This window comes from Gadus chalcogrammus, chromosome 22 (assembly GCF_026213295.1).
Source record: "Gadus chalcogrammus isolate NIFS_2021 chromosome 22, NIFS_Gcha_1.0, whole genome shotgun sequence".
In the NCBI taxonomy this organism is placed as follows: domain Eukaryota; kingdom Metazoa; phylum Chordata; class Actinopteri; order Gadiformes; family Gadidae; genus Gadus; species Gadus chalcogrammus.
In genome coordinates this window covers 20,309,621-20,453,799 of record NC_079433.1, presented here as the reverse complement: position 1 = coordinate 20,453,799, position 144,179 = coordinate 20,309,621, and the positions used below count along the sequence as shown (strand labels likewise).

Here is a 144,179-nt window from a genome sequence, read left to right as displayed (position 1 = left end):
TTAAATTAGTTGTATGGAAAGATTTTTGTCTATGGAATGATCTTGTCACTTTACTGCCACACATTGTGTGTGTCAGTAAAGTGATAGAATATAGGAGGTAGGAGAATCTGTGTATGGTTCGTTCTTTTAATATTCCGATTTAAAACAAAATCAGAAAAAACAATTAACAGGATTGTTTTTAGTTTTTTCTGATTGGGTTTTGAAACTGAAAAAGGGCAAAAGGAATAAACAAATAAACGGCATTTGTGTTTCTGTGTTTTGTGTGTTGGTTTTTTAAACCCGAAACAGAAAAACAAAAATAGATAGGCCTACATGCATAGTTATATAGGCTACACCAGAAGGCAGAACGCATCGACCACCTTAACCAGCAATAGACTGTCTGATTATATTTAGCCTTAGTTATGGCCGCACTTGAACCTCAATGTGATTTTATTCGTGAACTAGGCTATTTGACACTGGAAAGACACACGACGCGATCAGTATACCGCTCTACGGTGCGGCCACACCAAACGCGTTACTCGCGTTGGATAACGCGAGTAACGCGCCTAACCTGACGCTTGATCATTGTGTGGTGGTTACTCGGTTACTCGGTTCAACGCTTCCAACGCGTCAACGCGCCAACGCAGCTAGATGAGTCCATGTCCATGCAAGTGAACGGAGCGTTCCCTCTTCGTCATAACTATCAAACCAAACATCCTTCACATTCACCGAGCGAACATTATGAAAGTATAATGCACATTTCTCGCTAAAAATGTTTCCATAAACGCATTTAATGGCGTAACTATGATACTATTTCCACCCAGAATAAAGATGTTGGCCGTGGCTGCGCTGGAGTCCGAGGTAGGAAACCCAAACGCCGCCGTGTTTGGGTGATAGAGTATAGATCGGGTTAGATTAAATAATCTCTGATATAAATAACAATAATCGGGTTAAATAACTTCACATGGTGTGTCTGGTGTGTTTCCAGCATTCGTAGTGTTGATCAGGAGAGAAATTGTCCGCCAAGACGTTGAGGTTGCTTAGCATCCAGAGACTCTGTCCATGCAAGTGAACGGAGCGTTCCCTCTTCGTCATAACTATCAAACCAAACATCCTTCACATTCACCGAGCGAACATTATGAAAGTAAAATGCACATTTCTCGCTAAAAATGTTTCCATAAACGCATTTAATGGCGTAACTATGTTACTATTTCCACCCAGAATAAAGATAGTTGTCGGCCGTGGCTGCGCTGGAGTCCGAGGTAGGAAACCTACACTACGAGGTAGTGAACTAGGCTATTTGACACTGGAAAGACACACGACGCGATCAGTATACCGGTATAATGGCGTAACTATGTTACTATTTCCACCCAGAATAAAGAAAGATGTCGGCCGTATGCTTCTGTCCAAGCTCACTACTCTCTGCCAGTGACGTCGGGTCAAGCTCCACGCTGATTGGCTATCGCGGCTAAGCGCCACGCGTTGGAGCGTTGAAAGTTCACATTTCTGAACTCTAGGTGCGTTGGTGCGTTGGGCCCCTAACGCGACGCTTCAACGCATGTAACGCGTCTACGCGCCTATACCAATGGTTCCCTATGCAAAAATGCCGAGTTTGGACGCCCCTAACGCGAGTAACACGGTTGGTGTGGCCGTACCGCAATCTAGTGCCCCGAAGTGCTCCGTTATGACGGTGAGGAGGTTCTGTGTGGAGCACAACCTTCAAAGAAGAATTCTAGTAGGCCTATCCGATTTAGTTTCAGATAGTCCACTCGCAGACTAGTCGCCGGCTCCCATGGGAAACAATAAAGCTGGCCATTGTAGAATGCGAGAGACTCGATGGAACGTTTGAAACGTCTTTATATGTATTTTTATTCATCTCATCTCATCTTCGTCCGCTTATCCGGGGTCGGGTCGCGGGGGGAGCAGCTCAAGCAGGGGGCTCCAGACATCCCTTTCCCGGGCCTTGACCAGCTCTGACGGGGGGATCCCGAGGCGTTCCCAGGCCAGTGTTGAGGTATAATCTCTCCACCTAGTCCTGGGTCTTCCCCGAGGTCCCCCCCTTCCCACTGGACGTACCTGAAACACCTCCCAAGGAAGGCGCACAGTGGGCATCCTTACCAGATACCCGAACCACCTCAGCTGACTCCTTTCCAAGTAAAGGAGCAGCGGCTCTAATCCGAGTTCCTCACGGATGGCTGAGCTTCTCAACTATCCTAGGGAGAAGCCAGACACCCTTCTGAGAAAACTCATCTCGGCCGCTTCTACCCACAATCTCGTCCTTTCGGTCATCACCCAACCCTCATGAGTCATGACCATAGGTGAGGATAGGAACGAAGATCGACCGGTAGATCGAGAGCTTTGCCTTGCGGCTCAGCTCTCTTTTCGTAACAACGGTGCGGTAAAACGAACGCAATACCGCCCCCGCTGCTCCAGCCAATCTCACGCTCCATAGTACCCTCACCCGCGAACAAGACCCCGAGGTACTTGAACTCCTTCACTTGGGCTAAGGACTAATTTCTTACCCGGAGTAAGCAATCCACCGGTTTCCTGCTAAGAGTCATGGCCTCAGATTTAGCGGTGCTGATCCTCATCCCAGCCGCTTCACACTCGGCCGCCAGCCGATCCAGTGACAGTGAGTGCAAGGTCACAGGCCGATGATGATCCAATGAGGACCACATCTTCTGCAAAAAGCAGTGACGAGATCCTCAGACCACCGAACTGCAACCCCGATCATCCCCACCACGACTACGCCTCGAAATCCTGTCCATGTATATCACAAACAGGATTGGTGACAAGGCGCATCCCTGGCGGAGACCAGCACCCACTGAGAACGAAACTGACTGGCTGCCGAGGACGCAAATGTATTTTTATTTATTTTTTAAAACAACCTCTTGCCTACAGAGCAAGCGTTTCTATCGATTGGGCCACGGCCACGGTGACCACACTGTTGTAACTGGATTTACTAATATATATCTATATGAAAGAACTCCTCAAAGCAGATCTGTGCTGGCTGAACTGATTTGGTCTACTTCTCTTGTTCAGCGATTGGGCGCAAACACTTCAAATGCATTGGCTGAGAGAAAAGAAGGGCGGAGATTATTAGCATACTAAAGAAACGCCGTATTTTACGGCGTTGTGATGTGCACAAAAGCGCCGTATTTTACGCGCGGTTTGATGTTCAAAACGGCGCTTTTTACGTGCGCTCTTGAAAGGCTTAATTGCGTCGTAAAAAGCGGCGCTATTTTGCGCATGACGGCGTATTTTACGGCGCTTTTCTACATTTTACGGCGTTTTTTTACGGCGTAATGAAGGTGATACGCGTCTAAATGATGCCGTTTTCTGGCGGGGATGGCTTGCCATAGCCGCGCAGCTAGTCGGCGCCGGTGTGGGCTAGTACACCCGGAATAATGGGGGCAGAGTTTTTGACGCGCCGCTGCGGCGCCGGTGTGTGGAGGCCTTTTACGCGTGTTCCCTACAGCGACTGTTCATGTGCACTTGGGAAACAGCCGGTCGGGAATCTAAAAGTTCTTCACAGCAGGGCTTTTTTATCCTTACCATTCAGAAGTAAACAGAACTTAGTACTATCAGTTTCAAGTTTGCATGCATTTACTTCCATGCCTATCACCAAATATCCTTTTGCTTTTATTTATGAGAAGCACATATTGCCACTGTATGGTAGGCAACACTTGCCCATATCTAGAGCTTGTTTACCAGTAAACAACGTTTAAAACTCAAGTCATGCCAATAGACGTTACAACGTCAATCAATAGTAAAGTATGTGATATGATGGTTGATTTTTTTATATTAAGTAAAACGTTCATGTTCCGCCATGCTCATGTGCGTCACTAGTAAACCATACGTCACCAACTGGGAAACTCTGTGAACAAAATTTGGGCCGAGTTGCTGAACGGAAGCATCATAACAGCGTCACGAGGTGTCGTTCACGCAAACTTTCAAACGTCGCGAAAATGTTTTGCCTAGAATTTCCAACGACGTGAACGCACCATGAATCCTCGGACGCCAGCATTACCGGTCTGGCGGTCTCGAAGCAGTAATAGCGTTCCTGTTATGGGCTAGTCATTGTTTATTGTTGTTGAGCAAACAAGCTCTTACATTGCACAGCAAGCCCATGCAACGTATAAATTGGTGACCGGAATAAAGTAGCAATGTAATCAAATCAAGTGCAAGAGTATTTCAAATCGACATAAAAATGTTCAACTTGGTATAAATAGCCTTTTATTTATAAAATAAATCTCTTCACGGGCGCAGCCATTTTGTTGAGAGGGTCACCGCTGCTCTCGGTCTACTCTCAGAATTCCGAAAGATGAAGACAAGAAGGGGGCGTGCCTCCGAGAAATGCCGCAAGAAACCTGGGAAATCTTCGACTTTCGACTCGGAAGGCTGGCGTCCGAGGATTGAGGAACACACTTGGGGCCTCTACGAATAGTCAAATCTCCTAACCTTTATGCCTCCTTTCCTTAACCTTTGTAGAAAACGTCATCGAGAGGAAAAATAGGAAAGAAGAAGAAGAAGAAGAAGAAGAAGAAGAAGAAGAAGAAGAAGAAGAAGAAGAAGAAGAAGAAGAAGAAGAAGAAGAAGAAGAAGAAGAAGAAGAAGAAGAAGAAGAAGAAGAAGAAGAAGGGTTCGGAGATATTACTATTCGTAGAGGCCCCAAGAGTTGCCCAGTTCAGTTGGTGACGTATGTTTGCTAGTGACGCGCATGAACATGGCGGAACATGAACGTTTGACTCAATATAAAAGAATCAACCATCATATGATGGTTGATTCAATGTAGGTATCCATATTTTTTCTTTACTATTGATTGACTTTGTAACCGTCTGTTTGCTTAGACTTTGCTCAGTTGAATGTAAACGTTGTGTAGGCCTGGTAATCCAGCTCTAGATAAGGGCAAGTGTTGCCTTCCATACAGTGGCAGGTAGGCCCTATATATGTGCTTCTCATAAATAAAAGCAAAGGGATATTAGGTGGAAGGCATCAAGGAAATAAAGGCATGCAAACTTGAAATTGATCCTACTATGTTCTGTTTAGTTCTGATTCTTATTGGATGAAAAACCCATGCTGTGAAGAACTTTTAGATTCTGTACGCAGCGCACATGAACCGTCGCTGTCGGGCACACGCGTAAGCGTGAGCGTCATCACTGGAGAGCCGTTATCACAGTGAACGCGTCTAAAGACAGATGTCCTTTGGCATGAGCAAGTGCATCATGAAATTCTGCAGAAATATGCTGTAGTCCTATCAATGTATCCATATTTTTTTACATATATAAAACAATAATCACACTTAGACTAATAACCCTTTTTATGATGCACAAACTTTGAAAGATCTGACTGGAGGAATACATTGGTTAACTAAGACACATGTATGGGTTTGGGCTGATAAATCATCAGCCCAAACGGAACACATGAACTCAGATGATATTTTCCCTCTTTTGTTTGGTAAATAGTCGAAAATTGAATTCACATTATGGAATCAGATAATCGAAGGTATTATATAGGCTCAATATTTGGTGATATAATAACCCAACAAAGCTATTAGTTTCTTTGAATGAAGGACAATAGATTATATGAATTAAATAATGTAGAAGTTAGAACTTCTTGCAAATACAGACTTTGGCCACACGAGAGCGACATTAACTTTATACGCTGGCTGCCAAATCCACCAACGCAACAAACGCAAGTGCGCACCACCTTCTGCGCAGACGCACAGTTTCTCATGTGATCAGCTGACGGTGTGGGATGCTGTTTTTTTTGTACAGTCAATGATTGAAGGACCTCTGAATTGCACAGCTTTTATTGAGATATGCATCGGATAATCTGACACCTGGATAGTCAACATTGTGTACAGACCGATACGGGATAGATCAGGTTAATTGGTGAGTGTAACATATTATAATCTCCATGTCGTGACACACTAGCTGTCCTCTGCTAGAAGGCTAATGCCACTAAGCTGCTTCCCACTTTTAACATTCATATTTTTTTAATGAAATATAGTGTGGTCACGTTGGACTGATAAGCAAAGCCAGTAAATATGATATGCATTAATAAAACCGTGACATTAAATGTGATCTGTACATCTTCTTTTGCATACACATGATCACATGACATCAACGTGTATCTGCCTCTAGCGAATAACTGATCAAATATTTAATATTTAACGAAATATATTATAGACCTCTTGACTATTACTGTATGTCGATGTAAATAGCACCGTTTGTTGAATTGAATATTGTATACAGTTTATCAATAGAACAGTCTTTTAAAGGGGAATAGGGTTTCCTGGTAATGCTACAATTTGTGATATATTTGGCTCTAGCTTTGATTAATTTAGCATGTGAGCCAATAGCCGAATTTACGGCAAACCTTCTAGATTTTTAAATGATAATCCATATTTGTTGATGAACAACAAAAATCCCTGTCTTTGTTATAAAAATTACACTATATTAAAAATAAAGTTGTGGGAAGTTGAGGGAGAGGGACTATATATATCTATATATAGATATATATATACACTATGATATTATAGTCATATATTTCGGCTGAACGATTAATCGAATTCAAAACGAAATCGCGATGTAATGGAACGTGGTATGCAAATCGCAAAGGCTGCGATAAAAAAATAAGTGATTTGTTACCGTTACTGACTGGAAATCAGTCTGATTTATTATTTTTTTACAAAAAAATCGTACATTAAATCTGAATCGCAATATTGGTCAAAATAATCGCAATTAGATTATTTCCCCAAATCGTTCAGCCATTATTCACCAGGTCAAAACAGGATAAAGACTGAATAATTATTGCAGCCTAATATTATGTCAGTTATTTCAAAACCCAATGCTGTTCCAATGCCTGCCTCTCTCCAGGAGCCCCTGTCTGCCACCTGTCTATTAGCAGCCATGACTGAGTTCTGGTTGATCTCCGCTCCGGGCGAGAAGACATGTCAGCAGAGCTGGGACAAGATGATGATGGCCACCACACACACCACTAACCTGTCCACCAACAACAAGTTCAACATCCCAGATCTCAAGGTCACCACACGCACGTACCCACACGCACCCACACGCACCCAATCTCGCAAGAAAACACAGTGGTCCAAAATATTTGGCAATGGTCCAATGCTTTGTTTTATGTGCTGTATCTGTCTCAATAAATTGCTGGTATTGTTTTCATTTTTGTTCCCAGGTTGGAACACTAGATGTCTTGGTTGGTCTGTCGGATGAGCTGACAAAACTTGACACCTTTGTCGAGAGGTAAACCTTGTTATTTATTTTTTTGTGTATGTGTGTGTGTATATATATCAGTGGAGGCTTCTCCATTGAGTAGAGGGAGGAAGATACTCCTTAACATTTTTGAGAATAAAAAAAAAAAGTAGCTTGCCCAGACTCATCTCATCTCATCTCCTCTTCGTCCGCTTATCCGGGGTTGGGTCGCAGGGGGAGCAGCTCAAGCAGGGGGCCCCAGACTTCCCTTTCCCCGGCCACATTGACCAGCTCTGACGGGGGGTTCCCAGGCCAGTGTTGAGATATAATCTCTCCACCTAGTCCTGGGTCTTCCCCGAGGTCTCCTCCCCACTGGACGTGCCTGAAACACCTCCCAAGGAAGGCGCCCAGTGGGCATCCTTACCAGATGACCGAACAACCTCAGCTGACTCCTTTCTAAGTAAAGGAGCAGCGGCTCTAATCCGAGTTCCTCACGGATGGCTGAGCTTCTCACCCTATCCCTAAGGGAGACGCCAGCCACCCTTCTGAGAAAACTCATCTCGGCCGCTTGTACCCACGATCTCGTCCTTTCGGTCATCACCCAACCCTCATGACCATAGGTGAGGATAGGAACGAAGATCGACCGGTAGATCGAGAGCTTTGCCTTGCGGCTCAGCTCCTTTTTCGTAACAACGGTGCGATAAAGCGAACGCAATACCGCCCCCACTGCTCCGATTCTCCGGCCAATCTCACGCTCCATAGTACCCTCACTCGCGAACAAGACCCCGAGGTACTTGAACTCCTTCACTTGGGCTAAGGACTCATTTCCTACCCGGAGTAAGCAATCCACCGGTTTCCTGCTAAGAGTCATGGCCTCAGATTTAGCGGTGCTGATCCTCATCCCAGCCGCTTCACACTCAGCCGCCAGCCGATCCAGTGAGTGCTGAAGGTCACAGGCCGATGATCCAATGAGGACCACATCATCTGCAAAAAGCAGTGACGAGATCCTCAGACCACCGAACTGCAACCCCTCCCCACCACGACTACGCCTCGATATCCTGTCCATGTATATCACAAACAGGATTGGTGACAAGGCGCAGCCCTGGCGGAGACCAGCACCCACTTAGAACGAAACTGACTGGCTGCCGAGGATGCGAACACAGCTCTCGCTTTGGGAGTACAGAGATTGGATGGCCCTGAGGATAGACCCCTTTACCCCATACTCCCGCAGCACCTCCCAGTTTCTCCCTGGGGACCCGGTCATACGCCTTCTCCAGATCCACAAAACACATGTAGACCGGATGGGCATGCTCCCAGGCCCCCTCCAGGATCCTTGCGAGAGTGAAGAGCAGACTACTGTAATGAATTAAAGCCCTTAACTATAACTATTTTAATGCCTTTGAATATGTAATGTTCGTTTCCCTGGGTAAAGGGACATTAGCACCCACTATCGCCTATTGACAATTACTTCAGACTGACTCACTTGAATCCCATTCATTTCCCCGAAAGTACTGGCGGCCGGTGAATATCATGGGTTTCAATGGCAGAGAGCTCTGACTGGGTGTGACCTTAAGGGGTCTGATTCGCGCAAAAATCTATTTGCGCTGCGCTAAAACCAATAAGCAGGATCCCTGTTAGCAGTGTTGCCAGATTGGGCAGATTTCCCACTCAATTGGGCTACTTCTAACCACTTAGGCTGGAAAAATTATAATTTGTCTGAAAATCTGCCCAATCTGGCAACGCTGTCGATAACAAACCTGCTCTGCATTGACGCTCAGTCTAAGAGACGCAAAGCAAGTGAAATCATCTGAACGATAGCGAGATTCTAACATTTGGAAATAAAGTTTACAATGGAAACGGAGGACATTGTTCAGGTTTTATTACACAAAGCATTCCATTCATTGAGTTACAGTGCTAAGTTAGCGACCAAAGAAAAAGGTAGACCACTTCCCAAAATCGAGATCACCAAAAGTAATGGCAACGTCAGTGTTGTTAGTGCTACATGGTTTGCTAGGTACTCGGTAGCATTACCAGCAATCAACTGTATTGCTGGCCCTCCCTGTTTGCTAATGAATAATGGCAATCTCCAATGTGGGCTGTTCATGGTTTCAATCTTGATAGGGCAACCAAACGCCACGACAAGTTTCAAGATCACATTGGTGTTGCTATCCAACCCGGTATCACGCAATTGCGTGCTCCTGCGCACGAACGTTAATCTGTTGAAGCGTGTTCCCGAGCACGATAGTCCGACTATTTGCGTGTTACACAAAACGAAATGTAAACCAATGCATTCTGAATGGGAGTGTTCTAAGACAATTAACGTGCTCCACAAAACGGTACGAGAGAGAGAGAAAGAGAGAGTGGGAGGGACAGAGAGAGAGAGAGAGAGAGAGAGCGAGAGAGAGGCTTCAGAAAGGGTGTGCGCAGATAGTACAGTGCACCCTAGTTATGTTTATGCCAAAACCTATATATATAATTAGGCTGTGGAAATTGCAATAAGTTAAGAACACAACTTCGCACGTTGAGCACACAGCCGTGTGACTCGTTTATTTTGTAAAAACAGAAAACAAAGCGTGCTGAAGGTAAACAAATCCAGCATGGTCTGTGACGTCATGAGACGCACGTAATCCTTAGGGACCGCGATCCCTGAACCACCAAGAACGTAAATGACATGCAGTAAACAACAACACAATTGAAAGAACAACACATAACGAAATACTGTAGGTGAATTATGTTACGGTCACTACAAGGCTATAATTATATTATTTAGCGTGTAATGAGACAATCTATAGCCAAATTGTCGAAGATGCCCGAGAATCTTCGGGGATATCAGCATGGGAAATCGGCGAATCAGACCCATGAAGGGGGGGGGGGGGGGGGGGGGGGACGACACGTTAGTTGAAGGGGGGGGGGGGGACGACGACACGTTTGTTGAGGGGGGGGGGAGACACGTTTGTAGGGGGGGGGCACGCTCGACAACGAGAGTTGGTTTTTATTGAACGCTCGACAACGAGAGTTGGTTTTTATTGAACGAGACTTCAACACGGAACAGCTGCACGAAACGATGGTCACGTCACTCTCGGTGACGGTGTCGACAATAATGAACACACGAACAATGTTAATAGAACAACACACAACCACATAAAATCCCGAACCCATTCACCCCACTTAATCCTAACAACAAAACAAGTTAACAAAATCCCCCGCGGCTCCGGAACACGGCGTAGCTTATATTAATCTTTATTATCTGAATGGGAAATGCAATATTTTAGGACAGATACACCATTAAACGCGTTTCTAATGACTTTTCTAGCGAGAAATACCACATGAATATGTTTCGGGGTAGTAATTAGCTGTCGATTTTGGAGGCCTTTATCAATAATGACCAGCTATAGATTTGCTTCCCGATGGAGATTTTTGACAAATTACATGTTAATTAGCATCTACACGTTAAGCTGAGTCCAATGAGATCAAGCTCGGCCTCTTGCTACACCGAGATCATGTCCTAGACCTAGGTGTACCATGTAAAATACATGTTACCATTAGCTAGAGTGTCGTTCTTGGTGTCATTGGACTCAGCTCAACGTGTAGATGCTAAATAATATGTCACTTGTGACAAATCTATCGGGAAGCAAATCAATAGCTGCTCAGTATTGATTAAGGCCTCCAATTTCGACAGCTAATTACTACCATTAAACATGTTCGAATATGCTCATGTGTGGCACCGTTGCAATCGCCTGGAAGCGTAGATGTTGAAGGACACCTTGTCTGTCCTCTTACGCCACCGGGAAGATATTTACATGCTTCTGATTGACTAATGAATTGATTCAGCTATTCCCCCAGAAGTCTGGGGTCAAAAGGTCAAAAGGAGACGGCACCACGCCGGGGTGGATCCAGATCTCGGGAAACAGCGCAGGGTTGCCAGGTCCTGCAAAAAATGTGCCCCCCACATACCGTTCAAAATCCACCCAAAATGTCCTAGAAGCATCCCAAATAAAAAATGATATTATTGGCCATTTTGGCCAACATTTTGAAAGTAATAATATTTGAGGGAATATTTTTTTGTTGTTGTTTTAGCAGCGAAATGCACCGTGTGCGTGTGTGCGTGTGTGCGTGTGTGTGTGTGTGTCTGTGCGTGCTTGTGTGTGCTTGTGTGTGTGTGTCTGTGCGTGTGTGTCTGTGCGTGTGCGTGCGTGTGTGTGTGTATAACACGCTATTTTATGTTGAAATGCGACGTAATCCAGTGTTCACGAAAAGTACACTGTCAACGTATGCTTTTGGCGACTGGGTTGGCTCTCAGATATACGTGTTTCTAACAAGATGATATCATTAAAAGTTACATAAAGTAACAGTTTAATAACACAAAAGCAGGAAGCACGTGAGCTGCTAGTTTAGCGAAAGCAACCTGACGTCGTTGAAACATGCGAGCGAGCCGATCAAATCCTAATAACTATAAAACTAAAGATCAGACACAATCACTGACTGAAGATTATGCAAGTAAAAAGTATATTTCTCGCTAGAAATGTTATTAGAAACACGTTTAACGGTGAATCGGTCCTAAAATATTGCATTTCCCATTCAGATAATAAAGATTAATAAAGATCATACACATTCACTGACTGAAGATTATGTAAGGAAAATGTACATTTCTCGCTAGAAATGTCATTAGAAACGCGTTTAATGGTGTATCTGTCCTAAAATATTGCATTTCCCATTCAGATAATAAAGATTAATATAAGCTACGCCGTGTTCCGGAGCCGCGGGGGATTCTGGGAATTGGGGTTCTCAGTTGACAAATGGGGCTTTTTTTAACTTGTTTTGTTGTTAGGATTAAGTGGGGTTAATGGGTTCGGGATTTTATGTGGTTGTGTGTTGTTCTATTAACATTGTTCGTGTGTTCATTATTGTCGACACCGTCACCGAGAGTGACGTGACCATCGTTTCTTGCAGCTGTTCCGTGTTGAAGTCTCGTTCAATAAAAACCAACTCTCGTTGTCGAGCGTTCAATAAAAACCAACTCTCGTTGTCGAGCATGCCCCCCCCTACAAACGTGTCTCCCCCCCCTCAACAAACATGTCCCCCCCCCCCCCCCCCCCCTTCTCATTCTCATTACACGCTAAATAATATAATTATAGCCTTGTAGTGACATAATTCACCTACAGTATTTCGTTATGTGTTGTTCTTTCAATTGTGTTGTTGTTTACTGCATGTCATTTACGTTCTTGGTGGTTCAGGGATCGCGGTCCCTAAGGATTACGTGCGTCTCATGACGTCACAGACCATGCTGGATTTGTTTACCTTCAGCACGCTTTGTTTTCCGGTTTTCTTTTTTACAAAATAAACGAGTCACACGGCTGTGTGCTCAACGTGCGAAGTTGTGTTCTTAACTTATTGCAATTTCCACAGCCTAATTATATATATAGGTTTTGGCATAAACATAACTAGGGTGCACTGTACTATCTGCGCACACCCTTTCTGAAGCCTCTCTCTCGCTCTCTCTCTCTCTCTCTCTGTCCCTCCCGCTCTCTCTTTCTCTCTCTCTCTCGTACCGTTTTGTGGAGCACGTTAATTGTCTTAGAACACTCCCATTCAGAATGCATTGGTTTACATTTCGTTTTGTGTAACACGCAAAAAGTCGGACTATCGTGCTCGGGAACACGCTTCAATAGATTAACGTTCGTGCGCAGGAGCACGCAATTGCGTGATACCGGGTTGTGCTATCCGACTTTCCTTGCTAGGCACCATGCCTATAGATCAGGTTGTTTGAAATAATGTTCCTGTTCTTTTAGTAGTTTGTTACTCTGACCGTTCTGTTTTATATTGTGGAAAGGGTGTTTAAAGGGTGAATGATTCAGAGCATGATGCATTTTAAATGGCGTCACTTCTGGAATTGAGTCTTTTCTTAAAACATTTGTAACTGAAAATAAACATAGCTAAATAACAACTAATTACTTCAGTCATTGAGGGCAAAAATTGGCCCAATGATGATTTTACAAATCAAGAGTAGGCCTGATTTGACTAATGGGCTTTGCATCCTTTCTTTCTGCCCTTGTAGCAAAGACATGCTGGCCATCAGCTTTCAATTTACAGTGATACCAATGGTGGCTTTCTATCTATTTTATCACATAACTATCCCTCCCTACTATTTGGTAGTTCACCAAAACACCCTGAAACAACTTGAGTCTCACATTCTTATGCCACCATACACCAACAGTTCAAGCAGGCCAATGGCACCCAAGCGTGCAGTCCTTCCTCCCTTACTTTAAAAACCACCGGCCGCCACTTGTATGACTAGCTAAGAGATCAGGATCCCGCCTACGTCTGTTCATAGCGCATGGCTGCGCTATTAACCAATAAGCATGAGCCCCGGCTGTGGAGCAGCCTGGAGGGAGGGGTTATCCCCTGAAGTCTAGGCTACAAGAACCAACAAACCCGCTCAGTCGTAAGCCTCGTTTCCACCGAGCGGTGCGCTACTGGTCGTTGCGGTACCATGCGGCTCTGTTCGGTTATATTGGCGTTTCCGTAGCCCGCGGGCGGACTGCGGAGCCGGCGGCCGGGCAGGGCTGTCCGTGGCCAGGCTGCGGCCGAGCTTAACACCATGACCAACATTCTGAAACATCCATTAACATCCACATTTGCCTCAAACAATGTTAGGCTTACAGGCCATGCAAATAGTTGTGAAATAATGTTCTTGTTGTTCTTTTAATTGTTTGTTACTCTGACCATTCTGTTTGATATTGTGGAAAGGATGTTAGTGAATGATTCAGAGCATGATGCATTTTAAATGGCATCACTTTTGGCCTGAAAATAAGCGTAGCCAAATTACAACCAATAGCTTCAGTCATTGAGAGCAAAAATAAGCCCAGTGCTAGGCCCCAATTTTTTTATTTAGTTTTCCAAATCATGAGTAGGCCTGATTTGACTAATTGGCTTTGCATCCTTTCCTTCTGCCCTTGTAGTCCAATACATGCTGCCCACCAGCTTTCAAAGTACAATTCTGCCATTGGCGGATTTTTTATCCACCAGTTATTTTTTAGTTCCCCAAAACACCCTGAAACAACTTGAGTCTCACATACTTATGCCACCAAACGCCACTAACAGTGCAAGCAGGCCAATGGCAACCAAGCACGCAGTCCTTCTTCACTCACTTTAAAAATCACCAGCCGCCACTGATGTGTATATATATATATACTGTATATATAGATAGACAGATAGCTATATATATATATATATATACACTGTATATTAGGGGTGTAACGGTACACAAAAGTCACGGTTCGGTACGTACCTCGGTTTTTAAGTTAAGGGGACGGTTCATAGTTAAGGGGAAAATTTAAAAAAACTGCTTGTTTGTCAACAACGGAGAATGGCCGTAGATCAGCAGCAATGAAAACGATAGTCACATTCATTATTCAATATTCTACGTGACTCCCGACTATTCAACGATCGTTGCCCGCTATGTACGCCACATTTACGTACCGCGGTACTCCTCTGTAACCGCTCCGAAGTGCCTGTACCGTGACGGTTCGGTACAAATACGTGTACCGTTACAACCTAATATATATACCTATATATATATATATATATATATATATATATATATATGATGCGGAGGTCAGGGACGATGCCGTAGCCCTTCTCGCTAGCGTCTGAGAAATGATGCAGTTGTGCTGACGTTACTGGACCAAATCCCTCTGGCTTGATGCACCTCCTGACAGAATAGCTAGTGAACTGGCTCAGATCAGACAGCCAGGCGAACCATTTGTTTGCCACATCTTCTGGAATCTCTTCATCCCAGGTAAGTTTCATTCGACAGAGACTCTGGACGATGGTCTTCGTGAGAAGAATGAACGGAGACAGGGATCCAAGGGGGTTGAGCTTACGACCGAGAGGATACCTCATCTGGTGATGGCATGCTTTTCACGTGAATACGGAACTTGAAGGAATCTGATTCTATGCACCAGTCCACTCCAAGGGCCCTTTCCATGGGTAGTTAATCCCTGTCCAGGTCTAGATTCTTGATCTCCTTTGCTCTCTCTTGTTCGGGAAGTGATGACAGCACTTTGAAGCTGTTACTTGACCACTTGGTCAAGCGGAATCCTCCACTCTCACACAGTGCAATGAGGTCCTTGGTCGAGGTAATAGCTTACTTCTCGTCGGACGTTGAGGCCAGGCAGTCATCGAAGTAGAAGTGCTCTAGTTACTGTTTTAGGTGGTGACCTTTCTTTTCCATCCTCTGCAGTCCGTCTTAAAGCGTGGTTGGCGCAGCAAGTGCGCGACTTGGCCCCAAACAAGTGGACCACCATCTTGTACTCGCGCAGAGGCTGACTCCTATCTCCATGTGGCCACCAGGGGAATCATATAAGATCGGTGTCCTCATCAGGGACTCTTGTTTGATGGTACATCGCTTCAATGTCGGAGATGAGTGCGATGTGTCCGTGTCGAAACCTCGTCAGGACTCAAACCAGACCATTAGTGGTCTGGTTTGAGTCCTTAGTAACAGTTCCTTGTTCAGTGACTTCCCTTGAAACGAAGCAGCACAATCGAAAACAACCCGCAGCTTTCCCTTTTGTGGATCGGTCACGCCGTGATTGGGGATGCACCATACTCTGCCGTCGTTGCGGTTGTGCTCGTCTTCAGGAACTTTCACTGCGTAGCCTTGGTTCAGCATGTCTGACATGTAGGTCTTGTAGTCATCGTGGAAACTGGAGTTCTTGGCGAGTTTCCTTTTCAAGTTTTATGCCCCTTGCTCTGCAACACATTTGTTGTTTGGCATCACCACATTTTTGTTCCTGAGAGGCATCCCAATGCTGTAGTGCCAATTGGCTTTCTTGATTGTCTCAGTCACAGTCACCTTCATCTAGTAAAGCGGATGACTTGTCGTCTGGATCCACATCTTCGGTGACAGACTCACCTTGCTAATGTTAGATAAGTCTCTTGTTATAGCAAACTCTTTCAAACTTCTGAAATCCAGATCAACAGTCCTTTAATCTCAAAACATGTAGATGATTTCAAAATGAAGATTCCAGGGCTGTCTTTATTTCCAGAGTCAAACTCAAGCTTCTTATGGGCTAATATGACTATATCTAGCAATGGCATTTTTCTCAAAAATGTCCTTTGTGACTACTGGCTCTACGCACATCTTGGCTATGTTGATTACAATGACAGAATTATCCTTATTTCATCATGAACATCAAATATGTAGCTATAGTTTATCCAGTAATTCATTTTTGTTCTTTATGTATTCATCCATCATCAAAAAAGTCGTCTGGAATTCCGATGGGGTGTACAGCGTGGTCCCCACCGCTAGCTACTTCTTCTGTAGGCTGGCTTATTTCCTCCATTCTAGTCCAGCGCCGCACATCTTCCCTCGGCTTCCAATGATGTTCTCTAGCCCTCGGCAAACTGTTTTTTCTACTTAATGTAGTGGCTAAAGCTCCCTTGTTGTGAGCAGTAAATATCTCTAAACATATTCAGTCACTTAACCACTCTATGACAGAAAGAACGAGGTTTACGCATGTTTACTCTGTTGAAACGACGGTGTAAAAAGAGTGTTTGCTCCGTCCAGTGGCGGTTTTAGGCACGGGCGAACCGGGCAGCTGCCCGGGGCGGCATATTTGTGGGGGGCGGCAAATCACATGGGGGGCGCCACGAGCAGTATAAAAAAAAAAAGCGCTGCGTAGCGGTTATCAATGAAGTACGACATAACATTGTGTGGGGAATAGGTATTTTGGCGCCCCCTCTGGCTGCAGGCGCACACCTGCTCGTTGAGAAGGTGCCGTGTACAGACGGAATGAAACCCTCACTGAAGCCCGTAGGTTCCCCCCCCCCCCCCCCCGTCAACAATCGCTTTCCCCCCCCCCGTCAACAATTGCGCCTTCCACCCCCCCCCCCCCCCGTCAACAATAACAATTGCGCCTTCCACCCCCCCCCCCCCCCCCGCTTGTAGGAAGTCTTGCCCGGGGCGTAACTGGACCTAGAACCGCCACTGGCTCCGTCTTTACTGAATGAAACAAATCATACAAATACACACTTTTACTCTCCCTAATTGCGCAACACCGTACGTCATAACAGCGCGCTCTAAAGCAACTAATATATTCTATGCATCCCTAATAATTCTAAGCAATGAAAGCAAGTACACTAAACAGTTATTAAACTAAAATGCAAAACTATGCAAATCAAGGTCAGAGGCGGACCCGCTGAGAGCCTCGGGCCTAAGCCCCGGGGCTCGAAGTAGCTCTCGGTATTTTTCTCTACGCGTGTTAGATACAATTCCCTCCCTTTGCCTCATAGTTACCATACCGAAATACTTTAACAAATAAAGTGAGTTAAAAGCGACCCGTTTTGAACTACTTTCAACAAGAACACGACAATAATAAACATTCACTAAATATTAATCTAAATAACATATCTAAATCTGAGTCTAAAATGGCAAAATGGCACTAACAGCGTTCCACTGCATTGAGAAGACCCGTGTAATAAATATATATATTCTATTTGTTATGTGCAAAAGACACAAGTCGGTGCATTCCAGTGCATCACAGCCCTCCCTTGGACCAAAGTGTTCTCTCCGACAGAGGTGGGGTGGGGTCGCTTACACCCACTCCCAGACCCACCCAGGGCCGACAGTTTTTACAGGTGTAAATTGGACAGGCATGGGGAGGGGGGGGGGGGGTCATGGGAAGTTTAGATTTTTTGTTGAATAAATTGCTCTATTATTGTATTCCAAAAAAGTAAAGACTGCTGTGAATCATACCTTGCTTACGGTGAGACGTTCTTATCTGGATGGAGATGCTGCAATATGTCAAACAGCCACAGTCAGGACTCCTTGTATATAGGGCCCAATATTTGGTGCTAATTTTTGGTGGTCAATTTTATATGTATATGCCCTCAAACAGGCAGGATGATACAAACGGCACCAAACTAGGGTTGCAGCTACCCATTTAATTTTTTTTTACAAAAATATATTTATGCAAATACATTTAAGAGAATATATAAAAATATATATTAAAATAAATAAGTAAACGATAGCAAAATTAGAAATTAATAAGTACACAGCCAAAGATTCCCTATGTACAACACCTCAGACAATATTGCATATATTCTCCTCAAAAATCACTGAACAGTTATCTATAAAGGTTGTCTTTATTCCGTCATGTGTTCCTAGCTCTCCTTTCATTTTGTAATTCAAGTCAAACCTTTTTACTTCTAGCAAGGTGATGTACCCATTCATTCCATATGGTAAACTTGTACTCTTGGTGCTTGTTCTATTCATTAGTAATAGTAACTGTTCAAGCTGTGCCATGTTTTCTCATGAATTGAACTACTGTATGTTCCATACCTCAGTTAAATCAGGAATGCAATGTCTCAATCCAGCAAAGTACAATGTGCGTAGTAATTTATCATGCGATTTTATGCAGGTTTAGCTTTAGGCTGGCTTTTCCAGGGTTTAGGTTTAGACAAGAATCTTGCAGGCATCCAATATGAAACCAACTAACCTTTGGCTGGGAGTCACACACCCTAGCCACATAATATCCTTCTGCTTGAACATTTGTGTGTGTGTGTGTGTGTGTGTGTGTGTGTGTGTGTGTGTGTGTGTGTGTGTGTGTGTGTGTGTGTGTGTGTGTGTGTGTGTGTGTGTGTGTGTGTGTGTGTGTGTGTGTGTGTGTGTGTTACAATGTGTGTGTGTGTGTGTGTGTGTCAGTGTGGTGAAAAAGGTGGCCCAGTACATGGCAGATGTTCTGGAGGACAGCCGAGATAAGATCCAGGAGAACCTGTTAGCTAACGGAGGTACAGTAACCGCCGCTCCATCCATGTCCTCACACTGGGGTGAGCCTTCACATGCATGCTATTCCATGATGGTTAGAAACGCCTCACAAGGTCTGTGTAGATGTATGCCCCTGCCTGGTCCTCCCGCTAACGAGCAAACATATTCACCTAGGAAGCTCATCTTGGTCATGTAATCTCCATCTCTGGACCTAACTGTTAAAGCTTCATTCCTATCTTAGAGTGATTCCTATCTTAGTTATGTTTTTTTTAAGTTTTCTTGGTTAATTTATTTGCATAAGCACTACAAGACGGAAACATACATTAATATGTATATGGTTCTTTTTTTCACCCAGTTGACCTGGTCACATATGTGACCAGGTTCCAGTGGGACATGGCCAAGTATCCCATCAAACAGTCACTGAAAAACATCTCTGAGATCATCTCCAAGGTAATGTCCAATGGTGCAAAAAAAGCAGAATCACTGTAGAATAGTACCATCTTGTGTTTTTTTGTACATGTATTTGATCTATTTTATATATTATATTACAAAGTGTATACAAAGGCAGAAATGTATAATTAAAAAAAAAGTATTAAATGTGCTCGGAATAAAATTCCTTTAGAGAGGTTTTTCGCATTTGATGGATGATGTTCGTTACGGTAGTGTCTATTATGTAATATGTATTTGTGGCAGGATCAAACTAACATACCTGTATACAGGAGTGCACAAAATAGTGTGCTAATCATAGTCATCTGAAGTAATGCATGCATCATACACGTTGTAACTCCACAGCAAGTGAGTCAGATTGACAACGACCTGAAGGCAAGAGCCTCGGCCTACAACAACCTGAAGGGAAACCTGCAGAACCTGGAGAGGAAGAACGCGTGAGTCATGTTGGTCACCGCACCCACATTCACCAACTCTCAAGCACTTAATAAGCTGCTATATATCCTAATTATAAACATTTATATTCACAGTTAGCCAAAGCAGATGCTTTGAGTTAAATGTGAGGCTACAAACCACTACAAAACACTACTACAAAAAAGGTGCAGAATAGCGATATGGGGACCGGCAAAGAAAATGTTTTCATATTTGTGGTGAAGTGCATTAAAAATGTGTTCATCACAAGCTTAAAGGAGACATACTATGGTGTTCTCCCAAAAAGTAAACATAGTATATGGATTCTAGAAAACATGTTTTTGAAGCTGTTTGCTGGAAATTGCTTTTAGGAAAAAAAAACTTGCCTACCGCTATTCCCCTCTGTTGGGCCTTTCACACCGCTTCAAAATCTGAGCCTGTTCCGGGCCAGTTCGGAGCTAGGGCCAGAGTTTTGGTTTCACACCGCCAGAGAACCGGCTCCGGCCTCTAAAAACCGGTTAAACTCCAGCCCCAGGATTGAGCTGGGCTAGAACTAGAACTGCTTTTACGCGGGGGGCAGGGGGCGGGGTTATCCTTACCTTCATAAACAGGAAGACCAACGAAGACAGGCCTTTTTAAAACACTGAAGTAAACAATAGACGTGAATCCGTGTATGGTTCGTTCTTTGAATATTCAGATTTAAAACAAAATCAGAAAAAAACAAAAAACGACTCAGTTAATAGTTTTTTCTGATTTTGTTTTAAATCGGAATATTCAAAGAACGAACCATACACGGATTCACGTGTTGTTGTTGTGTTTGAAACTGGCGCGAGGGTTCGTCTTCTTATTGTACAGTTCCGACAAGGCGCGAAGGTTGCTTGGAAAGCGGAGACGTTTGCAGTGACGTCATGACCGTGCTCTTGCCGGCTCCATGGCTGGCTCTGGCCGGTGTGAAACCAACTGGTTCATAACTGGGATAAGGCTGGAACCTGTTTGGAACTGGCCCTAGCACCAGCCCGGAACTGGCTCTTGGTTCTTTTTGGTGTGAAAGCCCCAGGAGTCAGTCCCTTCAGAATGCGCTGGTTCTGGTGTCTGTAGCTTTAATGCAAATGAGCTGCTGCCCATAGACCAATGAGCTATCAGTGTGAACCACAGCATGGAGGAGAAGTGATTGTTGCGCTGTTGAGCTCTATAGCTACATAATATAATAATAATAATAATAATAATAATAATAATAATAATAATAATAATAATAATAATAATAATAAACATAACCGCAAGCAGTGATTAACGGGGTCTGAGCAAAATGAAAGTCAAGAACACACTAATGGAAGATATATAAATATGACATATATTATGAAGGAAAGATGTTGATATTCCCCTTAATGCCATACTGTGCCTTGGCTTTCAGGTGACTGGGCTGCAGAGCAATGGCCGAAAATCATGTTCAGCATGTTCATAATTGTCTAATCGGGATTCAAACTCTCAACCTAAGGATCACCAGTACAAGGCATTGGACATTGGACTGACATTCCTGAACTGCGTGACGCCTCATTCACATTGAGAAAATGTCGATTGATAAGCACACAACATCAAGAAAACTCCAAGCACACATTTCGCAAGAGAATCAAGGGCTTTCTTAAAAGAGTACAGATCTGAAAATTTGCAGTGTTAATGGTATCCACCTAATGATAGCCGTATGGTATTTACACAATAACAAAATGGTCATACAGGCAAAATGGGTTCAGACTGTGGACGTTTGGCTTTTCTATGAAATTGTGGGAAAAGTAAACAATATATGATGAAAGAATTTTGAGTCCAGGTCAATCTTGTGAGGTGAAATAAGCCTAATTCATATTTTCTTTACAATAGCGCCACCTTTTGGTGCAGTACCACAAATTTTGTATAGGCTGCAGTATGACTATTACAGAATTTGAGGGAAACAATTATCGGACCCCTAACAATAATGATATTATATAATATATAGGTATTTATATAATATATCTAATATCGCAGCCAAATGCTTTGCGTGCCTCGGATGATATTATGAATCGTAAAGACTGCCTCTGCCGTCTCTGGTAGCCTACTTCAACAACAAGTAAAGACTCGTAGTGGGGGATATCTCAGCGATGGTTGAGAAGAATCGGGTTAACGGAACTTTGGCCTTGACTCTCTGAAGTCCATATTGAACTGTGACATGGAGGAGAAAGGGATTGTACTCTGGGAGCTTAGCCGCCGGACTGCCGCCGAGCTCCCCCCGCCGGAGCTGCCGGACTGCCGCCGTTCAGCTCCCGGAGTACACCCGTCGGAGCTGCCGGACTGCCGCCGTTCAGCTCCCGGAGTACACCCGTCGGAGCTGCGGGACTGCCACCAAAGATTCGGCGACATTCCGGCGGGGGGAGCTCGGTGACAGTCCGGCAGCTCAGCTCCGGGAGTACAATCCCCGTCTCCTCCATGTCTCCTCCTCCGGCGGGGGGAGCTCGGCGGCAGTCCGGCAGCTCCGGCGGAGAAAGGGATTTCACTCCCGGAGCTGAGCTGCCAGGCTGCTGCCGAGCTCCCCCGCCGGAGCTGCTCGTCCGCTTGTCCACAAAATCTTAGCTATGCTCTGATTGGAGGGGGGTTTGGAAGTGGGAGGTAATATTCACATATGCCCTGACTCGCTCGTTTGGTAACTGTAGGCGGGGTACTTTCAGAAATGCATATCTCACTCAAAGAATCATGGACCGACTTGTGTTGTTTTTTAATTATATCTCCACTTTAAAACAACATTCACAAATCGGCTGCACTTTTCCAGGTCGGCTGTTTAGTCCATAATTCAGCACTGGCAATGTTATTGTATTTACATCCCCGATGGCTTTCACATGCCAATCTGCGATGCCTTTGCCTTTGTCTAGGGGCAGCCTGCTGACCAGGAGTCTGGCAGACATCGTCAAGAAAGAAGATTTCATTCTGGATTCTGAGTATCTTCTCACCATGCTGGTGGTCGTACCAAAGTGAGTACTGCACCCAGGGCCGTCGATAAGGGGTGAAAGGTGATGACGATTCAGGGGGCCCACAGCCCAGGGGGGGCCCACAAAAAAAAAAAAAAAAAAAAAAAATTATCCTAAATTATTATCACCAGCCCATAGTACTACCATAGTACCCCCCCCCCCCCCCCCCCCCCCCGTCAAAAATTGTTCTCCCCGGTCAACAATTGCTCCCCCCCCCCCCCCCCGTCAACAATTCAGCGCAGGGGGGCCCATCAGTAAATCTTGTCTAGGGGCCCAGGAATTGTAGCAACGGCCCTGACTGCACCGTTCCGGGAGACAGTCGAAACTGAACCAGCAAGGTTTGGTGATGACCAGGGGCGTTGCTAGACCTAGAGTTTTACTGGGGCAAAGGCCCCCAACTGCCAACATTTTTTTTTTTACGTGTGCACAATATGAAATAGATGGATACAGAAGGGTATGTACAAGCTTCAAAATCATTGTCACTGTCATATTGTAGGCTATATTAAAGCACTGGTAAAGGTAAAGACGCAAAGATGGATTCATGAGTACCGTACAATTATATTTATTTAAACACATACACATCTCAAAGATTTACAAATAAGGTAACTGACAAATAAACAAAAAGTCTCTTTATGACCTTCACCTCTTTATCAGGAGAAGTCTACACATCTATATTTATTTAGAAGCTGTGTGGAAACAGCATAATTTTGCCAGAACGACATGTACTAAAAAGGCAAGAAACAAGGTTTAAAACTAATAGAATTTCTGACTTAAGGTGAGGTGGCTCATTGCCACCAATCAACCTGGAAAATGTTATAGAACCATCAAAGCTCTTAAATTAAACTAAATAAGGCCATACACTACTGCATAGAGCCTTTTTTAATGATTATTTTTTCACTATTAAGCTGTATCGCCGCGCCTTCATGGTGGCAAAGCGGTCAATAACGTGGCTTTGACTCACTTTGCATAGTTGCTCCTTTTCAATGGACAAAAGAGAAAGTTGGTGAAGCCTTCCTTGCCCCATGGTTGACCTAAGCCAGGTGTGGAGCCTTCTCGACACACTGAAAGATCGCTCGCAACTACAACTGTTTACAGGAATTGTGAGTGCAATGATCTGAATTATCTGTGTCAGTGTTGGGAACATTGTTGGATCCATATATGTTAAAAACACCCTGTATATCCATAATTTCCTTTTTTGTGTTAAGGAAGTTTTTGTCCACTAAAACTTCCTCAAGTTTTGAAGACAGACAATTTTTCATTCATTATTCATTTTCCGCGTGTGTGCGTGCACGCATGGTGTGTGTGTGTGTGTGTGTGTGTGTGTGTGTGTGTGTGTGTGTGTGTGTGTGTGTGTGTGTGTGTGTGTGTGTGTGTGTGTGTGTGTGTGTGTGTGTGTGTGTGTGCTATAAAACTACAGGCTACAGACGCTCAGTATTGAAAAACTGGTGCTAATTATGTGGGCAACATTCTTTAACAGCAATCAAGTTGTCATTGTTTGTGTCAAACAAGTTGTGAATTTGTTGTAACGTTAAAAAAGGAGATGACTTACTCTGGGCTGTTTCCAGCTCCCGTGGTTTCCAACGAAACATGATCAACAAAAAAACAAGGAATTGAAAGCTACTTACAATATGCCTAGGTTACATTAATTTCCCCTGATGGCAGCAATGTTCCACTTTCAGCTGGAATTCACGGTAGGCCTACATCAAAACCACGTGTCTTCTTTAGATTTCAGTTCCCTTTATTTATTCACACAGTTCAGCAGCGGCATTTATTCAGAATCAGAGTCCAAATTAAAGCTGCATTACCCAGCAGAAAAATAGATGCACTATAAATGGTTTTGTAGGCCTATAGCAGTCACGAACATGAGCATAGTTGTGGAAATGCTGGTGTTAGAAAACAAAGTTGACGGGAATTAAAGTGCTGCAAATCTAGCATTAAAGGTTAATTTAAGAAGCTTCTCACCAGTCATTTGTCGCCTGGTCGCAGTGTCGAGTTTTTTTTAAAGTAGTTCACTAGTCGTAGCGTGCAAATAAATTGCAGTGTCAGAATTCTGAGAATTTTGTCAGCATTCAGATTTCTCAGAATTCTCTTACACTGCAAATTAAAGCGCTACTACTAGCAAACTAGTTTCAGCGTGACTGGAGAGAACTTCCTTAAATTAACCTTTAATGCTAGATTTGCATCAACGCTATTGTGTGAATTAGTATGGTTCTCTTTCATGGAAGCCGGAAGTGGGAGATTCCTTATTTTTTTTACCATTATTGTTTTATTAACAAATTTCTCCTACAGGGGATTGATAAAGTTCTATCTAGACTATTGAACAGAAAGAAACACTTGGTCATACTTTACACACTTTACCACTGAAACATTCAGAAGAGTCACGTGGACGAATCCGTAAATAACTGATTTTTTTCATTGGTTGTTGCGTTAAATCTTACCCAGATACAATAGGGCTATTTTCTGATTGGCTTTTATGTAGCCCCTTTCGTTTTTTGATTGGCTGGTAAGAGGCAGGCTCGACTGAAGACTCCCGAGGCAGCAGGAGATGTACTTGATGAATCCTGTCGATTCCATAGCGAGTGCGGCGCTTCTGCAGATTAATTTAATAATGATCAATGGAATTTTACTGGGGCACTGGAGACTTTTACTGGGGCACGTGCCCCAGTAAAAAGGGGCTGACGACGCCTCTGGTGATGACGTTAACCATGATGGTCTGAATGATTGTGTCTCCCCTTCAGGATTAACTATGTTGAGTGGCAGAAGACGTACGAGACTCTGTCTGAGATGGTGGTCCCCCGGTCCACTAAGTAAGCATCCATGACGGTTCATCCCCAGTTCGAAAGTCCCGCTGCAGTTCAGGGACATGTATGATATAATATTCAGATACTTATTCAGCTGCCTTTCCTTCTCAAATGTACTGACCACCAATTCATTTTACCCTGGGGTTTTCTTCAAGTTGTTTGAGAACAGAAATTTTTTTGTATGTGACCAGGATAAAAAGACACAAGTTTGAAGTCTTTATATGAGTTAAAAAAAAAATATATATATATATATATATATATATCACGCACTAACACACACACACACACACACACACACACACACACACACACACACACACACACGTGAATCAATGAGGAGCAATCAATATAATCAATAATAAACTCAGTGGTGGGGTCTGGTTGAGCACAGTGTAGTCCAGGTCCTTCACCCAATGGGAGTTCCCCATGAAGACATGGTGGTGTTTGACTCTTTCCCCATAATGTCCCCATGCACAGCCTGCTGTTTGAGGACCACGACAGCGGCCTGTTCAGCGTCACTCTCTTCAGGAAGGCCATCGATGACTTCAAGCACAAGGCCAGAGAAAACAAGTAGGTGACCCAGTGTGCCACACAGCATCTTCATTAAAGGCTGTGTTGCAGGGTTTATTATTCCAACAAATTTGTGCAATTTGCTTGTTGGTAATAAAGATTTAAACTGTTATTTATTACATTTAATGTTGTTGGGTATCACAAACCGGAATGTAATATGAACAAATAGGTACTATTTTAGCGGTTTGCTAAAAACGCCAAAAACTGGACTTTAACACTATTTTGGAGACATTTTATAAATGATACACATATTTTGAGTGCTTTGTGTACCCATTAATCAAGACTTCCGGTTAACCTGCACATGGGCCTTTAACATCATTAGATAAGGATAGGAGTGAGTGCTTGGTTCAAAATAGTCTGCAGCAGTCAGTGCTACAAGTACAAAATGTTGAACAAAACAAACATGGCAATGAATGGGAAAATGGGTTACTGTATAACACTGAAATGATAATGATTAAAGGAACCAAGGGCGTCATTTATAGGGGTATAGGGGTAATAGCACCCCCAAAAATACAAACCAATGTGAACCCCCCCCCAATATTCATGTATTTCGGCAGCAGACAAACCAAAAATGTTAAGTTCTTGGTCATCAGCCTCCGAAAAGACAGTCTCAAATTGTCTTAAACCAATCAGATCAGAAATGCGAACCATGCTGTGATTGTGTGTTAGTTTGGTGTTTGAAGTACAGCTTTTTTGATTATAAAAGGTACCGCAAACCTTTTGGTGATGATCAAACAAGAGTAGGATGATTTTCAACTACTAGGTTGTATAGGCCACCCACCGTTACTGTGAAACTTATATTGCCAATAGGCTTCTCTGTTCAAAATAGACACGATTAGCCACAGTTCATTTAGTGGAGAGAACCGGGCTATAACGTCCAGACATGCTTTTGTCCGGACTTGGGACGCAACTGATGATCTCATGGTCAGTCTTGCAAAAATCGAAACCCCCCCAATTCTGATCCCAAAGTTACGTCCTTCCAAGGAACATTTACAGGATTTACAAAGCTTTGGACAGAGATTAACATATTGCATTCAGTCCAATCCTTGTTAGCTAAGAAGAAGTGTGAGCGTGAAGGACTGCAATATAAAAGATACCTTACAAATAGCTTGCCTACGCTCAAAAAGATAACAGGGATTCTTAAACTCACAGGCTTCGTGCTTGTAGATGGAAAATCCATGGCCATACATGAATAGATAATACAAAGAGATAATATGTATGTTTTATTTGTACACACAATAAAATGTGGACATACTTATGTGTATCATGGTTATTATCAATCATTCAATAATATCTCTAATCTAGCTATTCAAGTATTTATTGTTGGTATCATGCTAGCCTGATATCGTCAGACCAATCCTAATCTGCGCATTCAAACCTCTCAGGTCATTTTTGATTTCCAAGGGACGTTATCATGGTGGTCCTCATAGCCAAATGGATGGAGCTTTGACGTCCAGCTCCGCCTCTCTTGTCACTAGCCATCAACCCAGTTTTGGTTAGGGTTATGGTTTCATGGTTATGGTAATGGTTAGGTTAAGGTGCTAAAATGTCGGTGTGTACCCACTGTTTCAGGCTGGATTTGAACACATAGGGTGAATCCCGTTGAGATAAAAATATATGAGATTTAAAAATATTAAGGGGGGGCGTTTAGTGACCCATGGCAACTTTGTGATACTTTTTCCGTTGGCTGTTTTCACACCTAACCGTGCTCAACTGGCCCCATTGTTCTCTGGCCTGCACTCACACTAGGCCATCTGGCCGTGGCCGTTGGCCGTCGCAAATGTGGCCTGGCCACGGTAGGCTCTTGTACATACGTCATCACGTCGTAACACGTCATCACCGAGCGTCCGCTGCATGGACCATAATAAAGTCTGCCGCAGTCAGAGTTTTAACAACAATGGACAACAACACAGAGAACACAGTTCGCACTTTGCTGAGTCTGTTGCTTATTTGGAGCCGTTCTCAGATAGAGCCCACTCTAGTCACACTCACTAGTTGAACCGCTTGACGCCATGTTTACCGTTTAATGGGAAAGAAGGCTTGTCGCCTTTATTATGTCCATGGTCGTCGCATGGACTATACGTCATCCAGCTCAGGTTGCGTAGCCGTGCGTGTGCGCATGTCGGCTCATTAGCATCTGTACCGTGGCGGCCCGTACCGTAGCTAGCAGCACACCTCTCCCAAGTGGCCAAGTTGGCCTGGCCTGGCCAGACTGGCCACACTCACACTGGCAGATTTGAGCACGGTTAGGTGTGAAAACGGCCACGGCCACGGCCAGCTGGCCTAGTGTGAGTGCACCCTTAGTGTACTGTTGTGTATACAGTGGAGGAAATAATTATTTGATCCCTCACTGATTTTGCAAGTTTGCCCACTGACAAAGAATTGAACGATCTATCATTTGAATGGAAGGTCTATTTTAACAGTGAGGGACAGAATATAAAATAATAATCCAGAAAATAGCATTAAATAAAATATATGAATTGTTTTGTATTTCATTGAGTGAAATGAGTATTTGATCCCCTATCAAAACATTGCTTAGTACTTCGGCGAGAAACCCTTGCTGGCAAGTACAGAGGCCAGACGTTTCTTGTAGTTGATGACCAAGTTTGCCCACATCTCAGGAGGAATTTTGGACCGCCACTCTTTGCAGATTCTCTCCAAATCTTCAAGGTTTCGAGGCTGTCGCTTGGCAATTGAAAGCTTAATTTCCCTCCACAGATTTTCTATGGGATTAAGGTCTGGAGACTGGCTAGGCCACTCCATGACCTTAATGTGCTTCTTCTTGAGCCACTCCTTGGTTGCCTTTGCTGTATGTTTAGGGTCATTGTTTTGCTGTCCCATCCACGACGTATCCTGGCTGAGAGAAGGAGGTTGACAGCCAGGATTTCACGTTACATGGCCCCATCCACCTTTCCCACGATGCGGTGAAGTCGACCGGTCCCCTTGGCAGAGAAACACCCCAAAAGCATAATGCTTCCACCTCCATGCTTGACGGTGGGGATGGTGTTCTTGGGGTCAGAGACAGAATTCCTCTTTCTCTAAACACGGCGCGTCAAATTGAAACCAAAGAGCTCGATTTTGGATTCATCTAACCACATTACCTTCAGTGAAGCATTCTCGGACTCATCCAGGTGTTCATTGGCAAACTTCAGACGGGCCTGTATATGTGCCTTCTTCAGCAGGGGGCCCTTTGGCGCTGCAGGATTTTAATCCATTATGGCGTAGTGTGTTACCAATGGTTTTCTTGGTGACTGTGGTCCCAGCTGCCTTGAGATCATTAACAAGCTCCTCCCGTGTAGTTCTGGGTTGATCCCTCACCTGTCTCATGATCATTGATACCCCAAGAGGGGAGATCTTGCGTGGAGCCCCAGGCCGAGAGTGATTCACAGTCATTTTGTGCTTCTTCCATCTTCGCATAATCGCACTTATAGTTGTCTTGTCCCTTAAGCGAAAGGACTAACTTGCGGGAGCTAGAATCCTTTATGGTTGATATGGGATCAAATACTTATTTAACTCGTATACATATTTTTTTATCTAATTTTCTTTTTGATAATCTGTCTCTCACTGTTAAAATAAACCTACCATTTTACCAAATTATAGACCGTTATTTTCATAGTCAGTCGGCAAAGTTGCAAAATCAGTGGGGGATTAAATAAGTATTTCCTCCACTGTAAGTGTTAAGTGTAAGTGTTATAATGAATGACATTGTTGAGGCAATGCACCAAAACCCGTGGCATTATACTGAGGAGCTTTACCTTCAATCAGACGCAGAGATAAACCAAAAATAAACCGCTGCTCATGCATAGTTCCAGAAATCTGCACACACCGTAGCATTATGTCATACGCTTCACACTATACACTATCTCTTGGCAGTGATCATCAAAGTCGACGGCTGTCCAGAACAAGCTCCACAAACCCGCAAGTCCACACACACCGTTGCATTTTAACTACAGTGTCCGAGAAGCTTAACCCTCTAGCGGACACCGCAGTGCACTGCTGCCCAGACAGAGCTGCTCTCTGGGCTGGTGTTAGACGCTGCTGAACTGGTGCTACCAAGTTGTATGAGTGAGTTGGAGAGGGGCTGAACCTGAGTGGGGGCGCGGCTGGATCTAGAGGTGGAGCTAGAGATGGAGCTAGAGGTGGGGCTGGACCTAGCAGTTGCGCTTGGTCAAGCTGAACCATTGGCTCTGCAGTGAGCTCCTTTGTCCACTGATCGTATCAAACATTTACATTTACATTTAGGGCATTTAGCAGACGCTTTTATCCAAAGCGACTTACAATAAGTACATTTGTCATAAGAAGTGCAACAATATATCGCTGTCGGTACAGTAAGGATGTTCATAGAACCAAGTGCAAGTACAACAATCGCTAGGCTAACCAATTCAAACCCACTCCATATTGGATACGGTTGTGATTGGCCCGAACCACACAGGTCTGCTGTCTGAATTGCAGAGGGGCCAGGCGCTGCTGCCAGGTCATTCAGATTCATCTCCTTTTCCAGGCTAGTATTATGCCTTTAGTTTTCTAAATCACAGGAATCTAGTGTTCAAATTTGTATTCTGACATAGTTTTTTTTACTGCTGCACATTCTAAAAACATTTTGTTTAAACCTAGCTTGGAAATTCGGAACAGCACGCCACGACAAGACTAACCAAGACTCCTTTTCAAAAACTATGACCATTCAAACGTAGTCTGTGTCAATCAGGCCCTCCGTGCCACATGTCGACCTCTACAATTTACACGATCCAGACATCTGATTTTGTGGGATGTTGGCTGATAAAATGACACGGGTATATAGTATTTCCAGAGATATAGACGCACTTTTGCACATGAGTATTTTTTATTTTATGCGTGTGTGTGTGACGTGTGTTGAGATCCGAATAATTGCGTGTTCCTTCCCTGTCTCTGTAGGTTCACTGTGCGGGACTTCCAGTACAACGATGAGGAGATGAAGGCCGACAAAGAGGAACTGACGCGGCTGTCCACCGACAAAAAGAAACAGTTTGTACGATCGGCGGGGGTTCTTAAATCAACCTCTAGATATTTAATCTGTATTAAAATTAAAATGTTCAGCCAATTGTCTGTGATTTTTTCAATGAACCCAGCAGGATATTGCTCTGCTGACTCGTCAATCATTTCCACATCAATAATTATAATGAAAAAGCAACAGGGCTTTGATCATGGAGTATGTGTGCTAATGGTGTTAAAAGGTGTTGATTAACGAGTGAATCATTGATATGTGGGCTCATTAAAGAGCATGCTTGTGCTGTCCTCCAGGGTCCCTTGGTGCGGTGGCTGAAGGTGAACTTCAGCGAGGCCTTCATCGCGTGGATCCACATCAAAGCGCTGCGTGTGTTCGTAGAGTCCGTCTTACGGTGAGCAGAGAGAGAGAAGGTCAAACGTAAATCGACCGGGAGCGTATCGGCCATTTAGTTGTTAATGATCTCTGTAATGTACCAGGGATGAGGTTTTGTTTGCTATTGTTTTAGCTATGGTCTGCCGGTGAACTTCCAGGCCATGCTCCTGCAGCCCCACAAGAAGAACATCAAGAAGCTGCGCGAGGTGCTGTACGACCTGTACAAACACCTGGACGGCAGCGCAAACATCATAGACGTGAGCAGCATTCAATCAATGTGTTTCTCTGTTTCGTTGTTTGGTCATGCTGTGTTGTGGTTGTTTTGATAGCCGTAGCTTATCTTTGGGTGGTTGCTCTCCTCTTCTTTAGGCTGCCATGGACATCCCCGGGCTCAACCTGAGCCAGCAGGAGTACTACCCCTATGTGTACTACAAGATAGACTGCAACCTGCTGGACTTCAAGTTCTAGAGACCACACATATCATCCCATCGGAGCAGCACAACACTGGCAAACCAAATGCTACCTTCCTTCATTTCTTGTGTGTTCAGAGTTTTTCTTTTCAGTTTTCTCTCTCTCGCTCGCTCTCGCTCTTTCTTTTTCTCTTTCTTGCGACCTCTCCATTACATTCCAAAAACGCTACTTAAGTGTTTAGTGCAATCTGTTCCATCTTTCTCCAAAGTATCCAATGGAGAGCTATCCCCATTGCTTGAATCATCCAGGGCACTGTCTTGTCTTCTAATCGTATTTATACTTAGTCATTTTCCCCAGTCTATCTACACATCCTTCTTAGTGAGACTCAAAGTAGCATGGGGAGTTCAGGGTTAGTGGGGGAGACGGACTGAAAGAAAAAAAGCTGTATGTTGATCATATTTATAGTAGAGACAATACCTGTAGTGTAGACTATAGCTCTAAAGCTCGTGTTTTTATTTTTTTTACGGTGCTTTGTCTGTAGTGTTATGTGTGAGGAACTTCTGGTTAAGAAGTCATTGTGATTTTTTTTTCTTCCAAAACCTTTTCTTCAAAGAATTGCTTCAAGTACTTGTGAAATTTAATGCTGTTCTTCAATCGAAGAAGTCCACTGTATTCATGTATATTATGATTATCCGAAAACACATCTATGTGCAAATACTGTCTAATTCAATAATATTGTAAGTAATCATCCAAATAAATATATATAACTTCAACTGCTGTCAAATGGTGTATAACACAGACTCAACAGGGCGTTAGCAATAAATAACGTTTTTTTTTATTGTTGTAAAGTTTATTAAGAGAACAAATCGAATATTATCTGTTCACCAATGTATTGGAGCCGGTAAATATCCTTGGGATGCTGTATTATTTATGGACCTAAAAAACGACTTCAGAGATTAGATCAGGGGTTTCTTAACCTTTTTGTTCCAAGGACAGCCTATTCATAAAATAATTTGGAGGACCGGTCGTAAATTTTAATGCCTTAATTTTAAGATGCATCATTTTCTAAAAAGCATGTGGCTGTTTTTCAAGATGCTTTATGTGTCACATTCACAACAATTAAAGCAACAGCAGAAATGCCTGTCTCCCTTCAACAATGAAATAATATAAAAAATACAATTTATTGAGACAATTTATTAAGAGAAACACAACAAAAGTCGCCTGAGACTTAAATAAACACAAAAGGGGTGATATCAGGTAAAGTGGGCCATCAGGTAAAATGGGCCATTTAAGGTTTGGTGGTCCCAGCCCCTCTGGAATTTAGGGCCAATGACTGCAAAGGATTTCAAACTGTTGCCATACCTGTGCTTGACAAGTAACAGGTGATTTTATTGGTTTATGGTTGCTATGGTGGGCAGGGCAATACTTCAAATCTAGACTGCACCAGAAAGCTGCATGGTAAGTAGCCTGGCATACCAAAACTAACTAAACCATTATAAGGATGATACATCTATTAAAAACAAACATACACATAAAAAAAACTATGCATAATATATATCTTGATGGCATCCATCAGAAATAATGCTGTTAGTTTGGTATATGAACTTAATTTTGGGAAAAGTGATGTTTATCTTGGCGGCCCTATTTACCTTAACCCACTGAGGTAAAATGGGCCACATGGTTTCAGCTAAAATGGGCCATACACTGTGTCACTCACATACACACATGTGTATGACATTTGGTTAAACTAAAACCTGTATGTTGATTGTCATGTGAAATTAGCGCAACTCAAAGTAGGCTAGCTTCCTATGTAGTGAACTACTTTCGCTGTGTTTGTGTAACTTAGCTTGTTACATATGACTGGGTGGTAGCTTTTGTGTAGTGAAGCTTTATTTGTGGCAGAATAGGCTAACTGATATCTTAATTCATGTATGTATGCAAATGTGTGTGTGTGTGTGTGTGTGTGTGTACGTATGTACGTACGTACGTGCATACACACACACCCATGCACAGACACGCACCCACACACTCGCACACCGACCAACACACGCACAGGTTGCACACACACACACTCACCCACACACACATGTGCACACAAACACACACACACACACACACACACACACACACCCACACACACACACACTCACCATGACCCCCCACCAATAATAATGCTTGTAGATATTTTATTTACAGTGGGTATGGCAAACGAGAAGGAAGCGAGAGGAGAGGAGAGAGGGAGAAGGAAAGAGAGAGGAAGTGGGAGGAGGAAGGATAAGAGAGGAAACAAGCAGAGGAGACAGAAAGGGAGAGAATAGGTGAGGAGAAAGGAATGCAGAGGAAATGAGAGGAGGAGCAAGGACCAGAGAGGAGAGGTACAAAGATAAAACAGGGAGGAAAAGGAAGGCCAAACTACAATCTGTGGAAAGAGGAGAGGATGAAGGGTGCCTGAGAAGAATACAGGGAGGGAGTAAAGAAAGGAATTAGAGTGAGTGTGCACCTCTTATCACGAGCATGGGGTGTGCCGCGATCCACACTGCAAAGACGCATCAGTGGAAAGGTGACTGGCAGTGAACATGTGTCAGGGCGGAAGCCCTACCAGAATGGTATCTGTGATGACGATGGTTTCATTTGCAAAGATTGTATTTGAATAATGTTTCATCACAGATACCATTCTCTTCACTTCTCTTTTGTACACACGCACGCACGCACGCACGCACGCACGCACGCACGCACGCACGCACGCACGCACGCACGCACGCACGCACGCACGCACGCACGCACGCACGCACGCACGCACGCACGCACGCACGCACGCACGCACACACACACACACACACACACACACACACACACACACACACACACACACACACACACACACACACACACACACACCACTGTCATCAGTTCACTGTTCTTGTTGTTTTAATGGCACTATGAATATGTTTGTGTAAAGCAGTTTAAATGTTATGTGGTTGTATAAGCAATTGTGTTTTAAAATTAAGTGAAGACATTCCTCCAGTCATAGACATCAGTAACAGTGTATGGCCTTTGGCCCTCTGGTTTAATTAAAACATGAATGAATTAATTCATGAATTTGTCTGTCACACACACACACACACACACACACACACACACACACACACACACACACACACACACACACACACACACACACACACACACACACACACACACACACACACACACACACACACCACTGACCACTGTCAGTTCACTTATCTGTGCTGTTCTTGCTGTTGTTTTAATTGCAATAAGAATTTGTCTGAATACAGCAGAATTTGTTAAATGCAGTTTAAATGTTATGTGGCTGCATAAGCAATTGTTTTTTACAATATAAATTGATGATCAATTACTATTTCCCTTTGCAGTTTGACTGGCCCATCTTACCTGAACAGCTGGCCCATCTTCCCTGAACAGCTGGCCCATTTAACCTGAACAGCTGGCCCATTTAACCTGAACAGCTGGCCCATCTTAACTGAACAGCTGGCCCATTTAACCTGAACAGCTGGCCCATTTAACCTGAACAGCTGGCCCATCTTAACTGAACAGCTGGCCCATCTTAACTGAAAATGCTCATGCCAAAAAAGTTGGCACAGCTGATGTTTCAAGAACTGTAGTGCCTAAATAATTATATTTATTACATAATTTTAACACAAATTTATCAGAAACATTCATTATTAATCATAAAAAAAACACATTGAAAAGGCATAAATGGTATTGTGTTATTGTCCCAAGGGATTTACCAAAAAGTGGCCCAATTTAGCTGATATCACCCTAGTGGTAAGACAGTGCGTTTACAGTGCTTAATTTACAGTGGTTTAGTTGCATAATGAACTGGGTGGAAACACAAAAGCTAATTGTATGAATTGAATATACCAATATTTAAACTTTCAGAACAAATCACAAAATGTTTCCCTTTTATCCACTACCAATATGTATAATTATGGAGTCTATGTGTTGGAGGAAATAACATGACTCGTAATAAGGGCCGGATTAACCAATGGGTTTTATGGGCACGTGCCCAGGGCCCCGCCCAGCCAGAGGGCCCAAGACTCGTCCGAATTTTATTTATTTTTTTTCGGGCGGGCCCCTTTAAGTTGCGAATGAGTCAATATCAGCGCACGCCGGTTGCCTCGGTTTCAATTAGAAACGTTTACCAAGTATCCCCTGTTTGAGTGTAGCGGAATGTACTGTACAGGCTGTGACAGGCCAAGAGCAATATCAGGTAGCAACATTCAATGTCATAATTGACAAACTGGTTAGCTGCCTGGGGCACAGAATGGACGCATATCGGGATGTTTTGGACAAATTTAAGTTGCTCTTTATGGAAACTGACAATTTGACCAGTATCCGTGAACAGGCAGAAGTGCTCTGCATGTCATACCCATCTGATTTAGATGTCGACTTGGCCAATGAAATAATCCAGTTCAGAAGCTTCATACAAAACGAACAGGATAAGTCTCCTCAAAAGCTTTTGAAGATGATCTTAAAACATGGTCTGCAATCAACTTTCCCAAGCGTTTTTATAGCTCTCTGTATTTTTTTGACCCTGCCTGTGACAAATTGTGAAGGGGAACGATCATTTTCACATCTAGCCAGAATTAAAAATGAGCTTAGAACGACACAGACGCAACAGCGCCTCAGTATGGAAGCATATATGTAGCAAAATTCAAATGGCAATGCAATTTGCAATTTGCAATTCAATAAGTAATTACGTTATGCAATTGACAATGCATTATGCAATTTCATAATGTAATTTGTAAATACGTTATTCAAAGTGTATTTTAAAATGCAAAGTGACAATGCAATCCTCAATTAAATTTGCAAAAGTTATAACAATAAAAATACAATAACATTTTGTCAAATTCTTTGAGTTCCTTTATTCAAATTGAAAAGCTATAGCGTCCCCGTGATTGCAATCCACTTCGCCACGCTCCGTGTGTTGCGATATTCAAATGACATTTCAATCCGCAAAACGGAATCCAAAACGGAATCCAAAGAGGAATCCAAAGAGGAATCCAAAAAGTCAATATGCAAAGTGGCAAACGTATCAGCCACCAGCCACTCTATTGTGTCAGACTGTTTTATGTGTGGGGGGAGGGAGTTCCAGAGCCTGGGTGCTGAACAGCTGAATGACCGGGCACCCATTGTAGTGAGTCGTGATGTGGGGATACATAGTAGTCCAGCAGAGGTTGAGCGGAGGGAGCGGGAGGGAGTGTATTCTTGGAGGAGGTCGCAGAGGTAACTGGGGGCTAGGTTGTGGAGAGCTTTGTAGGTGAGGAGTGGGTGGAGACGGTGGGTCTCCCGACCCTATGTTTCGCACCCAGTGCCTGTAGCACTTTGGAAATCTTTGTGTTTACCACACTGGCGTCAAAACGTACCCGTGAGGATAAGTCGTCTATCCTATCTCCCAGAACACGCACTCTATCTACTGCATCTGTGTCTTCAACACGATTGTTCTCCACATCATCGGCCAAACTTCGGAGCGTATCAATAATCACCATTGGTGACCATGGACCTGACACATACGAACTAGAAGTGAACAAGGAAATTACGAGCAAGTGACGTAGTTCCCGCCCAGACGCTGATTGGCTGATACGTTTGCCACTTTGCATATTGACTTTTTGGATTCCTCTTTGGATTCCTCTTTGGATTCCGTTTTGCGGATTGAAATGTCATTTGAATATCGCAACACACGGAGCGTGGCGAAGTGGATTGCAATCACGGGGACGCTATAGCTTTTCAATTTGTATAAAGGAACTCAAAGAATTTGACAAAATGTTATTCTATTTGTATTGTTAGAACTTTTGCAAATTTAATTGAGGATTGCATTGTCACTTTGCATTTTAAAATACAATTTGAATAACGTATTTACAAATTACATTATAAAATTGCATAATGCATTGTCAAATGCATAATGGAATTCCAAATTGCATTGCCATTTGAATTTTGCTACATATATGCTTCCATACCTCAGCGCGCTGTCATTCATGGCCATCGAGACGGAGCTACTCAGGAGCCTGGAATTCGATGAAGTTATCACTGACTTTGCTAATAGGAGAGCCCGTAAGAAGTTTTTCTAACAGGTGCGTCTGGGAGGGAGACATAAACATATATATATTATTTCTCATTTAATGTTACATATTTGTATTCAGACTTACTTCTGTTTACTAACTTCTACGTGTAATGTATTGCCATTCATTATATAGACATACCCTGGCGGAGAGGAGTACTAGTTTAAGGATCAAGATGAAAGAGAGGACAGAAGTGGGGAAATCAGAAAGACAGACAACCAGACCGTGATAGGGGATCCTGAGTGAAGAAAGGAGACCAAGGGATGATGCCAGTCACATTAAAAAACTCTATGTTCATATGTTCATTCAGCAATTCATAAGTTGATAGGGCTAGGCTAGTATAAACTGAATAAACAAATCGAATAAACAAATAATTAAAGTATTTCATTTTGATGGTGATGGTTTTAGCATATCATTTAGCTTTGTTAAATGTTTCTTTGTCTTGTTTTAGCATATAATGCTTTGTTGATAATATGCAATAGAAACATTTATGTTCTGTTGTGACATAGGCTACAATAGGCCTAATCATTAATAATAAAAAAACACCTGCCACTGCACTGGGTTTTTTTTCGGGGGGGGGGGGGGGGGGGGGGGGCATCCAACATTTGTGCCCAGGGTCCTGTGACTGCTTAATCCGGGCCTGAATAGGCAAAGTATATTTTTTTATAATAATAATATTTTTAGTTTTTACTGGAAATATTTCAAGGCCCGTTTCTAACGGGTCCACGGACCGGGGGTCGGTAACCCCTGGTTGAGATGCTCCGCGCCTCCGATGACGCAGGGACGCCGCTATAATGAGCGCCTGACAGCAACTCGGAGCGCGGAAGGCAGCGGCTCCTCTAGGAACCGCATCACTCCAAGAAGACTGCGCTGAATGATATATTTTTTGTGTGCGGGATGCTCTGGCCCTTCTTAGCCAAGGGTAGATTATTGTTCGTTGTATTGTGTCAGTGCACTGATACACCTGCCGCGGATGACATCTCGATGGGTTGTGGAGGAAGCCGGGCTGACGCGATTATCGAGCCGAGGTACAATGAGAGCTGGACCAGGGAGACCGAATCGACATGGCTCACCAACACCGACGTGGAGAGCCCTGTTCCTGCGATACACAACAGTACGTAGCCTACTGTCACAGCCTTTGTTTGAACGCCATCATAACCGAATAGCGACAACGCATTGCATTCTTTATGGACTGAATGATGTGTTTGTGTGTGTGTGTGTGTGTGTGTGTGTGTGTGTGTGTGTGTGTGTGTGTGTGTGTGTGTGTGTCTCTGTCTGTCTGTCTGTCTGTCTGTCTGTCTGTTGTGTGTGTGTGTGTGTGTGTGTGTGTGTGTGTGTGTGTGTGTGTGTGTGTGTGTGTTTTGACCAAAGTCAGCTCCCTAAGATGAACACTTTATTCCACGAACATTTCACACCTCAGAGCCCCTCAGGTTGGAACGCAGCCCATTTGGACCTCAACTCCTGTCTCATCCTGACATGTCCTGCCAGACCATAGCCTTCTGCTAAAGCGCTATGTGCGGTTTCAGTGCCAGATTCCATTTCAGTGTTGTCATCTCCCTACATCCATTTGTGACCCACCACCTCCGTGCAGCTAAGGGTGTGGAGGGTGGAGGTCTGCGGGAGAAGAGGATGGTGACCACCGGGACCCAGTGCGGAAAGCAAGCCCTGGCCTCCAGTGGTCCTGGCCACCAGAGGAGAGCCAGGCGCTCCATCACTGAGGTAGAACACACACACACACACACACACACACACACACACACACACACACACACACACACACACACACACACACACACACACACACACACACACACACACACACACACACAAGGCTAGTACAGTTTTTTATTTATTTTGTTGTGTAGCAGTTGCATGTTGCTTCGATTGAGGTATCTGCTAAACGCCTGAATGCAAATGTATTTTAAAAAACATGTGTAAGATCAACCTCTAAGACATTTTGTGTGTGTCTTTGTCTCTCTCCCACACAGCACACGACCAGGGACACCAAACACAGAGCGTGTAAGGAGGCCAACAGCTCCTCCGAAGAGGCGAAGCCAGTCCATGTTGGAGGAGGATGTGTTGGACCAGGAGGAGGTGTCGAACCAGGAGGAGGTGTTGGACCAGGAGGCGGTGTTGGACCAGGAGGAGCCGTTGGACCAGGAGGAGCCGTTGGACCAGGAGGAGGTGTCGGACCCGGAGGTGTTGGACCAGGAGGTGGTGTCGGACCAGGAGGCAGTGTTGGAGGAGGAGGTGTTGGACCAGGTGGTGTTGGACCAGGAGGAGGTGTTGGAGGCAGAGGTGTTGGACTAGGAAGTGTTGGAGGAGGAGGTGTTGGACCAGGAGGCGGTGTTGGACAAGGAGGCGGTCTTGGACCAGGAGGTGTTGGAGGAGGAGGTGTTGGACCAGGAGGCGGCGTTAGACCAGGAGGTGTTGGAGGGGGAGGTGTTGGACCAGGAGGAAATCGAGGAGAAGGAGGTGTTGGACCAGGAGGTGTTGGACCAGGAGGGGTTGGAGGAGGTGGTGGAGGAGGAGGTGTTGGAGGAGGAGGAGGAGATGGTCCAGGAGGTGTCGGAGGAGGGGGTGTTGGAGGAGGAGGTGTTGGACCAGGAGGTGTTGGAGGAGGAGGTGTTGGAGGAGGAGGTGTTGGAGGAGGAGGTAATGGAGGTGTTGGACCAAGAAAGGCCACCTGTGATGACAGATGAAAGGAAAGGGGAATGAAAAGGAGATTTGGCTTTTAACCACACGTCAGAAAGAGGGCGAAGGCAATGTGAAGCGATTGCACCCCCTGGTGAAGACGGAGCGTGATGAAGTCCTCAGAGCTCGACACGTACACCCTCTAGACCGCCAGGCACTGGTCCCGGACTCGCCTCCACAACACGTCCCCGGACACGCCTCCACAACACGTCCCCGGACACGCCTCCACAACACGTCCCCGGACACGCCTCCACAACATGTCCCCGGACACGCCTCCACAGCACGTCCCCGGACACGCCTCCACAACACGTCCCCGGACACGCCTCCACAGCACGTCCCCGGACACGCCACCACAACACGCCTCCACCCAGAAAATTGGGGATTGCTGCATCCTGTTTGTTCCAGAGAGAGAGAGAGAGACTCTTACTACTATCACCATGCTTTCTTGCCCAATGCTGAAAGTCCCGGCGAGGTTTGTGTGTCCACCGTTACGTTGGGTTGGCCAACTATGCGGACATGATCATTTTATATTTCAATCCCCCACATTCGGTTGTGTGAAGCCTTCCCACTAACTTTATTATCCAGAAGGAGGTGTTGGCCTGTGTCGCAACTGAAACAGCAATGTCAGTGGAAATACAACACATCTGGTGAGGAGGATCTTAGTAATTGCTGCTACATTTGGCTGGACGGTTTAATGGTATTAAAGGAGTCAAGATATGGCTTCATACTTTAGGGCTCAGGTCTCTATTTTTCCCACAGGGCTTTGCAAGGTAACAAACAAGAGATATACACCCGCATGTGCCTATATGCCTCATCTCATTGAACCTATTTTCTGTTTACTTCTAAAACAGGGCATCATACATGTAACTGGTCAGCACTCTTTAGATAATCTTTATCTTCTGTTCAGTGATTGTGTACTGTATTATTTGCCATAATGTATTGTGATGATATTTCATGTGTAAAGCCTAAGTGTTGCATGTTTTAACACTTTACTTCCAGAGCTGATTCTAACTGATTATGACTACTATTATCATTAAACTGTGGAAAAAACAGTTTACACTAGAATGTGTTTTGTTTATATTATGTCAAAGTCGTTACGGGAGTGGTTTTACAATAATGATCAGGAATTCATTAACAGGATTTATAGCCACAAGGCAAGGAACGTGTTGTACAAGGATTGTCCAATAGAGAGTGCTCCAAACCACTCAAGGCCTGAAAGACTCCCATACTACAGAGTAGTTAAGTTGGTAGACCACCAATCAAAAGGAAAGCTATTCATTGATGAGAAACAGGCAACATACTGAAAGCGTAGTCATACATGAGGTTATCCAGCTGGTACCAATGAAATGTTTGTGTTTGGTTTCTTTAAATTATTTCTGTTTATTGTGTATCGTCTAGGTTGGTGATTTCAAATAATGAAAATAAATAAAATAAATAAATATTTCATGGATGGATTGTATTTTTATTTTATAGCACAGGCATACTAAACTGTTATAGGCCTACCTGAAAGTAAATGAATTTGTTTGGCTTAATTAATTAATTTGTGTTAATTCTTGTGAGTAAATAAGTCATATCAAGACATCAGGAACACACACTTGCCATGGATTACAAAGGCATGCAAGGACTTTAAAGACACTCTAGATGCTAACAAACTGCATCTGGAGTGTTGGGAGAAATACAACAGATTCGTCTCCTGATGAGAGAAGGACCTCAAACTCCCCATACACTCATACCACTGGACTCACTTTTTCACAATGGTTGCACTATTGGACACTTCATCCACATTGTAATAAATACTGTGTACAATATCCAACATTTTACTTTTTATATATTGAGTATTTAATCGTGTAATATTCAATATATAGCCTATATATATTTTGTATTGAACGTTTTATATTTGACTTCATTATTGTTAACCTTCTTTGGCAATGTACGTTTTTATTTCTCATGCCAATAAAGCCTTTTTGAATTTAATTCAATTGAATTAAACCAATGAGTTTAAAGAAGGGTCTGAGAGGGTCACCAGATTGGGCGGGAAATCTGACCCAATCTGGCAACAGTGCCCAGACAACTGTGACATAAACCAATGAGTTTAACAAGTGGCAAAACAAGACGGGCTTTAGGACCGCCTTGAACCGCCAGGTCGTCACTGATCAGTGTTGCCAGGTTGGGCCAGATTGTAGGAAATATGGCCCAAACTGGCAACACTGTCTCTGATAATCAGCCGCTGGTCGCTCCTCGCTGACGGGAATCAGTGAACGTCACCCAGCCGAAGTCTAGACGCGCTCCACGGTGCTTTCTGTACAGGTACAGCTTCATCCCTGGGGTTTTTTCATAGTGGGGGTTCCAATTAGATCTGACCTGTTTTGGCGGTGATGAGTACGTGAAAATGGCCCACTGGCCGGGGACAGACGACGGCATGTTGATCTCGCCAACCCTTCTCCGGGATCTCAGTGTGAAGGCTGGAGACGTCGACATGGACAGCGGCGAAGGAGCTGCGGAGCTGTCCCTGGAGGAGATCCTCGGGTTGTACAGCCAGCCCATCAACGAGGAGCAGGCATGGGCCGTCTGCTACCAGTGCTGCAGGACCCTGGCTCTCACACGGCGAGGGAGAAAGTCTGCCGAGGCGTCCTCAGGGAGAGAGGGGGAGAGACGGATCGACGGACCTGGGGACGTACGGATCCAGAGAGACGGGACTGTGATACTGCAACACCAAGACACCTCAGGTAAACAAACGTGCCTTTGTCTGATGCAGGAATAATAATCAGGCCTACTACATGGCTGGATAGTTTAGGTAAGGCGTTCAGTCATGGGGTTTGGTCCTCCGTTCGTGTCAGTCTGGATCAGGCGACAGCCCAGATGAGGCATCCTGAACAGGGGCCATGCGCTGTGTCCCTGATCCATGTGGCCTATCTCTGCTATCTGTTTACAGAGGCTGAGATGAGTCTCAACACACAGGCCCACCACAGTAGCACATATACAATAACAAACATGCCCACCACAATAACACGCATACAATAATAAACTGGCCCACCACAATAACACACAGGCCCACCTCTGGCTGACACCGCCACAGGGCTACAGCTGCTCCGGCCGTGATTAAGTACCAGCCTATTAATTAAGCCTCTTTTTTTTTTCTTCAATAGATCGTATAAAATATAACCCTTCAATGGGGATTGAGTGTATTCTACAAAGTCATTTGAATTATCGACAGAAGTGCCTTTTGATTTGAATGTGCGCTTCTGAGTGGCAGACCGTTGGCTCAAGTAAACAATGGAATTGGTGCATTCAAACGTGGGTAAACCTTGAGCTGCAAACCGGCCTACATCTGAGGTTCTGGATCTTTAAGAGTCACAAATGTGCTGTGGTATCTGACAACTCTTAAGTTGAATTTTGGTATGCCAACCTATCATTTTCTACTTGCCATTTACGGAAGTAATCAATCTTTCCCCTTTCTATCAGTTATGGAAACCAAACGGGGTTAGGAATGACATCAAACTGTTCAGCAAAGTGATTCCCACCAGTGGTGGACGAAGTTCTTAGACCATGTACTTGAGTAAAAGTTGTAAAATATTACTCCAGTAAAAGTGGAAGTACTCCCTTTTAAACGTTGACTGGAGTAAAACTACTTCTCTTTAAATGTAGCCTACTTAAGTATCAAATGTAATTTGGTGTAATATAATTCCAATGTCTTTCTATGTCCTTAACTATTTAAGGTTAAAAGAAACCCCACCAACACCACTCTAATTACAATGATTTCTATTTGTGATATCTGGTACTGACATAATTTGAAATTATCCTAATTACCTCTATGTGTTACTTTAGATTGGACGGCGAATTCTTGAAAGAGAAAATCGTATGCTTCTTAAGCAGACAGAGAAGGCACAAAAAAATTAACGATTTGTTCTTCCTTTCCACTACTTAAATAGTTTGCTTAAATATGGTCATGGGGGCTACATTTCAATATCTGGAGCTTCTTCCATTACTGTGTGTTGGCTATAAACGTCAAACTTGACAGCAAAATTTGCACGCTCGGACGCAGGGGCAATGCACAGACAGACGCACTGTCACACACAAACACCCTTGTGCGCAGACGGACACAAACCAAGCGCAGACAGACACAAATGTGCGCACAATCACATTCACCCGTGCAGGGTGCACGCGCAGGCACACACACAAACACACACAGCATGCATGTCTTGGAAAGGAACGTTAAAAGGAACAATAGGTTTTTCGAATGGAGTGGAGTGAAAAGTAAGATTTCCCCCTACGAAATGCAGTTGAGCAGAGAGTCTCACAAAATATTGATACTCAAGTAAAGTACAGATACGCTAAAAAGTTACGGTAACGAATTATTTGTACTTCATTACTGTCCATGACTGTTTCTCACGATGCCCACATGAGCTCAGAGCATTTATTTACACCCGTTGCAATTCCTCCAAAACGTGAAAAAAATTGTTCTCAGAGCAAATGGGAAGTAATGTGTTGTTCCCCCGTCTCTGTGGTTACTCTGTCCCTTTATACACTCTGGAGTTTAAACCAAACCCGCCGATGTGTTTATAAAAGCTCTTCACTTGTTTGAGATCAGCAGTGATCGACCTTATCCTGCTGCCGAGGCTAAAGCTCTGATGGGCTAAGGGTGGATATAATGCCTTGATTTAGTTCTAACTAGCATTCAACATGCATCAACTGTGCTGATGGCTCTGAAGGGGTTGTATATGAACCATTCAAAGTCACACCATGTCAGGAAGAGACCTTGACTTTGGTCTGATCGATTGGTCCTGACCGTTGACATGTCTATGTGTGATTGGGCCTGAGGGCCTCTGATCTCCCTACTCTGATCATTTCAAAAGGAGAATATGATCTGCTTCCTCACGCCCTCCACGTCGTGTTGACCGCTCTTGAATGATTATCCGATGCCAACATGGGATTGATTAGTTTGGGTCTATGTCTCCAATTTCTTTGAACATCAATTAATTTCACACAAATTTTAATGTATATACTATACATTATAATTGAAGAGTATTTACACCATTAAATATTTTTATAAAGCATTAATAAGAGACCTGAGATGCGTGCTTACATTGCCAATACAAGTACCAAACGGACAACTATTTGATTTGGAAAAACAAGCTATCTGCTATTTTATTGTCCATTATTTTTAGTGCCGGTACAGAATCATTTTCGTGTTTTTTAATAATGTGCCTTGTGATGGTCTCCCTGAAGGTCTAAATGCAGTGAAAAGTTGCATGTAAAGACTTGGTCTTAACATGTTAATACTTGGTCTTAACTTGCATTGCATCATAGTAAAAAGGCCTTTTTCAAGGCCTGCTATGACCATCAAACAAATTTCTGGGTTCCATCTCACAATAGCATATTGCGAAATAACTAGTTTTTTTTGTTGATCTACAACACTACCATTGTGTTGTTGGATCAAAGTTCATGAATAATTTCTAAAAATAAGGTTAACTATACTACTAAAGGTTTGTCCATTTTTTAGATGCAATACAAAGTTCAATATTTGCTACACTAACTCTTGTGTTTTTCTTCATTACAGATCTATATACTTCAGCACATACGTTGTTAGAGGTGAGTTGTTGCTAACTTTAATATTTTCTGTTTGACTATAGTTTCTAATTACTCAAGGTTTACTATTTCACAGAATGACTTTGCCCATTAACTCCATTCTACTGGTAGAACCGGTTTTGGATTTAACTTACGCTTGCTCAAGTAGAAGCATTCCTTTTCCCTCACGTTCTTTTAAAGCTGACTTTACACTATTTCGCTAAATACCCAAACCTGGACGGCCAGAAGTTCAAAGTGTTTGTATATATATAGTGTATGTAATGTGAATTCTATGAATACAATCAAAGTCAAGCATCATAAATGACAAAGAATCTCATATATTAGTCTACTAGAATACATTTTAACAGTACGTTTGTTTTCATTAACGCCCACTTCCCTGATGTCCAAAGGCTCCCAGATGTTAAATATGGAAGATTACCAATATATCGGAGCCTTTCTTTAATTTTATGCTTGTTGTAGCCGGGAGCGACACTGAGCATGATGCGTTGCGCTGCGTCGTGTTGCGTTGAGTTTTGTACTACCAGATCAACCAACATGTCGCGGCCTCACATCAGGGGCCGGAGGGGCATATAGGACCATGTGGAATAAACTACAGAGTGCTCGGCTATATGAGATTATTTCTTTCAGCCCAAATGACGACACCAATTGCCAGCAAATGTTGTCTTCTTTTAAATGGTCCTTGAATTATTGATGTCTGGGTTCGTACAACTCGCTGCATTTCTCTACCTCGACTATCAAACACATGCAGACAACTCCAATGATAGTGTTGTACCGGACAGTCACCTGCATCTCTAGCAGCAAAGGTTGCACGCAATGAAGGCACCCTCATGGAATCTATGGCCATCTATTTTCAACTCGGCTCCAGAAGTTTTGCAGTGCGTGGTCTAATTCTACAGAGTAAGCTTTGTCAAATTAAAATGATCTGGTTGTTGACTGTGGTTTCTGTCATGTGTGTTTGGTTTTTGAGTTCACTTTGAGTTTCGGCAGTACTCCTCCGATTCACCTGACTGGCTTTCTTTGGGAAAGCAAACAGTGATATCAAGCTGTAGCAGCCTGTCTTGCATTGGCTGGTGATTGATAGACTCAAATACTGTGTTGCGTCGTATTTCCTACAAATGTAGAAATTCCCTTTAACTCGTATTCCTCCTGTATTTGGTCTGTTTCTGTCGAGCAGGAACAGAATCCCTCTGCTGTGGATCCAGTTATTCTCTTGAGGGTGCATGAAAATGACATTCTGTTCTGGATTTCATTTAAATGTGTTTATCTTCTCCCGCTGTTGGCTCGTTTCTAGTATCTTGTTTTATTCAGCTTCTGAATGGGATTTGTAGAACTCAACTTATTTTTTTTTTTAAGGATTCAGGTGAAGTAAGTTAATATATTGGAAAACATTAATTGTCGTGGTCATAATTGACATAAATCGAGTAGCTTAGAACTCCACACTCCTCTTATCTCAGTTATATTTAACAAACAAGTCAAATCTTCCTCCAGTTATTGTCAAACATTCAGGTGAGAATGCTTTCAGTATCCCATTAGTGCTGTAACTGCCCTGCTTGTCATGGCCGGTCACGTTAATCGGGCTCAGCTTTAGGTTCACTGCTGCCACTGTTTGCCATAGTCTTACTTTTTCTCCCTAGTGGGAAAGAAAGCGGGTAGAAGCCATGAGTCAGCCAATGAGACTCGTTATTTTTGATTTTTTGCGGCTTTAGCCTAGCCATTCAGCCCTCTGGCGTGTGTGTACGTGTTGTAACCTGCCCTCAATCACTACTCCCCTAAGGCTCGGGGAGGAAAACGACTGGCGCTCAGATTTCAACTTTCATAAGTAATGCAGAGAAACCATGAAAGATTGCTTTTTGCTATGTGCTCTTTGTTATGGAAATCATAAAAAAAAGTTGCATTATATAGCTGTTAGTTTGCTCATCTTATTGTGTCCTATGTGAGTATAGATAATAATAATATAATGCAAATATTATTTGCATTTCTTATTCCGTATCAGGGCAGCTGCGTTTGGTACTTTATGTCCTTGCAACTTGATCAGCCCATGTCATATTACCAACTGTTACTGTGTAAAAAAGAAATCTACTGAAACAAAGCCATATAGATTACTCTTGTCAACATGGTTTGGGGAACTGCACCATATGTCATGGTTTCTGTTACGTCCTTCACATATGCCCAGGGCCCAAAATGAAACCCACTTGACCATTTCGCAGGTAAACCACTCAGGGTGGCCTATTAAAACAAATGTGTCGTGAGTAGAAGGACAACATTCAGACAACATTTAATTGGAGCAGTCGTATACCGATGTATCAGTGGCATATGGAAAGTATTTTTATCTAAAATGTTAGCTTATAAACAAGCATATTTCTTGGACCTTGTCCTGGAAATTGGAGTTATCGAACTTTGAAGAGTTCAACTTCGACTCATTGAGGCGTGTCTTGGTGCTTGTTTTGTTTTGTAGAGCCACAGCTAGCAGGAGCATTTGGTTTGTGTCCTGCTGTGTTCTGTAGCAGTGTTGGTACGTTGGCAGCCTCACGCGAAACAGCTGTGGTAAAATAAATATAAATAAACTTTTGAGGTATGTTAGTGTTTTCTTGTGCATTTAACTGGTAGGTTTAGGCCATTCAACCAATCTGTCCCATACATCTTTGTAGTTGAATTTACTGAAATGTAAAATGAATGAAGTTGATAATTTTCTTTAGTTACATCTGGTGTATTTTTGCTACCCTTTCAGAAAGTCCCTCAGTAGCTGTTTTTTTATGTGCACATCATTAATTGCAACAGGGATTTTGCACAGCAGTTTTCTCAACTGGAAGGGAAAAGTGCTAGTTGTCTTGGCCTGTGCCAGCAGCTTCAGAGGAGCCAGTTAGGATGGTGCTGGCTGGCAGAGATGGTCTGTGCTGCTTCCCTGCAGTGCTCCGTAGATTCAGCCCTTATTGTGTAACTGTCTGTGTTCTGATGCCTTTGGTCTGACCCCTCCTACTACCAAGACAGTCCTCCTGAGAACAGTGGCCTGGCCTCAGAACTCTGAAGATGACCTTTTGAACTGCAGTCTGCTCTGCTTTCATGCAGATTTCATTCATCCATTTTTCAATGGTGATCTCATTAATTTGAACAAAAAGCTATTTGTAGATCATCATCAGTACACTGGGTGGATTTGATCTGTAACACATTTATACCAAACAAAATTCTACAGAAATAGTAAATCCTATTCCAGGCAGAATTCACCAGCATTGCTCTGCAAATGAGAAGCATATTTTGAGGTCAGATTAATTTGAACTCCTGCAGTCCAAAATAGTGTCGTTGTGGGAGCAAACTCAGTTTTTCTTACTGGCTTTTTGGCCGCTGTGGTTGTTACAAATTACCTGTTTGCAAGGTTTTTGTCAAAAGCCCACTTTATAAACTTTGGGTTTTTAATAAAGTTACTTGGTGGAATATTTGTATTTATCCATGTCCTTTTTACATCCATTCTAGTAGCCTATGTTTGGTTTGTTGAGCTTAATGTTGACTAAATTAGCTCTGGCCTAGACATATGGTATCAAAGAGAATTCAATTAAAGAGATCCTCCCATTGGTACCATCAGGTGACCACTGCAAAAATAATTTATACACGCGGCCAACTCTAAGAAGGGTTGACGTGTTTTGATTTGAAGTAGAATCCACTCATTGTTTCTCTTGGGGAAAATAGATATTTTCTGTCTAGAAACGGTTACTTCAAACTGTTTTCAGAATACATTTTATGTGTTGGGCTAAGTGCTATTAATAGACTGACGTGCCGGGAGAAGCTAGAGCTGTAGTAAGTGTTGAGCGGAGGTTATTACATTTGCCTTGTGCACAGTTGACTCATCACGTTGTGTTTTGTAAATGTTTGGGAATGCGGGTGTGTGTCCTGTGTTGGGTAAGCCCGGCCAAGTCTCTGACTGAACATCATATGTTCCGTCAACAAACCGGCTGGCTGCTACACCGCCAACACATCAACATAGATGAAGGGAAAGATTCAATTGAAGGATTGGTAAATTTAGGTTTTTGGTAAATTTAGGTTTTTGTCAAATTTAATCAGTAGAGAATAGAAAAACACCCCACTACAACCATCTTAGAAAATATTATTGTTTAAATGTAAACAAATTTCCACTTTTTGCTTAAATTCAAGTGAGCTACGTGTGAGGTCACAGCAAGAGCAAATGAAGAAAACTGCTTGGCACTGCCTATCGATGTTTAAACACAAACCTAAAGCCTGATCTTAACCCGTCCATGCAACTTCAAACCTTTATCGACCTCCAACTTAAAATGTAATGCAACATTGTTCAGTTCTTAAAGATAAACTGTTGCCAGTAAAGGGTTCAGCGTCTCACTCCAATGGTGCACCTTGTTCTACAAGTGTGCTACCAAGCGTGTCAGTAGAATCTCATGAGCTCCCAGCACATGAAACTTCCTTTCTCTGGCTGTTGTACCTGCTGTCTGCCTACACATGAGTTATAGGTTCATCATGGAAATAAGATTGGCATCACTATACACTTTTTGGGCAGGTGATCATTAGCTTATGAGTCAGTGGGGTGAGTCTGTTAAGTTAAGCAGCGTCTCAGGAGGCCGGGGGCGGGATTGTCACACACACAAGTTGGTGTCTGAACGCGCATTGCCCGTCCTCCGCAACCTTACACATGCTTTAATACTTTACACTCATTAAGTCGAGGGTGCCTCCCTTTCTCAATAACATTCCTGTTGTGTTCACGATGATAATGATTAGCTGCTGAGGCCTCGGCATACAGTACATTGTTGGAGAGGAAGGTACTGTTGGAGTCCCAGCAGAGTGTGGTCCAATACAGCCCAGTGTCTGTAATGTCACGGTCCATGGGGGCTGTATTTGTCCACACTCTTCTCAGTGCTCACGGTTCACGGTTTTATTGTACAGCCCTTTATCACAGTTGGTCTCCGAGTGTTTCACAGGCACTTTCTATGACATCCCTGCATAACCTAGCCCTCCACATATCAGGGGAAATATGTGCATAGTTATAAAAGTTAAGATGTAAGTTTGTTGCATGTTGATATATCTTTTCTAATGTGATGTCCTGCATGTCCTCTATTTGACCTAAGCTCCCAATTCTAAATTCGTATTAATGTATCGTTGCTTATGAAAGCCCAGTCAGTGGTTTTGCAGGTATAGCCAAGGGCCGTGGACAGGCCTGTGTCTGTCTCTGTAGTGAACACCCCACTCGCTTTACAAGTGAGATCACATCCGTTGTCGTAACAACAAGGGCCCACTTGTTGGTGGATGGCGTTAGTTGGATGGCAATGTTGTGTGGCCGTTGGTAAAAGGAGTTTTGTCCCATCTTGGGAATGACTTCGGCCTGAGAACTCAAGTTGTAACGGGGCTCCAGACTGTTGGGTGACGGGTGCAGAGGCCCAGGGCTTGTCCCAGGCAGTGCTTCCTTCACTGAGGAAGCAATGATGAAAATATATATATGTACCATGTCATCTAAACAAACATCTTTTGTGGTAGAATGCTACAGGCACTACTATTCACACGTTACAGATGTTAATTGAGTCACTATGAAGTTAAATGAACAGTTTAATATTACTACATTCAGTGTCTATAGCCCTCTCATACTTTAGACAAGCCATGCATGTGGACATACTCAACCTAATCTTATGTTTCTGCCAACGAGGACCTAAGTCTGTCTGTCTGTCTGTGTGTGCAGGTGATCGAGTCGCTGGGACTCATGATCTATAAGGCCCTGGACTACGGCCTGAAGGACAGCGAGGAGCGGGAGCTCAGCGCTCCACTGGAGCAGCTCATCGACCTCATGACCAAGGTCACGGACGCCGGGGACAGTGACCTCTGCCCCGATGAAGGCTACGAGGCCACGGAGGAGGAGGAGGAGAGCGAGGCGGATGAAGGCCTGGCAGCGCACGGCGTCGGTAGCGTCCGCGGCTACAGAGACATCATCGCGGTGAGCGGGGGGCCGAGGGGCGTGTGGGCGAAGGGTGAGCAGAACCCGAGGCAACAAGCTGTCATATGGAGATGGCTCGTCTTGGGGCTGGCGGATTGGCCCGTTGAGTCTCACTCTCTGTATAGAGGGCACTTGTTTGAACTTGTTTCATTGATTTTCAGTGGCTAGATATTCTAGGGCAGTGGTTCCCAACCAGTGTGGCGAGACACACTGGTGAGGCAGGGTGAGGTTAGGCTTCAAACTGTTCAAACTTCTTCATATTTCTGGCACAGGTTAAAACAATGTGTTTTAAAGCAGGTTCAGTTTATAATTTATTAAGCAGTGTAACGCTATTATTTGCTTTGGATAAAAGTGTCTGCCGAGTGGCTAAATGGTAATAAGTACTTGGTTGCAACTTGTGTGTGATCCTATCGTCTCAAAAAGTTCCATTATGACATGCGGAGAGACCCAGCTGCTATCCTTGACTACAAGCCTCTCCGTCACTCACTTTCTCACCTAGAGTTACCCAGAGTTATGGACCTTACCAGTCAGGAGTAGTTTTCCACCTTTCCTCAGTCGTGGCCGCCGGTCTTAATCACTTGCATATCTTCTGAAATGGCTGACTGGTAATTCTAGAGGCGTAAACATGCTGGCCGACAAGTTGGCTACCTAAGACCCAGATCTTATTATTAACTCTCTAATTGTATTGTGCGTTGCAATACATGGTTACAGACTCTGCATAAAGGCAAAGTGGTTTGGCGCTGAAACTATTCCCAGCATTACATCCAATCCCTGTTCGTGTTTACGATGCACATGATGGTATAACAGGGCCGGTCAGTTAACCTCTCGTACCCCATTGACCCCTCCTGGTCAGTTAACCTCTGGTACCCCATTGACCGCTACTGGTGTCTCCTGTGCGTGCCCCCGTCCTGTCTGCCTGTGGTTGTATCAAATGATTTCATTCCCAGACATGTTTGCACATGGTAAGATTTATTTGATATATTTCTTCCGGCTAGTGATCAGTAGTTCATTAAAATAAAGTGTGTGTGTGTGTGTAGTCGAGATGAAGCGATGTCACAACAGGTACGATGACTTCTGTCTGGTTCCGTCTGTGCTCCCCAGCCCGTAGGTGTACAGAGAGGTCGTTGAGGCGAGCTGGTGAATTCCGAACATGGTCCTACAGCCTTCATCCCATGAGGGCGGGAAAGCTTTGGGGCGGTGTTCTGATCCCAACGGGTTGGGAAGCGACTCGGTGTGCCGGAGGGAAGGGTGCGGCCCGTCAGTCCTCATAACGCCGCTGTCACTCTCCACTTGGCTTCACCTCACTTCCTCTCACAAAACAAACTCTCAACAAAGAAGTAGTTTCAATTGACAAGTACGACTTGGGCCTATTTCAACTAAGGAATAAATATTTATATGGGCTAAATGTAATGTGTTGCATTTTACTTTCGAAATAAGGTTCCTTTCCATTGGGGTTTTTAAAACAGTAAGGAATTTAAATAAATTTAAATATTTAATTTAAAATTTATGCTATTTGAAAAATGGGGAACGTTCATTCTTTCACCGGTCGAGTGTCTTTTGTCTTCTCAGAAGTGTGGGACAAGGAAGAAAACACCTCAGCCGCGTTTGACATTCCTCTAGTGAAGCCAAGCCCAGTAGAGGAGAGAATGCCATTGGCCCGCATAGTTTCTCCCTTTTGTTCTCCGCAATAACATCACGATACTGGCTGCCTTTATGGTTATTGTTCTGGAAACATTAGTGCCATGTGGGGGGAGCTTTAAATAGATGTACTTTTTCTGTGGTTAGATTTGCGTGGCCTGGTTGATCAGGTTCGGAAGATTCAAAATACAAGTGGTTTTAAATATCATTCCATGCACATCTGAACATTTTCGACAAAGTAGTTACCGGTAAATGATTAAGCATGCGTTACGAGGTATTTGTATTTGTGTTTTTTTATTTCTTAGAAAGCTGACAAAAGGATTTGACGGATAAAACTTTTTCATATAAATGTATAAAATGTTTGTCTACCAGTCAGGTTTGATATGTACCGAGTATATATATTCAGAGTCAACATTTGTCTGTCTGTATAAATATCTTCCTAGGAGCCACTCTCACTACACACTAGTATGCCTACCTCCTAATGAACGACCCATCTTCATGGGGCTACACTTGTGGTTGATATCAAACTGGTATCTGAAAATATATTTTATTTTAGTTTCCCAAATAAAGGTATTTTGGGAAATTGTGCTTTAATAATCGGACTCCTAATCCTATAGGATTTCATGGTGTAGTGATCAGGTCGTGTCTTCAAAGGCAAAGGTTAATTGGTGAACACCAATGTCCACCGTCTCCTTGTAGCCATCGTCCCGCTCCGAACGCCTTCCTCCTCGTTACCAGCTGCATCTAAGCTCTATCCAACTCACATTGGATACAGTCTGCTTTGAGGCTAAATGGTCTATTTCAAATGTTTCCCCCTCCACAGCTGTGTTCGTCCCACCTGCCCAGCCCGTCAGACGCCCCGGACCACTACCAGGCCGTCTGTCGGGCCCTCTACGCTGAGACCCGGGAGCTAGGTACCTTCCTGGAGAAGATCAAGAATGCTAAGGAGGTGAGCCCCAACCTGGTGCATTGTTCTAATAACTGGTGCAGTGCCTGTTCGCAACAGGGCAATTGCTTGGCTAGCTTTTTGTAATTTATCATTGGGAAAGTGATCTATTTGTGGTCGGTCCATTTAGTTATTTGGGACCAGGCTATTTCTGGGAACGGAAGTGTTCATTCCTAAAGATATATCACTGATGCTTGACTGTTTGAGTTTAAAACAACAAAGGGCAACCGTACATGACTTTAGAACAGCTGGGATCTCCCGGTCTTCCTCTGTTAGGTGTACTGTACTGAGCAGTCTGTAGCCAGCAGGCTGAACAGCGAGGCCCTTGTAAAGAGGTTTCCCTGTTGATCCTTCACTGGACACTGCACTTCCTTGAGCCCCCAGCAACACACCCGCCGTATGGGGTCAATCGGATGAGTCGAGAGATCAAAGGACCCCCGTACAGAGACTCCTCTTATTAAAGGTTGACGATGCCTTGATAATGGGTATGATTACGATAATGATAGTTGCTCGCATTTTCATACAAATTCAATCTGACAACTTTCATTGTGTTCACGTGTGCTCATGTGCTGACGTGCTAATTCTAGCAAGTCATTTTCTCATTAGTGGACTCGAACCTTAAAGGTGTGATGTTGGGGGCAGCTCTGGCAGGACACAGCGGATGACGGACAGATGCTTTGTGAGGCTGAGGGCATTGATTTAATAAAGGCATCGACCAGACGAGTATGGACGTCTAGGTTCCACACCGTTGGTTCCTTGGATCTCCCCCAAGCTGTGACGATAATGATGGTGAAACGTGTTCGCCGTTAGAACCATGCCATTAACATTGACAGTTCTTTTGTTTTTCTTCTCACCTGCTGCCTGGTTCGGTCAGAACCTTCGCAAGATGGGGGGCGAAAGATGGGAGGAGCCTGTTAAAGAGCTCGACGACTTGCAGAATGCTGATTGGGTAACAAATGCAACATCCTACTTCCTACATCTACACACAGCGCCACATACTGAGATGCTAACAGGTCAACTGTAATGATGTATGCTTGAAGATGATGATGATGAAGACCGGTGGGTTCCCGTCTCCTATTGGCTCCCAGGCCCGCTTCTGGGTGCAGGTGATGCGGGACCTGCGGAACGGCGTGAAGCTGAAGAAGGTTCAGGAGCGGCAGTACAACCCGCTGCCCATCGAGTTCCAGCTGACGCCCTACGAGATGCTCATGGACGACATCCGCTCCAAGCGCTACACGCTGCGCAAAGTCTTGGTAATGCCCCCAACGACCAGCCCCCCTTGCTACAACTCCCCTTCAGCAGTCGCTGTGATTGTTCAGCACGCCCACTCTGTTGTGATTGGTCAAACGCTTTGCACATGTGTCTGCTAATGCACCCCCACCGAGAAGTTATAAACGTTACGGGTAGCCGGGAAGCAGGACTTCTTTATTGAGGGGTGTTCTCGATACTAATAATGGTCGAAAAAGTATGATATCACCCCTTTAATTTGTAGGTGTAACCCCAGGGCAGTAATGTATCAAATGCATTACGATTTTATTCGTACCATTATTGTACAGTTCATCAATGTAGCCCGTTGGTTATCCTACCCATGCAAGCAGCATCACCCCAAAAATTATTGTGACTTTTCCCCACTTAAGTCTACCGTCTATTTGTTATCATTTGTTGGTCGTTGAGACCAAGACGAGCTAATCTAAATGTGAAATATTGGGAGGTGCGTATAACAATCAAGTTTCTCATGACTCATTTAAGGTTTCTCAGGACTACCTTCACTTGGCTCAGTGAGGGAGGTATTGGCATGTTATATTGTGTCGTATGCCCTCAACATTATTTTTGACTATGTACTGAGTCAACGTGGGTTAATGTGTTAAATTACTTTCTCAGTGACGTCAAGGTATTAACGCATGTCTTGTGACGTCAGGTGAATGGAGACATCCCTCCGAGGTTAAAGAAGAGCGCCCATGATGTCATCCTGGACTTCATTCGCTCCAGACCTCCTCTCAACCCTGTGAGTCCAACACCTCCTCCATCCGACCCTTAACGGATGGCTTTGTGCTATCGATTTGTGCTCCCAAGAGATTGTAGCTGAAGCAGAATTTCCTAATCATAATTGATAAAGTGGCCTCAGATGGTAATCATTATAACTGATGAATCGCATCATTTATGTTGAAAATGAAATGAGTGAGATAGGGACCATCTGGGATCTCCCTGATGGTCCCAGATGGTCCCTATCTCACTCATTTCATACGCATGGTGAGGTTTATCCAAAAATAAAAATATGGCGTATTAAACAGTTTTATTTCCATCCAAGATCAAAGATGGTTTGAAAGAACATTGGATTATAACATCACTTTTTTATAACTAAATCCTATTTTAAACAAGAGTGTGACATGTTGGGACGTGCATTATTTCAGTTGACTGGAAGAATATTGCGAATATTCTGCATCGCAGCAACCAAAGTGTAAGGAGTTGTTTAGGTTTGGAATTTGAAGTCTTATTCATCCATAATAAAGTGTTGCTTGTCAAGAGACGTGATAACCATAAAGGTGGTTCATTACAGCGGTCAGCTTACTGATGACCGCAGGCAAGTGTCTCGGTAAGGAATGGAGAAATGTTAATATAAGCAAGCAGGTCATGGTTTAAGAACCTGTCCGAAGATAATGACTTTAAGAATTGTGGACTGTAGTGAGTAAAATATTTTTTGGTTCAGAAACTACGTTGTATAATGTTAGTTACTTATATTATATATATATATTCAATTTTGAATAATATAATTAAGTTTTATTCTTGTATGCGGATTTCTACCAATAGTGCAATTCATATCCTTTGCTTAGAGAAAAATGGCAAAGGAAAGCATTTCATTAACTTTCAGTGATGTGCACTGTGCAGCGATAAAGGACCATGAGCGTCTCTAATGTACGAGCTGTCACTCAGCCAGTGGTCTTCTTAGTGCTACTGTAAGTGGGCATGTGAAGGGCTCTAGTAATTACTGTGTTCACTGTAAGTGAGTCAGTCTCATGCTGGAGGGGCCCTGGGGGCCAGCCTCTCGTTGATGGTTATTCCCAGTGTCCCTCTGAAGGGTCTGAGTTAACCATGGTTCCATGTAGTCATGATTGATAACAACTTTAAAGATAACAATTTTATTAATCCCCAGAGGGGCAATCCCTTTCTTGCAACAGCCCAGCAGCAGTGGAAAACACAGGATACGATACAATAAAAATACAAGTACTAAATGGAAAGACGCTAAAGTAAATGCTAAAGTAAAGACAAACGGAACCAACAGGGCAAACGAAACAGATTTGTATATAAAGTGTTAAATGTAATTTATATTGTGGCTGAGTACCATAACTTAACAGTATATTAAAGTGTATAAATGCGAATGTTAACAAAGAAGTGGCCCATTGATCAAGCATAAATGTACACGTGTATATATACAGTCACGTCATGATTGTAGTTTTAGATGTCAGATTGTTAAATGGTTAAGGGATGGGCCGAGGGTTTGGTTTAGTTAAGTTGACCCTAGTTCAGGGGTCGGCAACCTGCGGCTCCGGAGCCGCATGCGGCTCTTTAGCCCCTCTGCCGTGGCTCCCTGCAGTTTTCTTAAAAAAATAAAAAAATAAAAAAATAAATTATATATATTTTTTTATATATATCGTCAACTAAACAAGAGGTCGCAATGGATGCGCAATTGCGCTACCGTGAGGGGGGGGAGTGAATGACAAAGCTTCGTTGATTTGCAGGTGGCTAATCCCAGTAGGAGTTAAATCTTTAACTGGCATCTGGCATCAGGAAGTAGCCTAGATGCTGCCATTGGCAGGAGGCGGGACATGCCAGTGAGCCGCCAATCAGCAGCATCCACCGTTGACAGCCAATTGCACGAACGAATACTGAGCGAGAAGGGTTTACAGCATTAAAGTTCTTGTGTTGAATATTAAAGTTTCAGTACGTTATATTTTGATAATAAAGGTCCTTACAGTTTTTTCATTACTTGAATATTGTATCGCTATGCTATGCTATCTATTCCTTGTTTACATTGCTGGCCATGACCGATCACGTAGAACGGTTGACGCTGCTGACTGGCTACTGTAGTCTACTGTACTGTAGGCTACTCCCTGGTGCCACATGACGGCTAAAGATTTATGTTATTTTTTTTACAGAGTGTCACAAAAAATGTCTGTGCGGTGCGCAGCGTTAGCGTCTCCGGAGGGGGGAGGGGGTGAATTAAAAAGTTTGCGGCTCCAAACATTTTTTTTTTGCGGGAGATGGGCCAAAATGGCTCTTTTGATACAAAAGGTTGCCGACCCCTGAACCTGAGGGAAAGTGGTGCATGTACATAATTGACAGTATTGTTGAACTGTCTGCGTGTTTCGTGTTGTCGCGGCAACAGGCCGCTGCCCGCAAACTGAAGCCCCACCCCCCTCAACCGAGCAGCCTGCACGAGCGCCTGCTGGCGGGCATCAAGGCGGAGAGGAAGCTGAGGCCGGTGTCTCCGGACATGGTCCGCCGACACCGCCTGGGTGAGACGCACACACAACACAAAGAAGCGCACACACACTCGGGGTTTATTCCACAACATGCATGAGTCTCACTCCACTGCCCATCTCCCCCTGTGGTTGTGTTCGCCCCCGGCATGGCCATGCCAGCCTCCCCTGCAGTCCATAACCAATGCTTCCACTGAACTACACGGTCAGTTTCTTCATCAGCCTATGAGGGCTGGAAAGTGGAACCAATATGTCACGGGAACGCCGCTGCTCTCACACAATATGTTGTAACCTTTGTCCATTGGCACATTTGGACTGGTTTGGGCCTTGGCTCTGACTTTGCAAGAGGGATCTGTACCGTATTGTGTTGACAACCTGTTCCAAGACAAGTCATGTATCTGAAACTGTTATACCACAAGGAGTTATGAGGCTAAAGGAAGGTATTTCAGTGTTGCATTGGCCAGTTACAATGGAAGGGATTTGTATGGCTGGTTTCTAACATCTTTACACGTGCCTCGCCGCAAACGGCATCTAGAATCAGAATAATCTTTGCAGAATGTGCTGGTCTGGATTAGCGAATGTTCCCAATTATGTACATTTAAAAAGGCAACTGCTTAATAGGGTCACAGTAAATAGATTACTGGCCAATCAGTACGTGGCACACAGAGTAGCTCTTTGTAAGTTGGAACTAGGGGCTTAATATAGACTCTGTATTGCGTAAGGTTTTTATGCATTACAGGTTTTAAAGAAATGCATGTCCTATGTACAGGTCTACAATATGCAACTGAAGAGTCTGGAATTTGATCAGATTTCTATTTATTTGCTTTGTTTCCTCAACGCCGGCTTTCAACACTTTCAGTTGCGAGACCGCTTTGTGTGTCTTGCAGTTTTGACTCATCAGGTAACGTGTGTGTGTGTGTGTGTGTGTGTGTGTGTGTGTGTGTGTGTGTGTGTGTGTGTGTGTGTGTGTGTGTGTGTGTGTGTGTGTGTGTGTGTGTGTGTGTGTGTGTGTGTGTGTGTGTGTGTGTGTGTGGGGCTGCATTTTCAACACTTTATATTTATGTTTATGTATAAAACTCATACCATCCCTTGAATCTATAGATGGATAGATTCTAGGGGAAAACTTATTTCTTTCATTTAGTTTTCTAAGCAGAAATGCGTTACTCCCCTAAATTGTGGGCAGCGCTGTAGGTGAGGAGAGGCAGTAGGATAGGATTACTCATCCCACTGCAGTCAGTGCCCGGCTTAATCTGCTGTGAATGGGACATATGACCGCTTACATAAGGCCGGCCTTGTGTAATGCATCAACAACACGCTGTGGAGGCCAAGCTGAGCATTGCATGGGAACCACTGCGCTGACCACTCCCCCTTCCCCTGACCACTCCCACTGACCACCGCCTCCCCCCTCTGAGCAATCCCACTGCCCCCCCTCTGAGCAATCCCACTGCCCACCCTCTGAGCACTCCCACTGCCTCCCTGACTACTCCCACTGACTCCCTGACCACTCCCCCGTATTGTAGACGTATCGAGGTGTTCTGTCAACACTGCATTGTAAAGACACGGCTGCTGGCCGGGCCCATCTTCCACTTAACCCTGACTCTCTATCCTCCACAGGGGCTGGGAAGAGCATCAGCACGCCGCAAGACCTGTGCCGCGGCTCAGGTAACCCCCGGTCGACCTCCTCAACGGCGACTCTAAAGCCGTTTTGTGGATGAATTGAGTTATGTGAGGCTGGACAGTTGATGCTAGTCAGGGGCTAACATGCAAGCCATTTTTGGGCTGAATGTCTGTTTAAACCCCCTGATAGTCTCCATATGGTTTTCAGGACCACAAGAAACCAAAGAGGTGAACCCTATGGAAAAAAAAAAACACCTATTTTATTTCCCGGGGATTTGAGCGTAGCTGTAGCAGGTCTGTTGAACCCCATGTGAGTGCATTGCTCCACTGTGTGGCTGCCTGCTGGTGTACAGAACGTAGCTCCGTCAGGCTTGGCATTCATTATTGTGCCCCTAAAGGGTGTGGTGCAGGGGAGGACCACACAGCACAAAAATAAAGTAGCCACCTGGCAGTGTTGCCAGATTGGGCAGGAAATCTAGCCCAATCTGGCAACACTGCCCAGGGCCTCCCGCGGTCTTACATCCAGCCTCACTCTTCCTGGTAAGTGACTGTTGCATCCACTACTTTTCAGATACACCTGACGCCCCCAGGAAGTTGGCGGGCAGCACACACTCACTAGCCAATGGGCTGGCGGGGTCTGGTGGGGGCGGGGCCGCGGCGCAGAGCCAGAGGAAGCGGCTGCTCCACGCGCCCACGCTGGCCGAGCTGGACAGCTCAGAGTCCGACGTGAGTCTTTGCCTTTCACCTGATGTTTGGACAGTGGTTTTTTTTTTTTCAAGGATGCCATTTTTATCTTATTTTGTGATGTTTTGCTGGACAGGAGGACGCCACGCAAAGCAGCTCTAGACGGCCCACTTCTATGGCTTCCGAGTCTCACCCTGGGAGGAAGAAGGGTAAGAAAGAAAGAATGTAAAAGAGCATGTGACTCAGGAGGTAGGCTGGTTGGCTGGTAACCGGAGGGTTGCTGGTTCGATCCCCGGCTCCTCCTACAGCGTCTAGGTGTCCCTGAGCAAGACGCCTCACCCTAACTGCTCCTGACCAGCTGGATGTTGCCCTGCGTGGCTGACACCGCCGTCAGTGTGTGAATGTATGCATGATTGGGTGAATGTGAGGCAGTGTTGTAAACCGCTTTGAGAGGCCACTGGTTAGAAAAGTGCTATTTAATGCAGTACATTTACCATCTAAGAAACCCAGACGTTTACCTGAGTGAAGAATCTAGTAATGAATGGCTCTCAAAGAAAACACTTTTCGTCCACCTTTTCCTTAGGCAGTCCCAACTCGCCCACAGTTTATGAAAACAAGTTAATTGAATCACCTTTGTCATTTAATTTGAACTTATTTCTACAGTGCCACCAAACTTCCTGCCTATATCGTCCATCAATACGCCCGGCCAACAGCAGTCCTCTCCCCGCCGCCACTCCATGGAGAAACCGTCCCCGACCGCCGCAGGGCCCTTCCTGCCGCTCTGCAGACAGAGCTCCAAGTCCTTGGTGAGAACACCCTGGCAGACGCTCATGAAGTCATTCAGTAGGGACCTATGTCCAGTGGGTCTTACAGTAGTATTAGACCAGTGCAGCTGCATGTCTACTATAAGAGGCGGGTAACATTAGTGGAGCCTTCTTTTTGAATACGTTTGCATAGCTATGGGTATTGTGATTTAGCTTTGTATACTTGACAGGCTATTTCACACTAATCTTCAATATTGGCAAGAATATATTTGTCATCGGATGATGCATTGATATACTTATATTTTGATGTCTGAAATTACTATAGGCTGCTGTTGTGTGTGTCGGGGGTGTGTGTGGTGAGGGTTTGTGTTTCGGGTGAATTATCAGCGGTCAGGTAATGTGTGTGTGCTTGCTGGTCATGTGATTTGTGGCCGGGTGTTGAGGCAGTAATTGAACGCACAGGACCTCAGTGCAGAGAGGAGTCCTTCTCCCTGTCCACAGACCAGCATAGGGCTGTCTTAATACACACACTTTATCTAGTCCTTTATTGTATTTCAGGGGGACATTACATTCACAAATACTTTTACCAGACTGCTTTGAATAAATACTTTTGTTTTCTTTCTTAAATGTGTTCCCACAGCTTAAGGCGGATCCCAGCGCCAAGGTAACCTAGGCAACTCCTGGCCTGTCTATCAGTCTTTTACACGCTCTCTAAAAACCCATCATCTGGGCTGTCATTGTCTTGCGGCGGTCATGAGATGACGCGACCGGTCTGGACGTCATGTCACGGGACATGTACGACCCTATTGGCTGAACAAAGTACTTCCCATTTACGTTCACATCATGGATGTGTACCGGCTTGGATTCGCTGTACTCCCTGAGATGTCAACGTATCATTCAGTATGAGGAGACAACAGGGGCCTTATTCACAATGATTTGGCGAATTTAGGAGTTACTCCTAAAAAAATTGGGATTTTAGGCCTAAAAGTAGCACCTAAGTCTGGGTGAGCTTAAAAGTCCTCGAGAGGACTCCTAACTCAGTAAGACCTATACACAATTGAATCTGAAAACGGCTGTAGCGAGACAAAATGCTTTGGAATCAATGGAGGGCTGCGCATTGATAAAGAGATTTTGTCTGTACCAGTTCTATCTATTTCACACTCCACCTTGCTTCCACCTTATTCTCTGTTGTGCTGTCTTCCGTTTGTCCCCCCTGATTGTCATCACCCTTTTCGTCTTTATTTATGTCTCCGTCACTGTAAGGGTCTTTGGGTCATTGAAAAGCGCTATACATAATAAAAGAATAATAATAATTATTATCATTATTAGATATAGGCTAAATCGTGAGTGTATCAAACTTGTGGTTGAAATAGTATATAACACTTATTATTATATTTAGCAACAGGGAAAATGCAACAATGCAATGCCGACGATTGAGGAATATTGCACGGGGTACCGTTACAAATGTACCTTTTAATTATTTAATATATAAATGAATCACTTAAACAATCATTTGTCTCATGTATTAATAGTAATACATCACTTTAATCCTTATTTATTTCAAATAATAGGAATAAATGGTTTCTAGTAAAAAATTATATAACTATTCTTACTTATGATTACTATCTAACAATTTATTGCACGATTATTTCATGTATTAAGTTTATAATCAGTACAGTAGCAATTGGTTCATGGACGAGTTGGGCTTTCGCTTGCGTTCCACGTCTTTGTCTTCGCTTTCATTCATCATCATAGGGCTTGAACGGTGGTATGGGCTGATAATTTAAGTGTTTAAGTGATGGAAATATGCTCATTGGATAATAGTTTGCAGGGTGCATTGAATAACCTCCTTGATATAATGCAATTTACGTATTTTTATAGTTCGCTTTCTCTCTCTTTAATGTGCATACAACGTCATTATCGTGGTCTGCACTAACTTGTCATCATGCGTGTATTCTGCTAACTGCACTGTCCATAACTATTTTGTACCATTTGTAGCCTAGGCTATTTCCTTATTTTTCGTTGATTTAGTGGGCTCGTTTGTGTGAAGGTGCGGGTGAGTTTCAATGAGACCGCCGGCACTCAACAACCAATCACCGTACTGACCACTTCTAAACTCGTGCACGAGAATCTATGTAAGGGGGCATTACTCTTAGTTCACTCTAAGTGATTTCCTTAGTATGAGTAGGTCTCAGCGGCTTTGGGAATAACCTTTATGAAAAAATCTCCTGCGCGAAAACTTTAAGCGTGAGTTAGGAGCACTAACCACTTGTTTATCTTAACTAGTGGTAAGATAAAAAGCTTTGTGAAAAAGGCCCCAGGTGGTGATCATCCATGTTTAAACAGAATACCTTACAATTGAGAACTTATAGAAGTAAGCTGTCAATCGTGTTGTCTATTGCAATGTTTCTACTCTGTTTAGATTCAGTAGAACAGAAAGCACACAGACGTCTGTGTAGAAGGATGGTTTGTTTTAAAGGGGTGATATCATGCTTTCCCCTGTGCTTTAGACTGTTTCATGACTCGTGTATACATTTTTTGCGTCTGCTAAGCTAGAGAAATCTAAGTCAGAGCCAGAAGGAGTATTCGCACCCACAGAGAACACCCCTCAATAAATATGTGGAACAGCTTGTTTGTGCTCAAACTTTATTTCCGTAACAGAGTGTGGCGTCAGACTGTGCAGTGGGCGTTGCTGTAGTGCAGAAGTCGCGCCTCCCTGGCTACCAGCAATGTTTACAACTTCTCGGGGGTGTGAATTTGTCGACTTATTTATTAACCCTAAAGAAGCATGATATGGGATCTTTAATGACTCATTTCTCCGCCTGGCAGGTGGCTGTGACCGGTGGTGCGCAGGGTGGGGTACGTCACCGAGGCTTTAAGTCATATCTACATTTATTCCTCGCATCTCAATCCCCGGCCCCGCATTTTCTCCATGTGTCTAGCATTAAAACCAGCTGACGGACATGGCTGGTTCGGACCACCCGATGTGCCACTTGACTGAATTAAGTCACTTTTGTTTTGAGGGAGTAGGAGCTTGTTTTTAATGGACGGATTACAATGGATGAGGTCGTATCAATGGATCTACCATTGATAAGGAAAGGCAATTTGGAACTTGGCAAACAGACTTAGGCCCAATCCCATTTCTACCCATTACCCCTTCCCCTTACCCCTCCCCCTTGTTTTGAAGGGGTAAGGGGAAGGGGTAAGGGGTAGAAATGGGATTGGGCCTTATTGTTGTCGGTTAGGTCCATGAACCAGCCTATTAAATGGCCTTTTAAAATTTGGTACAAATAGTCAAACCTTTCAGTCAGGTCAGAGCGTTTATTACATTGTATATCTGGACCTAGCAGACTTCAGATCACATAAGCACCATGATGTTCACTCACAGCTGGCTACGAGCCCTAAAGTCTCCCTGAGACCTTAATTTAGTCTAATGGTCACATGCCAATCCATGCTGCTGTTCTTCATCCTCCACCCATTTGGTTTCCTGGGCTCTCTCTCCGCTTTGGCATGTGGTTGTGTGCGTACGAAGGGGTTTTTATTTTGGTGACTCAACATGAGTATCTCCTTATTTTTGTGTTACTCGTCAAGAGTTCCCCCCCCCCCCCCCCCCCCCCCTCCTCCGCCATTCAGCTGCATCCCCGTGGTGTTGGTGATGTCATCTCCATGGCCACGGCGCCAGGCCTGCTCGGTGCATGTGGGTGCTCTTTTGAAGGAGACCTCTCCCATTTTAAGAGACCTCCCCCCCCCCCCCCCCAGGAGGAGTTTGGCTTCCCGGTGGAGTGTCTTGCCCTCACGGTGGAGGAGGTGATGCACATCAGACAGGTGCTGGTCAAGGCAGAGCTGGAGAAGTTCCAGCAGTACAAGGAGATCTACACGGCGCTGAAGAAGGGAAAGGTACCGGCCCACGTTTTAAATAGGGAGACCATCACACTTCAAACATAGCGTGTGTCTGCAGTCCTGGAATGAAATGGTTGGTTGAAAAGGATTTTCATTTTTCTGCATCAGCTTTGCTTCTCGTGTCGGACCAAGAGGTTCTCCTTGTTCACCTGGTCCTACAACTGCCAATTTTGCAAACGGTAATTATTTTTTTTTTGCAAAACAAACTTTCTTTAAAAATGATCACGATTTTTTTTCCCAGAAGTTCATTAACATCAATGATAATGCCTCCATTTTGACTCTGTTCAGGCCGGTGTGCTCCCAGTGCTGTAGAAAGGTAGGTGTCTCACCAACACCCTGTGTAGCACTAACGTCAGGGCTGTTGGACCTCATCACTGTTACGCTCTCCTCTTCTAGATGCGTTTGCCATCCAAGCCCTACTGCACCCTCCCCATCTACTCGCTGGGTCCTAGTGCCATGTCCAAGGAGGACGCCAGTGGAGCCGCACCCTCCTCCTCCTCCCAGTCAGACAGAACGCCCTTTGGGTCCGGACACAACCGCCACAGTCTCCGCAGGACCGTGTCCAAGTATGTCCCTGAGAGTTTGTACATTTAGGAGAATGCAACTGGCAATATATGATGCCCATATAAGACGGAAGCTATCTTTAGTGTGTTAACGTTTACTATGATTCTATATTAGACGATTATGGCAGGTGACTGCGCTGAAGTAGACTCCCTCTAGATATTCACTGTAGGATCAGTTCATCCAATTGTTGATTTAGTGATCACTCCAAATCATTTGGAAATGAGCAAAGGCATGTTTCTATTAAATATGACATGACTCAGCGAGGTGATATGATAAATATAGACAACATTGAGGAGTACATAAAATGTAAACAGATGTCCGCTGCGACTCTGCCGCTTGCGTGGCGGCCTTCAGTGGTTTTCCCCCAGTTGAAGGCGATTCACCCCCTGTTCCCCTCCAGGCTATCCAAGCAGAGCAGCAGGGAGGGGCGGTCGCTGGAGGAGCCGGAGCTCCCCAGGGAGCTGACGGAGGACTGGGCCACCATGGAGGTGTGCGTGGACTGCAAGAAGTTCATCACGGAGATCATCTCCTCCAGCCGGCGCAGCCTTTCGGTGGCCACCAAGCGCGCCCGTCTCAACCGCAAGACGCAGTCCTTCTACCTCTCCTCGGCCAAGTCCACGGACTTCAGGCCCGCCGAGCGCACCATCAACGAGGTCTAGGCCTGGCTCCTCTCCCCTGTCGCCCTTCATTTGTAATCCTTTCCCTGGAGACACAAGCCTCAGAAGACCTTCACTGGGATTGGAGTGTTTCAAGAACCAGGAAAGAGAGAAGAGCGCCCTCTCCCTGTCCCCCCCTCTCAGGACTAGTGGACCCCCGGTGGTGGATGGACGTCGAGACGTGAGGCACTGTTTTCAGACTGGAAATATTCAGGAGCTGTTGTTGCCCGGTGACCGTGGTTGGTTTACTTGTTTGTCTCTCAACTCGCCTCAAAATACATTACCCAATGAACTGAACTTAAGATATTTCAGCGAGTCATTCATCTTTCAGTCACGCTTTAGGGATGATTAAAACATCTGTATGAAGGCCCAAGATGTCCGCTGTATATAGTTTCTTAAATTAACTGCGAGCTCTCAGGAAAATCAATCAATAGATACAAAATGCACTCTATTTCCTCTGGTTAGGTCCTGTCTCCCCCCGGACCCCTCTATTTTTCCAATATCATACCAAATATTAAAGTTTTTTTTTAATTTATTGTTTTTGCTCTTATAGCTCTCGACACCAGCCCTTGTAAGAAAAAGTGGACGTCATATGCTCTGAGGTTGGATGTTTAAACACCGATAATGTACATTTAAATGAAGTGCCAAACCGACTTTATCTTGTATGTAATTTGTAATTACGGATCTATTGTAAATAGTTTAAAGGTTGGGGACAATGAGGAGGGGGTTCTGCGGTGTGAGGGGGCATCTCCTCCACGCGGGGCAATATGAGTGCTGCAGAGTGAGGACATACAGGTGTACATATGAAACATGTATAGAAGCATTTTGACAAACCCGTTAGGAGCCTTGCCTGATTAATTTAAGTTGATGCAATGAAAGTATAAATCTGCCATGTAAAGTCTAGTTCCTGGCTGGCACTTGAAAGGTTGAGGGATTGCAGGCTTCGTAAGACCATTGTAAACAGAGTTTATTGATGACTGGAGTTGGACTTGGGAATGTTGTATTATGTATCCCAAGTAATGGTTTTAAATCCTGATGTGTTCTTTGTGTAGTTTGTTTCAACCAATAGTATTATTTTTATTTAGTTTGTCAATGTTTTTTCTATGTTGTTTGAACTTAAAGATATAATTTAATTGGCCCTTTTTACTTGACCATTTTGTCGTTTCATGCGTAATATCTTCATGCATATTTTATGTTTCTTTTCTTCTCTTGAAATCCACAGTGCCATTTCTGAATGTAGAATTTAATTTAACTGACTCAAGTCGGCAATGGAAATAAATCAGCATATCGAATCCCCTTTACTATTTTCATACACTTTGAAAGTCATTTTATTGATGGAATTAATTTTGTTATGTGACCTTTTGTTCCTGGATTAGACCATACTAATCAGCCTGTTGACAAGATGCTGCTGCTTCCATTAATTATTTGATTTATCAACCGCCTGCAGGGAATGGTGTGCATGCAGAATGTTTCTTAATGAATTTAATTGTAATAAAAATAATTTCGATGTACACAATTGTGAAGTTCTGTACAGTTTAGAAAATAGAAAATTCTGAAATTAATTCATCTTTTCTACTTCCCCTATGGGAAAACACGGTTTATGTCGCCATCGGGTGGTTCACATTAATATTGCACAACCTATTGTCTGCTGTCGACGATGTACACTTTTTGCGCAACATTTGGGAATAACTTGCCATCATGTATTACAATATTTGCACCTACTATTCCTTAGGCCTGCACTAAGTAATTATTCCTATTTCAGCCCAAAATTGTAATCTTACCAATTTTCTGTAAAGATTTCGTTTTCAATCCTTTAGTCTACGAATGTGGATCTACCGTACACGTCTATAAATGCTGTCCTACTTAATGTTAGTGACCGCAAGCACTGCAAATAACCAAGCGACATTCTGGCCTCCCTGACTGGTGGTGACCCTCACTGGCCTACGTTACAGCACACATGAACAACCAGGCTAAAAACGGAATTTATCAACAGCATCATTAATAAAAAAATATGGAGTATTCTAGGCTAAATGCTTTCATTGGCACCGAGTGTTACGTAAGCCACTGCTAAATCCTCAATGAAAGGCGCGTCTCAGCGGCGCTGGACCCATACTGCAGACGTCGCCTCAGACCGGAGCTTGGGGCAATTTAGCAGCGCATGGATCAAATACTTTACCTCCAGTAAATTATTTGATGAGGCCTTTGGGGGCATGGGACACACACACACACACACACACACACACACACACACACACACACACACACACACACACACACACACACACACACACACACACACACACCATATTAGCTCTCCAGGGAGATCTTGGTAACTCGATCTGTCGCTCCTCTCCTCCCAACATACTTCATGAACCAAGCATTCTGCGCGAGGTGAAGGGTCTCACACATTGGGACACTCTCATAATGTGTGTACGTACCAAATACCAGCATTACCGAAATTTATAATTTTGTGTATTGACATCAAGCTAAATTAAATGATGTGTTATGTGCAACGTTTTTTGCGTCGTAACGTTCTTGGCCAATAAAGTATAATGATATAAGCAATGAATAACTTATTACCCAAATCTGAATTTTGATCTTATTATGTGTGACAAAACGTGTCGCTATGGCGATAATTGTGGCGGACAGAGAATGGATAAGTGGATGTCTCTATCCAAGGGGTCGGAAAAGGGTCAGTAGCAGAGACTTCTAGTGTGCTTTAGAGTTATATGTGCTTTATGCTCTTTTGTCTTGAGGCACCGATTACCCCCTCTAATGGCTTTTCATTAATAATTCATTAAACTATACGCATTATAGCACTCCTTTCAGGCTCATTCCTGCTATTGTTTGATGGGGCTGTGAGTAAGTGAGGGACAGGATGTGATCCCCGATAAACAAACGAGCACCATTTGAGCTCTCTCATTGTGGCCCTTTAATCGAGAACCTAACACAAGTGTGCTTTAATAGCGTCGAGCGCACTTCGACGCGTGTCACATAACACTGAGCAGTGAGAGCCTGGGGGTCAGCTGAAAATGTGCTGTGAAACTGAATTTCTATGTTTTTTTTAAAGTAGTTCCCCACCCCCAGCAGCTTAGATAGTCTAGTGTACAGAACAGCTAGCCTCTCCTAGCAGTTGACTACCACTGAAATCATTTGAGGAATGAAATACAATGTGTCACTGAACAACATAGTTCAGACCTAAAACCTGAATGTCAACTTATTCTGAAAACCCCGCTGTTTAATAATGTCTCAATGGTATCCACCATTGCGAAATATAGAATACAATAATAATAATAATAATAATAATAATAATAGCAAATATAAGCATGAATGATTTGAGTATTTAATCCAAGTCCAAATGTGATATTTGGTTGGAGCTATTTCCGATTATTTGTGGCTCTTGATAGCTCCAAGTCTGACTGGACTCTTGGACTGGACTCTGATCCACAATGATTCAGGGATCGGTAGCCCCGCCCCCCCCCGGAAAACTGTAAATGAATTGACACCGCCTCACCGCCAATGTTTGTCTCTTTTGATACAGAATGCCGTGGACGGCTCAGCCTAGCGTGTCGTTAACTTGTGCTTTAAGCCGCGTGAAGGAACGCAGTGAGCCGAAAGACAGATTCTCCCCCATCCGTAACCAAAAGTGCCACTCAATCATGGCACAGTGGGGACGTGGGGTCACGTGCGCAGCGGGTGAACCAGCATGGGTGGCCAGGGGGCGGAGGGCAGGGGAGCGCAGTTCACGGGGGATTGGGTCTGTTGGATACACACACCAGAGGCAGAGAGCCATGGTCAAACAGCTTGTAGGGCAGGGAGCCCTTGGACGCCCACACGTCAGCCTTGGGGTCGTAGATCTCGAAGCAGTCCGAGTCCTCGATGACGTCCTGGCTGTTGAGGAAGCGGCCGCCCGTCACGTACAGCTTGTTGTTGATCACCGTGGCGCTGTGGTGCATCCGGCGCTCCTTCAGGTTCTCACACTTGACAAACTTGTTGGCTTTAGTGTCGTAGGCGATCATCCGTCTGGTGTACCCTGGGAAGAGAAAGCAGATGAGGTGGAAGATGTTTTGTTTGTCTCCGGTTGTGTCGTGTTTCTTGTTGATTGTCAAATGATTAGCAATTTTAAAGGAAACTTTTTGAGAAAGCTCACCTCCAACGATGTAGATCTTGTCCTCGATGACAGCCGCTGGGGCACAGACATTCTTCACCGTCCGTGTTTCCAGACTGGACCACAGGTTACGAGATATGTGATACACCTGTTGACACAGCACACGCATTGAAGAGTATCCAAACGACATGATGGACCAACAGGCAAAGGAACATCTCTCGCGCAATACAGGTTACTGCAATGGCTGTTTGTGATTGGCTTAAATTTGTACCAAACAACGTCACTTGCGGTGACATCACCTGCACTAATATTAGCAAGTGAAAAAACTGCCAACGCGTATGCTGTGCTGCTGTTCCCTTGGTATGACAGAGTTGTTTGGTTAGTGTCAGTTACTCCTATTTATTATATGGATCATCATGTGGATGTTCTGTTTTTTTAATCTATTAATAAAACGTGACATCTATCTAGGGTGATCTCCATTTAAGGCTGACAGCAATGTAGAAGTGCTACAGCAGATAGCATCACCAAGCACCCTAGTGGTGTACCTGAATCAGGATCACACAGCACTCTAGTGGTGTACCTGAATTAGGATCACACAACACTAGTGGTGTACCTGAATCAGGATCACACAACACTCTAATGGTGTACCTGAATCAGGATCACACAACACTCTAGTGGTGTACCTGAATCAGGATCACACAACACTCTAGTGGTGTACCTGAATCAGGATCACACAACACTCTAGTGGTGTACCTGAATCAGGATCACACAACACTCTAGTGTTGTACCTGAATCAGCCGCACTGGGTTCTGCATGGCATCCTCGCCTCCAAAGACAAAGATCTTCTGATCGCTGGCGGCCACGGCTGGATGGAGCACAGCTGTCGGCATGGGAGCCATGGCCTCCCACTGGTTGAACATACTGTTGTATCTCTCCAATGAGTCGCAAATCTGCTTGTCTACGCCGATGCCTCCTAGGACGAAAATAAAGTGGAGGTAGGACACACCTTGGTGGGCGTAGCGCGGCTGCAACATGGGCTCGGCGGTCCGCCACTGGTTGGTCTTGAGGGACAGTGTGTAAACCGTGGCACTCACTGAGCTGTCCCCGGATGCCATGCACAGGCTCAGCCCGCCCACCACGTACAGGATGCTGTGGATACACACGTAGGCGGCTTTGTAGAGGCGCAGGGGCAGCTTGGCCAGCCACTGCCAGCGCTGGGTCCTCTCGTCGTAGAGGAGGGCCTCGCGCGACGTCTGCTCGTTGTTTTTGCGGCCCCCCACCACCACCAGCGTCTCCCGGCAGGTGTAGCGCCGCGGCGTGGTCCATAGCGGCTTCAGCTCGCGGCTGCACCTGGTACTGACAGAGAGCATGAGGCGCCGCACTGACTCGATGATCTCGGTGCAGAGGGTGGATGACTGGACCAACGGGTCGTTGGCGATGAACTGGAACAGGTAGGTGGGGTGGATGTAGCGCAGGCGCACCTTCTTGAAGAGGTCATGGATGGCCCCGCGCCGGGAGAAGGGGTCGTGGTGGATCCACGCCAGCAGGGTCTCGAACACCTGCTCCTCCTCGGCACACAGGCGGTCGTCCTCCAGGTAGCACATGAGCTCGGGCAGGGACAGCTCGCAGAAGTCCTCAGTGGCAGCCACGTCAGAGAAGCAGCGCACGGCCATCTCCTTGGCCCGGTCCCTCAGGCTCTCGCAGTGGAGGATGTCCGACAGGCGGATCATGCTCAGGCAGTTGTCGGGGCTGAGCTGCCTCTGGAGGAACAGTGAGCAGGCTTCCACAAGGCGGCCGTAGTGCAACATGGACGCGGCCTGCATCAGGGGAAGCACAATGTCCATGGTGATGGTGATGCAGCCCGTGTAGACGTAGTCCACGATGCCCGCCAAGACATCGGGGGAGATGCCCTTGAGGTCCACACGGCTCTGGCTGCTCTCCAGGAAGTTGCTGCAGAACATGGCCCTGAAGTAGGGGCTGCTGGAGACCAGGATGCTGCGATGGCATGGGATCTCCCAGTGCTCGGTGCAGAGCAGCACGTCGGTCAGGATGCGCTCCTGGCGGAGGAGGTTGAGCTGGGCCAGGAGGTAGGAGGACAGCTCAAAGTCTTTGAAGGGAAACACGTCACACCATGTTTGGGCCATTCTTTCTACGTAGAGAAAACAAAACACTATGGGAGAGAGGGATAATATATTGGCATGAAGGTTTTCCTCTGCATTTCCCTGTGTGACAGGTGGACTTAACAGGATTTTATGTTGTTGTATTATATATAACGACAGTATCGTTAGTAAAGTATCACCAACAGCGAATCTGTTTGTCCATCCATACATCAAGACAGATTAAAATCCTTCACACTTACATTTACATTCAGGGCATTTAGCAGACACTTTTATCCAAAGCGACTTCCAATAAGTACATTTGTCAGAAGAAGAATAAATATATCGCTGTCGGTGGCGCAGAAAGGATGTTCATAGAACCAAGTGGCAAGCCCTAACAATCGCTATTTCAACCCATTCCCTGTATACAACAGAGATTGCTAGGATAATATGCTAAACAACTAAGTACAATAACTAAGTAAGACATACAAGTGTGCGTGCGTGTGTGTGTCAAAGTGCATACATTACGTGCCAGGAAGAACAACATACAATAAGCAGGCGGGGAGGACGGGGTGGCTATGCACATTTATTTTATAATGGCTGAAATGAATAGTATAGGCTTCCCTCTACAGGATGAAATAGGATTAATATGTTAATCTTATAGCCCAACATAGTCCAACTATTACTAGTCCGACCAGCTGCCCTAGATGTGATCATAACTGACGCACTGTTTTCTATTTTTGAATTCTTCTCCAAAATGATCCCCCTGATGCATCCTAACAGCACTAGTCTGCATTCCCTTTATCAAACCTTTCATCGTCTCTTCTTATCTGACTTTTGTCACCATCCAGCTGTTTTCTGCTCTGAATCCCCCCTCCGCACTAACTTGTCCGTCTCTCTCTCTGTGATTTGTCCGACGGTTCGTGTGTGTGGGCCAGGGGGGACATTTTAACAAGCCCAAGTCATTTAATCGCCCCCGAGACGGCTACTGGATTGATTCACTGACATGCGGGTCCCTGCCGGTCCACTCAGTCATATATATAGATCTGTAATCGTTATTCTGTGTTCTCAACTGCCAAATGCTGAGAGGTGACAACACACTAATGGTGCTCTGGTTTTAATCCACAATTTAGGAGTAAGGGTGGGAAAACAAAGCATTATATAAGTGTGTATAAGTGGTGTATATATTATATAAGTGCAGCGGAATTTTAACATATGAATACATTTTCTAATTGTTTCATACTGCATCAGACTTTTGGAGAAAACAAGAAAATAAATGAATGTATTACTATGCCAGTACACTTTAATATATTCCATATTTTTTCCATTGGCCACATAAGTTGTTTGTCATTTTTAGGAAACAAATATTAAAGGATTCTGAAGAAATACCTTGCAATTGATTTCCATTAGATAAGAAGTGTCTTTGTACTTGACAGTATGAACAACAACAATTATATATAATCTGAGAATTCTTACCTTCTATCTCCCAAGTATAGCTTATCAATAATAATATCCACGGTTAAAAAGAAAAGTTAATGAGGAGAGCCAAAAACTAGTTGAATTGGAGACTTGAAGTGTGTGGTTAGATCAGAGAACAGAAAGCCTCTGCAGGAGATAGAGCGAGGGGTAGGGAGCCCGAGAGACAGCGAGGGGTAGGGAGCCCGAGAGAGAGCGAGAGTAGAGCGAGTGGAACGCGACCCAGAGCCACACTGAGGCTTACCAGTAAGAGTCTGGAGGCCATGAGGCCACTGTGTACATTCCGGCCGCTAAGAATAGCAGCATCCTGGGGCACAGCCACATCGGCCTCTCATGTGACACACGGGCTGGTTGGTACTGCTGGGCTAGCTTCAGGGGTATATTAACAATCACAAGAGAATGGGGGATGGGGGGGGAGCAAATGACTATATCTCTTGACTCAATTGTATCCCAAACATTGATGCTGTTAACCCCTCCTGGTGTGGGCAGCATAGGGAGGTCAATATAGGGTGTTGAGGATGGGCGTGATCAGGGGGAACAGCTTACCGCTCAAGACTTCCTATTGGTCAAGATATATTTCATCCTCATTGGTAGTTCTGTGCTGTTTATATATAAGCTTATATTTCATTAGAATGGACAGTTTGAACTATAGCTTGATAGTTTGATCATATACTTTGGGAACTTTAGTCTAAGGAGTTTAAATAGAGTCTCTTGTCAGTTGTTTCTTAGCCCATTCAGTGATGGATGCAGAGTTTGTAAAGGACGTTGACGTCGTAGCCCTCTTCTTCTTTGGTTCCTTCTTGTTTCCACATACTATAAAGACACTTCAATCTCTTTCCATTTAAAATCTCCCACCATCTCTGTCATCTTTGCTGTCTCCTGCTGGTGTCTCCTTAGGGGGCCACCGTGAGGTGAGTTACGGCCGTGTTTGTTTAGCCACCGGGAGAGTGGGAGCTATGTGCGGATGGATTGAATGACACGACTTCATTGGAGTCCGCTGTCACACACACACACACACACACACACACACACACACACACACACACACACACACACACACACACACACACACACACACACACACACACACACACACACACACACACACAAATTCACCACACACAAACACATTACAATGTGGTGGTGCAGTCTCAATGCCGTCGTAGCCATGAAAACCCTGGCAGGTTTCTACGGAGTGTCAACTTCATACTTAAAGTGACCACGTCCACGTCTCCTGTGATATAAAGATGATATCTTACCTCATCTTATCTTTTTTTTCTGAAGATGCAGGTGAAGAGGACTGATATACTGCAACCGATGTTTTACACATTCTGTAAGGTTCTGAGAGATGAGCGTTTATTTTGTGTTTTAGATAGGAAAATAAGCAGGAAGAGAACAAAGTGGCTGACAGATGGACGGATGGACAGATGCTACAATGTTTACTGTAAAGAAGCAGATATTATCTAACACAATTTAAATACGTAAAAATCTAAAAGAGAAAATCCATGTTGCTCAAGCAACATGGAGCCCAAACACCCAACAACTGATTCTTAATTCCCACAATTGAACAACCAACAATATCCCTTCTTGTATAGGTCTCCTACTGACCTATTTAAGTCATCAGAGAAATGTTTTTACATGATATAACATACTGCATTGAATCTTTAATAGTATTGATTTGTTCGATAAATAGTAAGTAGGCCTACTGTCATATCGTTTGTACCATTTGTTTCATAATAATCAACTATGTCCATCAAACCAGTGATTCCCAACCCAGCCGGTCCGCGACGAAAAACTAAATGTTTTTTCGTCATATTTTACAAATTAGGCCATACGAATCATCTTATTTCCTCCAAAACATAGACATAAATGCGAGCAATATGCAACTAAACCACTGTAGGTAAGGACTGTAATTGCATTGTGTAGCCTACAACAGTTAGTTCCGACCGAGTAATTTGATTGGTCACGAGGCATTCCATGAATGCTGATATAGAGTATTGGCATGTTCACTTCGCTGGAATTTATTGATACTTTTGTGACGTCGGAAAGCTCTCGTGAACGACACCTCATGACGCCATTATGATTCTACTTCCGTTCGGCAACTGGGGCCAGATTTTGATAACAGAGTTGCCCAGTTGGTGACACATGGTTTACTAGTGATGCACTTGAATATGGCGGAACATGAAAGTTTTACTCAATAAAAGAATCAACCATTACATCACATATATTGATTGACGTTGTAACCGTCTGATGGCATCGACTTTGCTCAGTTTTAAACGTTGTGTACTGGTAAACCAGCTCTAGATAAGGGCAAGTGTAGCCTTCCATACAGTGGCAATACAATGTGCTTCTCATAAATAAAAGCAAAAGGATAGTAGGTGATAGGCTACAAGGAAATAAAGGCGTTCGAACTTGAAACTGATCTGACTAAGTTCTGTTTAGTTCTGACTGTTTTTTGTCTGAAAGAAAAAACCTGCTGTGAAAAACTTTTAGATTCCCAACGCAGTGCGAATGAACGGTCGCTGTCGGGAACACGCGTAAGCGTCAGCATCATCACTGGTGAGCTGTCTCGTTATCCCCAGGACCAAGAACGCACCTTATAACAGCACTGAGACTTTTAACTACACATGTATCACTCCGCTTTACAGGTGTTGTAAGTAAGTGATAATAACTTGTAGAACGTCGCCGGTCATTATCGGGAAAATAAGCCCCTTCAGGGCGAAGCAAGACACCTCAGATTCGCATCAGGGCTTATTTTCCCGATAATGACCAGCGACGTTCTATACATTATCCCACGTATTACACAGCTACTTGCCGAAACGAAAAGACACACAGTGTGTATTTTTACAATTCATTTGTAACCAGCATTCGCAGTGTTGATCAGCAGAGAAATAGTCTGCCAAAGACGTTGACGTCACTCAGCAACCGAGTACGCCGGGGTTGATACCGGACTACTTGTGTGTGTGTGTGTGTGTGTGTGTGTGTGTGTGTGTGTGTGTGTGTGTGCGTGTGCGTGTGTGTGTGTGTCATTAAGAGAATAGCTAGCCGGTGTGATTAAAGTAGCTCAATAGAGTGGGAAAAACCGCCCAATCAGGCAACACTGCCTGATCGTCCTCCAAAAGCAGCCCAATCTGGCGGGAAAACCGCCCAATCTGGCAACACTGCTGAACGTCATCCCCTCCGGCGTCAACGTAAATCAATGAGACCAACTGAAAACGAAGCCGGTATGAAACTACAACTGTCATTCTGAAGAAAGTTTAAATCAAATCGAAATTCCGTTTAGAATAGAATAGAATAGAATATAATCTTTATTTGTCATTGGGTTAAATACAGTGTATTTACACAACGAAATTAAAGGGACTCTGACCTTTGTTGCATTTGAGAATTACAGCACATTCAAATCATCCCGCCTTCCTCCAATGCCCCACCCCCTAAGCGTACAAAACTAAGCGTTATTTTGAGTACTGTACTGTAATAGTGAGTACTGTAACGACCTCGCCGGTGACATAATGATGTCGAGTCATTAGTAGTTGAAGGTAGTTTTAATGAACCAAAACCAGGTCACTGAAACCCGTAACATTGTAACCAACGGCAGAAAACCGACACAAAACAAACCCCAGTTACCCCGGCAACCCCCAACACGGTCTCACTCGCGTGCAGGCCCCCACCCTCCTGTTCTTCCAAGGCCCTCCCCCAGCTGACCTAATGATTCGCCCCCACGCTGATTGACAAGAAGAACATTACAATACATACACATAGAACAACTGGCATAGCGGACAACGAAATATAATGTAACACATAACACACAAACTATTTAACTGTCCCAGGGTCGCTACAGTACAAAAGTTCTAGACTCCCATGGGTTATGTTTAGACTCCCATGGGTTATGTTTAGACTCCCAGGGGTCATAATATCTACCAGGGGTCTAGTAAACAAGAAGTCCGAAGAAGACGCGTCTGAGTCCGAAATGGGTCCCGTAATAAGACTGAGTGGTGCGGTTGGGTGCCAACGTTCTGGAGGTCTTCCTGTAGCTCCAGAGTAGCGGGACAACGTCGCGTCTGAGTCCGAAATGGGTCCCGTAATCGGACTGAGTGGTGCGGTTGGGTGCCAACGGTCTGGAGGTCTTCCAGTAGCTCCAGAGTAGCGGGACAACGTCGCGTCTGAGTCCGAAATGGGTCCCCTAATCGGACTGAGTGGTGCGGTTGGTTGCCAACGGTCTGGAGGTCCTGAGAATCATCCAGGGGAGCGGGACCACTTGGCTTCTGAGGCCGAATCGGGTCCCCTTGTCGGACTGAATGGTGCAGTTGGTGGCCAACAGTCTGGAGGTCTTCCTGAGGCTCCAGAGGAGGGTAACTCTGTGAGTCTGAGTCCGAGATGAGTCCCCTAATCGGACTGAATGGTGCAGTTTCAGTACGCCGTGGACCACTTTGGTCTGCCATCGTCAGTCGCTACGGTCGCTACTCGCTACTGTCTGCCGTGGAATCAAAACAAACCCTCTAGTTGAGGACGCGCCTTGATGACGCGGGCCCGAATGCGCCACAAGAAGCAGACGGAAAACCTTATATATCCATGCAGCAAACAGACAGGTCTGTCGGCCAATAAGGTCATTCGGTCCGAAGAATTTTATTGGTTGAAGTTTTCACTAAATATTATGAGAGTAAAATAAATGTTTGTTTTTACTCCTGGTGGGTCTGTCTTGCATATTAGAGTGTTATTACCTTATTAATACCAATTTAACCTTATCCAAAAAAAGTGTAAAAATGCAACAAAGGTAAGAGTCCCTTTAAGGTGCAGATCTTGTTCAGTGCTTTTTTTTTTTTAATTAAAAAGAATAATACAATAACCCCAATAACCCCTCCCCCTGCATTCCACTTAAGGCACATTTAGGTGTCCGACACCCTCCCCTCCCTCCCAGACAACAACCCTCCCGCCCACATATGTCTAAATAGCAGCAGGTCCAGGAAGGTATACAATGAGGAATGTCCAGAGGTAGTGGTGATCGTTCATGTGGTTGTCTATGTATTGCACAGGGGTTATTGTTTGTTTAGTGTACGTATGGCCCAGGGGAAGAAGCTGTTGGTTAGTCTGGTGGTGCATGATTCATTGACCTGTATCGCCTGCCAGAGGGAAGCAGATCGAACAGGTGGTGAGCAGGGTGCGCAGCGTCTTTTAGAATGGATCTGGTCCTGTTTCGGCAGCGGGAGCTGGCCAGCTCTTCCAGGGAGGGCAGTGGGCAGCCTGTGATCTTCTGAGCTGTGCCTATGACCCTCTGAAGGGCCGTCCTGTCTGCCGCCGAACTCCCAGCATACCATGCTGTGATGCAGTAAGTGAGCACACTTTCAATGGTTGACCGGTAGAAGGACACCAGCAGCTTTTGTTCAAGATGTTTTTTTTCTGAGAATTCTCATAGTCGCTGCTGGGGCTTCTTTTTTTATTGCTGTTGTGTTTGTGGACCAAGAAAGCTCCTGAGAGATGTATGTTCCCAGGAACTTGCAGGACGGAGCCCTCTCCACGCAATCCCCGTTGATGTGCAGGGGGGCATGGGCTGTGCTGTGTCGTCTGAAGTCTTTGATGATTTCCTTAGTTTTTGATGTGTTTATTTGGAGGTTATTTGCTGAACCCCATGCTGACAGCTGCGGGACCTCATCTCTATATGCCGTCTTGTCGCCCCCAGAGATGAGTCAGACCACAGTGGTGTCGTCAGCAAATTTTATAATGAGGTTAGAGGGGTGGGAGGGAGAGCAGTCAGATGTGTATAGAGTATACAGAAGTGGGCTCAGCACGCAGCCTTGGGGGGAGCCAGTGCTGAGTGTGAGGGGGGAGGGGAGATGGGGGCCGAGTCTCACTTGTTGTGGTCTGTTGGAAAGAAAGTCCTTTATCCAAGCGCAGGTGGAGGCAGGGAGGTGTAGGCCGCGTAGTTTATTTATCAGGATGTCCGGGATTATTGTATTGAAGGCTGAGCTGTAATCTATGAAGAGCAGTCTTGCATAGGTGCCTGGGTGTTCGAGGTGGCTCAGTGTAGAGTGGAGGGTGATGGCGATGGCATCCTCAGTAGAGCGGTTAGCCCTATAAGCAAACTGGTGGGGATCAAATTATGCTGGGAGGCAGGCCTTGATGTGCTGGGCAACCAGCCTCTCCAGGCATTTCATCACCACTGACGTGAGTGCAATGGGCCTGGGGTAATTTCCGCTTTTGCCAGCTGACGTTTTTGGGACTGGGATGATAATTGCTGATTTCCAGCAGGATGGGATGGTGGCTAGGGACGGAGAGATGTTGATCTTGGTGAGAATCCCTGTGAGTTGGTCTGCACAAGCTCTGAGTACTTTCCCCGGTACGCCGTTGGCTCCAGCCGCCTTCCTCGGGTTCACTTCCTCAGTGTCCTTCTAACCTGATGTTCCTGGAGCGGGGTGTTGGTGAAGGCTGGGGGGGGCGTTGGTTGTCTATCCGCCTAAAACCGGGCAAAGAAACTGTTTAATTCCTCTGCCCTTGTAGCATCAGAGTTGGTAGTTGTGATGTTGTGGCCCTTGTAGTTAGAGAAGTGCTGTATTCCCTGCCACACCTGACGTGGGTTTTTGTCCATGATGTAGACCTCTATTTTCCTTTTATATGCTAATTTAGCAGTTCCAAGCAATTCCAATCTATTGTGAATATTTAAAAACGTGAATGGAGTCTCTAGGCAAAAGATTTAGGAAGGAGATAGGTCCCAAAGTTTGTAGAGAATAAGAAAGAAAGAAAGAAGGAAAGAAAGAAAGAAAGAAAGAAAGAAAGAAAGAAAGAAAGAAAGAAAGAAAGAAAGAAAGAAAGAAAGAAAGAATAAGACTTATGAAGAACAATAGTTGAACACTGCATGCAGCACTCATGCAGGTAATTAGAACACCTGTAAAGCATAAAATGACCGCTGTCAAGGAAAGTGGATTTTTTTTGCCGTCTTTCGTATCACTACGCAATTAGTCTGGTAATTTATCAACGTCTTTGGCTGACTATTTCTCTGCTGATCAACACTACGAATGCTGGTAATAAATAAATAGTAAAAAGGCACACCGTGTGAAGTTATCTTTTCGTTTCGGCAAGTAGCCGTGTAATAAGCGGCATAATGAACGTCGCCGGTCATTATCGAAAATAAGCCCCTGCAGGGCGAAGCAAGACACCTCCGCTTCGCATCGATGTCCGGTCATTTGCCGGTTCGCCCTGTCGGGGCTTATTTTCCCGATAATGACGGGCCTTCTATCGATTATCATGATATCACATTCGGGGGGAGTGCTGTTGTACTGAATAGCACGGCTGTGATTCGGTTGTAGGTAGGCCTACGAGGCCGTAGGCCGAGTGCCGAAGATAATCACACCGTGCTGATATTCAGTATAACAGCAGCACAACCTCTAGTGTGATATTGCTTTTATACAACAGTTCTAAAAGCACCATTAATTAGTTAACATTAATAAGCAACAACAGATTATGATTTGTTTATTTAATGATTTATATGGCTCCGCCAACACAAATAGATCTGTAACTGGACTGGGACTGAACTGTTGCCAAGCAACACATAAACACACTAGCTTAATAACATTTACACATTTGCACTATACATGTATCACTTCGCTTTACAGGTGTTTTAATAAACGTTAATGATATTAACAGTGTTTTTCGTTGTGAATATGACATGAACCATCTTGAAAAACAGCCACATCCTTTGTTTAAAAATGAAGGCATTCAAAATTGACTACTGGTCCTCCAAATGTTTTACATGAATATGCCCGTCCTTGGAAACAAAAAGGTTGAGAACCCCTGATCTAATCCATTAAAGAGCTACTAATTATCTGCACTTCATTGACATCACGTCAGTCACGCACTGGGCGGAAGTGACGAATAAGGCCAACAGCATGACGCTCGTGACGCTCGACAATACAACACGGAAGTTGGCATTATTGAAGAAGAGCATAACCCTCAGACGCGGTGTTTTTATTTGTATAAACCCAATTTGTCTTCCACTGTCAATTATCGGGGGGTACAGGGGGTACGGTCTCTGTGGACCCACCCAGCAGCCCGTGTGTCCAGACATCTGAAGACAACAGCGTTTAGCCCACTAGAAGCTATGAACACGGACGTTGAGTTCCACATCAGGCAGAACGACCCGTGGAGCAAGATACCAGCAAACGTCAAGCAGGTACTATCTTGTCCATTATATGTATATATGATATATTAACCTGTCAGGGAAGGACACCGTGCTGTGCGATCGAACCAGCTGTCAGTTTCGAGACAACATGCACAAGAAGGATGCATGCATTGAACCGAATAAATCAACATGATTTATTTTATTCTAGGGAGCAAAGCCATGTCTTTATTATAGGGAGCATGTCTTTATTATAGGGAGAATGTCTTTATTATAGGGACCATGCGTTTTAATATAGGGACCATGTCTTTAATATAGGGAGTTTGTCTATAATATATGAACCATGTCTTTAATATAGGGAGCATGTCTTTATTATAGGGAGCAGAGCCATGTTTTATTATAGGGACCATGTCTTTATTATAGGGACCATGTATTTAATATAGGGACCATGTCTTTATTAAAGGGAGCGTAACCATGTTTTGTTAAAGGGAGCATGTCTTTATTAAAGGGAGCAGGTCAATGTCTATAGACTCGAGTCGTCACATGATCACCGGTTCACAGTTCTTCATTATATAGCATCAGACTTTTCTCCACAATGTCGATATATATCAATGCATTCTGTAGCCGCTACCGTGATGCTGTTAATGACATGGATTGTAGCTCCAATACGTTTTATTTATTGGAGCTTGAGATGTTCAATGTGAGACTGAATTGAGCGGATTTGAATTCCGCTCATATTCCATCGGATACATCACATCTCCGATTACCGATGACCTGCTGAAATGTGCATTCCTTCCTTTTCTTTCTGCAGAGTTTGGGAAACTCTCAGCGGGAGTATGAGAAACATGTCCTGCTGTACAGTATCCGCAACCAGCTGCGATTCCGCAATAACCTAGGTGAGCACATGTACTCCTTTTATATGCAGCGACGCACTGTCACTGTTGTATGTATGTAAGTATAAAATGGGTCTTGATGGGCCACCATGAAAGATTACATATTGTACCTATAATATAATCCACACCCGTTATACCCTAAATTATATCAATCCTATTATTCCCGACACCAGAAAGGTTGTAGCGAAATGAATCCACCTATATTTAGCTTGTCTCTTTATACAAGTTTTTGTGAGATGAAATGATCTTCAGCAAGGTATCAGTACCCCTTTTTATGCATGCAAATACCAACTACCTGTGTGTGTGTGTGTGTAGTGCGTCACGTGAGGAAGGATGAGCGTAAATACTATGAGGAGCTGCTGAAGTACAGCCGGGACCACCTGATGCTGTACCCCTACCACCTGTCTGACATCATGGTGAAGGGCCTGCGCGTCACCCCCTTCTCCTACTACATAGGGATCATGGAGGTAAGGACGTACTCGCAATAGAATAACTATGCAGACAAAATGCTCTGGGTTCAAACCCTAGTGTATGGCGGGCTCCTTGAGGTCTAACCCCCACCAGCTCATAAATTACATGCATCAGAGAAAATAAACAGTGACTTTGGATATGTTAAATTGCCTAAATATATAAATGCATAGAGTAAACTTTGGCAGATGCTTTCTTCCAAAGCAACTTTAAGTTATTGAAATGATATGCACTGACAGAGAAACCCACCAGGCTTTGGTTCCAGTCTGTTGAGTGGCGTAGCCCTGTTTTTCCCCTGGACCTCTCTCATTGAAACGCCAACTGCAGAAACTCTAGTTGTTAGTTTATTTCAGCCAGGCCCTTGGGGGGCTAAAGCAGCACAACCTAAACTTTGTGTTTCTTACTGGTTAGAGGAGATTGAGACTGGTTTTGGTTATATTTTAAAATCCTAGTCTTTCGGTCTCATCTAAATCTTCTTCAGAGATAACCATTCTCAGAACCATTCCGAAATGGAGAATACAATAATGGATTCAAAGCTCATACTAATACACAACAAATACTATCCGAAGTTGAAGCAATAATGCCCTTGCAGAGGTGTGTGTTCAAATAAATCCCTTAATTATGGAAACTTGCACTACTGGGAAAGAATTAAGCAACATACATCAACTAACATAACATAATAACTAGGCCATGAAACAATAATTCATTCCACTGCATTTTGAACATTCTTAAAAACAAATTGAAATCTCAGATAGATTTTCTATTCTATGATCAAAAGGCTAAACTTATTCTAGTCAATTTATGAACAAACCACCTCTTTAAATGGTATTAGTTAATCAATCCCTCACCTGACATAACCAGGAAGCCTAAATATAGGTGCTTGTGTTATCTATGTCGAGACCAGAGCTCCAAAAAACATTTTTTAGCCATTCTAGATGCAAGGAATTGGACTAAGAACTGAAGTGAATCAAAACATCGGTTACATCCTCTCTACTTAGGCATGACATCACACATGTATGCCGTCATGCTCACCAGGGGCGTTTCTAGGTTTCTGAAACATCCGGGGCTTAGCCCAAGAGGGAATAGGACAGTGCGCGTGCGGCAAATTTTGTTGTATACTTTATTGCGCATGCATTTTTTTTCATAATGCTTTACCTAAATAAACAAAATAGGCAGGTAATTATAGCTTTGAATAGCTACCTGACTGCTGCTTATCCCCAGACATCTAAAGTTCCATTCAAGTTATTTCAGAGTAAAATTAATACAAGTGAGACAGACCTTACATTACCTATATCAGGTGTGTCAAACTCATTTTCACAAAGGGCCACTCTATGATGAAATGATAATCATACTAAGGGCCGACATGGAGTTTGCTGACATGCTTTCTTTTTAATCCAAAAAGTAAAAACAACATATCTATGGATATATTGTATACAACCTGCGTACAGGGTCATATAGGCTAGGTTTCATTTCAACATTTCGGGGGACAAATTATAGGTGGGGGGTATGGGGGTGCTCCCCCAGAAATGTTTGAGCGTCAAACACTTAATTTCCTGCATTCTGGTGGATTTTTATTCATCTATCTGTGCCTTTTCTGCATCATTTTATAGTGGAAATATTTTTTTTTCTGTGAAGGAAAAGACAACATTCAGTGTTCCTAAAGAAAAAACTATTATGGAATATAATGCAGTAAGGCTCTCAGGCATCCTGGATTTTTCAAAACTTTCTGCAAATTGAAAACATATCAACATTTCTTTTTTAGAGAATCATGAATCAGCACATAGTGTTAACTATTTATGACACTTAACATTGGTAATGAAATGACAGCCAGCATTGGAATTGAAAAGGGCAGCAGCTAGTTAGTTAGCTAAATTGTAACTTAAGGCAAAAGTTGGAAACAAATCATGTTAGCATTCATCCTTAGACACTTGACACAATCAGTCATAAATATTGGCATGCTATTTAGCCTCATAGATTGGCCTATTTACAGACCACAAAAAACTGATATATTTTCTTCAATGCAAGTTCATAAATACATGGCTTAAAATCTTGAGCAGCAGAACAGAAATTCCTAGCAGTAAGCTACGCAAGAGTCCTAACAAATGGGGGCATGTGTGACGTGTGGATATAGCACAGGCTCTGCATGCAGCAAAAAAATAAATAATTAATAATAATTATATATATTTTTTTTCTTTTTTTAACAAAAAAGAGGCTAATCGGGGCTAATCAAATTAGATCCGGGGCTTTAGCCCCGAATAAAACAGCCTAGTGACGCCACTGATGCTCACCTGATATTAAATGTCTTGTTGTGGACTCTGGTTGGCAAGAATACCCCTCAGGTGATTTGATCTTAGTTGGGCACTAGGTGTCATTCAGACTCTGAATAAATCTCTGCTACAGCTGGCCGTGATTGAAATACACTGACACCATGGAGAATGTGAGCTCTTTGCACTGTTTATCGGTCTTTGTTGATGAGCCGATAAGCATGACGCCAACAGGCTCTTATTTAATGTGAACTCTGACCTGTTCATCCGTTCTCATCCTTTTTCACGTTGAACTGCATTGTACTATAAAGAATTGATTGACCAATATTAAAAATATAAGGAAATTATATTCCTGCCATAGCAACTTTATTATGAGTAGCTAAGACAGGAACATTGATTTATACTGTGATACACGCATTGTTCTCTTGTTCTATTACAGTTCTCTCTCTGAAGATTTACAACTCATAGTATTTCAGTATATTCATGCCAACACTACCGATGTAAACCGCTTACACTGCCCAGGGCCACAGCATTTTTTTCTAAATCCGTTTAATTGAACGAACTAAAGTGTGGAACATGAAGGAGTGCAGCAGCCTTATCTTAATCCTGGTATTAATCAGAGAAAGGAGACGCACATAAGGGATTGAGATGAAGAAATTGGTTTAATTCTCCCCTTTCCCTCCAGGACATCATGAACAGCGAGAAGAGCTACGACTCACTGCCGAACTTCACTGCTGCTGACTGTGAGTTTCCCCCTTCACTTCAGAACTTTTCTCATACTCTTTCCTGTCAGCCTGAAACGTCTACTGGGCTTTCATCTCTTTAGCGCAGTCCGCATCTCACTCAAATAAGAAATAGAATCTGGCACGTGATGCGGTACCGACGCCTCAGAACAAGTCTGGGAACGCTGACCTTGAACAGTTTGACCCTGCCGGGCTTTCATCTGGTGACTCAAAGCAGCGTTTGATTTTGCAGTAACGTTTGCGATGCTTGGAGTGCGTTTATCTACAGAGAGGTTTGGAGAGCTCTGGAGTCCACACAGGGTTTCACTCGGCTACGCCAGGAGGATACTGTTATTTCAGTTTTCCATCGAGAATGAGTCAACATGAACAAATGCTACTTTTCTGTATCTTTCCTTAAGGTCAAGATACAAACCCTGCTAATATCTTCCTGAGATCATTTATGATTTTGTTGTGAACAGCTTCAGAATGTTCTATAAAACAGTGCTGTACACTGAGACCATACACAACTGAGCTTGTTATTTGTCAAGTGTTGTAACTCGTATTGTAAAAACAACATAACATTTCTCTGAAAAGATTGAAATCATATTAGAGAGAGAGAGAGAGAGAGAGAGAGAGAGAGAGAGAGAGAGAGAGAGAGAGAGAGAGAGAGAGAGAGAGAGAGAGAGAGAGAGAGAGAGAGAGAGAGAGAGAGAGAGAGAGAGAGAGAGAGAGAGAGAGAGAGAGAGAGAGAGAGAGAGAGAGAGAGAAATCCCTACAGCCTTCTTATTGTTCTGTTAGTAGTAAGTGATGGTGTGCCACTGGAGAGATGGAATGAGGCACTCTCCTGGGGCCTCATGTACTAAGGTTGCGTACGCACAAAAACGTGGCGTACGTCCTTTTCCACGCTCACGTTCAGATGTACAAAACGTGAAATGACCGTAAAAACGCACGTTTCTACAGCTATTGTTCCTTTGGCGACACTTAGAGGTGACGCTGGGAAACTGGGAAAAAAGGTGAAAACAATGACTCGGAGTGATTTGCACATCAGAGACACACTAATGAACAATTAATATACACCTTGCAATTATATGGGTGGCTATAAAAGCATGCGCAATGGATGAAGAAAATTGTTTTAAAAATGGCTGCGTTAGCGTTGTTAGAGGACATCGCAAATGGTCAAATCCGAAGGGAACGTATATTTAGGGAACGCGAGGACTTACTCGCAAATGATGATGATTGGCTCATAAGCCGATTTCGTTTCCCCAGGCCAGTATTACTGGAGCTGTGCGCAGAGCTGCGGCCGGCCCTAGAGCGCCACACAGCCAGGAGCCAGGGGTTGTCCGTGCCTACACAGGTGCTGACCACGCTGTGGTTCCTGGCAACAGGGGCCTTCCAGCGGGAGCTGGCCGATCGGTCAGGAGTGTGCCAGTCCACCCTGAGCCGAGCCATGCCAGCTGTGTGGGACGGAATCATCATACGAGATTAATATGAGTCCAGACCGGCCTCATATGCATTAATGCATTAATATGAGATAATTAATGCATTCAAAGCCGAGCCACGCCGCCTTGCCCTGTGAATTCAGTTGCAGCGCAAATATAGCAGCAAATGCGTTACATTCTTAACCCAGCAGCGGTGTTGTTCAGATACTGATTAAATGGGTTTGTTAACCATGCGTAATAGTATGGCTCCATGAGTATGCGCACACGTTCTATGTGTTCTTCATCTCTGGGCACTGCGTCCCTTTATGTTTTGGAGCGGTTGCATTTGTTCTCTGTTAAAATACATGGTTAATGTATTATTTTGGAGTTAATAAATTTGAAAAAAAAAACAGGAACACCACTAGTTTCTGGCTACGCCACTGGTGTCACCGATCAAAGCGGCCACTCTCAAATCGAAGGGGGAGAGTTCCCCCACTCCCGTCCCCCCTCCTGTTGCGGTCACGCTTCGGCGGTGGGCAGAAACCCTCCGCTTCACCTCCACCTTGAGGTCTGACCACTTTTTTTTAATTTCAGAGTGTGTGCGCTGCTGAGACCCCACTGCATTGACGGCCTCGCAAACACGCTCCCACTCACTTCTCTTTTGTTTTGCATTTATCCCTGTTGACACGGTTCCAAATAGCATATGCTTGCGCATATACCTCGTGGAGCAAAATCTCGAGCTCGGACTCCGTGAAGTTTCGTTTTTTGCCTCTGTTCATGGTGCCAGGTGATCGGATTAAGAGGTGAATCTCAGGTCCAGAGGCCTATTTAAATGAAATTGCATATTTAAATGAGGGCGTGGACAGGGAGGAGTTTGGCACCTCGGCATATGCGCTAAATTCCACGTTGATTGAGATGTACAAAAGAAACGTGCTTGGATCCATGCGTTCGCACACTTTGATACATCTGAATTTATTTGTGCGTAAGACAGTTTCTGGGTTTTGGCGTACGCCAAGTTTCAGTATGAAATCCACGCAAGTTTTGTACATGAGGCCCCTGGGGTCTCATGTATAACCGTTGCGTACGCACAAAACGGGGCTGAAAGTTGCGTACGTGACTTTTCACGCCAAGGTTGTGATCTATAAAAAACCAACTTGACGGGAAAATGTGCGCAGCCCTAAGCAAACTCTGACCCATGCGTACGCATGGTTTGGAGGAAAAGGAGAATTGGCGACACAGACGGTGTGGTGGTGAACTGAAGTCAGACCGAAGAATTGCAGAGTGAGAAGAACGATTATGTTTTATCATCGCCCTTCAGTGGCGGACTTAGCAATTTGGGGGCTCAAGGCGAATTTAGCTAGTGGGGCCCTCAACATTCATATGCGAGAAATACGTTTTCAGATATCACACCATCGTATGTCAAAATGCAAAATATTTATTTAACAAAAATAATTTTAAAAGGAAATTGAAGCTTTCAGTGCTAACTGTATTTTTTATATGTGCAATCAATAAACATATCTTTAAATAAAATGTACATCTGAATGCCAAAAAATAAATAAATGTAAAAAAGTAAAGCAGTGTGACAGAGCATTTGTAACTGAACTTAATGATAAAGAATAATTATTAATCACAACAACACTTAAAGTGAAAATATGAGAGAGAGGAGGCAGAGTTTGTGCATGTGTGAGAGAAAGAGAGAGAATGAGTATGTGAGAGAGAGGTCTGAGTGAGTGAAGAATGTCCCTGTGTGTGTGTGTGGCACCGGTTTTCATGCATCAGGGTCGGGATGTGTACCATCTGTAGAAATCTAGAACAGAAAAAATAAATGCAAACACATTAACAGTTAACACTTTTTGTAATATGATACATAGTATGCAAAACCATTCAATTTGCTTGAGATGATAATGATTATATGATTAATTATCAAGCAGTCACAGGAATGCACTGCAAAATCATTACCTCACTTCTTGTCCCTGTTTCTGTGCTGTCCTCTCTCTCCTTCTGTCCCTCTGTTTCTATACCTCTTCATCTGCTTCTCTCTCCCTGGTATGCCCATGTGCCTTACTGTCACTATCTTCCTGCTTCTTTTTCCTGTTTATTTCTCTTCTTATGAACACTGAACAGGTGGCAGTTTCTTCTCAAACAAATCTGACATTTCTCACTTTGCAGTAGCAGTAGGCCTACTCACCGCATCCTCCACGGCATTTTCGTCAGCCGGGCCCGGCGGCACCTCCTCCCCCCCCTCCCCCTCCACCAAAACATTCGTGTCCGGTGGTGGTGTCACGCTAAAAAAGCTTGTTAATTTTGGGAGAGCATCTGTTTTTAGTTTAGCCTCTTCCTTCTTTTTTCTTTTTGTAGCGCCACTTGGGTAGTGGCGCTTCATGTTGCTAATGTGGCTAAGTTCACGTCTTTGCTCATGAGTCACAACAACTGCATGGATGGAATATTCCATTTTAACGCGAAAGAGAGGGGGTGTGCACGTAATCGGTATTTCTTTGTAATTTATTCTGTTGTTCTTCTTTCCAATTTAAACATACAAAAATCACCAATTAAGAAAAAAATCAACATTTATCTGTGAATTACTGTCCAAAGGGCCCCAATTACCAGCTGTAGGCCTATGGGAAGTTTGCAGCTCCCAGTCAGGAGTGGCCCCTACAGTTGGAGGGGCCCAAGGCCGTTGCCTAGCAACGCCTCTATGCAAAGACCGCGCCTGTCGCCCTTCATACATTTAATTTCAACCCGTATCATGCGTTAAATCCTAATCAGAATAATTTAAATCCACTGCGTTATTTCTCAGTTATAACTCCAGAAATATCTCCTTAGAATAGAAATAAAAAGAAATTCTCTATATTTAATCCCGTTACTCCACCATACTGTCCACTGAATGGAATAGGCTCTGTGCACTAGAACCCGGAAGTCAACTGACGGTGTCGGCATTCTAGTTTCCGGTCTACTTACTGACCTAGTATGGAAGCATATATGTAGCAAAATTCAAATGGCAATGCAATTTGCAATTTGCAATTCAATAAGTAATTACGTTATGCAATTGACAATGCATTATGCAATTTCATAATGTAATTTGTAAATACGTTATTCAAAGTGTATTTTAAAATGCAAAGTGACAATGCAATCCTCAATTAAATGTGCAAAAGTTATAACAATAAAAATACAATAACATTTTGTCAAATTCTTTGAGTTCCTTTATTCAAATTGAAAAGCTATAGCGTCCCCGTGATTGCAATCCACTTCGCCACGCTCCGTGTGTTGCGATATTCAAATGACATTTCAATCCGCAAAACGGAATCCAAAACGGAATCCAAAGAGGAATCCAAAAAGTAAATATGCAAAGTGGCAAACGTATCAGCCACCAGCGGGAACTACGTCACTTTCTATTGTGTCAGACTGTTTTATGTGTGGGGGGAGGGAGTTCCAGAGCCTGGGTGCTGAACAGCTGAATGACCGGGCACCCATTCGTAATGAGTCGTGATGTGGGGATACATAGTAGTCCAGCAGAGGTTGAGCGGAGGGAGCGGGAGGGAGTGTATTCTTGGAGGAGGTCCCAGAGGTAACTGGGGGCTAGGTTGTGGAGAGCTTTGTAGGTGAGGAGTAGGTGGAGACGGTGGGTCTCCCGACCCTATGTTTCGCACCCAGTGCCTGTAGCACTTTGGAAATCTTTGTGTTTACCACACTGGCGTCAAAACGTACCCGTGAGGATAAGTCGTCTATCCTATCTCCCAGAACACGCACTCTATCTACTGCATCTGTGTCTTCAACACGATTGTTCTCCACATCATCGGCCAAACTTCGGAGCGTATCAATAATCACCATTGGTGACCATGGACCTGACACATACGAACTAGAAGTGAACAAGGGAATTACGAGCAAGTGACGTAGTTCCCGCCCAGACGCTGATTGGCTGATACGTTTGCCACTTTGCATATTGACTTTTTGGATTCCTCTTTGGATTCCTCTTTGGATTCCGTTTTGCGGATTGAAATGTCATTTGAATATCGCAACACACGGAGCGTGGCTAAGTGGATTGCAATCACGGGGACGCTATAGCTTTTCAATTTGTATAAAGGAACTCAAAGAATTTGACAAAATGTTATTCTATTTGTATTGTTAAAACCTTTTTCAAATTTAATTGAGGATTGCATTGTCACTTTGCATTTTAAAATACACTTTGAATAACGTATTTACAAATTACATTATAAAATTGCATAATGCGTTGTCAAATGCATAATGGAATTCCAAATTGCATTGCCATTTGAATTTTGCTACATATATGCTTCCATAGACCTAGTCCATAGCGTGAACATGTCTGGCTTTTCTAGATGTCTCCAAGACCTACCGACAATAAATGTTAACGATGTTCACCGCATTGTTGGTGCTAGTTCCCTTGCCCCTACAAGCAAGCGGGAAAAAGGATTTAAGCTCTATATTTCGAGTTATTTGCGTAACTTTGAGGGTAGGTGACAGACTACCGGCTTTTTAGTGAACATTTGTTAGCGACAACATTTTTTTTCTGTATTTAAAACACTTAACTGTCCGTTGTTGTACTAACTGTACCAACGTGTGTCCATTTTTTAGTGTCTAGCAAAGATAAGGGAACATCGGAGGTGATTATCAGAGCATTGTGCCACAGGTCCATGAAGAAATCAGAGAAGCCTCACAGCTTGAAGCTAGCGATAAACCAACCGTTATAAACAAACCGTTATACGCCTGTTTCTTTTATAACAGTGTCCGTGGGGGGATTTAGCTGAGGTCATATGTTTAATCAAATAATCAATACAAACATGTATAATTAAAAAAACAGCACAAATGTACACACAAGCGCACTTTCCTCGTCAGCCACCACAACACGCAGAAAGCGCCAGCCTAGAGCGCCCACCACGGCCCCAACACAGTGCAGGCACGCGAGCCGCACACAGACACAAACACACCAGCTTCACATTGCCTCAAACTCCACAAATGTCTCTTTTTGTATAGCACTGTAGTGCTCACGGTCAACACACACTGTACTAGTAGCACTGTACTCATGGTCTAAGACCATCGGAACGGGTAGCTCAGGCTCTTCGGGGTCGGAGCAAGGCTCGGGACTCGCCGGTCTCTCTCTTTTCTCCCAGCCTCCCACACACCAACCCGTGTTACCGGCTGGAAGCTGAGCACAACGGTACACAGCAGTATTGGTTTGATCCGCCTTCATTCCGTTGAAGCTTGTGAAGTCTTCTAACATTAAATTTCCGTTGTTTGGTTGGGTTTTCCATCTTTTTACTATTTATAGTTGCCGTGGTAACTGATACGGGAAGTAGACCGGAAACTAGTATGCTGACACCCGACGACACCGGAAGTTCGCTTCTAGAGTTGTGCACAGAGCCTATAGAGCATCTGTCCAACATGTGTCAATAACATCATATTTTTATGTGACACTGTAAACATCTGTAATCCTTAGCCCAAGTGAAGGAGTTCAAGTACCTCGGGGTCTTGTTCGCGAGTGAGCGTGAGATTGGCCGGAGAATCGGAGAATCGGAGCAGCGGGGGCGGTATTGCGTTCGCTTTACCGCACCGTTGTAACGAAAAGAGAGCTGAGCCGCAAGGCAAAGCTCTCGATCTACCAGTCGATCTTCGTTCCTATCCTCACCTATGGTCATGAGGGCTCGGTGATGACCGAAAGGACGAGATCGCGGGTACAAGCGGCCGAGATGAGTTTTCTCAGAAGGGTGGCTGGCGTCTCCCTTAGGGATAGGGTGAGAAGCTCAGCCATCCGTGAGGAACTCGGATTAGAGCCGCTGCTCCTTTACTTAGAAAGGAGTCAGCTGAGGTGGTTCGGGCATCTGGTAAGGATGCCCACTGGGCGCCTTCCTTGGGAGGTGTTTCAGGCACGTCCAGTGGGGAGGAGACCTCGGGGAAGACCCAGGACTAGGTGGAGAGATTATATCTCAACACTGGCCTGGGAACGCCTCGGGAACCCATTGGCGTCAGTTTGGTTTGAAATGTGGTGGGGACAGAGACACAATCTGGAATGCATTTTTAGAAGTGCTGGGGATGCACCTTATTTTTCTTTAGCGCAGGTCATGAAAGGTTCTGAAGACGGGATACCTGTGTAGCTTACTAATTAATAAGATTTTTACAAAAAAATTATGTCTGACACGTTTTATGAAGAAAGCGTTTTCAAAAAGCATTGGACATGATGACCCACAATGTTCTGCTCCATGATGCACTCAATGTTGACGTGACATGACATGAGCTATACCAAAATAAACAAAGAGGGGCTTATTACCTACGTGTTTAAGTTCAGAAGGGGCAAACGTATACACACAGCACTACAAATGTCAAGATCGAAAAAGCTAAAAATAATTATATCTGAACGCTTTATATCACATCATGAGCTGGCTGTTTTCAATTCACAACACACATCCATCCAATCTACATGGCATCCTGACCAAAACCCATGCACTCCCCCCCCCCACACACACACACACAATCATTCCATAATTCAAGCAAAGCGAATGACCAAAAGTCACTTTGAGTCAACAAGAGACTGACTCCACCGACTCCACTATCGTAATCTCCACTAGTCTATACCCAACACCGTAAGAACGCTAACACTGGATAATTTAAGTTAGGCTACTTGGAGGCTATAGCTAGTAGTACTATTTCAAGTTAAAACAGCTGACCACATGAGGGCAAAAAACAAAAGATCTCGCCAAAGTACCAGCAAATCTTAAGCAATAAATATCGCATCTTACCTTTATTAACGTGCCAGTTGTCTGCAGATGTATCCCGCGGTGTAGCCTGCGTGCCTGCTGCCTAACCACATTCATTTAGTTCAACAGGTTTTCGCTCTGACACTGTCCATCCATGGTACTAGCGGTGTGATGCTTTTTACCTATGTATTCAGGCTCAAATTAATTGACTGTCTGATGCCTCATCATTGCATACCAGCCATAGAGTATTGGTATTAATATCTCATTCATTGTCCAAGTCAGGCTGGCACCTCATACGAAAATAATCCACAACTACGGTGCCGCAGAGGGGACATCTAGTCACAACTGAAAAAAGACGAGATAGCGATACAACCAGAGCCCGACATTCTCTGATCCTACCTAGTTAATTATACAGCAAAATGTCAAAAAGGAGTGGACAGGACATCAGAGCTTTTTTTAAAGCCAAGCAATTTAAGCTGACATGCACAGTAAGTGTGCTAGTGTCTTATGAGCTCAGCTAAATTAATATTTATTCTAGAAATATATTGTAATTCTTGAGTTTTTTTTAGCTAGCTAGCCTCTACCAGCGCGACACACTGTTGGCTAGCATGCCTAGTGCTATCATTTTGAATTTACAGTACGAATGATTTATTTTATTTTCACTTCAATGACGTTTCGTTAGCAGTTTTCAGACTCCCCACTAGATGGTCGTAAATCATCCATATTATTTTTACCAAGTAACAACCATGGTACCAGGCAACCGCACACTCCAAACCAATATTTTGTCAAAAACCAATTACAATATTGACAACATATACCACAACCATCATACCGTCATAGTGGTCAAATCATTACAATAAAGGTTACAAGACTTTTGTTTGCACACCACATAAATCTCATAAAATAGAGGGCATAATCAATTGAGTTAACACATTTTTATTTATTTATAAGGAACATCAGAGCTTAATGAAAGGCAGGAACTGGTAGATGGCAATGAAGAGGTGAGTTGGCAGAAACAAGTTCCTAAAAGGAGAAAACACTGCATTTTAAAATAAATAAATAAGACAGAGCTAAATCAATTAAGTTATCAATCTTCTGTCTTTGTTTACATTTGATCAGGGAGAGGAACTAAGTCAATCAGAACTTAGTGAAGCTAATGTTGGCTATAGCTTCAATGATAGAAACTATCAAGATAAATCGTTCGCTGCCCTCGGTCAAACTACGACAAAGGAGTTTGTACAGATTGTCATCATCATGAATAAATATAGATACGTTACGTTACCTCCTCCGGACCTCCTTTCCTCAAATGCATGAGGCTGCAACCGCAGCAGATTGTCCATGGAAGTGCGCAGCAAGCAGTCAGGTTCAGATTACACAGAGAAGGAGCCGCCCACCGTACCACCCACCCCTCCCCCATTCTAGAACTACTCATCCAAATGTTATAATTGTTGCAAATTGTTGACGGCTGGCTTGTGTGCCGTATGCAGATCGTTTTTTTGTGGATTGGTTCGCATCTGTCTCGCGCTATAAACATTCATTTTTAAAAAACTATATATATATATATATACATTTTTTTTTTTCTGGTGGGGACAAAATTAGTCTTTACGAAAACTGGTGGGGACGCGTCCCCGGCGTAATCGACGCCTATGCGGGAACCCCCGTCAGAGCTGCTCAATGTGGCCCGGGAAGGGGAAGTCTGGGGCCCCCTGCTTGAGCTGCTCCCCCCGCGACCCGACCCCGGATAAGCGGACGAAAATGAGATGAGATGAGACTGTAAACACATAGCCTAATCAAATGTCAATTAAATCAAGTGTGAAAAACCAAGCCACACTCCTCATCACAATCGTTGTCCGTTCATCTTGATGCTTTTCATGACAAATCAGGCATTAAAAAGGGGTTATGTTCAAGAACATTTTACGTGGGTGATTACAAACTGATTATCCAAGGCGTTCTCGTCAGTCTTATTACCGTAACCCTATAAATACAGAGGTGAGCGCCGTGGTAATGCTGCACCATATGGCACTTCTGGCGGACCATTCAAATGGCAGGATTCGGAGGGAGAGGGTATTTAGGGACCATAACGATTTATTGGTAGGCTACATAAAAATATGTAACTCTATGTCAGACCACTTCTTTTTTTAATTCTGGGAAAGTGCGCTCCGTGCTACTGACAGAGTTCACTGCTGCAGCAACATGTTGCCACTCACTCTGCTTTTTGTTGTTGGCGATCCCAATCCCGTGACCGCCGAACAAAACTACCTTTCGGGCCTCCATCTCACCCACAAGTGTCTCCACTTCAACCTCCGTGAAATTTCGCTTTTTTGATTTTCTCAGTACTTCTGCCATTGTTTCCAACAAGACATAATACCGGCATCTGAGTCTGTTTTATATGCAGATCGCATTCATGAGGTCATTTGCATTGACCATTTATGGTTAAAAAGGGGCGTGTAGAGGGCGGAACGTGAAGCTGATTCAGCTGCGCACAATTGTAGTCAGTATGTGATTTATAAAGCAAAGATTGCGTACAGGTGTGCGTACGCAGTGTTTTATAAATCCGAATATTTTTTGGCGCACGCAAAACTTGGCTTCTGGGCGTACGCGCATTTTTAGTAACGATCCCACGCACAGTTTTATAAATGAGACCCCTGGCCACTGGGTGCCTTCTCCAATCAAAATAACTTACCAATATGAGGCTGTCAATTTGTCCTGAGGGTCTGTAATTTAAAAATGCCAAAGATACTTTCCTGCTAGCAGGGCTGCAGCATGGATTGGCTGTAGTGTTTTGCGCATGTGTACACACAGTAATCATTGAGTGACCATGGGGCATTGATTTGACTCAACCAAACTCATCCCCAGGTCTGAGGCTGCTGGGCATCGGGAGAAACCAGTACATCGACCTGATGAACCAGTGCAGATCTTCTAAGGTAAGAAACGTTCTGTTTCCTGCTATTCATCCACTCTTATAGTACTGTTGAATTCCACTGCCAACCGGGTGGTGTTTTTCTCTTCCCTCCGTGTTTGAACCTCAGCTCACCCACTTTTCCTCCCCCCTCCCCCACCCTTTTATCTCTCTCTATCTCTCATTGCTCGCCAGAAATTCTTCCGCAGGAAATCAGCCCGGGACCTGCTGCCCGCCAAGCCGGTGGAGATCTCGGTGGAGCCGTGGTGGGTGGCCCAGACCGGCTTCATCACCGAGGACGACATCAGGGTAGGAGGAAGGCCTTATTGTTCCAACATTTGGGATCCTTTTATTGAGATTCCCAATATTCACGTCTCCCAAACCTATAGAGATCTTTAAGTGATTGTATGTCAACCTTGGAAGGTGACTTTGTTTTTTGCGACGATATCAAACCTCTAAATACTATCACAGTTTTATCCAAATCACCTTGGAACAAAGGTCTAATCCATGAGGGGAGCGGACATTTGGGGTTCAGCGCGGTCGGCTTTCCCTGGGCCCCTAACACCCTAGCCCCTACAATATTTTTTCATTGGGGGCCACATAAGAAATTCTGAATGCCTTTGCGGGTCGAGGACATTCTGTCAAGTCTTAACTATAGCATAACATTAGATTGGATTAAAGAAAATATATGATTGTAACTCTTATTAAGCATTTTTAATTAAAAGTCATTACATATTATATGAATAAAATAATTAAATGTATGTGCACAACAGAATTGCAGGGACATATAATGCCCGACCACATCCTGCTCTACCCCATCCTGCCCCAACACCTCAACACCTTTTTTATTGTAGTGATGTATTCCAACATTCATTCAGGAGCTGTTTTAATATCTCAGTTCCCGTTGTTGCATCAATTACATGTCTAATGCAACCATAGAAAAATCTATTTGCTATAAACGAATGTCCCTGCAAACTACATTTTCCACTGTGGGGAAAAAATCACTCTAGCAATATGGAATTTTTGGGCAATCTTCAAATTCAAGGGCTCTGATTAAAATGACCTTTGCTGCCACTTCAAGGCAACTGGGGCCCGCTTGGGGTGCTTATTCTCTCTCGCTCTCTCTCTCACGGTCCTCCTTTGCTGTCTGATTGCAGATCTGCTCCCCGGCCGAAAAGAAGGCCATTGATAAGATGATAGATACAGGTCCCCAGCTGCTCGGATCAATGGAGTATAATGTGGTCCTTAGTGAGTACCTCTCTCTTTTCTTTAACCATCCACTGTTCTGATCTAGTAGCAACAAGCGGTGAATCTGCAGCCAGCTGAGCAACCACCCTCCTCATCCAACCATTCTGCTGGGCTAGCCTGTATTTGAATGGTGCCAGTAGTATTTACGTTTTGTGAAAAAGCGACTTAATCACACCAAGGTTGTTTTAGGTGACTCTAGCCTGTGAATAAATTAGTTAAACAAAACACATCGGGAATCATCAGCTTTGGTCAAAGTCCCTGCTTCCCTATTAAGCCTATTAATTTTTTCAACAAACGGCCCTTAATGCATCCATAGTTGCAAACTACATTCACAGACCTATAATCATTGCTAATTTATGTGTATTAATTATTAATTTTGAGAGCAGTCTGCGCTGAAGCCAGTGTTAATGCATTTCAGTATGTCAATATCGGTGGCCTTTAATAACATGACTTTGTGCAGTTGTATCGCAAGAGCTTCGTTTTGGATACCAGCTCTCTCGGAATGGGGGATAGTTTACTTTATTTTAGGTAAGGTATGGGAAATACCCTCCAACGCATAATAAATTATCATAATCCCCCTTTTCCACCAACTGCAATCCACTACACTATTTTAAAAAGTGAAAATCCATTTAATTTGAATCTGCTGAATGCATTGGATCCTTTAGTGAAAGGACGGAGTAGGCCGATTTTCACATTAAGCTTCTCCGACACTTTTGTTGACAGCGTTGGGTGAACTATAACCAGCCTACAAGCTAGGGCTGGGAGATTTTCCATACAAATAAAATCTCTGCTTTTTCCTAACCAAACCCAATTATCGATTTTAATATTTTATTTCTATAAATGACAAATATATATACATATATCTTAAGTTTGGATTTAATTTGAAGACAAGCAATGATTAACAAAAGCAAAATAAATGACACACATCTCCCACTCTGCTGCGTGCTTCAGTTTAAGATATTGGGATAAATGTGTTGTGCTGCTGCTTTTGGTTGCCACAGACTTTAAGCAAACTCTACACACACTCTTTTCAGCGCATGCTGAAATGTTGATATTTAGCTTTTTTTTTTTTAAATAGTTAATTAAAAAAAAAAAAATTGAAGACATATAATGGTGTTTTCCCAACAAGTAAACATAGTATATGAGTTCCAGTCTCTGGTACTTCCACAATAAGTAAAGACTCGTAGTGGGGGTTGTCTCGGCCATGGTTGAGAAGAATTGGGGGAAAGGAACTTTGGCTTTGACTCTCTGAAGTCCAGATTGAACCGCGATATGGAGGAGAAAGGGATAGTTCTCCCGAGCTGTGGCTGGACTGCCACCGAACATCCCCTGCCGGAGCTATCGGACTGCCGCCAGAGCTTTGGCAGCAGTCCGGCATCACCGGCGGGGGGAGCTCGGTGGCAAACTTACAAATTAGACATCTATTTTTGTATGGCATTTCCCTTCTTCTGAAATGCTCGAACATCTCCTCCCAGCGCTTGTCCGCTGGTCCACAAAATTGTATCTATGCTCTGATTGGACGGGGGTGGGGAAGTGGGAAGTATATTCAAATGTGCCTCCTTCCTACATAGGAGGGGGCACCCAAACTGACTCGCTCATTTGGTACTGAAGGTGGGGTACCTTCAGAAATGCATATCTCACTGAAAAAATCATGTACAGACTTATTTCAAAGTTTGAATGCGTGTGGGAGCACCAGAAATCCAAAACAACACCCCAAATCTCAGGAAAAGAGTTGTTTTCATAATATGTCCCCTTTAATAATCGATTTTCTTTTTAAAAAATCGTCCGAAACCATACATTTGAATTACAATTAAAAATCGATCAAAAATCTCAAAAATCTCGCAGCTCACTACAAGCGGCCTACTTCCGTCAGCGCTGAAAAGAATGATCACCTCTAGTGACACCTCTAGGTTGGAGAACAAGACCCTATGATGTTGGACACGGTCACAGGAGCATATTCATACAAACAGAATAAATTCTAATCTATTATCTTTGTCTTCACCTAGGTCTATACAACCGTGGCTTCATCTATCTAGATGTCCCTATATCTGAGGACAGCTGCATCTCAGGTGTGTGTTTGTGTGTGTACTGTGTACAGATTCATGCATGTGTGTGTTCTTGTTGCATTTAAGTAATAACTTGCTTCTGTAGCACCAGTTATCTTCCTGATTAGCCTTTAAGCACTATCTAATTCACAATCATGGGAAATGGGTGTCTCATCGATCCGGGCTTAGCTGCAGACCGGAGACCACAACAACGCTCACTTAGTGTAACGTCTCTGTCCCCCTCAGTGCCCCCGCTCGAGGGCTTCGTGATGAACCGAGTCCAGGGCGATTACTTCGAAACACTCCTTTATAAAATCTTTGTTTCAATTGACGAGCAGACCAACGTGTCAGAGGTAGGCTCTTATCTATTGCTGTGGTCGCCCATCTCGCCCCGTTAACTGTTGTTGGTCTGACCATCGACCGCTGGTTTGTGTGCGTATCGATCATGTGAACTGCTTCTTTCTTGGTTCCATAAATAGGTTTTAATTGGTTTCTTTTTTGGTGTCCCTCCCTTCTGTTGTTCTGTACTCCTCTCTTACCCTGATTCTCAGCTGGCCAACGTACTGGAGATTGACCAGGGCTTGGTTAAGGTGGGTAAACACTCTTCACTGACCTCTGAGAGAGTGATGAGGAAGAGGAAGGTTGTATTGTAGCATTTAGCTTATGTCTCATCTGTACGATAATGCCCTGTTTTAACAGGTGTTCCCACAATGTTTCTGATGGGCTTACTGGTTCACATTAATATGGTTCCATGCCTGGTGGGACATAGTGAAAAGCGCACAAGTGTAAAATGTAATTGAACAATAAAAAACCTGAATGGATCTGAAAAATTGAATCTTACATTAACCAATGGGCGTTTACTATGGAAGCATATCTGTAGCAATATTCAAATGGCAATGCAATTTGCAATATTGACAATTCATTATGCAATTTAATAATGTAATTTGTAAATACGTTATGAAAAGTGTATTTTAACATGCAAAGTGACAATGAAATCCTCAATAAAATTTGCAAAAGTTATAACATTAAATAGAATAACATTTTGTCAAATTTTTGGAGTTCCATTATTCAAATTGTTAAGCTATAGCTTCCTCGTGATTTCATTGCACATCCACTTGGGATTCGAACTCATTCCATTTACTGGGGGTCTTTCAAGATGAGATTCCATTCCATCGTGCCGTTCAGCCACAAGACTTGATCAGCTGCACTAATGTGTCGCCATACTACTAGACTTCCTAAGAGCAGGAGGCAGCCAGATCAACTTGTGATCCGACTGTCCATGTTATTATAGACCATGGTATTTGTCTCGTTTCCATTAAGAAGAGGCCATTACACCAGTTATTCAACACCTAATGTGTTTCCCTCCACTGCCTACAACCCAAACAAAAATTATGTTATTCGATCTTTCACTATCATTTCGGTCGCCTGATGTGTAGTCTCTTGCTCTGGATCGTCTCTAAGCAAAGCAGCGAGCTCGAGAATCAATGTGAGACCAGGCAGGCAGTATCACTCGAGACAACGTTTATTCAGATCAACAAAGCATACCTACAGATCGTCCAAGGGAGATAAGGCCCCTGACTAATTATTCCAGTAAAGTAGCACACGCGGTTTGCGCACCCTTCACCGGTGCGATCCGGTGCAGGCATGTTGGTCGCTGTTTCGGACCCTGCATCCCGCTGCTTATCTAGAGCTGCAGCGGCCCCCCGCAGCAGCTCCGCCGCCGTCTTTTCACCTTATTATTTTTGCAAAACTTGCAATGTGCAATGCAATCACGGGGACGCTAGCTTTTCAATTTGAATAAAGGAACTAAAAAAAATTGACAGTGTTATTCTATTTTTATTGTTATAATTTTTGCAAATTTTATTGTGGATTCACTTTGCATATTAAAATACACTTTGAATAACGTATTTACAAATTATATTATTAAATTGCATAATGTAATTTCTTATTGAATTGCAAATTGCATTTCCATTTGAATTGCAAATTGCATTGCCATTTGAATTTTGCTACATATATGCTTCCATAGTTTATAGTTTTTTTTTCTCCTACTTGTGTAATATCATCCTGGTCATCGGTGCTCCAAATAGATAAGATATTAAATTGACAAATTGATGCAAACAACTGTGTAAAATATCACATATCATTATTTCATAAGAAAACATCATTGGTGTTTGATTTCCATTTAAAATTGTACTCCTGTCTTGTTTGAAAGAAATCAAATGGAAATGGATGCCCTTGAGTTTGGTAAGGAAGGCACATTGAGAAGCAAGTTGAGATTCCTTCCGTTTTCATTATTTTCTCGCTCTTCCTCTCACGGACAGAGAAAGAGAGGGAGAAAGATGAAATGTTTAAGATCCAGCATGCCTAATGGCAAAGGAGCGTGTGAAAAGCCCTCTGATGTTGAGATGGTTTCTCTTTCTAACTGGTTTCGACCTAGTTTCCTCTCATTGGCTATTCACTGGCTGTCACACAGGCCCATTGGCATAACCTCCAGCTTAATGACTGAACCCGACCTGTGATTTGGATCCCAAGGGGAAGTCACTTTCTGGGGGGTCGCCGTGGCAGGCATTCCCCTTAGCAATGGAATTCCTGGAAACATTTTATTTATTACTATATATATTTTAGTTATTCTGAGGAGTTTTCCTTTTTCTATATATAAACTAAATTAATTCCAAATCATGTCTGTCGACATCCTTGCGTAATTAGGAAGGTATTGAATGATTAAAAAGCAATCAAAGTCTCATTACCAGTTTTGCTAACTAATGAAATTGAAAAGGACTGAAAAGGGAATGCAAAGTTTTGTGTTTTTAATAAACTTGATGATTTAGTGGTTTCATTCTTTCACGGATTGATCGGAGGGAAAACTTTATATATAATTGTATAAAGTTTTATAATATATAATTATATGTTAACATGCAAACGCCTTTTGTCCTACCAGTTTATTCACAGTTTCTAAGTTTGAAATCGCACCTGTATCTATGAAATGATCACAATCATCCAATCAGAAAACACAACGGCAACAACCACAGTATTGACGCGCTAGCTAACTGATTATTCTTCGGCTCTTCCCTCTACCAGAATGCGGTTTCCATGTATTGTCGTCTGGGCTTTGCCATAAAGAAGGGCCAGGCATTCAGCTCCGACCAGCTCCACCTGACCTGGAAGAGCGCCCCCTCTGTCAACAGACTGAAGTATGCCCCCCGTTTAATATCAGTTGGATACAATTCTAGAGATAAGATTTACCGCAGCCAGCTGCCACTATGCTGCTCCCATCTTAATTATCCCCTTGTCCATTCATTCACACCTTTTTATAGATTTTTTAAATAATACAGACCTCAAATCCCCGACCCCTTGGATTATGTTTTGGTGGACTTTGATATTTATGCAAGGAATCGCTGAACTATCTTTGTGTGTGTGTGTGTGTGTGTGTGTGTGTCAGGAGCACAGTGGACCCCCAGAAGATGCTCCTGTCCTGGGAGCAGGGTAGCCCCGTCATGGAGGGTGGGTCCTCAGCCACTGACACGGACACCACCAGTCTGGAGGACCAAGGTCTACACACACACACACACACACACACACACACACACACACACACACACACACACACACACACACACACACACACACACACACACACACACACACACACACACACACACACACACACACACACACAGCTGCTTAGATGCAAACTCACATAGAAATAAGCACATACACACAGACATCAATGTCTCCAGATTCTGTGCAATAAAACCGTTAATTGAGGCATACATTACTCTTGGGCGGTACCAATTTTGTCATACCTTCCTGAAATTTCACCGTGACATGTTTTTTTAAGTCTGCGATAATTTCCACCGATGCACACATATGTACATCGGTGGAAACTTTATTCTATACAGTCTAAGTGAGTTATACCCACACCACCCTGGCCACCCAGTCTCTACCCTGCTGTTAATGTTGTACAGCTGGCAGGATACAATCCTAAACTGCCATTACATTTGTTTTAAACGTAACGTTGATCCCGTTCACTATGTCACATCTGTTGAAATCCAATATCTTTCCAACTTAAACCATACATACTTTCAAACAATATAAACTGCTATTGTGATGTGTGATTGTTTTAATACACCATCATAGCAGCAGTGTGCTGCTATGACTGTCACTCTTGATGACGTTGGGGGTGGAATGCCACTTATCGTTGGCGACCACACCCTTTTCAGTCTCAACAACAATGCAACGGCTTTGACTTTAGTTTTGGATATTTTGACTTTTTCCTTTTGACTCTGAGGAAGGTAGGTTGGCTACCCAAGGAAAAAGGTTAACATTTTAGTCAACACATCTACAATGGTGGGTTGGCTGACCCAAGCACAAAGGTCATCATGTACATGACTCTGAGGATGGTAGGTTGGCTACCCAAGGAAAAAGGTTAACATTTTAGATGACACATCTGCATTGGTGGGTTGGCTGGCCCAAGCACAAAGGTAATAATTTAGATGACACTGAGGAAGGAAGGTAGGGTGGCTAGACAATACAAGAAGTAGTAAGGCTTTATATGACTGAAAGGAAACAACATATGGATTTTTTCATCAAACCTGTGATGCCACCAGAGGCCAGTATACATATAAACTGCTTCTAAGAATACACCGACACAATGAAATCCACTGCGGTGTGTAATGGATAGGAACCAGATGCAGGTGCAAAAGCACATGGCTGAGAGGCAGAGGCTCTCGGATTGATGCTTCAAACATTGACACAACAACAGCGCTAACGAATCCCACTGCAAGTCCAATGGCATTCTCTCATCCTCCATGTGAAGACTGCTAGCTGGAACGTTTGGAAACGTCAGTATTACATATGTTCAAACACTAACAAACACATCGGATTGCCATCAGGGTGTCTGTGAATACTTAAGTGAACACTGGATTTTTCATGTGCAGCTCCTTCATGTGTCCACACTCTGTTGTTAGTGGTTAGGGGGCAGAACCCAGAGGGCAGCCTCTGGGTTGGCCTCAGGGCACGCCCAACCCAGAGGGCAGCCTCTGGGTTGGCCTCAGGGCACGCCCTGATTTGATTCTCTAATTAAAAGTAGATTCACTCAGTGTCTGTAACCAGCAATGTTGATGGAAAGATGACCGATAGAAAACTTAGACATGAAGATTTTAATGTTTGGACTTTAATGGGTCAGTAAAAACATGAAGAGCTTAAAGTGTAACTCTGGTGAATTTTTTTCAGCATGAAGACCCATAAAATAAGCCCTCCAGACAATTTTTTTCGTTGATAATCGAGTATAGAGCTTGCCCGCGAATGCCCGGAGTAACAGCCCAAATGGCTTCCATGTTAATGGTTAGGGGCAGTGTAAATTCTTCCATATCAGCATTTATTAATCATTAATATTGATCAAAATAGCCCCAAACCGCTGCAGTAGCATGACAAGGGTCCCTACACATATATCGAAGCATCAACACTGTTTTTCAAGTCTTTGCCTTACCCGGTAGGTCCATGTTTCCAGGAAGTCCACACAAGTCGATTACTGGCTACCGTAAATAATATAATAGACGCGCCAAAAATGTTTTCTTAACAGTCTCCCCTCTTGATACTTGACTTGTTTAATGTTTGTACTGTACTGGGTCAGTAAAAACTTGACAAGCTTAATGTTCTTTCTGTAGTGGGTCAGTAAAAACAGGAAGAGCTCAATGTTTGTAGTGAAGGGGGTCAGTAAACGTGCTTTGTCTCTCAGTGGTTCTGTCAGCTTCAGACACACACAGTCATTCTCGCGCCACACATACACTGCTCCTGTAACAGAAGCGTAGTGTGTACTGAATGCATGTTGATGATTATACACTTCCTATAGGGGGTAACTACATTGGCACGACACCGGCTTCCTCCATCACAACATTTCTCGCGATCGACTCCAACTCAGCCCGTGATTGACTGTGTACATTCAACTAATTTGATGTGTCTTAATAATAAGGTGTGTTCAGTACAGTTCTGCAAAATGTGCAGCTTGATACACCAATAGAATCCCACTTAACACATGTGATCTGCTAATGTCGCCATAGCAGCTGACACAGCCAGCGTCAGCAGCCTCAGCATCCCGGCCGGCCCCACCAAGAGGATCGCCTTCCTGTTCGACTCCACGCTCACCGCCTTCCTCATGATGGGGAACCTGTCCCCGGTCAGTACAGACAGACGTACAGACGTACAAACAGACTGAATAAAAAATTGTGTTTAAAACTCAAAAGACTGAGCTGCTGACACTGGTCCGTCAGCTGGAGAGGAATGATGTTACACTATTTAGTGCTGCTGTACTTTCCACAGTGACAGACGTACAGACAGACGTACAGACAGACGTACAGACAGACGTACAGACAGACGTACAGACAGACGTACTGACTGACTGACTGACTGACTGACTGACTGACTACTAAATAAAAAATTCTGTTTAAAACTCAAAAGACTGAGCTGCTGACACTGGTCTATCCGCTGGAGAGGAATGATGTCACACTATTTAGTGCTGCTGTACTTTCCACAGTGACTTGTAATGAATTCAGATCCATTTAATTATGGAGCATGTAGAGGCTTCTTGCTCAAGGGAACACCCTTTCCACTATACTATCCTGTCTAAGTGGTACTTTAAATGTTCAACAGAACCTGAAGAGCCACGCCGTAACCATGTTCGAGGTGGGCAAGCTGTCCGACGAAACTCTGGACAGCTTTCTGGCCGAGCTGGAGAAGGTGAGAAATAAAGATATTGATGCGCTTGATCATGAAGATCCTTTTGTTTACTTAACACTTTTGGATTAAATAAATATTTAGAATTATGTTTTTTCATGATAACCCTTCATAATGTGTTTGTTTGATGTATGTATACGTGTCCGTCCATCTGTCAGGTGGAGAGCACGGCGGAGGGTGAGGCCCAGCGCTACTTTGACCACGCCCTTACCCTGAAGAACACCATCCTGTTCCTGCGCTACAACAAGGAGCTCACCCAGGACCAGGGCCCCGACATCCCCAACATAGGTACTGACCAGTACTGACCATACCACAACCCTCAACATATAAGTACTGACCAGTAGTAACCACAACCCTCCACAACCCTCAACACATGGGTACTGACCACAACCCTCAACATAGAGGTACTGACCACAACCCTCAACATAGAGGTACTGATCACTACCCTCAAAAAGTTCATTCATTTCAGTAATTAAACTAACCCTAAAGTGAGATATTTCAAGCCTTAATTTGTTATACCGGTAATTGTGATGATGATGGTTTACAGTTTATGAAATTAAATATCGCAGAAATTTAGAATATTACTTGAAATCACTAAAAAAAATCTTTTAAACACAGAAATGTCAGCCCTCTGAAAAATAGAATCCAGCATATGTACTCAGTACTTGGTTTGGGCTCCTTTTGGATAAATTAATGCCTCAATGCGGCATGGCATGGATGCTATCAGCCTGTGGCACTGCTGAGCTGTTAAGGAAGACGAGGATGCTTCAATAGCGGCCTTCAGCTCTTCTGCATTGTTCGGTTTAATTTCTCTCATCTTACTCTTGGCAGTTTGCTGGCCAATCAAGCACAGTAATTCCATCGACATTCAACCAGGTTTTTGGTACTTTTGGCAGTGTGCACAGTGTGTTGGTTTCCAAATGGGAATAAACATTTGCTCTCATCAGAAAGGATGACTTTGGACCACTGAGCATCAGACTTATTTTTGAACACTTTTGAATGGCTTTTTCATCCCTAGTGCTTGTGCACCTTTTTCTTCCACACCTTTTCCTTCCACCTAACTTTATATTAATGCGCTTTGATACTTGCCTAGCTATTGCCAGACCAAGCTCAATCGCAAGTTGAATGCATGTTGGTCCGGGGAAGCTGCTGTAATTTTCTTAAGCACAAGAGGCGTGTTCAACGGGCCTAGTTCAAATTACTCAATTGTACGCAATTGGCTTCTTGCCGTCGCTTCCCTGTCGTCATTTTGTTAAACCAGCCAATAGCGCGCCAGTTCTGCCATGCAGAGTAGGGAACAGAGTGTCACCAGGATAGGAAGGGAGATTAAGCTCATCGATAATTCAAAATGTCCCTTCCTTACCATTGAGGTTTTGAATGCGAGTCAAATGCACAGATTTATTTTAGACTGGTGTGCAGCAAGGGAAGTGTGTGTGTGTATGTGCGTGTATCTGTGCGTTATTGTGTGTGTGTGTATGTCTGCCCATCAGTATTGTTGTGCCCAGCTCGTTGAAGAGCACAACCAAGAACTGGAGGTCCACACAGCGACAGTTAACTGTCCGTTACCTTTATTTAGTAACTCAAAGAAAACAACAAACAGTTAAACTAAGCTAAGAGAATGCAAACCAATGCTAAAGGGATGGAATAGCAACCCGAATCTTAAATCCTGTTGGATGCCAGGCAGGCCCCAGCCTTTCAGGTGGGAGAGAACGCCATGTTGGATTCCCCCCCACCTTATGCAGGCTTCCGGCAGGTGTGTTCACTCCCACAATGAGGTGGGAGGGGCCAGGCAATCAGCCTCCCTGGAAAGAGAACAGTCCAGCAGGAACGTTGTTATGTTAAATCAAAATGTGATGCTTCAATTGGTTTGTCTTAGTCTATCTGTAGGCAATTGGAATTTTTGGCTTATAGGGGGAAACAGCCAAGTCCCTCTCTATGACTGTTGTCGGGTGCTATAGGCCTCCATCTGCCACCAAGGAGGCATTATCGTCATTGAAGCATCCTTTGTCCAAAATAAATTATAATGAACTTTTAATGGCTAGAGATATGAATTGGGACAGTCTTAATGCAGTTTCTGATGAATTTAAATCTTCTTCAATGACTTGAGTGATCATTTTGTTGTTGCTACTTGCAGGGAAAATAAAATCCTCAAATGTAAACCACGCATTATTTTCGACGAGGAAGTAAAAACAATTATATAATGAACAAGCTTATCATCATGATTTATCTTTGGTTAATTGGGGGCATATAGGTCTGTTGCCAGAAGTTGAGCTAACTTGGACATTCTTTGTGGACAATGTTATGAAAATTGTAACTAAATATGCTCCTATCAGGAAATTGAGGGTGAAGGGAGGAGAAAACCCCTGGTTTTCCCCAAAGTCAACCAAAGCCAGAAAAATCTATTTGGCCCCTGGTCTGAATGGTCTAGTTGCCTATTTTCAGGCAACTAAGGAACAAATGCACTTCTCTTATCAAAAAAGCTAAATCAGAAGATTACTAATCTTGCACAACTGAGAACCTCAATAATCCACAGCGATTTTGGAAAGTGATTAAGTCTTAGGGCCCTATCTTGCATCCGGCGCAAGTGACTTAGTCACTGGCGCATGTGTCGTTGCTAGTTTACAACTGGCGCAGAGCGTTCTTTTCCCACCAGCGCCCCTCGCCTGTAAATTAGGGATTGATCATGCGCCCCAAGGGGCGGTTCGGCGGAAGGAGGAGGCGTGTTCTGGCGCAAACGGTATTTTGCCGTCTCTGAATACCATTGCGCTACTGACCAGGAAATACCTGGTTTAAAGTCAGTGGCGCGTTGTTCAGATGCTATTTTAAGGGCGAGAGCATACATGCGCATGCGATGCATACGGATTGCTTGTGCACCTCGCGCATACACTTTGCTTCTCTCATCTACCTAGCCGCACATTCTTGGTAAATTATTTGGGAAAGAACAGCTGATGCAGCGGTAATAAGTTGTACTTTTAAATCAATGCATCTGCAAACACCGTACAGCAAACACATATTTTCTTGACACAGACATCGTGTAGGCCTACATGCCCATAACTTTTAGGATTGATGAGTAGGCCTATTTGATCGTGAAAAACATTGTTTTACCGCGAGTGAGTGTTGAAAAGAATGAATGAATGCGGGCGCGCGTGTGTGCTCTGTTTAAACACACGCAAACTAAACACTCTCATCATCATCTCATCTTCGTCCGCTTATCCGGGGTCGGGTCGCGGGGGGAGCAGCTCAAGCAGGGGGCCCCAGACTTCCCTTTCCCGGGCCACATTGACCAGCTCTGACGGGGGGATCCCGAGGCGTTCCCAAGCCAGTGTTGAGATATAATCTCTCCACCTAGTCCTAGGTCTTCCCCGAGGTCTCCTCCCCACTGGACGTGCCTGAAACACCTCCCAAGGAAGGCGCCCAGTGGGCATCGTTACCAGATGCCCGAACCACCTCAGCTGACTCCTTTCTAAGTAAAGGAGCAGCGGCTCTAATCCGAGTTCCTCACGGATGGCTGAGCTTCTCACCCTATCCCTAAGGGAGACGCCAGCCACCCTTCTGAGAAAACTCATCTTGGCCGCTTGTACCCGCGATCTCGTCCTTTCGGTCATCACCCAACCCTCATGACCATAGGTGAGGATAGGAACGAAGATCGACCGGTAGATCGAGAGCTTTGCCTTGCGGCTCAGCTCTCTTTTTGTAACAACGGTGCGGTAAAGTGAACGTAATACCGCCCCCGCTGCTCCTATTCTCCGGCCAATCTCACGCTCCATAGTTCCCTCACTCGCGAACAAGACCCCGAGGTACTTGAACTCCTTCACTTGGGCAAACTAAACACGGAACGCATAATACAATCAATGGCAATGTATATTACCGCGGGGACACATGCATATTAGGATAGCATACAATACTGATAAGAAACAATGTTTATAATGTATTGCGTAGGCCTATATCATTAAATAGAACCACAGTTACCGCATATCATATGTTATAGCCTATCATACGTTTTCTTTGCCGAAATTTATTTGAGGACTCAGTATTTCTGAAGTTGTGGAAGAAAACCCCTTATTCCATGTGTGAATTAGGCCATATTATTTGGCAATAAACTAAGCCATTTGCAAATTCATGTGTATCTGTCTCATCGGAGACTGCAGACGCGCTGTCAAAATATCAACTCGTCCGATTCAAATGCGCTCATGGCTCTTAAAGGGGATGGGAGCTGGCACTCTCATTGGTTTGTTGCACGTCACGCCCAAACCACACCTACGGGTAATTAGGCTGCTTCAGACCAACCCTTTTGACACTTGCGCCGTGGCGCAAGCGTCATTTATCCGCCTGTAAAATAGCGATAGCGCCGTAGAACCGCCCACAAAGCTACTTGCGCTTTGCGCTTCCCACTTGCGTTTCAGACCGTTAAAATAGGGCCCTTGATCTGTAATTAAAAGTCCGCTTTTCCGACATTTGTTTTCAAAGACTCGGTCCCAGTCTATGATAAAACGGAGGTCCGTAATTGCTTTAACAAGCATTTTGAATCATCTGGTTCTTTGTTTGCCCCTGTGACTCCCTGCACAGACCCCCCCCCCAAGGTTTTCAGGAGAACCCTTTAATTTTGTAGCTTTTAATGTGCAGCAAGTGCATAAAGCCCTCAAAACGTTAGATCACAGACCTGATTTGATAGAGCTCTATTTTTTTTTCAAATAGCAGCTGATTTTGCAGCACAGCCTCTAACAATCCTTTTTAATCTCTCAAGCTTTTGACACTGGACCTTGTTGTTTTAAAGCATCCTGGTTCCTGGTTCACAAATTATTTGAGTGACAGGACTTAGTGTATTATGTTCTACAGTATTATATGATGGTCTGTTTTCTGAATGTTTCCACAAGGGAGTGCCACAGGGTTCGATATTAGGACCCCTCCTGTTCATGAGTTGGGGAAAAAATGTGTTGGATGCTAACCTGCATTTTTATGCCGATGACACAATTATTTACTGTTTTGGATCAACTCATGCTAAAGGTGTTGCATCTCTGCAGATAGCTTTTGATGTGGTCCAGCACACACTCCTCCACTCCTCCTAAAACTAGTACTCAATGCTGACAAGACTTAGTTTATTGCTAACTGTGGAGCCCTGACCAATCATTGTGAATTGTATTCTCGCTTGGGATGGCCTTCTTTGTCCACCAGGAGGCTGGGACACTAGTGCACTTTTATTTACAGGGCCATGCTTGGGCTACTGCCCTCCTACATCTGTAATCTAATCATACAGAGACTTGTTGATTCTTACGGTTTGCGTTCAATAGATCAGTTGTTGCTGTCTGTTCCATTTGCCCACACAGAACTGGGGAAAAAGGGCTTTCATCTACTCTGCTCCTTCTACATGGAACATGCTGCAAAAAGACTGGAGAATAACTGAACTGATTTCTTTGAATACTTTTACATCCACCTGAGATGACCTCCTTTACTTGTAACTGTTTTATATAATTTTAATTGCTCTCTGTATGTTGTAACTGTAACTTTTGTTGCCTTTTTTGCTGCCTCTTGGCCAGGACTAAATAAATAAATAGGGTCTTCGTGTTATCAAATTGGAGCTTGATAAAGTGCGTCGGCCGTTACATTGTCACAACCGTAAAACACAAAAGTCTATGATTGTGATCCGTATAAATCGTCACTGGAACTGAGGGGAAAATATACACTTCAAAGTTTTGAAGTGCCCAAATCAACGCTGGTGCCTCCAGGAGATTCAATTCCCCCTTCCCCTTCCTGTAAGATGACCGCTCCTGCACCAATCTTGCTGGCATCCACCACCTTTCAAAACATCTAATTTAGTCACAAATGTTGCACTTCCCACTTGATCAATGCAATCCTCCATTCAAGGTATTGGATAACAGTCTGATTTGGTGACTGCATAAACCTTTCTGAAAACTGTACAAAATCGATTTGACCCATCTGCCTTATTTGCCAGCAGTCATGGAGAAGCCCAGCTGGAGCACACCGGCTGTGCTATCCCATTTTCTAACATGTACTCCACCTCCGTCTCCATTCGCTGGCATTTTCCATGTGCAACCGATAGGGACGTTGTCTGAAAGGTCGAGCATCCCCGACCTTTATGTGATGCTCAACAAGGTTGGATCTTGATGGTGTTTTTTCAAATAGATTCAAATGAGAACCAACCAATTACACCACATCCTCCCGGTGAGTGACACAAATAACTCGACTGCTCGTCTACATGTTTAAGGAATTCAGAGTTGTTGAGTCTCCCTGTAGGAATAGGTTCAGATGGAACGTCAAAATCCGTAGGCAAGAATCCAACTGTGGCTAGAGACCTTACAGATGTTGCAGCAACATTTTCTGTAGAAACCAGGTGACCTCTTTCCTGAGTGGCAGCATGAAAAGAATGATAGGGTTTCAATGAATTTACATGACACCATTGAACCTTCTTCCTTCTATCTGGTGTGTCAATTAGATCGACTTTTTGTGGGCAGTGGCACAGGAAATACAGTCTACGGCAAAAAAAGGTTTACATAATTCAACACATTTTCTGGTGGCTCAGGATGTTTCAAATCACCACGCAGCACTGCTAATGGACCCCACACTGTGTGCCCATATGCATGTTTTTTGGGGCTGAACCCTGTACTCTCCTGGGCCACATCCCTGGAGGCAAGTAACAGCCACGGAAGACCCTCCTCCCAATCCTGCAAAAGCTCAGTGCAAAATTAACGCAACATATATTTCGATGTCTGAGGAAAACACTCAATGGCGCCCTGCGCATCCGGGAGGTATGCCCTCGACACCTGATGCTTAACCTTTAACTTTTTCAAGACCTGAGACAAAATGCGAGACATGAAGTTACTCCCCTGGTCAGTTTGCACCACTTTTGGGTCTCCAAATGTTGTCATAAAATAAGTTCAAGCTTTCAGTACTGGTTTGGTCTTCAAAGTCGCAGGATACCGAGTACTTTTACACATCACTGTTACAATATTTATTACCTGCCTTACTTTTTGGTAGCTGACCAACACAGTCAAGCAGCAGATATTCAAATGGTTCTCAACCACTGCAATAGGGTACAATGGAGCTGGTTTAAATAATAATAATAATAATAATACATTTAATTTAGAGGCGCCTTTCAAAACACCCAAGGTCACCTTACAGAGCATATAGTCATCATACATATTTAAAAAAAAAAAAAAACAAGACATTGTGGAAAAAATAAATAAATAAATAAATAAATAAACATAAGCAATAAGAAATAAATAAAACAAAAACAAGTTTAATCTTCTGATTTGGCTTTCAAGTTAGCTGACAGGTGTTGCAAGTAGTACATCGCTACGTCCCTTTTCAGAAGAGGCCAAAAGAATTACGGAGCACATGTCAAAGGTTTTCTTTACCCCTAACGATCTGCAATTCCACCATGTGATGTGCCAAGTCCGTGAACTTTGAGGGCACCACAACCTGAACCACTTTGTCTACTTGCACCTCCTTCACTACACAAGCCCATTTCCTTAACAGCAACCTCTCCTCAAAAAAATACCCATTAATAACACCTTTGAGTTCATTTTCTGGACGGACCAATTCAAACAATAATAATGAGGATCTGAAGCCTGTTCTTCAATGCAGTCCTCTATTAAGGAACGGCAACGGGATGGAAAACTATTGTACCTGATCCCTTTTCTCCTTTTCGGAGAAAACTGTCTGTTCAGATGCCTCTGATTGTTCTGCTTTTGCTTTAATCATTGCCTGCATAAAGGCACAAGAAAATACAACCTCAGGGTGTTTTTCCAAACACACCTCTGGGCTCTCCGAGTCCTGCGAGTCCTGCAAGGGTGAATTTGCCCCCAACAATAGTGGACCATCTTTCCACACCTTCGCCCCAGCCAAATCATTCCCCAGAATAATATCAATGCCTTGAATTGGCAGGTGGGGACGGATACCCATAGTAACCTCCCAACATACTAGATCAGACAAGAGATGACAATTATGCAAGGGCACCAACAGAGGAACCAACCCAATTCCAATTACTGATACATTTCTGACAGGATCCCTATGGGTTGAAAATTGCAAATCCTTTTCCACAGCAAAACTTCCGCAACACCGGTACCTTCTCTTTTCCATCCACCGACAGAAAACCCTGTGACACAAAAGGTGCACACATTTCCTTTAAGATGGTGCTATAATGAAGGGAAAACCATCTAACATGTTAACGCTACGTACGGATGACACCAGGCCAGCTGCATATATACACTAGAATCAGCAGATTTCTGGCCAGCGTTATTGATTTAGCATTCCCATTTCAAGTGTCCCCTGTTTCTGCACCCATGACAAACCGTTGCTAGTTCCAACCTACCGTCTGTTACTGGTACATTCCTCACTGCCCTCCATAGCTATTTCTTGAGTGCCACTTAGGGACTTACTAGGCCTAGACCTGAAGTTCTCCCTCTGCTGGTCTCTTCTGTGAATCTGACCCAAAGTAGAGCCAGTAGCATTGGGTTAACACATATTCATCTGCCAGAACTGCTGCCGCAGCTGTTGTATTCACCTACTTTTCGCATATACAGGTAACCAGATTAGCAGGCAGTGAACTTTTGAATTGGTCCAACGCAATTAAGTCACACAAGACCCCATAATTGTCCACCTCAGAAGCAGTAGTCCAACAGGTAAAATGACGAAAGATCTCTCTTGGAAAAAAAAATTGGTGTGCGCGCCAACCATCATCTAGTTTCGAAATCTCTGTCTATATGCTTCAGGAACTAGTTACACTTTCAACACTGTTGCTTTAACCTTAGCATAATCATCACTTTCATCCTAGCTAAGGGCAGAAAAAAATCTCTGAGGCTTACCGGTCGAAACACATTGCAACATCAAAGTCTGATGACTAGCAGGCCATCCCTTAACCTCTGCTACACGCTCAAACAGTGTGAAAAGCGAGTCTGGGTCTTTTCATCAAGACCCAGTAATATCAATACCCCTATCCGCATTTGTCAAACCATCCCCATTAGCAGAGTTCTACGCTGTTCTCGCTCTTATCTGCTCCAGTTTGAACTGCTCTGTTTTGACTTTCTCCCTCTCCAATGCTATCCCAGCCCTCATTTTCTCATGCTCCAACTCAAATTGTATTCTATCCTTTCCCATCTTTAATTGCATAAACTGTTCAAATGACAAAGTGCCACCAAAAAGCTCTGAAACTTTTGAGGACATTGGAGTTTGAAGGCCTTCCAGAAGTTTGGCAGATATAGCCAACCCCTCCACAATATACCTCAGTTCCGCCTCTTTGGTAATTGATTTCGTAAAGATCGTTCCCACCCCAAATGTAATGCCAAATCCACCAAATCTGCTTTTGTAAATTGGGGTAAAGTACCCCGATAAGGTATTTAAAAAAAAATCGTAGACCCGTGAATTACTATGCCCAGTATCCAGAATTACCCTGTCCCATTTATAACCCAACAAGCAGAAACGCATGGGGCAGTATGAGTCACACCGTAAACAACTTATGTGAGACAAACTGGTTTTGGAGTGTCCCCTCCAAACTGCCTACCCCAAATTGACTAACTGTGCCTAGTCTTCATGTGAAACACAGAAAAAATAACAAAAGGCCCTAGAAAAAAAAGGTTCCTGGTTCAACTTCGTTGGCGAGCCCCCCCTTGTTGTGCACAGCTCATTGAAAGAGCACAACCAATAATGGGAGGTCCACACAGCGGCAACCTTTATTTAGTAACTCGAAGAAATACATTAACATTAATTAATGTTGGTCATCAACGAGGTTGTTAAGTAGTAACTTCGGGCACATCTATCAAAATAAATGTTTTTTCCTTCCTACGTGTTTACGATCTTATTCATTCATTGCGCTGCGGCCGAACCGACAGGGATATTCTCTGATATTATGAATCCTAAAGACTGCGTCGGGTTCTCCGACGCAGTATTTAAACAGTCTTTGTTTCCATATGCGTAAAACCGAGGGGGTAAAATCCCCCTTCGTCAAGGAGCCTGCTTTCTTGGTTTGTTAGAGTAGGCGGGATTAAACCTCATTCAAATAATTTGAATACTCCGAATGTTTTTATTTTCTTATTATTCAAGCCACACGCATACACGAATGAGTGTACATCTAAGTGAAGTCTACAAAACGCGATTAACTATTTACAAGTGCAATTTTTTTATCCCGACAAAAGCCTCGTTAGGAAAGTTCCTCTGGTACTTTCTCGTAGATCGCACCACTTTTCCCCATCTTCCTTAAATGTGACTGCATCACCTTCTCTCACATGATGGTCAGCAGCTCGCGGATTTCACCGTCTCTCCAGTTAGAACTTCTCATGTTGATGTTGCTGTATTGTCTCTGTTGTAGAGATAACGCAGCAACACCTCTACCCTCTATTCCCACCCCTGGAACCGCAAAGTCGTCTAATTGCATTTACAAGACAATGAAACTCCCAATATGTGAAGGGTCCGAGAGGGTAAATTGGGGTGCCAAATCAAGCCGGTATAATAAAAAAAGCCGGGCATAAGACAGGCCTATTTTGCAGTGTAAAAACGTATAGAAAGAGCGAGCGACAGATTCTCCCCCTCTCTTTGGACCACAACAAGCATATCCCTCCATTTCCCTGCAGGCACCATTGTAATAGCAGACGCTGTTTGTTACCAAGTTTGTTTAGTGTTGGCTGGGTGCCTACGTTTGTATTGTGAGTTTCCCACTCATTCTCAGCCATTCTGCTGCTGTGCACCTGATTTACCGTCAGTAATTGTTTTCATCCGATGGTGGTAATTGTTGAGCTGCAATCCCAGTTGAATGGAGGTGCCTGGATTGGTATTGAGAGACCACACACTGATCCTGTTTGCTTGTTAACGGTGGCCACCTTAAATTAGTAGTAAAGTAACATCGTTCAACTGTACCACGTTAAAAGTTTGATTTGGTCTTCTGATAACCAAAAAACTAAATGGAGATGTTTCTGACTTGATGATAATAATCTAATTGTAAAATGTGTGTTATTTTTACGTAGCCCAACGACACATAACATAAAATGTAATAAAAGCATAGGACAGTTTAAGTGAATGTTCAGACTCCTCCTGCTCCTCTCTCCAGGCTTCCCCCTGGACATGCTGCGCTGTGAGAGCCTGCTGGGGCTGGACCAGGCCACCTGCAGCCGCGTCCTCAACAAGAACTACAAGCTGCTCGTCTCCATGGCTCCCCTCAGCAACGAGATCAGACCCATCAGCAGCTGCACGCCCCAGGTACCGCCGGGAGGGGGGAGGCAAGGTGTGGTTTGCTAATGACTGTGTGTGTGTGTGTGTGTGTGTGTGTGTGTGTGTGTGTGTGTGTGTGTGTGTGTGTGTGTGTGTGTGTGTGTGTGTGTGTGTGTGTGTGTGTGTGTGTGTGTGTGTGTGTGTGTGTGTGTGAGACACAGAAAGAGCTGGAGCACAGCCAGCAGTGGAACTGCTTTGAACTCTCTTTTTCTTCCTGGATCCTTCATAGCCTTAGAGTTGCCAACTGGATGCTTACACACAAACGCCAAGGTTGTCTCTTCCTTCTGGACATACACACTCACAAATTCACATGCAAGGGTGCGATATGCTGGGGGGGTTGCGTGGGATTTCCCCTTTTCTTGTCTATACATCCGTGCCTCTGCTGTATCTCTCTCCCCCCCCCCCTCAAATTCATCAATGTTCAATGTTACTTCACCAGTAGACCATATAAAATACCTAAAATATAAGTATTTTTTACTTTAGCAATGTGTTGTGAAGAGTCAATTGAGCGATAGAAAGATGAAATTGACCACCCAATTTCAGAGCTCAGGTTTGTGAGACTATAGACGACGTCTACAATTTTCTATTGGATATTCAAGTTTTTAAATAATTAGGAGGATTTAAATCTTGCATGTTTTGTTTTGTTGTGCATGACCACAGCCCCTTTTTGTCCGCATTAGGAAAGTTCAAGATAGGCAATTAGAGGGAAAATATTGAGCTAGGCTACCTCATTGGTTAAACAGGAAAAATATATAAAAATATTCATTCAGATGTAGTGAAGTTCTGACATTTGTGATTCATTTTCAGGAATAAAATGTCTCAAAACATCTGTGTTCTTTTCACAAATCACACACTGCGCGTACAAATAGCAATGGGAGCATTGGTGAGAAGACAGAGATGTTAAACTGGCCATTCATTCATGTTCTTTCTTCAGGGCCGCCGGTACTGTTGATTAGTTTTTCCTCCTAACTTATTTTCCTTCCATTCAACATTTGTTCAGACCCATCTAGGCCCCGCCACTGCCTCCTGCTGTACACAGAACCACAAATACCCCTTTCATTTCCCTTGGGGGGTTTCTTTTCAATTCAGTGTGCTTGTGTATGCTTTTCATTTATTTATTTATTTTTATATATAAAAATGTTATACGTATATTAATTATATATCATATAATTTTGTTTTCTTGTCATCGTTTCTTACGTATTCATGTCTTCTAACATGAAGGTGCGTGTGTGTATGTGTGCGTGTGCGTGCGTGTGTGCGTGAGCAGCACATCGGCCCAGCCATCCCAGAGGTGAGCTCTATCTGGTTCAAGCTGTACCTGTACCATGTGACCGGCCAGGGGCCCCCCTCTCTGCTGCTTTCCAAAGGCTCCCGTCTGCGCAAACTGCCCGACATATTCCAGGTTATTGTGGCTTTTAACTACTGAACTAGTGTGTTATTGTCTTTGAATAAATGTGCCTCCAAATATCTCTGCGTTTCAGATTATATTTTTTACTGTTATTTTAAACTCCTTGTTATTGTTAGGTTAAGGTTAAAAATATATTTAAATAAAGGTTGATTGATTGGTACACAGATTAAGTTGAGGATTTTCACATTGGACGCATCACCATTGTAATATAATGCATAATGTTATTTACAGATAGATTACTTAATGGATCCCTGAGGAAATGATTTGTAACAGTTGCTTTGGTCAAGAAACATAAATATAGTATAATAAGAGGGCAAGAAATGAAAACAAAAAATACTGTATAAATATTCTAAAGATGTTACCAACAGCTGAATGTAAGGAAAACTAAGTAACATAGCAGACACATTTTTCAGGTTTATGACAGATTGTTGATCACTTCCTGGGGTCACGACCCGGGAGTTGTGCCGACATCCAACGTGCTGGCCATGCTCAACGACGCCCTCACACACTCTGCAGTGCTGATCCAGGTACAAACACAAACACACACACACACACACACACACACACACACACACACACACACACACACACACACACACACACACACACACACACACACACACACACACACACACACACACACACACACACAGCATTGTAATGGTCCAATGCGATGTAACTTTATTGTTTTGCTGCTTGTAAAACATGGTCTCTTTCAATCCAAGGTAGAAACTACAATAAATGGATCAATATCATGCATTATTCCCTTTGATTGAGGTGATAATATGTGTATAATTTTTCACATCACCCAGTTTGAGCAGTGATGCGCACATCAAAGCTATTGCTGGTAATAAGGGATTCCTGAAAACGTGCGGAATGAGCGAGAATGTGTTTGTGCGAGCCTTGTGGTTTGTTTGACCCTTTTTAATCTGAATCATTTTAACAAAGACTTATTACAATACCTCTTCAATAATTCAGTTTTGTGGATCAAGTTTTACTCTGGTTTGAACTGTGTGTGTGTGTGTGTGTGTGTGTGTGTGTGTGTGTGTGTGTGTGTGTGTGTGTGTGTGTGTGTGTGTGTGTGTGTGTGTGTGTGTGTGTGTGTGTGTGTGTGTCAGGGTCACGGGATGCACGGCCACGGAGAGACGGTTCACATCCCATTCCCGTTCGACGAGGAGGACCTGAAAGGAGGTGGGGTTGATCTCTTTTCTCCCACTCTATTTCTATTTTTATCCCTTATCAAAACGGAAACTGCACCAGATTCTGATACATGTCTTAAAGTAGCAGGTACCAGACAAATTTGCGAGCTCAGGATGTATTTGCTCTGGCACACCACCGTTTATCTTATAGGGCCGGGATTGAAACCATTACCCATTTTAACAACAGAGATCTTTATGTCCTTTTCCCTCTAAACACTTTTTTTTCCAATTTAAAACCCCAAAGATTAAGATCAGTTAGTCATCCTCCAACAATTGGTTTGGTGTCAAGGTCTAGAGCGACTGGACACAAACAAACGACTCCGTAGCAGGTAGCCTAGGGGACCCTTAAAGTTTCAGTGAAGACAGTGTTCAGCTGGAATTGGAACGCAACGAGATTTAGAGGGTTTTTTTCAGGGTTATTCGTCGTTGCGTATGAGCAATAATGAGCAATGTTTTATATGAAATGGGCAACACACCATTGCGTTATACTAGAACTGTTCGATAAGCTTAACCGTTACTCAGACATGGATATCAAAATAAACCACTGCTCAGAAGGAGCTTCACCCTCCACACACACAGAAACATTGTATTATAGTTTCCGGGAAGCCTGACCCTCCCTCTGACACAAACGTCAAAATCAACGGCCGTCACAAAACGTATATTAATCATTCAGCAGTCAGCGCTGCAAGCTGATGCTTAGTTGCACAGCGGTCCGTGAATATTGCCTTTGATAACCTGACGCTGTGCAGTTGCGTCGCAACAATTACGTTTTTGGATAAGAAAAGAGTGATGGCCTACATCATGTAGTTATCGCACGGCGAAACAACCACAAAAACAAAAACATGGATGTATGCAAGAATGCACACCAACTTAATCTCCCTCCTCCGCCAACTATCAGTCGCTTCTTGGACACCTCGTATAAGTAGCTAACTTAATAGTGAAAGGCCACGGTGTGTCATTTAATTTACCACTTCGTTCATTACAACGCTCATAAACAAAGGAGGTATTAAAGTATGATAATGTGTCATGACCTTGGGGATAATCCCCCCCCCCCCCCCCCCCCCCACGCAATCCCTCTTGGCCCAAAATGTATATTTCAGAATATTATCCAATTGTAGCTCAACAAGAGGGTCCCTTACACTTTAATTTGTAGTTGATTTAATTAATCATTATAAGGCAAGGAAAACATAACAATTCTTAATTTCACAGGAATATACTCTAAATAATTAATGTAATTAATGAAATATTATATTCCGTCTCTGTTCTGTCCGTTTCGCTACATGCCACTAATGTCTACACACTGCACCATTTTATATTGGTGGTGCAAATACATCAAAAGATTGACTGAGATGGTGGCATTCAGAATTAATAACATTTTATGATAGTTATCATTATACACGTATTTTAACATAGTACTTCACCAATAATAAAATACTTAAAATTCAAAGACCCCCCTGAATGTACAACTATTTGATAATTAGGTGGTTGGTGAACTCTGAACCTTTTGGCGTGCAAAAAACCTTATCCACTAGACCAGTGCCAACCAAGTCTACTTGTAGCTATCCTTGCACAAGCCTTCGACCCCCGACCTGCTCCTTTAAGTGGGAATGTGCCAGACTGAGCCCCTCCCAGTTGGTAGGCTGGAGACTTTCAGAATAAGAACAGTACCCAGGGTCTGTCCAATACGCTGTGCAGCTGTGTTATGAGAAGCAGCGTAGCTGGGCTGGATGGGTAGCCTGGCTCCGCCCGCCTAAGTACTTCCGCTCAATTTGAATTTCCCTTCAGTACTAGGTCTGGACCTGCTGTATGTAATTTGGTTTTCTGGGGCCGCCACAGCGGCGCCCAATCAGCGAACAGAGGGCGTGTCTGAGAACAATGACGATGGCGTGTTGTCAACGATTAGACCCAGCTTCGAAAGTTGACTGCATACATCATCTCTGGAATTACTATAAAATATTGATTTACAATGTGCAATTTTTCCCTGATAAATTAAATTCGACGAACAAAACCTGCAGCTGTCGTTGACGGACATTTCCGTGCAGACGCGCAAGGTGTTTGGTTTGTGTACAACCTGCGCGTGATTCCCGGCGCATGACATACGTCACAACCAAACGTTAGCGATTGGTTATGGCAGATCCAGAGTGGCACTGGGCAGATCCAATCATTTTAAACTTCAACAGACACCCGCCTTCAAGTGAGTTAACGTTTGTCAATTGATTAGGTCCAGACTCTCTGTACAAATGAAATGAAATTAAGTGAAGTACGAGAGTCTGGTAGAACCAGGCTACTGGATGGGTGCAGTGAGGGAGAATCAATAGTTGTAAACAAAGAGAGATATAGGGGCTGGCAAGCAATATTTTTTTCATTTTTAAAATATAAAATAGATACGTCCTGGTCATTTTTATATCCATGCATATGTATCAATATAAAACCATCAACTTACCAAAGAACTTGTCGCATCCTCTGGTAACCATTCCCTTCTTGGCTCCCTCCGCTGCTTAGAGTTCTCCTCGTCCAACATGTGCGTGCACAAGGCCCTGCGCACACTGCAGGAGAGGGTGGACCTGAAGCACCAGTGCGGCTACATCACAATGCTGAACCCCAGCAACAGGCACCGCCACAGGGAGAGCGACGCCAACGACTGCAGGGGTGAGGACCGCAGCCAAGGCTTTATACCTCCTCCAACGTCAAGCACTGATGCACAGACACACAGACGCACACGCAGACATCAGACATCGTTCTCATCAGTCATCCGCTCCCTCACACAAACATGTGCAAAGTAATTTAACCATTATAATACTGTTTCTGCATAGTTTCTCAGAACTTGTGGGTCCCTGTGGGAATGCAACGGCTAACCCAGGCTTTGTTAATGCCATGGTCTACCAGTTGAGCAAGCCGGGACTGCATAATGACATTCTCGAATACATTGTGTCCGAAATCTTCCAGGCACACAAACTGCAGCCACACACACACAAACACCCGCCAGCTGTGCTGGGAAGTATTTGCTACAAAATGGGCCCCATTTTTCATAAACCCGCGCTGTTCTTGAAAAGACTCTGAGACGCTGTGCACCTGCTGGGATTGTTGTACCAAGAGGTTACCAAGACGCTGTTATCCATGCAGTGGGCTGCTCAGCTAAAGCTTTAGCGTACATCTGACGGAGCTGGACGTAGCTGGAGCTGTGGTCCCTGAGCCTTATTGCCATTGATGGCGGGAATTAAATCAAAATGACCTCCAGCCTGGTTTAATTAGGATGTTTGTCTATTTAATTGTGTATCTTTATTGTGGCCGCCTGTGAGGACTTTCTGATTTAATTTTGCCAATGCCACTCTAATCACAGAATTAGTAATCGCTGAGGCTACACAAATGGAAACAATGTGTTTTAATGCAGCACCGAAGGTATTTTAGCCAGGGAGGGAGGTGGTATCACTGCTTCAGCATGCAGGATGGGAACCAAATAATAGCAGTTGAGGTTGGAGTGGGTCATTGTTATCACACTCTCCTTGTTACTCTCACACACTGCAGCAATCTGCTAGTTCTTTACTTTATTTAGAGTTTGAGGCGCCTGATGATGACAACAATAGAAGTCCTGTAGGAGACGGGTTGGGCCTTCTCTGCCTGAAGAGCAACACCCCAGTCACCACACTCATTCTGCACCTATATATAGCCATGTTTATTTATACGATTATAAGTCTGTTATTTAGGACACCTCGTAGCGTGTCGTTTTTCTTTTGAATATCATTAACACACAGATTTCCCCTTGAGATGTCTCCTTCCACACGGAGACCTTCTTCCGTTGTTTATTAATGAAGAATGAAGAGATGGGGGCGGGGCGCGGCGTTCTGAGTGGCAGGAAGATGATTGATGATATCGTTGTTGTCCCCTCCCAAACCCACCGCCCCAAGGTGACACTCACCTGGGCGGAGGCTTTGACACCAACGGCAGCACCGAGTCCTTTGAGCTGGTGGCCGAGGAATGTGCGGGGGAGGCCAGGGCCAAGACGGAAGGTAGTGGCTCCCTCCCTCCCTCCATCCCTAACTCTCTTCTCCTGAATCATTCAGAGGGGCTTAGCTGTACTGAGCTCTGCCGTTGCATTCACTTCTGGAATAATAAAGTATAATTCTATCATGTTTTTATGCCAACGACAGATTTGGCCTATTAATAAATAAGATGTTTGGTTCAAAGGTATCGTAAAAAAGCGATGCTTGTATTATTATTATTATTGTTATTATTATTAACGTCATTGTATTATGATCAAATTCTAATCTTCTTTTATGAATGATATTCTCCCATTGTCTCTATGATGACGTTCCTCTCCTGGTGTGGTTTTCCTCAGCTCTTCCCACAGAGGATGAGTGGGTTCCCCTGGAGCTGAGCTTCGGCATGCCTCTCTTTAGCTCCGAGCTCAACCGCAGAGTGTGTCAGAAGATTGCCTCGCACAAACTCTGCGGCAAGGACAGGTACAAACCATCACGCAAATATGAAATATAATTTAAAAAAAAAGAATAAAAAAATCTAGTGACAGCAGGGAATTCAAAATAGAGAATCAGAGAATAGAATTTCAAATGGAATTGCGATTAATGGAATTGTATATATCATAGAAAGGAAATTTTAAATGCACTTTGAGGGAATATACATTTGAAATACAATTTGAGAGAACAAAATTGTAAAGTAGAATATCCAAGATAATAATAGACTTGAAACAGTTTGAGAATTGAATGAGTCATTCTTCTGTTATTCTGTGGTTACAGTCTTCAAGAGCTGCTTCACGAGAGCCGGAAGCTCTCACTGAAAGTTCTGAGCTTTGTTCAGTCATTCCAGGTGAAGCCTTTGTCCCCCCCCCCCCTCCCCACACCACTCACCACACCCCTCAAACACTCTAATAATAATACTAAAACTACTTCAACTGTTGCAGAATTCATAAGCCAAAGGATGTGGGAAGAGTTGATTTAGCCCTGAACAACTAAGGAGATTGAAACAATGTGTTTTTTATTTTGTTGCGCACACAGGGTGATATTGTGACTTTGTGTTTACATTTTTAATTAAGCACAAAGATATGTTGTATTTGGTTTTAATCACACTTTTTCTTCGTCAGATTACTTTTGTGCGTGGGCGTAAATTGTATTTATATCGCATTTAGAGTAGTTACTATCGAAGATCATCACCATGACGATGACCCCTGACCCTCCTCCCTCCTCTCCGCAGGACTCGAGCCAGTCAGCGGACCCCGAGAGCGGCGTGTCGGGCCCCCTCAGCCAGCCCCCGGCCGAGTCCGGGGTCCCTCTGCCGGCCCTGAACCTCCTCTTCAAGGACGGAGCGCTCAGGGAGTGGAACGGCCGCGCCCCTCCCGCCCTCAACTTCGCCGCCCTGCAGCGGGACCAGCCCACATAATTCCGCCCCCCCCCCCCCACCACCCCTCCACCTTCTAACCAGGCCTGGAGATTCAGTTACAGGAACAGTGTTGCCAGATTGGGTCATATTTCCTGCCCAATCTTGCAACCCTGACTGGGTTCTAAACCCTAACCCCAATCCTAACCCTTCAGTAACAGAAAATAATCAAATTAACCACATAAGCATTTCGGGGGCTCCCCGGTCCGGGGCACGTCGCTGCCTCGCACACTCTTGATGGCCGTTTGTTTTGATCTGGTCACAAGGCAGTATGGTGTCCCTCCCAGGCTTCCTCCTGCTCCTCCTCCTCCTCTCAGTGATCTGCCGTGGAGAACAGAATGAACCCCAGCCCCCCCCCCCCCTGCACCACGTGTCTCACATCTCTGGGGCCATTTATCAAAATGCTGGGGAGATATTAGCAGCTAACCTCCCCTTTTTGCGGGCGCACCCATATTGTAAATTGAGCGCGTTTGTAATAAAAGGCAGTTTCGTGTATGGTGGTGTGGTGCTCTTGTTGAAGTATAGACCCCTCACCCCACCTCCACCCAATGTGCAACCATTGTGGTGTTCAGATATGACTCTGACAGTTTCAACACCCACTTGAGATTGAAGCACTAGAGAACGCAAGGACTTTGGGTTCAGGTCTTTATCCTAGCATTCAATGGATGTTTTTATTATTATTATTAATATAATCATCATCCTCGACAGGAGGGTGAGTGAAATATTATTAGCTTAGATGTAATCAACCCATTCTATGTGTTGAGTGGATCAGCTCAACTGGTTGTAAAAGTGTGAGAATGGACCAAGACCTTGGCCTGGCCCGGTCACTTCTGGTTCCCCCTGCCCATCTTGTATTGTCTCATCTGATCTGATGCATGATACTGTTGCACAAACCACGTCATGAGAAGGCCCTTGTCCAGTCCCTTCTGTTTGTGGGACCCCCTTTCTTTATGTGTCCAAACCCCTTTGGAAGAAGTAATGGCTTATGTTCTACTTTTGTTTTTGTTTATGATTGTTTTTTTTATTGCCGTTTTTGAAGTGGGTGGGGGATTGCTTCTGGGTTCTATCCCTCGAATGGGCTGTGGTTGGTTGCCAAGCCATAGCACAGGTGGTGAAGCATTAGCCAATCCTCATGGAGCTCTGATCTCCTCTCCATACAGGGATTCCAGCTCCTCCCAGCGCCTCTCGTGACAACAAAGACTCTCTTATGTTTTAAGCACGTTTCTATTTTTTTATTATTGTTTCATGATGGTTATTACTTTGTCGCCTTAACACTTATTTTTCACATCACCATTCCAACGTCCAATAACAATTAAAAACTTATTTTTTCTCCATTCGGTTCAATTATTGGGGCAATTCCATTCATTAGACATGAAATGAGGAACCCCTCCCACATCAACATATTCTCTCCTCTAGATTAACCAAATTCACCCAACGTTACCAATCAGGAGCCCAGCTTGCTTCGCCCAGGTGTGTGAATCGGCTAGGCTCTTTCCTTGGCCTGGCTCCACGTTGTTTGTTCTGGGCGGCACACTGTCCCGTCTGTGGATTGTTTACAACATCGTGTCTTTTTTGGGGTTCTGTGTCCATTGATGAGTTTGGGGTAACTTTGTCCTGACCCCTAGGGAGTAGGCCATGGAGCCTGATACACATACTGTCTGAGACACATTGTTGCTCAGAAAGTGTTCTTTCTTAGCGATGCTTTGCGGACGTAAAGTTCCTTTCAAATCGCATTTGCAGCTGGAAGCCATTCTTTGTTAGTTTGCCTTTGTTTTCCCTTTCAGTTTTTGTACTTTCCATGGTATCCGCTTCCGTAAATATTTTCGACCCATTTGTTGTTAATAATGCTGGTGACAATGTAGAAAAAAGGACTTCATAGGAGGTCCAGTTCAAGCATGATAATTGTTTAGAGATTTAAGTGTGTATGTGGTGTGTGTGAGTGTGTGCGTGTGTGTATTGTAGCCTTCATCATTGGAGACATTATTTTTTCTGTTTTTTTGTATGTGCCTACCATCACAAAAATTGACCCCTGACCTTTATCTCCCCGATAACCCCTCCGTCACACAGTCACCCCCTATCCCTAGCCCCCTTCTCTATCCTAGAATCATCCACCAGTGTTTTAAGAAAAGAAGTACAAAAATATACTGTTAGTTTTATATATCAATCCACATTTAGAAAGTCTTTGTCTTGCTCGTTTGATGGGACTGTGAATATTATTGACTGAATAATAATACTAATTCTAATGATAATGCAAATGAAATGGGTTCCCGCTACAACACCCATTCCGACACTGTCTAGTTCCTCTCGAGAAGTGTTATTACAAAAAACGGAATATGTAAAAAGTATATGAAAATATGAATAAATAGAGAGAAATCTCTCCTTCAACCAAAATGTATTTGTGTGTGTAATATTGCTCTTTTTGTGATGCAAATATTTTCTAAACATCTCTATTACAGTGGCGTTGGATTGACCTTCGATATCACCAATGCCAACGGGAAAATGTAGCATAACTTCTGATAGAAGTTCATCATGACTACTGGCTGTGTGCGTGAGATATTTTCAAAAAAGTGTGTTTAAGATAAACAGGATTCAGGAGCTACTCAGCTACTCTCTAACAGCCATTCACAGTGCGTTCATTCTCATTAGCTCTTCATCAATTGTCACGCACCCCTATATCGAGGTGCACGCAAGGAACTTATTTTAATTTGCCATCTGACCAACCTTGATTAATAATTAGGGGGACCTCTCGTTGTTTGTTGGTTGTTTTTGTGCATTTGACTGAACGATCCAGAAGAAACATGGCCGAGCTTCAGCGGGGACCACCACAGTGAGTAACCCCCTTTGTTTTCCTTTCTGAGAGTGTTGAAGTGGTTTAGACTGGTTTGGGCTGGTGGATTTAGGTGAACCTTGTTGTGGATTTGTGCAGCGCCACATAAGACTAATCTCCCCATACACAGACACATTCTATTGGAATGTCTGTTCATTCTCTAACGCTTACATGCATTTTACCTCTATTACAGGCAATCTGGATTGGCCTTTTGTAGCATCTGTTTTTAAGTGCAGTGTTGTTGGCCTAGTACTATACACTACCTGGCCCCTCACTGGAAATAGGAAAAGTGTCTTGTGGTAACTGGCGCTGCAAATAAAAGGAAGAACTTGACGCTATGGGGAAGGAACTGTGGAAGCTGCATTGGGAAATGTAAACCATGGCATTAAGTTCAGCTCTATCAGACAAGTTGGTCAGCATCCCAAGGGGTGGTTTTATTGATGAATCTATTATTCAGATGAATAGATTAGGTTAATGCTTGGCAAATCTCTTCAAACAGATATCTGCATATGAATGCAGAATCTGCAGGAAAACGAGATTTTGGTATCAGAGGTGTTCTGGTGTCAGTTTGTACTCCACCAATCATGTTTGAGCGGGCTTGGGTGGTAAATATGCTTAAAATGTTTCAGATGCTATTTGATAATTATTCACAACTATTGGGGGAGGAAGAATAATTAACATCAACCAAATGTCAAAAGTTGTTGAATGTGAAGTACTTATTTGCCTCCTTCCTCTAAGCGGTTTATGTCTTAAATGTAACTGGTTGAAAACTGCAGATACCCTGTCAATTCAAATGATCATTGATTGTATTTTGTGTTAGAATTTTGCTAGAACTCGAACTTATTGACATAATTAAATTTGCCAGGGAAATTGGGGGAAAATATTTATTTAAGGTTTTAAATTCTTTAAATTCATTCAAAGGATAAGTCTGGTATTTTGCATTTTGAGCCTGGTTGTCTACTCTAGGATGAAATAGCGTGTTTGACATTGATATTTTGACGATTGGCCCTCTCTCGGGTATTTGGCTCATTTCGAATCGCCCCTGCCTGCATCACAATGGCTGGCTACGAGCATTCAATAACCTGTCCTTAAAACAACCCTAAACGTTGTATTTCAGAAATGTGCAACTCACCGAGTGGTTAGTGGTGTTCGATGTTCAACCTGAGCAGTGTTCTGAGCAGTCTTTCTGGCCTTGCATTTCCACCAATCCCCAAACCTCAGACTGGGCTTGGTGTAAACTGGGAGGGGGGGGGGATTGACCAGTTGATCTTTTGGTGCCTGAGCAGAATTAATTCCTGCAGCTGAATCCAGGTCATAGTGTTTAAATGACAAAGGATGATTGTTAAGGATTGGGTTACCAATAGCAGTTATTATCGGGTTCTGTAACATAGCTTATTATCTGCATGTGAATGCACCGGGTGTTTAATGTTAACAAAACGACGACTGCAGGCTGCGAGTAACGAGGCCTCCATTAGAGCGCCCTCCATGGACGCGGTCCAGGTGACCAGACTCCACACCCGGCGGTTCGTGCTCTGTCCATCTGCCTCGACACGCTCAGTTACAGCTTTAGAAAGTGGCACGCGGGCTGAGTGCACAGTAGGTAAACACTCTATCGCTATCTCCCTCTCTTGGTTTCTCACTCTGTCGGACACTCAAGTCCTGGGAATTTATGGATGGTGAAGCTATTTTGGGCAAAGGTTAAGGCATCACTTCTAAATTGCACATGCCCTGGGCTATACCCGCCAGACAGGGGGCACCCCGCCTAATTGACTCAGTCTCCCTGTCCTCTCCGCTCCACTCATTTCCACCCAACACAAATTATAGAACTACACCCCAAGAGGCACCCAGGGCGTAAACTGGGTCACACCTCATGGGAATCAGAGCTGCTGCTCCAGTCAAATAAGATGAGGATATCACTTTGAATAACACCACAATCATGAACTTTCTTCCTAGATTTTCCGAGTTGTAAGGAATGTACCGAAATTTGGTTGTATTCTGTATGGAAATGACAGTGGCCGTACTGCTGGCCCCAGTTATTCTTGTTCAGGTTATTTTATCTACAATGGTCTAATGGGTTGAGCTTATTCATTGAAGCTAGGTACTTGTGGAATAAATGCGAAAATGAAAAAAAAAAAAATACAATAGGCCTATGTATATTTAAATAACTGATTGATGAGCTATAGTTTAAACCAAACGGAATGGAAAAAAAAGTGTTTAATGTGCAATTAACAAGTGTACATTAAGAACAGTTCTGACCTCTTCCAGTCTGACCCGATCACCCGATGGAGCTGCTGAAGTAGTTAAAGCCTTACTGCGGCAGTCAGAAACATACATTTTTCTACACTGTATCAAATACAGTGTTGGCCTAAGTGACTTTGATATTGCAATAAGCGTACAGCTGAAGCCATTAAACGGCTCTGGGTTAACAAGTTTAACTGGTTCATACAGGGTTGTCCATTCAGTTCAAAGGAGTTTATGAGCTTAAATGTGATATGCTGTTGATGTTTAATAGTATCTAATTGTGTGGGCCAGAAATAAACCAATACTCTGACCATGAGCAAAGTAAAAGACTTGTGTCTCTAAGGACCTACAGTCTTCATTGTGTTGTATTGTGTTAGGTGTAAACAAGAATTTGTAGTATCCCCAAGTCTTGGGGAATAGTACATGTCTTATTGTGCGTGTGTTTGTGACCGTTCCCAGACACCGTCCCTCGAGGAGACACACCTCCCAGCCAGGTCGGTGAGCAGGCGGTTGAAAGTGGTGTTGCCCCTCCCCGTCTGTTACCTCTCAGAGGAGGGCGAGAACAAGCATGTCTGCATTGACGCGCATGCGCGCGCGCGCGCACACACACACACACACACACACACACACACACACACACACACACACACACACACACACACACACACACACACACACACACACACACACACACACACACACACACAAAGTGAACCACACAAACACAGAGGGAGATAGAGACAAACAAGAGAGAGAATGAGAGACACACACACAAAGAGAGACGCACACAAAGAGAGAGACACACACACACACACACACACACACAAAGAGAGACGCACACAAAGAGAGAGAGACACACACACACACACACACACACACACACACACACACACACACACACACACACACACACACACACACACACACACACACACACACACACACACACACACACAAACTTTTAAGGTGGACTCCTGATTTGAGGTGATGAATATGATGCAACAGATCCACCTATGAATGTACTATTGTGTAAAGTAGGGAGTAGGTGGAGTCAAGAAACAGCCACTTCCCCTTTAAAGAAAAGCCCTTCACCAGTCGCCACTCGCCAGAGATCTGCCACCGAGCAGGTTTGCCAGCAGCGGGCTGTGGTTTATATAGAATGAACCGTGATGGGGAACCAGGATAACGCGCACAGAGCGACAAGATTCTAGCTAATGTTTATTTGTTTTTGCATCACCAACGTCTTCAACCACCTGTTTATTTTGATATAACTTCGACAACAGCAGGTGAGCCTCGAGGGACACCTGAGGGATTTAGAGCTACTGGATTCGAGATCACTTTGGCGTTCCGGGTTGTCGCATTTACTTCCAAGGAGGTCTACTTCATTACTGATCTGATCTCCAACAGGGAGGATCCGTGCGTAATTTTGAGGAAATGTCTTTCCAGTGTGGAGGACGGTGTCGTGGCGGTCTGTGATGTGTGCTGACTGGTAACAGGTGGAGCTCACACACTGCGGATCGCGTTACGCGGTGGAGTCGGAGCAGCGGGATGGGAAACCAAGCGGACAAGATTGCGCATTTAAGTTACGCAGGAGTTCCCACGGTGGACCCCAACGGCCTGGACCTGGAGGAGGGTCCTCGGATCGGGGTTTCTTACATCTTCTCGAGCGACAACGATGAGCTGGAGGAGCACGTGGTCGAGAAGGACCGGAACCGGGAAGAGAAGCCCTACGACAGACGCGACGAGGTGGAGTGCGCCGTATACCACCGTGGAGACTGCATCTACGAGAAGAGCCTCGTGTCCAACGACTTGGAGTCCCACACCCCGGAGGACCTCCTCCACAGATGCACAGCGGGGGACCTGGTGGAATTCGTGGCCGCCGGCCAGCCCCCCCACTGGGCTGTGTATGTGGGACATCTCCAAGTGGTGCACTTGCACAGATGTGAGGTCAAAAGCAGCTTCCTGACGGACGCCAGTCAGGGAAGGAGGTGCAGGGTGGTGAACGAGCTGTACAGGTTCAGGCCCCTCGGTGCAGACCTGGTGGTCCAGGCGGCTATGGAGCAGGTGGGCCTGAAGGACCGGGAGCTGAGCTGGAGGAGCTCCGAGTGCTTCGCCGCCTGGTGCAGGTTTGGGAAGCGAGAGTTTAAGACGGGTGGGGAGATAAGGATCGGAAAACAGCCATACCGCTTGAAGATGATTCTGTCCGATAAACATTGGCACAATCTGGAGTTCCAGAGTCTAGACGATGTGATCATGGAGAAGAGAAGGAACGACCACCTGGGCAAGAGCGCCGTGCTGCAGGAGCTGGCCCATCACTTCAGCAGTGTTGAGGTGATCAAAAGCGAGGGGTGATCAACAGTATGGGGTGTTCAGAAATGACAGGGTTAAACAAGTAGATTTTTTAATAGATTTTCTGATGGATGGATTCCCCTGTTAACAACTTAGCCTTTACCAAACGTAATTTTTGATACCCTTCATTTGATCCTTAACAAACCATTTTGTGATTTAATTTCAATTGTCCATTTTTCAATATAACTTGATGTTAAGATCTTCTCGTATGCCTACAACGATGTGCAGATGCCTTAAAGCCAGAATCGTCAATCCTTTATGCATAATTAGCCTACATGATACATTCATTGGCTACAGTGTAGTCTGAATGGTATGACATTGCCTTACAGGTCTTTTTGCAGGTGTCTTGCATGACGACAAGAAATGTGACAGTTTGATTGTTTTTCTGTGATAATGTTTTCTTTTAAGGCCAAATCCCTGCTTTGCCCAAACATGTTATTGTTCTCTTTTTGCACCAGCATCCGTCTTGAATTAGGCTGACAATGTTAAATTGACTAATTGACCAATGGTCAAGGTGTCTGTCTGTCTGTCTGTGTGGAAAGGCTATGCAGTATTTCCTTTACCAAATGCTTGCTTAAATTCCATGGGATTGCAGCCTATCTGAATGTAGCCTAATAACCGTTTTCTTGAGCATTTAATGAATATTGAGCCATACATACTGTATAGCTCTATATGTTTATTCTCATCAGCCCCATATGTAATAAACTATTTTTTGGGCATGAAAAATGAGGTTCTCTACTAATGTACTACTGTTTTTTTGCGGAATGTGGAAAATGTGTCCTTAAAATGTCGGTGGGGTCAAAGGGGTGTCAGGGTGACTTTGAAGAGTGGTGTGGCAGACACTTTGTTCTGTTGTAAAATAAGTGCTATGTCTATAAAAGGAAACTTTGTGTTATTTGTACAATCGTACAGCCAGTGTTTAGGGTTCCCGCCTCAGGTCCTTGTTTTTAAACTCTTATGTTTCAACATGAATATATTAATTCTGTAGGCTTTGTGAAACCAATTAACATTGTTTAAAATTGTTAATGGGCATCCTTGAAAGTTTGTTTTAAGACACTTAACGCTCCGTTTCATCATAGTGACCCACTTCATATTTTTGTAATATTGTATATTTAGTTGATCTTTTCAAAGGGAATAGACATGCAAATAGAACTAACACTGTTGCCAGGCTTCCAAAAATAAGGGAGATCTTGTCTAACAAATACCTGTTTTTTTCATTTAATTCATACCAAAGTGCTTGCGATTAACTCCGGATATAATGAAGGGCCATCATCATCGCTTTGCTTATTCTGTTTACTCAACTACATTCCTTGGATTGGATTGGATAATCACACCAAATGTAATTTAGAAATCATCGAAATCATTAAGCAGTTAAAGGCACCCAGTGCAACTTTGTCAACATTCAATGAAAAATAAACATTCAATTTCTAGTCTTTTTTACACGTAGTAAGTTTCAATAACTCCATACCATTACATATCGACATTCAAGGAGCAAAGATGAGACGTCGTTGTGTGGTGAGAACTGATAGAAAATCGTAAACAACAACAATCGCCGGTGGGGAGAAGCCATTTTTCCATTGACTGGAAGCCTGCTTTATTTATTGTAGGTTACAAAAAATAAAGAAAATGGCGGCATTGTTGTTATCGATTTTTTATCAGTTCTCACCACACAACGACGTCTCATCTTTGCTGCTTGAATGTCGGTATGTAATGGTATGGAGTAATTGAAACTTACTACGTGTAAAAAAGACTAGAAATTGAATGTTTATTTTTAAGCCTCGAAAGTTGCACTGGGTGCCTTTAAATGTATTGACATGACAACAATTACACAAATGTTGATTTATTCAATGTGCTTATCAAAACGATGAAAATGTTTTGTAATTGGATTCCAACTGAGGTTCCTGTCTGTGTAGCTTGTGAGGTCTACCTCTGGATTCCCCCCCCAGACACACACCCCCCTCCGCCACCAGCAACAGGCTAAACACTAAACAGTATTTATCTATGTTCGATTTTGAACCATGTCTTCTGTTTGTCCATCTCCATGCCACCTGACTTTCATTGTGTTGTGTGAGTTCGGATGGGGTGACGGTAGCATTGGTGTGCTTCTGTTATCCCCTTTAATTGCCCAGTATACGGTGCTTAGACTGTGGATCTCGATCCCGATCAGAATAATACACTACGCAATGTGTTAGTGCACTCTCATGATCTGCATGTAGGGGTTACATATCCTGTTAAGAGGGATTATCTCTGCGATGCTTCATAAGCAGGCTGTCCGGTTGATTCTGTGATATTGGATCTGATTTAATGAAGGATGTACCATAACTGGCCTAATTAGACATTGCTGTCATCGCTTTCCTACAGGTATCTGGTCCTGGGCTTTGCATCATGAGCAGAATATAGATTGGGAGCAGGAATTAGACTTTTGGAGTGTCATGTGATATTAGCCTACATTGAATACATATTGGCAGTGATACAGAGTCTGTGCAGTCACACAATGTTAGAGGAGCCGTCGCACAATGCACACCGATAAGTTCTACTCCTTTGTTATATCCTTTGAAATCTTAACTGGTTTCAAAGGTGGATTCGGTTTAAAGCTGCTGTTGCTACGATTTGAGACTTAAATAGAGAGCAGAAGAGAACAAATCTCTGCTCCCTAGATAGATGGAGAGATGGACAGAAACAGATTTTCTCACGGCAAATTTCTTTCATTAATATAGCTGACGGGCAAGTTATGCTCAAATAATTGCGCCTAAATATTAAGGCACCATTTTAAGTAGATAAGAGGCACCATCTTTATCCTCTTATTTGGCTGATCATGTGACGTCTCTAAAACAAATACATACATACATACATACATACACACACAAACATGCATACATGCACACACCCACACAGTTTACATTCATCCATACATATCTGTGTGTTTAAATCGCATGGAACCTCTCAGATGGATTGTGGGTAATTGTTGTGATTACACCTGGCATTTCAAGTGAGTCATGTTGACAAAAGTGTGTGTGTGTGTGTGTGTGTGTCAGGCACGCCATGGCAGCTTGACTTTCCTGGTGGCTAGTGGTTTGGAATGGTGTGATTTCCCAAGTGTAGTGTCCTTGCGGATTGCCAGAAGGCAAGACCTTTCATGGACAAAGCAAACAGAACAGTGGTAGATCTGGGCTCCACCGCACAAAGGTCTGCCATTCATCTGCAAGCTCATGTTTTCTTTGCTCTGGCATACGCGTCTGGCCCCCCTCCCGCTCCAACAGATCTCCAGCACACCTTGCCCGGGTCATGCCAATCGCAACCAGTTATCTAATATATGGGTTGTTGATCTAACATAAGGGGTTGTAATCTAATATAAGGGGCGTTGATTTAATATAAGGGGCGTTGATTTAATATAAGGGGCATTGATCTAATATAATTGTTGTTTATCTAATATAAGAGGCGTTGATCTTATATAAGGGGCGTTGATCTAATATAAGGGGCGTTGATCTATTATACGGGGCAATATTTAATACCGGGCTAGGATGAGGGTGCAATGAGAGCGAGACTGCTTTGCAGGAAAAAATAGAACGCATAAAAAAGTGGCCTGCTAATGCAATCTGAAAAAGGAGAAAGAATGTGCATACAAACTGCCATCACGCCATTTGCAGTCTGGGGCAGCCCTTAAAGATTGAATGGATGTGGAGTGAAAGTGGGAGAGGCAGGTGTCTCGTGCGTTTCTTTGTTTGCCTCTGCTGTCGCTGTTGTTGTATGTTCTGGTCTGTCCTCAACCAGTTATTTCATTGGTTCACTTAGTCATGACTAAGTTCATAATTAAATACATATTTTGAAAACGGCACCAAGGGGAAATATTTGAAGCCTTCTCCTGGTCTCCTTCCACTCTTCCAACTGAAAGTAACTGACTGAGCTTCATGGTTCATTCATACAACAGATTGATTCTACATCTGCAATTAGGAAACCAAATTGAGGGACCATCTCTGTCCACAAAAACATGACTTAACATTCATGTTAAGTGTGGGTGTGTGTTGGGGGGGGGGGGGGGGGGGAGGGGGAGCGATGTCAAGATCTGAAATGAGATGAAGATTGTCCATGTGAGCTGGATGTGTTGTCATTTATTAAAGTAATAAAAGACAGAGAATACTATATTTTAGTAAGGTGATGCTCACAAAGGTCAACGTATAAAAAGTGGCCTCATCAACATGATGGGACTCAGAGGCACGGTGATCAAAGTTAACACACCTGACACACATAATTTGCGGCATTATGTTTCATTTATTTTGCTTGTTTCACCTTTGAATATATTGGCAATACATGTCAAATAGTCCTCATCCTCATCGTCATCGTCATCCGCTTATCCGGGGTCGGGTCGCGGGGGGAGCAGCTCAAGCAGGGGGCCCCAGACTTCCCTTTCAATGTCAAATAGTATGCCATATAATATCAACGTATTGCAAATACGTTCGTCCTCAGCCTATTTTTTGCCATTTATTAACCTCTAGGATTATGTTTGGTTGAAACGTATCCCAGATAGGTTAAATGTCAACGTATAGCACATTATTGTCATTATAGGCATATCTTCCTTTCAGGGAACGTTTCAATGAAATGTATTTTGTCTGAAAAACGTATCTTGGCCGTGAATACGTTTTATTGAACATATCGCAAATCATTCGTTGTCAGCCTATTGTTTTGCCATTTATTAACCTCTAGGATTATGTTTGGTTGAAACGTATCCCAGATAAGGTTAAATGTCAACGTATAGCACATTATTGTCTTTAAGGCATATCTCCCTTTCAGGGAACGTTTCATTTAACGTATTTTGTCTGAAAAACGTATCTTGGCTGTGGATACGTGTTATTGAACATATCGCAAATACGTTCGTTGTCAACCTATTTTTTGCCATTAATTTACCTCTAGGATTCTGTTTGGTTGAAACGTATCCCAAATATGTTAAATGCAACGTGTAGCACATTATTGTCATTAAGGCATATTTCCCTTTCGGGAAACGTTTAATTTAACGTTATTTTGTCCCTGATTACGTCTTATTGAACATTGCAAATAGGTTCGTTCGCAACATTTTTGTTGTTATTTATTTAAGCTACCTCTTGGATTACATAGGCTACATTTAATTGAAACGTATCCTTAATAGGCTACGTTAATTTTCGATAAGAAATTATTGTCAGCATATAGGCATAGGCCTACCTCTCGGGGAAGCTTACGTTTGATTGTAATGTTAATAGTCCAACGTTATATCAACATGTCACAAGAGGAGAAATTAGCTGCTGACGGGGTAACTGTAGGAGCGGGGGTTGCTTTGTTGATTTCTTTATCTAGGGCTATAGCTGTGGTCAAAGCGGAAAGTGTGCGTTGTCTGGGCGGCTGCCTGAACTGAGCTGCAGGAAATTATGTTCACATGTTTCTTCATTCATTCATGAAGGCTATACCGGTGAACGGTGACGTCAGACTCACGCCCACCTACAAACCAATGTCCAGTATCAGCCTGTCCTCTCGGAAAATACGACCACGTAGGTGGTTTGTTCCGCCACAGATTACGACCCATTGGAATTTATCCAAAACGAGCGAACGAGGCCCTCTACATGTGCGGGCAACCCTTTCTCATCAAAATTACGTTCCCAGAGAACTATTCGGCATTCTCAATTACGTTTGTCTAAAAAACGTATTTTGTCCGTGATTACGTTTTATTGAACATATTGTAATGCCCTCGCCGGTGACATAACGATGTCAAGTCATTAGTAATTGAAGGAACTTTTAATGGACCAAAACCAGGTCACTGAAACCCGTAACCAACGGCAGAAATCCCACCCAAAACAAACCCCGGTTACCCCGGCAACCCCCAACACGGTCGCCTCGTGCCAGAGCTGTGTTCGAAATCGTTCCCTATACACTCGTTCCCTATTCCCTATATAGTGTACATGATATAGTGCACTATATAGGGAATAAGGAACGAGAATTCGGACACTACGCTGAACATTTCTAAACGTCATTTGCGTCAGTAAATGCGCCGGGTATTTGTGTGACGCTGACAGATGCGCCCACATCAAGTAAACAAACCGGGCACTCACGACGAAAGCTGGAGGTTGTATTGATGTTGAATGTTACATTTCCTTGTTTAATTAATTTTGAATGTTAAATATTCTATGTTAAATCCCAAATAAATTGTTGACATTTCTAAACGAAAGCCGGAGACTCCATCATTAAATGTATTCGTTTTCGCGGTTATTCGGCTTCTTCTTCTCCCCTGGAAAAATACAACCGCATTGCATTGTGGTATACGGGAGTAACATGTAGGGAACATCGTATGTACCCTATTTTAAGTCCACTATATAGTGCCCTATATAGTGGACCACTGAGAATTCGAACACCCTAGAAAATGGCGTGCACCCTATTTAGTGCACTACATCCATGATAGGGAACGATTTCGAACACAGCTATAATATGAGGAGAACTGGCACTCGCGGGTTAGTTCCGGTTTTCTGGACTGGTTGCAGTAATAATCTTTGACCACGCGGGGCGCTCGTAGGCGAGTCCAGAATGAATGGGGGCCAACGGGGTTTTATCCTCAGAATCCACTTTTCTCACGATGTAATTTTTTGTCAAGTAATTTTAAAGTTGCTATCAAAGGGTGGGGCTAAGATAATAAACTCAGCTGAATATTGCATTTTTTAAGGTCACGTATCTGTTCTAAAAAGGCGTTAAAAACATGCGATGACGTCACACACTGTAATACTGTCAGAGGTACTGCTTTACGGCAGTTTCTAAAGCACTTCCCTTGTCCCGCAACGATAACCCCAGCTGTTGGAGGTAAGGCTTTTGTTTTGCGCTAGTTAGAGTTTTAGTGAGCTAATGTAAAAAAAAGAAATGCGCGAATGTTTTACATATGTATGTTACTTACAGAGTGTGTTTTTTCTAATCCTCACTAGTGTCGATGATAAAGCTTTTTTTTTTAGTAACGACTATGAGCCATTTCTTTCTCCTAAAATAGAAACCTGGATTAGAATCATAATTTTAAGACTGCATCAATTTAGTTTACATCAGTAAACAATCTGCTAGAGAGCAGTGTTCTGTTGTTCTCCTCATGCCTCTTCCTTTCTTGATCTCTACAGTCGGACCTTGATGCTGTGACAACGGACAAGTCTTCTTCCTCTGTCCTTTTCCCCTGCCTCTGTTCAGTATGTTCAGTGTTGTTAAATCATTTCTCTTTTTTTTTTATTAGTTACTGTTCTTATTGTGTTCTTGTTATTGTGATGTTTGAATAAACTTGCCTGTTGCAATGTTTGTATAATGTTTGTATAATTACTGTCATACAACTGTTACTGTTTCAATGTGACCCAGACCATATTTCTCATTTAACAAACATGTGTAGCTTATAATGTGTTGCATGGCAGAGCAATTACGGTATATTCAATGGCTTAAAACAAAGCCATCTGTAAAGATCAGTGAATGCATAGAAATGACAAGTGGTGTAGATGGTTTTCCCTCTGTGCAAGGTCATTAGCCCAAGTCCTACAAAAAAATAACGACTGTAATAGCAGATGTTGAAGTTGTTAAATCGTTAACTAACCATTTGTATGGAACAATCGGTTAAGGTAAGTTAAGTGCTTGAGTCTCGACACTTTAGAGAATGTCTAGCGCGCAACTTGAATAAGCCATGTGCGATATTACCCGGGCTCCAGCGCAACTTTCCTTACCAGGTGAAGCCTAGCCTAGGAGTCGGACCATTCATACAGGAGCAAGCAAGAACGTTACCTTTTTCTGTCCTTGGTAAACGAAAAGACGGACAATCCGTTTCCACTGTAAGTGCAGTTTATCATTGCACATTTACGAGGCATTTCTTTTTTAAACTATCTTTATTTTCGAAAAATAGACAATGACAGATTAAATGATATTGAGCGGGATATTGACTGTATTATTTAAGGTGGTCATACCGTACCTACCATGTATATAACACATTGAACACAAGAAATGGAAGAAATTCCATTTATGCCCATGTACTTTCACCATACATACTATCTAAAAAATAAAAGGACCTGCAGGAAAATATAAATACAGTAGGCCTACTCAAAAATTGAGTTAACACGTTTCTGATTGCTCTTCAGCTTCAGATGCCGTAAGAGGGGTCTCTGGTCGTAATCGGTCGCAAGTCCGTCCCTGACCAATCAGCATTCATTAGCAGAATGCTAGCGTGTATGGCCAACAACGGCCCAAACTGTACGAAATCGAAAGGACATAAGTACTCACTCATTTGACTTTTGAACCATAATCTATATTGAACTTGCGGAATCTAAAATAAAATTTGAGATATTTCAACGACAAGCAGGTGAAAGAGGCATAATTAGCCGTTTAGCCCCATAGACTCCCATTCAATCTGGACTCGCCCGCGATCACCCCCAGTGGATGTCTCATGGAACTACAACCAAAATCGGTACAATGGGGCGTATAGGGAGTGCCCAGGCTCTTCGTAGACGGGCTCTGCTCGTGCCCACTGCACCGTCAGTCAACGGACGTGGGAAGGCGTGGCTGACGGATGGGGGAGTAGTCTTTGCAGAGGCATCCGTCAGCCAATCAAATCGCTTCGCCGGGTTCTTCCCGCTTCTTCCTGCTTGTTGCGAGGCAAGATGACCCGCTTTCCCGCTTTCCAGTATCGTCAGAGCCCGAGTCGCGTCACAGTGCTTAAATTTGCATACGCGATCTGATTGGATGACGGAACCGTCGCTGCCGAAAAAGTTGAACATTTTTCAACTTTCTGACGGTGGCGAACATGATGTCTATGGTGGCGAACGCTCCAACTGAACGGACGGATCCACAATGCATTGCGCGTCCGTCCCCATTCAAAGTCA

General features: G+C 43.7%; 5 protein-coding genes across 19 annotated transcripts; 4 read left to right on the top strand and 1 right to left on the bottom strand.

Annotated features, from left to right (window-relative positions):
- The first annotated feature begins 5,670 nt into the window (after positions 1 to 5,670).
- On the top strand, positions 5,671 to 32,172 carry LOC130375548 (V-type proton ATPase subunit C 1-A-like). The gene is made up of 13 exons (XM_056582534.1): positions 5,671 to 5,873; positions 6,861 to 7,025; positions 7,180 to 7,247; positions 18,901 to 18,986; positions 19,319 to 19,413; positions 19,756 to 19,847; positions 22,716 to 22,814; positions 25,550 to 25,618; positions 26,090 to 26,182; positions 31,094 to 31,187; positions 31,460 to 31,557; positions 31,672 to 31,795; positions 31,908 to 32,172. The coding sequence occupies exons 2-13, from the start codon at positions 6,894 to 6,896 to the stop codon at positions 32,004 to 32,006; spliced, it is 1,149 nt and encodes a 382-aa protein (XP_056438509.1). The 5' UTR covers positions 5,671 to 5,873; positions 6,861 to 6,893; the 3' UTR covers positions 32,007 to 32,172.
- Positions 32,173 to 42,925: 10,753 nt separating this feature from the next.
- spire1a (spire-type actin nucleation factor 1a) lies at positions 42,926 to 69,513 on the top strand. 9 transcript variants are annotated; one of them, XM_056582237.1, is made up of 20 exons: positions 42,932 to 43,051; positions 43,199 to 43,470; positions 46,302 to 46,333; positions 52,020 to 52,271; positions 54,733 to 54,858; positions 55,730 to 55,804; positions 55,896 to 56,108; positions 56,774 to 56,860; positions 59,240 to 59,369; positions 60,948 to 60,995; positions 61,522 to 61,676; positions 61,771 to 61,843; positions 62,298 to 62,440; positions 63,039 to 63,062; positions 65,228 to 65,257; positions 66,158 to 66,295; positions 66,407 to 66,477; positions 66,587 to 66,614; positions 66,695 to 66,864; positions 67,263 to 69,513. In XM_056582237.1, exons 2-20 carry the CDS (start codon positions 43,221 to 43,223, stop codon positions 67,519 to 67,521), a joined length of 2,304 nt encoding a protein of 767 aa, XP_056438212.1. In that variant the 5' UTR covers positions 42,932 to 43,051; positions 43,199 to 43,220; the 3' UTR covers positions 67,522 to 69,513. The 9 variants fall into 9 exon arrangements, with proteins under 9 accessions (XP_056438214.1, XP_056438212.1, XP_056438205.1 ...); XM_056582230.1 differs by having other exon boundaries at positions 42,932 to 43,470; XM_056582233.1 differs by having other exon boundaries at positions 42,932 to 43,470; positions 55,944 to 56,108; positions 67,263 to 69,511.
- Positions 66,165 to 75,578, bottom strand: klhl38a (kelch-like family member 38a). Of its 5 annotated transcripts, XM_056582243.1 has the most exons (4): positions 75,199 to 75,431; positions 72,415 to 73,775; positions 71,669 to 71,774; positions 66,165 to 71,551 (listed from the first exon to the last, which is right to left on the bottom strand). In XM_056582243.1, the coding sequence occupies exons 2-4, from the start codon at positions 73,768 to 73,770 to the stop codon at positions 71,262 to 71,264; spliced, it is 1,752 nt and encodes a 583-aa protein (XP_056438218.1). In that variant the 5' UTR covers positions 73,771 to 73,775; positions 75,199 to 75,431; the 3' UTR covers positions 66,165 to 71,261. The 5 variants fall into 5 exon arrangements, with proteins under 5 accessions (XP_056438218.1, XP_056438217.1, XP_056438216.1 ...); XM_056582242.1 differs by lacking the exon at positions 75,199 to 75,431 and adding an exon at positions 75,443 to 75,578 and having other exon boundaries at positions 66,165 to 71,774; XM_056582241.1 differs by having other exon boundaries at positions 66,165 to 71,774; positions 72,415 to 73,796.
- A 7,516-nt stretch (positions 75,579 to 83,094) lies between these two features.
- fam91a1 (family with sequence similarity 91 member A1) lies at positions 83,095 to 130,885 on the top strand. Of its 2 annotated transcripts, none has more exons than XM_056582226.1 (24): positions 83,095 to 83,359; positions 84,117 to 84,201; positions 84,514 to 84,665; positions 87,616 to 87,673; positions 98,634 to 98,701; positions 98,872 to 98,985; positions 99,834 to 99,924; positions 101,931 to 101,993; positions 102,216 to 102,322; positions 102,521 to 102,559; positions 105,048 to 105,160; positions 105,409 to 105,518; positions 108,029 to 108,144; positions 108,618 to 108,704; positions 108,860 to 108,989; positions 119,758 to 119,906; positions 121,186 to 121,320; positions 121,740 to 121,853; positions 122,445 to 122,517; positions 125,028 to 125,174; positions 126,431 to 126,532; positions 126,862 to 126,985; positions 127,277 to 127,346; positions 127,731 to 130,885. In XM_056582226.1, exons 1-24 carry the CDS (start codon positions 83,288 to 83,290, stop codon positions 127,914 to 127,916), a joined length of 2,505 nt encoding a protein of 834 aa, XP_056438201.1. In that variant the 5' UTR covers positions 83,095 to 83,287; the 3' UTR covers positions 127,917 to 130,885. The 2 variants fall into 2 exon arrangements, with proteins under 2 accessions (XP_056438201.1, XP_056438202.1); XM_056582227.1 differs by having other exon boundaries at positions 108,032 to 108,144; positions 127,731 to 130,884.
- Positions 130,886 to 134,095: 3,210 nt separating this feature from the next.
- Positions 134,096 to 137,052, top strand: lratd2a (LRAT domain containing 2a). 2 transcript variants are annotated; one of them, XM_056583578.1, is made up of 2 exons: positions 134,096 to 134,267; positions 134,428 to 137,052. In XM_056583578.1, exon 2 carries the CDS (start codon positions 134,530 to 134,532, stop codon positions 135,331 to 135,333), a length of 804 nt encoding a protein of 267 aa, XP_056439553.1. In that variant the 5' UTR covers positions 134,096 to 134,267; positions 134,428 to 134,529; the 3' UTR covers positions 135,334 to 137,052. The 2 variants fall into 2 exon arrangements, with proteins under 2 accessions (XP_056439553.1, XP_056439552.1); XM_056583577.1 differs by having other exon boundaries at positions 134,389 to 137,052.
- The last annotated feature ends 7,127 nt before the right edge of the window (positions 137,053 to 144,179 follow it).

Excerpts from the sequence above, each read along its gene's own strand:
- LOC130375548 (XM_056582534.1), top strand. The coding sequence starts at position 6,894 with ATGACTGAGTTCTGGTTGATCTCCGCTCCGGGCGAGAAGACATGTCAG. Across the intron at positions 22,815-25,549 it reads ATGCTGGTGGTCGTACCAAA|GATTAACTATGTTGAGTGGC; the intron begins GTGAGTACTGCA and ends TCTCCCCTTCAG. Across the intron at positions 31,188-31,459 it reads CCGACAAAAAGAAACAGTTT|GGTCCCTTGGTGCGGTGGCT; the intron begins GTACGATCGGCG and ends GCTGTCCTCCAG.
- spire1a (XM_056582230.1), top strand. The coding sequence starts at position 43,134 with ATGGCCCACTGGCCGGGGACAGACGACGGCATGTTGATCTCGCCAACC. Across the intron at positions 56,109-56,773 it reads ACACGCTGCGCAAAGTCTTG|GTGAATGGAGACATCCCTCC; the intron begins GTAATGCCCCCA and ends TTGTGACGTCAG. Across the intron at positions 65,258-66,157 it reads CCGGTGGTGCGCAGGGTGGG|GAGGAGTTTGGCTTCCCGGT; the intron begins GTACGTCACCGA and ends CCCCCCCCCCAG.
- klhl38a (XM_056582242.1), bottom strand. The coding sequence starts at position 73,770 with ATGGCCCAAACATGGTGTGACGTGTTTCCCTTCAAAGACTTTGAGCTG. Across the intron at positions 71,775-72,414 it reads ACCCAGTGCGGCTGATTCAG|GTGTATCACATATCTCGTAA; the intron begins GTACAACACTAG and ends CTGTGTCAACAG.
- fam91a1 (XM_056582226.1), top strand. The coding sequence starts at position 83,288 with ATGAACACGGACGTTGAGTTCCACATCAGGCAGAACGACCCGTGGAGC. Across the intron at positions 105,161-105,408 it reads CCCTCTGTCAACAGACTGAA|GAGCACAGTGGACCCCCAGA; the intron begins GTATGCCCCCCG and ends TGTGTGTGTCAG. Across the intron at positions 108,705-108,859 it reads TTCTGGCCGAGCTGGAGAAG|GTGGAGAGCACGGCGGAGGG; the intron begins GTGAGAAATAAA and ends TCCATCTGTCAG.
- lratd2a (XM_056583578.1), top strand. The coding sequence starts at position 134,530 with ATGGGAAACCAAGCGGACAAGATTGCGCATTTAAGTTACGCAGGAGTT.